The sequence below is a fragment of the Mustela putorius genome, unplaced genomic scaffold (assembly GCF_011764305.1).
Source record: "Mustela putorius furo isolate JIRA1106 unplaced genomic scaffold, ASM1176430v1.1 tig00000174_pilon_pilon_pilon, whole genome shotgun sequence".
In the NCBI taxonomy this organism is placed as follows: Eukaryota; Metazoa; Chordata; class Mammalia; order Carnivora; family Mustelidae; genus Mustela; species Mustela putorius.
Genome location: NW_025421304.1, coordinates 288158 through 402686, shown reverse-complemented (window position 1 = coordinate 402686; position 114529 = coordinate 288158). Strand labels below are relative to the sequence as shown.

The following is a 114529-nucleotide window of genomic DNA, read 5'->3' as shown; positions in this document are numbered from 1 at the left end:
AGGTGAGGCAATTTAGGAACATTGGTTAATTTAGGAATATTTTTATCACCCCAAAAAGAAACCCTATACCTACCAACAATCACTCCCAATTTGTCCTAACCCTGACAACCCTAAGGAACTCTAATTTACCCTCTGTGTCTACAGATCTGCCTATTCTGAACATTTCTTATAAATACAGTGTGGTCTTCTGTGACTGGCTTCTTCTCTCAGAATAATGTTTTCAAGGACCATCTGTGTTGTGGCATGTATTTTTTATTAACAAATTCTGTTGTATGGGTATACCACATTTTCTTTGTCCATTAATCTATTTAGAGGCATTTGGATTATTTCTACTTTTGGCTATTGTGTATAATGCTGCAATGACCAATTGTGTACAAATTTTTACATGAATATACATTTCTAGTGTTCTTGGGTGTATGTATAAGAGTGGAATTACTGGGTCATACAGTAACTCTATGTTTAATATTGGCCTCAAAGAATGAGTTGGTAAGTGCTTAATGTAATAGCTTTTGAGGACTTATTTTGTGTAAGCTTTACATGTGTTTTCCTTGATCTTCCTGACATGGACGACCCTCCTATGGCACTCCTGAAAAAAATACTGTTATCAAGATTTTTGATGATGTAGAATATGTTGTGGATAGAGAACATGTCCTTAGTTCATGATCACAGATGGTGATTTTCAGGACTGGAATTTGAATCTTAGGCTTGTCATAATCTGAAGCATACAATCTTCATAACCAACCATTTTATTTCACATTTTACTCTCTTCCTCATAGTCCTTTTCTACTCTCATCTCTGTAATAGCTGCATCCATATTCTTCTTTCTTGTCCTAAATAATTCTCATGAAACTCTTCTTCCATCAAGTCCTATTTATTCTACTTTATTTCCGTCACCCTCTTCTACTCATACCAGGTTCAGCCAACACTTAAGTATCCTTTGGGGGTTTGATGGGTTGATGGAGGGAGGGGAGTACGGGATAGACCAGATGGGGGAAGGGTATTAAAGACAGCACTTGTGATGGGCACTGGGTGCTATAGGTAAGTGATGAATCATTGAATATTAATCCAGAAACCAATATTACACTGTATGTTAACTAGCAAAATATAAGTTTAAAAAATGTTTAGCTCTTGAAGTTAGCAGTTCGACCCATTTTGAGTTAATTTTTGTAAATGATGAGAGATAAGGGCCCAACTTCATTCTTTGCAGGTGGCTGTGCTGTTGTTGCAGCACTTTTATTTAAAAGCCTGCTCAGTATTTCTCAACTTAATCGTCAATATTGATTGATCTTATAGATGTATGGGTTTATTTCTGAATTCTTAATTATATTCCATTGATCTGCATCCCCATCCTTGTACCAATATCATAGTGTGTGATTGTCCTTATAGTAACTTTAAAATAGAGAAGTAGGAGTCCTCCTACTTTGTTTTCCTTTTTTCAAGATTGGTTTGGTTCTTCTAGGTTTCTTGCAATTGCATATGAATTTCAGAATCAGCTTGTCAGTTTTTACAAATAAGTCATGTGTGATTCTGATGGAATTGTTTTGAATCTATAGATCAAGTTGGGGAGTACTACCATCCTAACAATATTAAGTCTTCCTATCTGTAAACTCGAGATGTTTTTCCATTTGCTTAAGACTTTTAAAATTTGGGGTGCCTGGGTGGCACAGTAGGTTAAGCCTCTGCCTTCGGCTTGGGTCTTGATCTCAGGGTCCTGGGATCAGGCCCAGTGTTGGGCTCTCTGCTTGGTGGGGAGCCTGCTTCCCCCTCTCTCTCTGCCCGCCTCTCCACATACTTGTGATCTCTGTCTGTCAAATAAATAAAAATTTTTAAAAGACTTTTATAATTTATTTAACCAAATGATTTGTGGTTTTCTAAGTGTTACATTTTTGTTAAGTTTATTCCTAAGTATATTACTTTGATGCTACTGTTAATAAAATTGTGTTTTCATTTCATTTTCAGGTTGTACATTACAAATGTATATAAATACAACTGATTTTTTTCAACAACAGAACTCAATATTTGTATATATTGTAAAATAATCACAAGTCTCATTAGCATCTATCGCTACGCATAGTTACAAATTTTTTCTTGTGATAAGAACTTTTAAGATCTATCCTCTCAGCAACTTTCAAATACACAAAATATAATAGTTCTAACTATAGCTACCATATTGTATATCACATCTTTAGGACTTATTTATAACTGGACTTTTGACCACCTTTCTCCATTTTACCCATTCTACATCCGTCACCTCTGGCAACCACCAATTTGTTCTCTGTACCTATGAATTTGGGTTTTGTTTTGTTTTAGATTCTGTATATAAGTGAGATCAAACAGTATTTGTCTTTCTCTGCCTAATTTCACTTAGCATAGTGCCCTTAAGATCCAGCACTGCTGTCCCAAATGGCAAGATTTCCTTCTCTGTGGCTGAATAATATTCCACTTTCCAAATATACCACATTTTTTTTCCATTCATTCATTGATGAACACTTAGATTGCTTCCATGTCTTGGCTCTTGTAAATAGTGCAGCAATGAACATGGGGTTCATAAATCTTTTTGAGTTAGTGTTTTCATTTCCTCCAGATAAATACCCAGAGGTAGAATTGCATCTGGTAGTTCTACTTTTAATTGTTTAAGAAAACTCCATACTGTTTTCCATAGTGGTTAAACCAATTCACATTTCCCATCAATGGTGCATAAAATTTCCTTTTTTTTCCACTTCCTTGCCAATGCTTATTTCTTGTTTTTTTGATAATAGTCATTGTATCAGGTATGAGGGCATATCTCCTTATGGGTTTTTTTTTAAGATTTTTATTTATTTGACAGACAGATCACAAGTAGGCAGAGAGGCAGGCAGAGAGAGAGAGAGAGGAGGAGCAGGCTCCCTGCCGAGCAGAGAGCCCGATGTGAGGCTCGATCCCAGGACCCTGGGATCATGACCTGAGCTGAAGGCAGAGGCTTTAACCACTGAGCCACCCAGGCGCCCCCCCCTTTTTTTTTATGGTTTTTATTTAAATTTCCTTGATATGGTTGAGCATATTTTCATGTACTTATTGATCATATGTATGTCTTCATTGGGAAAATGTCTATTCTGTTCCTCTGCTCGTTTTTTAATTGAAATTTTTTTGTATTACTATTGAGTTACATGGCTTCTTTATATATTGGATATTAATCCCTTATCAGATGTGAAGTTTGTGAATATTTTCTTTCATTCAGTAGGTTGCCTTTTCATTTTGTTGATGGTTTCCTTTGCTGTATGGAAGCTTTTTCATTTGAGGTAGTCTATTTATTGTTTTTGCTTTCGGTGTCAAGTCCAAAAAATCATCACCAAGACCAATGTCAAGAGCTAACAGCTCTGTTTATTTCTAGGATTTTTATAGTTTCAGGTTTTATATTCAAGCCTTTAATCCATTTTGAGTTAATTTTTAGGTATGGTGTAAAAGAGTGGTCCAGTACTGAACTGTACACTTTACAGAAAGTTAGGATGGCAAATATTATGTATATTTCATAACACATTTAAAAACTCTGTGCATGAATAAAGCAGTTTTATTCATAATAACCAAAATTTGGAAATAATCCAGATATCTTCCAATGATAAATGGTTACAATGTGGTATAGCCATACCATGGAATACTACTCAGCAATAAAAAGAAATTATCTATTGATTCACACAACAGTCTGTATAAATATATAATTATGAGTGGGAAAAAAAGCATAAAAGATTACTGTGTGATTCCATTTTATATATAAAGATCTTCAAATGACAAAATGGAGAAATGGAGAAGAGCAGTGGGTATCAGGGATTAAAGAGGGGGTGAAGTTGGGAGGGGAAAAAGTCTGACTAGGAAAACATGAAGGATCCTTAGGGGAATGGGCATGTTTTGTATCTTGACTATATCAAGGTTGTTTTTTTACAAGAGAGAGCACAAGTTGGGAGGGGAGGGATGCCAATGGAGAAGAGACTCTCAAGCAGACTCTGCACTGAGCGCCAAACCCTAGGAGGGAATATAGTCTTAACTGGTCAGTCTGTGGAGTTTTCCCGTCAGCACCAATGAGGTAATCTGCCACATAAGCCAAAAGAAGATGAGGTAATCCTTTCTTTTTATCTTTCCCCCTTTCATCCTATAAATGTCTTCCATTTTGCCACAGTTCCTTTGAGTTCCCATTTACTTGTTGGGGGGGATGCTGCCCAATTCATGAATGGTTCTGTGAAAATTAGGATTGGGAAACCTAACTAAAATGTATTCAGGAGGTTTAGGCAGGGACACTGCTGCCCTAGCGTTAGTAGTCAGTTGCAGACCAAGGGTCAGAGACTGTCTTGACCTTGCACGTAGAAACAGCTATTCCAGCCAAGGAACAGACTTTCCTTATCCCCAGGGCAACAGCTCAGCCAATGAGAAGCCACCATACTTTTAATTCCCAGTTTCTCCAACGGACTTTTATAACAGCCTTCCCAACTCACTCTTTTCTCCTTAAAAAAAGCTCACCACCTCTCCTTTGTTCCTGGCCTTGCGTAACGGTTTCGCTTTGGTTTGTGATTGTCTTTCATTTCTAAATAAACTTATCTTTTGCTGATAAAATATTCAATAAAGCCAATCAAATCTTCAAATTGACTCAGTTGAATTTTGTGTTGCCATTTTTTTAAAAACAGGGTCTGAAATGCCAAGTGTTTATCACCCACCTGACTAACCACACATCTCAGCCACCATAAAAATGCCTACCCAGGAAATCAACCTCTGAGTACCTCTAGTAAGGCCAAGTCCCATCCCCACACTCGGTGGACTACAAAGTCCCTTTCACCAGATTCCTGGTGTTCTCATCTCCAGACCACAGTTTTCAGATAGCTCTGCAACTTCCCATATCAAGTTCTTTCAGGGACTTGGGAGTTCTTTCCTGCTTCTTGATGCAGAAGCTCGCATACTCAGGCGAGTGGGCCACGCCTGGGAGCCTCGCTCGGATTCTAGACCGAGATTCCTGAAGCGTGGGGACAGGAATTCAAATCCCTCCCAGGTGGCGCCATTTTTTCCGCGTACTTTGACTGCAGACTACATTTCCCAGAGGTTCTGCGGACCTACTCAACTTTCCGCGTCAGCTCTGAGTCTGTTCCCACGGGGGCGGGACCTTAACCTCCCTGTGGAGAGTCCTGGGAGACTGCAGTAAGCGTCGCTCAGCTGGGCTAGTTTGGAACTAACCCCGGGGTGGCTTGAGGTGAGGCAACTTGACCCCGCGTGGAAACAGAGCGGGTGCACAGCTTCAGGCCTCTAGCGGGCTGAGGGTTAGAGGTTGTGGATGTGGGTGGCTGGGTGTGACGGTGCGCGGCTCCTGTGACGTTGCATTTGACAATCACCATGTCCCCGTGGTGGGTGTATGATTGTGACGTTGTGCGACTGCGTGTATGTGTGTGTAGGTGCGGGGAGCCCATGACTCTGCTGGTATGACTGTGTGCATCCCCGGTATGGTTTATCTCCGAGAAACCGTGTCTGCGAGTGCGCGGTGCCTATGACGGTACAGGTATCGTGTGTGTATGCGAGGTGAGTGTGCGATTGTTACCGTGACCGTGGCATTGCGTGTATGGTTATGGAGTGCCTCCGACTGCCACTGTGACTCCAATACTCTGTCCCAAGAGATCCCTGTAACAGGACAGATTCTGGTCAGTTCTGATATCCCTCCTCTCGTGATGGGAGGAGTGGGACTGAGGCTTGGGCATGGTTTTTTGCAGGAAATTTTTATCAGGCATTCTTAGCGGCAGCCAGTTCTGGCTTGAGGTTGAGCAGCCTAGTCTGTGTTGTCTTGGGCCACATCTACTTGATTCTTGCTTTAGATGGGGGGGGGGGGGGAAGTGAACATATGCAGTAGGTGTTAGGGTCCCTGAGATCAAAGGAGCGAGACTGACACAAAGCGAAAATCAAACAAAGCTTTATTTCGGGCCAAGCATCAAAAATCAAACTGACTGGTAGGGGCCATCTCTTACGAAGAGACGATGACAAGGTCACTCCCAAGAAGGCCACTCCGGATGAGGCCGCTCTGGACGAGGCCACTCCCCGGTTGGAGCCGCTCCCAAGAAGAGGCCACTCTGGACAAGGCCGCTCCCAGGACGAGGCCGCTGCTGACGAGGTCGCTCCCCGGACAGGCCACTCCCCAGAATGATGCCGCTCCTGCAAGGCCGCTTGCAGCGGCGCCTCGGCCTGGGGTGGCAAGGCTGCTCTCGGCTGGGCTGGGGGAGGTGGGGACCCGCGAGGCCGCTCCTGGCCGGCAGGGGCTTGGTGGTGGCAAGGCTGCTCCTGTGGCGAGGCTGCTGGCGTAGAAGGCTGTTGGTGGCGAGACCATTCACCTGGTGCTGCAGCCTACCACTACGATGACGGGGAGGACCACGATCCTCTGACTCTCCCAAAGACTACCCTAACGGCTATTCCAACAGCTATTCTAACGGCTATCCTAACAGCTATTCTGACTCCTCCTACTACTCCCCGCACCCCCAGCCTTGCAGACTAACCTTTATAGAGGTGGTTGATCCCGGCCCACACACAGGTGGCCAATGGGATTTCAACTCACCTCAGTAAATATATGTCCGCCCCACTGATTGGATGTCTCCATCCGGCCTGGCCCGCCCCTATATCCGGGGTTTACAAGTAAGTTCCTCTGGGAAGGGCAGGCGCTTACAGTAGGTTGTGATGGTTCTTGCAAGTAAGATGTTGATCAGTGTATTCATGTGATTGAGAGAATTAATTATTAAACTTAGAGTAGTTTCCAGGGGATGAAAATCCCCTTCAAACTGTAAACTACAAATTTTTCAGCAACTTGATTTTATGCTTCACTATCCCACCCCAATACTTTCCTGAGAATCACAGAGTGGGGGTTGACCCTCATGCCAAAGTAATAAGAATAAAATCATTTTTTTAAAGTAAAAGACCAGGCCTAAAATCAAAGTCTTGGAACGACCTTTAAGATGATAATATCCAAAAAAAAAAAAAAACAACAGTGGGGATATGGTTAGATATGTAATAGAATTTTGTTTTACAACTAATACATATTGTTTTTAGTGTTTGTGTAATTTTTTTTAATGTTCTAAAACATGATGGTGGTGTTTGCTTCAGTCACACTTATTTTCTTAATGGCCCATATTCCTGTCACAGGCATGTGTTTACAGCCTAGTCATAATTTTCTTACCCTGTAGGGTGCTCTTATGCTATCTCTGGTTAAATTTTTTTTCACAAAATAAAAATGACTTTATAGTCTGTTTTTTTTAAAAGATTTTATTTATTTATTTGACAGATCACAAGCAGGCAGAGAGGCAAGCAGAGAGAGGGAGAAGCAGGCTCCCTGCTGAGCAGAGAGCCCGATGTGGGGCTCAATCCCAGGACCCTGAGATCATGACCTGAGCCAAAGGCAGAGGCTTAACCCACTGCCACCGAGGCGCCCCTATAGTCTGTTTTTCTGATGACAGTGTTACAAACTTAATGAAAAGCAATCAGAAACTTGAGATTATAAAGAATCAGATTCAAATTATCTATAATTTCATCATCCAGAATTACTCGTTATTTTCAAGAATGCATTTCCAAATTTTTACTTGCATGGTTCTATAGTATAAAAGGTGAGATTACTATATATACCTTCTGTTACTTGCCTGACCCTCTCAATAATGCAAAAAAAAAAAGACATTTTCCTCTTTGTGGATAAGCACTATCATAATTAATAATTGTGTTGAATTGTGATCTTAATGTATTCTATATATTTTGGATACTAAATTTAAAAAAAATTGTATTTATTTGATAGAGAGAGACACAGTGAGAGAGGGTAAACAAGCAGAGGGAGTGGGAGAGGCAGAAGAAGGCTCCCCTGGGCAGGGAGCCTGATGCAGGGCTCAATCCCAGGATCCTGGGATCATGACCTGAGTGGAAGGCAGACACTTAATGATTGATCCGCCCAGGCACCCCTGGATACTATGAGATATGTAATTTACAAAGATCTGCTCCTATTCCATAGGTTGCCTTTTAGTTTTGTTGATTGTTTCCTTCGCTCAGCTTAACCCACTCAGCCACCCAGGCACCCCTCTTTTCTTTCCTCTTTTTTTGTTTCTTTCTTTTTATTTTGATGTAGTCCCAATTGTTTATTTTTGCTTTTATTTCCCTTGCCTCAGGAGAGCTATCCGGAAAGATGCTGTTGCAGCTGGTGTCAGAGTAATCACTGCCTGTGGTCTCCCTGAGAATTTTTATGATTTTAGGTCTAATGTTTAGGTCTTTAATTCATTTTGAGTTTGTTTTGATGTAGTAAGAAAGTGGTCCGGTTTCATTCTTTTGCATGTCGTGTTGAGGTTTCCCAACACCATTTGTTGAAGAGAATGTCTTTTCTCCATTGTATATTCTTTCCTCTTTTGTCAAAGATTAATTGGCCACATAATTATGGGTTCCTTTTTGGGCTTTCTTTTCTGTTCCACTGATCTAGGTGTCTGTCTTTTTTTTTTTTTTGGCCAGGACCATATTGTTTTGATCACCATAGCTTCATAATTTAACTTGAAGCCTGAAATTGTGATACCTCCAGTTTTGTTATTTCCCAAGATTTCTTTGGCTATTCCAGTCTTTTATGGTTCCATACAAATTTTAGGAGTGTTTGTTCTAGTTCTGTGAAAAATACAGTTGGTATTTTGATAGGGATTGCATTAAGTCTATAGATTGCTTTGGGTAGTATAGACATTTTAACAATATTTGTTCTTCCAACCAATGATATACAGTTGTTCTTGAATGTCATAGACTTTGAGGTCTCCTCCCACGAAGGGGAAAAAATGAAACACATAGAGAGAGTAAAGGGATGCTGGTCTTTTAAATCTCTTGGAAGTCACTTGAGCTAGAGAGGGAGGGGCTTGCAACAAAGAAGGAATTGTAGCAACAATAACCTGCTTCTTTGTCTGCATCTCTCCAATCAGAAGCAACAATCAGCAATCAGAGGAAAGATCCCCAATATTTGGAGGACAGGGTCCTTTTCTCTCATCCTGGTTCCTGGAAGCTATGTGCAAGAAGCTCCAGGAACATATGCACAGGCGCCTGCCACTTGGCTGGGGATGGTCATTGGATATCTACTACTTTGCTAAGAGCTGAAATTGACCAAAAGTGACTAGAATTTATTATGCAACCCTTTCCCTGCAAGTCTTCAATAGAATCCAGAGTTCATTTTCTTTTCTTTCTTTTTTTTTTTTTAATTTATTTTATTTCTTTCCTTAACAGAGAGAGAGATCACAAGCACGCAGAGAGGCAGGCAGAGAGAGAAAAGGGAAGCAGGCTCTATGCTGAGCAGAGAGTCCGATGTGAGGCTCAGTCCCAGGACCCTAAGATCATGACCTGAGCTGAAGGCAGAGGCTTAACCCCCTGAGCCACCCAGGCGCCCCTCTTTTCTTTCCTCTTTCTTTCTTTCTTTCTTTCTTTCTTTCTTTCTTTCTTTCATGAGAGAGAAACAGTGCACACCCAATTTTGGGGGAGGGGAGGGATGCAAAGGGAGAAGAAGAGAATCTTATTAAGGTTCCACGCCCAGCGTGGAGACTGACATCAACAGGGTTCATGATTTTGGCTCAGATCATGACCCGAGCCAAAATCAGGAGTAGGATGTTTAATCTACTGAGCCTCCCAGGTGCTGCAGACTCCAGAGTTCTAAAAGTTGCATCAGATTCTCCCAACACAATTGTTGTCTAGATGGGGAGACCAATTGCTAGTCCTTCCTAATCTGCCATTTCCCAGAATCTGAGATCTTCTACATTTCTTCATATCAAGAGTATTCATCAGCAGAGTTATAAAAGCTTCTTTACAGTCACTGATAATTTCAACCATCTGTGTCATTTTGGCATTTGCATCTGTTGGTTGTCTTTGTCCTTATAAGTCGAAGTTTTTTTAGTTCTTTGTATGACGAATTTTTTTTTGCTATGTGTTTGGAAGGCCATCCATTCAAGAAGTATAACGCTGGTCCTTAGTGTAGGAGACAGCTATTATGTTCTACATTCCTTCATATGTCCCTTGTGTTTATGTGTGTTGAGTAGATGGCATGAGCAAGGAAAGTAGGAATAGGAAAGAGACTGAAAATGATATTCTTTTATTTTTTTTTAATTTTTGTTGCAAAATGTAAAGATGCAAAAAACTGTACAATATAAACATATAGCTAAATGAATTATTTTAAGTCAGATAGATGCTCTTGTAGTGATAGGAGTCATATCTAACCTGATGATCCAGAGAGCTCTTAGTAAGTCTTACTTCTCATTGCCTTTTCTTTTCCTTCCTTAGTTTCGTCTTCTCTGAACTCAGCCTGTCTCTAAGGGTCTAAGGGAAGAGGGAATAAAGCTGAAGAGAGAAGAAAGAAAAGAGTAGAACGGAACAGTGCGTGTAATCCTGAGTCATGACTGAGGTTACTGGTGTTTTCTTCTTCCCAGGATTACAGTAATTTCTTTCCAAGAGCCTGGTTCTAAGCTTCTCCATCCCAACAGTGGTGGGACTCACAGTCCAGAGCCTCACCCCAGACCGTTCTCTTCTTTTTAAGTCTTTATATACTCATTCAGTGAATTGATCAGCAAACCTTGTGCTTAGTCTTTTAATAGGAGCACTTCCCTCAAGGAACCAGGAAGTCATCCCTCATCAGATTTGGGGTTTAGTGAAGTAGAGATATATGATGAATTTCACAAGTAACACATAGCCTTGTTTTTTCAGCAAGCAGTGATGTTCAGGAATGTGGCTGTAGACTTCTCACAGAGGAGGGCAAATTTCTGGACTTGAAGCAGAGGAACTTGTACAGAGATGTGACGTTGGAGAACTACAGCCACTTTGTCTCATTGGCTAAGGAAGCTCTCCCCTGCACCAGTAATTGAGATTCCTCTTTATATATATAGACTTGTGTATAGACAACTTTTGTATATGCATATAGCATAGGTTTTTTGAATTTACCCAATAGTAAATAGTAGTTGGTACTAGGAAAAAAACCTACCTAAAATGCCTCCATCCTCTGATGTAAATTTTCTGGATGCCATTATGACTTTCTGCTTCTGAACCGAGCAATTTGAACTTTATAGAATTGAAATGGCAGCCTTTCATACTGTGGCTAAACTTCATCTTCCCCACCCTTTAGACAATCTTGACATATTTCTCTGAGTTTTTCCCTTCTTTACCAAGGAATTGGGTCTGAAGTTTGGATATGGTTGGTGTAACTAAGTCCTATTTCCTTTTTTGTTGTTGTCAATAGGACTCTCTCTTCCTAAACCAACTTTGGTTTCCTTTCTGGAACAAGATAATGAGCCTTGGTTTGTTGAGAAGGAGTCATCAAAAGACCTATACTCAGGTAGGTGAGGGAAATTTAGAGGGGGAAGCTGCTGCAGGAATGGACTACCTGCTCAGTGAGATGACAGTCCTTAGGCAAGACTGTCCAGAATGTTCTTCAAAGAGGGAGGGGTCCTCTTTTTTTCTCCAGTGACAAGTGTTCTGGCTATAATTAAGATCCAGTTATTTCCCTGTTCTCCTTCAGTCTTGTATAATTTCTCCATCTCCTGATGTATGTATTCTTTTCTTTAAATACTAGTCATATTATTTTAGCTACTTTCCAGTAATCTGCTCCCATTTCTTTACTAGTTTTCCTTTCTCTTTTTTAAAGACTTTATTTATTTGAGAGAGAGACGGAGAGAGCATGAGCAGGGAGAGGAACAGAGAGAGAGAGATGGAGAGGGATAAGCAGACTCCCTACTGAACCAGTAGCCCAATGTGTGGGGTTCAATCCCAGGATTGAGATCATGACCTGAGCTGAAGTCAGATGCTTAACCAACTAAGCTACCTAGGTGCCCCTACTAGTTTCTCTTTGATTCAATGTTTTATTTATTCATTTTTAATTTCTCAGATTATAGAATAAATTAATTTTTCTATTGTGGTAGAAAAAACAACATATATCACAATTTGCCATCTTAACCATTTTTAAGCATTCAGTATAGCACATACTTGGTAAAAAAGTGGAATTAGGTTGCTTCTACCTCTTGGCTGTTGTGAATAATGTTGCGTTTGAACATGGGTGTGCAAATATCTCTTCAAGATCCTGTTTTCAATTCTTTTCGATGTATACCCAGAAGTGGAATTGTTGGATCATATGGTAACTCTTTTTTAATATTTTGAGGAACCTCTATATTGTTTTCCGTAGTGGCTGTACCATTTAACATTCCTACCCACATTGCATAAGGGTTTCAATTTCTCCACATCCTTTCAACACTCATTATTTTCTGTTCTTTTTTTGATAGTGGCCATCCTAATGTGTATGAGGTAATATCTTGTTATGGTTTTGTTTTGCATTTCCCTGATGATTAGTGATACCTTTTCATGTGATTGTTAGCCATTTGTATTTCCTTTTTTGGAGAAATGTCTATTCAAGTCCTTTACCCACTTTTAAATCAGGTTTTTTTTTTTTTTTAACTGTTGTTGAGTTGTAGAGATTCTTTGTATATTCTGGATATTAACTCCTTGCCAGGTATATGGTTAGGAAATATTTTTCCCATTCTGTAGATTGTCTTTCACTCTCTGGACTGTTTCCTTTGTTGTGCAGATATTTTAAAGTTTGATGTAGTCCAGTTTTTGAGTTTTTGCTTTTGATGTCAAATCAGGAAATCACGACCAAATGCAGTGTCATGAAAGTTTCCCCCTGTGCTTTCTTCTAGGAGTTTTAAGTTTCAGGTTATATGTTTAGGACTTTAAGTCCATTCTTTTTTTTTTTCAAAGATTTTATTTATTTATTTGACAGAGATTACAAGTAGGCAGAGAGGCAGGCAGAGAGGAGGAAGCAGGCTCCCTCCTGAGCAGAGAGCCCAATGCAGATGCAGGGCTCGATCCCAGGACACTGGGATCATGACCTGAGCCGAAGGCAGAGGCTTTAACCCACTGAGCCACCCAGGCACCCCAGACTTTAGTCCATTCTTAGTTCATTTTTGTATATGGTATAGGGTAAGGATCCAACTTCATTCTTTTGCATATGGATATCCAGTTTTCCCAGCACTATTTAAATATTTGTTGAAGAGACTATCCTTTGCCTGTTGGGTAGCCTTGACATCCTTGTTCAAAATCATTTGATGATATATGTAACTCATTTATTTTTGCTAACCTACTTATTTTTTTTAAGTTTTTATTTAAATTCCAGTTAGTTGGAAGGGAGGCAAGATGGTGGTAGAATAGGGCCCCTTATTTCATCTGGTCCATTGAATTTAGCTAGATAACTATCAAAGCATTCTGAACACTCATGAATTCAGACTGAGATGGAAATTCCAGTTAGTTAACATCCAGTGTAGTATTAGTTTGAGGTATATAATTTAATGATTCAACACTTCCATACAATGCCCAGTGCTCACACAAGTGCACCCTTTAGTCCCCATCACCTGTTTAACCCACCCCCCTCCCTCCTCCCCTCTGGTAACCATCAGTTTGTTCTCTATAATTAGGAATCAGAATGGCTAAAATTAACAACACAAGAAACAAGAGGTATTGGTGAGTATGTGGAGAAAGGGGAACACTTTTGCACTGTTAATGGGAATGCAAACTTGTACAACCACTCTGGAAAACAGTATGAAAGTTCCTTAAAAATTTCAAAATAGGGGACGCCTGGGTGGCTCAGTGGGTTAAAGCCTCTGCCTTCCGAAGGGGGAGACAAGATGGCAGGGAAGTAGGAGGAGGCGCCCGTTCAAACTGCACCCTAAATTGAGCTGATTACCTTCCAAAGATCTCCAATCACCCACGAAATCAGCCTGAGATCAGAATTATACATGTCTGGATCTCTACTGGAGCAGAAGACGCCAGTGGGCAGGTAAAGCGGAGTGGGAAAGTCCGGACTGATATCGGAAGATAAACAAAAGGGGGAAGGAGCCACCAGAGGCGACCCGTTAGAAAGTAATATCCCAATACAAGAGTGCCCTGTGTCTGGGGACCAGCATTAACTGGGGAGTCTGGTAGAAAGCACTCAAAAAGAGCAAAGGATCACGGGGTGGGGGGTGGGGGGAATTGCGGGAATCAGAGCGTTAGGGTCGGGGCTTAAGTCCCCAGACCCAGGGCAGCCACCCCTGGCGCAGAGCCAGAGAGAGTGCGGCAGAGAAACCAGGTCTCAGTCCCTGAACCACCAGCGTGCCTGAGAGTGCGTGGTGCCTGGCTCACGTGAGGGGCTGGGAGCCTCGCCAGCCAACAGAAGCACAGCCTTTTTGCAGTCCCCACGCAAGTGCCCTGCTGTGCCATCAGAATCCGAGTCGTGCCCTGCACCCTCCCCTGAGAGAGATGCACAAAAATGCCAGCCCGGTGCTCTCAGACCAGAAAGACCAGGCACTCCCAGCCCGGGCCAGCGGGGAAAATCTCAGTGTGTGATCGCTGCTTGGAACTTCTCTGGAAGTCTGGAGCTGCCCAGACAGCTGCTGCTGCCATGGTTTTGGGTACAAGCAAAAAATCCTGAGTCCCCAGGGACCGTGACTAGGAACCTGCTCTGCCAGCGGCCAAGGGGGGATTTATATGGGCTCTGCAGCCAGACTGAGGCTTCTCTCTGAGAGGGAGGTCAGGTGCACTTTGCTTTCCTCTAAGCCTACAAAAACCATCAAAAGCGGTCAAGGCGAGAGAGAAAAACAAAAGTGAACAAAAGCCTGAAAAAAACAGTTTCCTCAGAGCCCAACCCCTTGAGGGGGGTGGGAGGACTTAGCTGAGAGAACTTCAGGGACTGAAAACCCACGTGGCAGGCCCCTCCCCCAGAAAACCAACTGGGAAAGGAAAAAAAAAAAGATGACAAGAGAACAACCACCACTATTTCATAGGACAATTTTTTTTTTTTTTTTTTTTTAGGTTTTAATTTTTTTATTTTTATAAACATATATTTTTATCCCCAGGGGTACAGGTCTGTGAATCACCAGGTTTACACACTTCACAGCACTCACCAAATCACATACCCTCCCCAATGTCATAGGACAATTTTTATTATTAATTCGATCCCACTATTCTGGCTCATTTTTTAAATATAGTTAATTTTTTATTATTATATAGATAATTTTTTAACCTATTTACCATCACAGTGAGATGTCCAGTACATCAAATTCCATAATAACCTTCTAACCCGAACTTTTTGATACATACACCAGTGTTTTCCTTTTGCATTTCTATTTTTTTAATTTCATTTTTTTTAAATTTTAGTTTAGTTTAGATTATTCCTTTTTTTAATTTTTATTTTCTAATATTCACATAGAGTTAAACTTCAAGGTAATCCCCTTTCCCCAATCAATGCCACCCCTATAGGTAAACCAATTCCTAATCCCCCCTTATCTTAGGAAAGTTGAGTCCTTTAACAAAGATATCAAGATACATCCAGGAAGAATCAAAACAACCTTCCTCACCCACACTGAGAATTTACAACCACTCTCCCATCTTTTTCTTCCACCAGTATTTCTGTGTTTTTGTGTTTGTCCTGATAGTATATAAATCTTACACTCAGGGTTCTTTTTGACGAGGTTCTTCCTTTATTTGCATATATGCAAATATGTATATATATATATTTTTCTCTTGTCTTGTCATATACTTTTATCAGTTTTTTTGTTTGTCTGTGTCTGTTTGTATACTTAATAAATCTTACCTTGGGGCCCATTTGGGCTAAACCTTCTCTTTTATCTCACCTTTCTTAACTGTCTCTCCCCCTCTCTCTTTTTTTCTTTTCCTTTTCTTTTTCTTCTCATTTGGGTGGGGAACCCTGATTGCTCAGAAGCATTCCAGGGTGCACCTTGACTGCACCACAGTCGAAACACCCAGCTACACATGTTCAGCCATCTCTCACCAAAATGACTAGGAGGAGGAATGCCCAACAGAAGAAAAATACAGAGGATGGACCTTATGCAACAGAGCTAATGGCTATCAACATAGACAATATGTCGGAAAGAGAATTCAGGCTAACAATTATCCAAGCAATAGCTAGGTTGGAGAAAGCCATGGTTGACCAAACAGAATTGATTAAGGCTGAACTGAAAACGACCAGAGATCATGTTTTCAATATTAGGGAAGAGCTGAAAGCTACCAGGGATGAGCTTCACAATGCTCTCAATGAGTTCCAATCTAATCTAAATTCTCTCAACGCTAGAGTAACTGAGACAGAAGATAGAATTAGTGATCTGGAGGACAAACAGATAGAGAGAAAGGGTCAGGAGGAAGCCTGGACCAAACAGCTTAGAAACCATGAAAATAGGATCAGGGAAATAAGTGATGCCATGAAACGTTCCAACGTCAGAATTATTGGAATCCCTGAAGGGGAATGAGAAAGAAAGAAGTCTAGAAGATATAGTGGAACAAGTTCTTCATGAAAATTTTTCCAAATCTCATGAATGGAACCAGCGTTCATGTACTAGAGGCCGAAAGTTTTCCCCCCAAGATTACAGATTCTCAAAAGTCCTTGAGATACCTAATAGTAAGAATGAAGAATTATAATTGTAGGCAGAACCTCTTGAAAGCAGCTAGGACAGAGAAGATCCTTACGTACAGAGGAAAGCCCATCAGAATAACGTCAGACCTGTCCACAGAGACCTGGCAAGCCAGAAAGGGCTGGCAAGATATATTCAGGGCACTGAATGAGAAGAACATGCAGCCAAGAATACTTTATCCAGCAAGACTGACATTCAAAATGGATGGAGAGATAAAGAGTTTCCAAGACCGGCAAGGCTTAAAAGACTATGCAACCGCCAAGCCAATACTGCAGGAAATATTAAGGGGGCTTCTTTAAAGGAGGAAAAAGCCCAAGAATATCATTGAACAGAAATATAGAGACAATCTACAGAAAGAAAGACTTCAAAGGTAACACGATGTCAATAAAAACGTATCTATCAATAATCACCCTCAACGTGAATGGCCTAAATGCGCCCCCAAAATGGCACAGGGTTGCAGACTGGATAAAACAACAGGACCCATCCATATGTTGTCTACAAGAGACCCATTTTGAACCTAAAGATACAGCCAGACTGAAAGTGAAGGGATGGATAAGCATCTTTTATGCCAATGGGCCTCAAAAAAATGCTGGGGTAGTGATTCTCATATCAGACAAATTAGATTTTAAATTAGATTTTAAACTAAAGACTGTGGTCAGAGATCCAGAAGGACACTACATCATTTTTTAAAATTTTTTATTTTTTATAAACATATTTTTATCCCCAGGGGTACAGGTCTGTGATCGCCAGGTTTACACACTTCACAGCACTCACCAAAGCACATACCCTCCCCAATGTCCATAACCCTACCCCCCTTCTCCCAACACCCCTTCCCCCAGCAACCCTCAGTTTGTTTTGTGAGATTAAGAGTCTCTTATGGTTTGTCTCCCTCCCAATCCCATCTTGTTTCATTGATTCTTCTCCTACCCACTTAAGCCCCCATGTTGCATCACCACTTCCTCATATCAGGGAGATCATATGATAGTTGTCTTTCTCCGCTTGACTTATTTCGCTAAGCATGATACGCTCTAGTTCCATCCATGTTGTCACAAATGGCAAGATTTCATTTCTTTTGATGGCTGCATAGTATTCCATTGTGTATATATACCACATCCTCTTTATCCATTCATCTGTCGATGGACATCTAGGTTCTTTCCATAGTTGGCTATTGTGGACATTGCTGCTATAAACATTCGGGTGCACGTGCCCTTTCAGATCACTAGGTTTGTATCTTTAGGGTAAATACCCAGTAGTGCAATTGCTGGGTCATAGGGCAGTTCTATTTTCAACATTTTGAGGAACCTCCATACTGTTTTCCAGAGTGGTTGCACCAGCTTGCATTCCCAAGGACACTACATCATTCTTAAAGGGACTATCCACCAAGATGATCTAACAATTGTAAATATCTATGCCCCAAATATGGGAGCAGCCAATTACATAAGAAAACTGTTAATCAAGATAAAGAATCATATTGATATGAAAACACTAATCGTTGGAGATCTTAACATGCCTCTCTCAGAAACAGATCATCGAAGCAGAAAATCAATAAAGAAACAAGAGCATTGAATGACACATTGGACCAGATGGACCTCATAGATATATACAGAACATTCCATCCTAAAACAACAGAATACTCATTCTTCTCAAGTGCACATGGAACTTTCTCCAGAACACATACAGGGTCACAAATCAGGACTCAATTGATACCAAAAGACTGAGATCATTCCCTGCATTTTCTCAGATCACAATGCTTTGAAACTGGAGCTCAATCACAAGGAAAAGTTCCAAAGGAACACAAACACCTGGAAGCTAAAGACCACCTTGCTTAAGAATGCTTGGATCAACCAGGAGATCAAGGAAGAACTGAAACAATTCATGGAAACCAATGAGAATGAAGACACTTCGATCCAAAACCTATGGGATACAGCAAAGGCAGTCCTAAGGGGGAAATACATAGCCATCCAAGCCTCTCTCAAAAAAATTGAAAAAACCAGGACACAGCAGTTGTCTCTACACCTTAAAGAACTGGAGAATCAGCAACAAATCAGACCAACTCCACACATAAGAAGGGAAATAATCAAGATTAGAGCTGAGATCGATGAGGTAGAAACAGAGATACAGTAGAACGTATCAATGAAACTAGAAGCTGGTTTTTTGAAAGAATCAATAAGATAGATAAACCATTGGTGACACTAATCCAAAAGAAAAGAGAGAAAGCTCAAATACATAAAATTATGAATGAAAAGGGAGAGATCACAATGAACACCAAGGAAGTAGAAACAATCATCAGAAGTTATTATCAACAGTTATATGCCAATAAGCTAAGCAACCTAGATGAAATGGATGCATTCCTGGAAAACTATAAACTCCCAAAATTGAATCAGGAAGAAATCGACAACCTAAATAGACCGATATCTAGTAATGAGATTGAAGCAGTGATCAAAAACCTCCCAAAAAACAAGAGTCCAGGACCTGATGGATTCCCCGGAGAATTCTACCAAACTTTCAAAGAAAAAATAACACCTATTTTCCTGAAGCTGTTTCAAAAAATTGAAGCAGAAGGAAAACTTCCTGAATCTATGAAGCCAGCATTACCCTCATCCCCGAACCAGGCAAAGACCCTACCAAAAAGGAGAATTTCAGACCAATATCACTGATGAATATGGATGCTAAGATTCTCAACAAGATTCTAGCAAACAGGATCCAACAGCACATTAAAAAGATTAACCACCATGACTAGGTGGGATTCATCCCTGGGCTACAAGGATGGTTCAACATTCGCAAATCAATCAATGTGATAGAACAAATTAATAAGAGAAGAGAAAAGAACCACGTGGTCCTCTCAATTGATGCAGAAAAAGCATTTGACAAAATCCAGCATCCGTTCCTGATTAAAACGCTTCAAAGTATAGGGATAGAGGGAACATTCCTGAACTTCATCAAATCTATCTATGAAAGACCCACAGCAAGTATCATCCTCAATGGGAAAAAGCTTGCGTCTTTCCTGTTGAGATCAGGAACACGACAAGGATGCCCACTCTCACCACTCTTGTTCAACATCGTATTAGAAGTCCTAACAACAGCAATCAGACAACAAAGGGAAATAAAAGGTATCCAAATTGGTAATGAAGAAGTCAAACTCTCTCTCTTTGCAGATGACATGATTCTTTATATGGAAAGCCCAAAAGACTCCACTCCCAAAGTACTAGAACTCATACAACAATTCAGCAATGTGGCAGGATACAAAGTCAATGTACAGAAATCAGTGGCTCTCTTATACACTAACAATGAAAATGCAGAAAGGGAAATTAGAGAATCTATTCCATTTACTATAGCACCAAGAACCATAAGATACCTGGGAATAAACCTAACCAAAGAGGTAAAGGATCTGTACTCGAGGAACTACAAAACACTCATGAAAGAAATTGAAGAAGACACAAAAAGATGGAAGACCATTCCATGCTCTTGGATCGGAAGAATAAACATTGTTAAAATGTCTATACTTCCTAGAACAATCTATACTTTTAATGCTATTCCAATCAAAATTCCACTGGTATTCTTCAAAGAGCTGGAGCAAATAATCCTAAAATTTGTATGGAATCAGAAGAGACCCCGAATCGCTAAGGAAATGTTGAAAAACAAAAATAAAACTGGGGGCATCACGTTACCCGATTTCAAGCTTTACTACAAAGCTGTGATCACCAAGACAGCATGGTACTGGCATAAAAACAGACACACATATGGAACAGAGTAGAGAGCCCAGATATGGACCCTCAACTCTATGGTCAAATAATCTTCGACAAAACAGGAAAAAATATACAGTGGAAAAAAGACAGTCTCTTCAATAAATGGTGCTGGGAAAACTGGGCAGCTATATGTAGAAGAATGAAACTCGACCATTCTCTTACGCCGTACACAAAATGGATAAAAGACCTCAATGTGAGACAGGAATCCATCAGAATCCTAGAGGAGAACATAGGCAGTAATCTCTTCAATATTAACCACAGCAACTTCTTTCAAGATATGCCTCCAAAGGCAAAGGAAACAAAAGCGAAGATGAACTTTTGGGACTTCATCAAAATCAAAAGCTTCTGCACAGCAAAGGAAACAGTCAAAAAAACAAAGAGGGAACCCACTGAATGGGAGAAGATATTTGCAAATGACAGTACAGACAAAAGGTTGATATCTAGGATCTATAATGAACTCCTCAAACTCAACACACACAAAACAGACAAACATATCAAAAAATGGGCAGAAGATATGGACAGACACTTCTCTAATAAAGACATACAAGTGGCTATCAGACACATGAAAAAATGTTCATCATCACTAGCCTTCAGTGAGATATCACTTTACACCAGTTAGAATGGCCATAATTAGCAAGACAGGAAACAACATGTGTTGGAGGGGATGTGGAGAAAGGGGAACCCTCTTACACTGTTGGTGGGAATGCAAGTTGGCCCAGCCTCTTTGGAGAACAGTGTGGAGATTCCTCAAGAAATTAAAAATAGAGCTTCCCTATTACCCTACAATTGCACTCCTGGGTATTTACCCCAAAGATACAGATGTAGTGAAAAGATGGGCCATCTGTACCCCAATGTTTATAGCAGCAATGGCCACGGTCGCCAAACTGTAAAAAGAACCAAGATGCCCTTCAACGGATGAATGGATAAGGAAGATGTGGTCCATATATACTATGGAGTATTATGCCTCCATCAGAAAGGACGAATACCCAACTTTTGTAGCAATATGGACGGGACTGGAAGAGATTATGCTGAGTGAAATAAGTCAAGCAGAGAGAGTCAATTATCATATGGTTTCACTTATTTGTGGAGCATAACAAAAAGCATGGAGGACATGGGGAGTTAGAGAGAAGGGGGTTGGGGTAAATTGGAAGGGGAGGTGAATCATGAGAGACTATGGACTCTGAAAAACAATCTGAGGGGTTTGAAGTGGCGGGGGGGGGGCTAGGAAGGTTGGGGTACCAGGTGGTGGTTATTATAGAGGGCACAGATTGCTTGGAGCACTGGGTGTGGTGAAAAAATAATGATACTGTTATGCTGAAAATAAATAACTGAAAAAAAATAAAATGGTAAAAAAAAAAAAAAAAAGCCTCTGCCTTCCACTCAGGTCACGATCCCAGAGTCCTGGCATCGAGCCCCGCATCAGGCTCTCTGCTCAGTGGAGAACCTGCTTCCCCCTCTCTCTCTGTCTGCCTCTCTGCCTACTTGTGATCTCTGTCTGCCAAATAAATAAATAAATCTTTAAAAAAAATTTTTTTTTTCAAAATAGAACTACCACATGATCCAGCAATTGCATTACTGGATATTTACAAAAATACTAATTCTGAGGAATACATGTACCTGATATTTATAGCAGCATGTTCCACAACAGCCAAATTATGGAAAGAGCCCAAATGTCCATTGACTGATGAATGGTTAAAGATGTGGTGTGTGTATATATATGTGCATATATACAGTGTAAAATCACTCAACTATAAAATAGGATGAAGGGGTGCCTGGGTGGCTCAGTGGGTTAAACCTCTGCCTTCGGCTCAGGTCATGATCTCAGGGTCCTGGGATTGAGCCCCGCATAGGGCTCTCTGCTCATCAGGGAGCCTGCTTCCCCCTCTCTCTCTGCCTGCCTCTCTGCCTACTTGTGGTCTCTCTCACTCTGTCAAATATATAATAAAAATCTTTTAAAAATAAAAATAAAATAGGATGAAATGTATCCTATTTTTTGAAGTTAAAGTTCCAAAAACTTGTCAAATGCAGAGAAAGCAATCCAAAGAATTAGATTAAGAAGTTGGAGGGTGTCTCTCTCATTTACGCCTTAAGCACATCCCCTGTCCATGCCTCCCCTTCGATAGTATTTGCTGGTTTGCTAATTTGTAAGTAATACTTTACTGGATGATATTTAAAAATTGCTAAGTAATTTACTGTATAATAGCGGAACCACAAATAACTTCCAAAATGTACAGACAGAAATCAAAAGAAAGTGAGGCTTAAAGATGGAGCCATGGGATTTATCAAAGTGGAGCCAGTAGGTGGCGTGTGGGAGTGAGGAGACCATCAGAGATAGCAAGTAATGCCTCAAGGTCTGTGCTGATGAAGGAGGTCAAGTATGACTTACATATGCAGGCTGAGGATTAGAAGAGTGCAGGGCCAGAAAACCAAGTCCTAATTATCAAAACGGTCAGCAGTAGCACATATCTATGAGAAACAGAAGGGGATAAAGAGCCACCAAAGACTGTGGCATTTGACATGTCATCTTCAAGGACCTTAAATGTTTATAGGTCTGAAGTGAAATTACAAAGCAAAGTCACCAAATAATTATTCTTCATTTGAAATGTGAGAGATGGAGAAGAAATTACTTTTCTCTATTAAAAAATACATTTCTGAGATCTTAAGGGCATGTTTCAAATATTTTAGTCATGAAGTTAAATAAGGCATATATTTGTTTAAATTTGAAATTGAAGGGCGCCTGGGTGGCTCAGTTGGTTAAGTGTCTACCTTCAGTTCAGGACATGATCCCAGGGTCCTGGGGTTGAGTCCCGCATTGGGCTCCCCGCTCAGCAGGGAATCTGCTTCTCCCTGCTTGTGATCTCTCTCTCTCAAATAAATAAATAAAACTTTTTTAAAAAGTGAAAAATATAGGGACTCCTGGGTGGCTCAGTTGGTTAATCATCTGCCTTTGGCTCAGGTCAGGATCCTGGTGTCCTGGGATCAAGTTCTGCATCGGGATCCTTGCTCAGCAGGGAATCTGCTTCTCCCTCTGTCTGCCACTTCTCCTACTTGATTCTCTCTCTGTCTCTCTTACTCCCTCCCCAGAAATAAATAAATAAAATCTTTTAAAAATAATAAAATAAAATAAAAATATTATATTGAGCAGCCATTTTATAACCTTTATGCATGTAGCAAAAGGGAATAGAAGTGACATTTTTCTTGCTTAAAGATAATTTGCAGTTTGGTAGAAATAAATCCTCATTGTTTTTGGAAATACTATATAGCATTATTCTTTCTTACTTTAAAAGTTTATAGATATCGAGTTCTCTGGGTGGCTCAGTCAGTTGAGCGTTGGACTCCTGATTTTGGTTCAGGTCATGATCTCAGGGTCATGGAATCAAGCCCCACACTGGGCTCTCCGCTTAGCACAGGGTCTGCTTGAGATTCTCTCTTTCCCTGCCCCCCAAAATAAATAAATAAATCTTTTTTAAAAAGTTACAAAACATAAGAAAATGCAAACTTGTAATTGTATCAACTAGAGAAAACCACAGGATGGTACTGTGCAAACTTCACTGTATCATGGATAACTTCCCTTATTTATTAACATGAGTCTGGATCACAATTTTTAGTTTTTTAGTGTTCTATCATATGGATTTTTTCATGTACTTAATCAAAATCCCAATGATATATATGGCAATTACCTAAGAGAATTTACTATTAAAAATACAACTTTACCACTCACAGCTACTAAGATGGCTATAATAAAAAAGATAATAGCAAGTTTTAGAAAGTATGTGGAGAAATGAGAAGCCTTATACACTGCTGGTAGGAATGTAAGGTGGGGCAGCTATTTTAGTAAACTGACAGTTAAAACGGATAAACTTAGAGTTACCATTTTACTCAGAAATTATATTCTACGCATTTACACAAGGAAATCAACTGTCCACAGAAAAACGTGTACATGATTGTTCATTTCAGCATTATTCACAACAGCCAAAAAACAGAAACAACTCAAATGTTCATTAGCTAATAAATAAAAAATATATAGCATATCCCTATTATTAAATATATGGATATTATTAATATCCATAATATTGTCACTAGGAAGGAGTATAGTACTAATATATACTACAATATGTATGACCCTTGAAAACATATGTTAAGTGAAAGAAGCTAGACACAAAAGACTATATATTGTATTATTCCATTTATTTAAAATGTCCATAACAGGCAAATCTTTAGAGAGAGAAAGAAGATTAGTTGTTGTTGGGGGAAACTGGGGACAATGGGAAGTTACTGCTGAAGGATACAGCTTTCTTTTGTAGATGATGAAATGTTCTAAACTTGACCATGGTGGTGGTTATACAACTGTGTAAATATGCTAAAAATCACTGAGTTATGTTCTCTATTTTTTTAATTTTATTTTTTTAGTGTTCCAAGATTCATTGTTTATGCACCATACCCAGTACTCCATGAAATATATGTCCTCCTTAATACCCACCACCAGGTTCACCCCTCCCCCTACTCCCCTCCCTTCCAAAACCCTCAGTTTGTTTCTGAGAGTCCATAGTCTCTCATGCTTCATCCCCCTTCCGATTTACCCCAATTCACTTTTCCTTTCCTTTCCTAATATCCTCCATGTTATTCCTTATGCTCCACAAGTAAATTAAACCATGTGATAATTGACTTTCTCTGCTTGACTTATTTCACTCAGCACAATCTCCTCAGTCCTGTCCATGTTGATACAAAAGTTGGGTATTCATCCTTTCTGAGGGAGGCATTATATGCCATTGTATATATGGACTTTATCTTCATTATCCATTCATCTGTTGAAGGGCATCTTGGCTCTTTCCACAGTTTGGAAATTGTGGTCATTGCTGCTATGAACACTGGGGTACATATGGCCCTTCTTTTCACTACATCTCTATTTTTGGGTTAAATACCAGTAGTGCAATTGCAGGATCATAGGGTAGCTCTATTTTTAATTTTTTAAAAGATTTTATTTATTTATTTGACAGCAGAGATCACAAGTAGGCAGAAAGGCAGACAGAGAGAGAGGAAGGGAAGCAGGTTCTCTGCTGAGCAGAGAGCCCGATGCGGGGCTCGATCCCAACACCCTGGGATCATGACCTCAGGCGAAGGCAGAGACTTTAACGCACTGAGCCACCCAGGCGCCCCTATTTTAAAGTTTTTGAGGAATCTCCACACTATTTTCTAAAGTGGCTGCATTAACTTGCATTCCCTCCAACAGTGTAAGAGGGTTCCCCTTTCTCCAGCACTTGTTGTTTACTGTCTTGTTAATTTTGGCCATTCTAACTGGTGTAAGGTGATATCTCAATGAGGTTTTGATTTGGATTTCCCTAATGGCTAATGATGATAAACATTTTTTCATGTGTCTGTTAGCCATTTGTATGTCTTCTTTGGAGAAGTGTATGTTCATGTCTTCTGCCCATTTTTTGTCGTGATTATCTGGTTTTGGGTTGTTGAGTTTAAGGAGTTCTTTATAGATCTTGGAAATCAACCCTTTGTTGTAGTGTCATCTGCGAATATCTTCTCCCATTCCGTGGGTTGCTTCTTTGTTTTGTTGACTGTTTCCTTTGCTGTGCGGAAGCTTTTGATCTTGAGGAAGTCCCAAAAGTTCATTTTTGCTTTTGTTTCCTTTGCCTTTGGAGACACGTCTTGAAAGAAGTTGCTGTGTCCACTGTCAAAGAGGTTACTGCCTATGTTCTCCTCTAGGATTTTGATGGATTCTTGCCTCACATTGATGTCTTTCATCCATTTCAAGTTTATCTTTGTGAACGATGTAAGAGAATGGTTGAGTTGAATTATGTTCTCTAAATGAGTGTATGGAGAGTGATTTGTATCTCAAAAAGCTGTTAGAAAAGAACATGATCTCCATTACTTTCTTCTTGGATAATTATTTCACCCTTCTCTGATTTTTTAAAAATTATTTTTAATTACAAAAGGAATATATACATATATTCCTCTTTGTAAAAAGAGACATTACATTGATTAATTGGCCATCTGTATATCTTCTTTGGAAAATGTCTATTTAGGTCCTCTGCCCAGTTTTTTTTTTTTTTTTTTTAAGATTTTTTTTTTTATTTATTTATTTGACAGAGAGAAATTACAAGTACACTGAGAGGCAGGCAGAGAGAGAGAGAGAGAGAAGGAAGCAGGCTCCCTGCTGAGCAGAGAGCCCGATGCGGGACTCGATCCCAGGACCCTGAGATCATGACCTGAGCCGAAGGCAGTGGCTTAACCCACTGAGCCACCCAGGCGCCCCCTCTGCCCAGTTTTTAATTGACTTGTTTGTGGGGTTTTTTTGTGTGTGTGTGTGTTGAATTGTATGTTCTTTAAAGTTTTTTTTTTTTAATTATTTGAGGGAGTGAGAGCAGAACGAGCAAGAGAGAATACAAGTTGGAGGGTGAAGGGTGGAGGGAGAAGGAGCAGCAGCCTTCCCGCTGAACAGGGAGCCTGATTCAGGACTCCATCCCTTGACCCTGGGATCATGACCTGAGCCAAACGTGGATGCTTAAGTGACTGAGCCACCCAGATGCCCCATCCACCAATCTACTTTCTATTCCTATGAGTTGAGCCTTTTAGATTTCACATATAAATGAGATCATTTTCTCTGTATGACTTATTTCACTATGCATAATGCCCTCAAGGTTCATCCATGTCATCACAAATGACAGGATTTCCTTTTTCTTTATGGTTGAATTACATCCCATTTATAAACACCATCTTTTCTTTTTTTAAAAATTTATTTAATTTTTTATTTTTTATAAACATATATTTTTATCCCCAGGGGTACAGGTCTGTGAATCGCCAGGTTTACACACTTCACAGCACTCACCATAGCACATACCCTCCCCAGTGTCCATAACCCCACCCCGCTTCTCCCAACCCCCCTCCCCCCAGCAACCCTCAGTTTGTTTTGTGAGATTAAGAGTCACTTATGGGTCCGGGAGTCAAGATGGTGGAGAAGTAGCAGGCTGAGACTACTTCAACTAGCAGGAGATCAGCTAGATAGCTTATCTAAAGATTGCAAAGACCTACAAATCCATTGGCAGATCAAAGAGAAGAAGAACAGCAATTCTAGAAACAGAAAAACCACTTTCTGAAATGTAGGACTGGTAGAGAAGTGAATCCAAAGCCATGGGAAGATAGACCCCGGGGGGGGGGGGGTGTGCGGCCGGCTCACAGCAAGCGGCGGAGCAACGGAGCACAAAATCAGACTTTTAAAAGTCTGTTACGCTGAGGGACATCGCTCCAGAGGCTAAAGCAGGGCGAAGCCCACGCGGGGGCAGCGTGGCCTCAGGTCCCACAGGGTCACAGAAGGATCGGGGGTGTCTGAGTGTCGCAGAGCTTGTGGGAATTAGAACGGGAAAGCCAGCTACAGAGACAGAGCCGACAGTAAGATCACAGCTGGGGGTTACCTTGAACCAGTCGCAGGCTCGGTGAGCTCGGAGCGCGGCCAGAGGTCAGGCAGACGGGAGTAACTGGGTGCTGTTCTCTGAGGGCGCACTGAGGAGTGGGGCCCCGGGCTCTGGGCTCCTCTGGGCCAGAGACCAGGAGGCTGCCATTTGTATTCCCGTCCTCCGGAACTCTACGGAAAGCGCTCAGGGAACAAAAGCTCCTGAAAGCAAACCCGAGCAGATTACTTAGCCTGGCCCCTGGTAAGGGCGGTGCAATTCCGCCTGGGGCAAAGACACTTGAGAATCACTACACCAGGCCCCTCCCCCAGAAGATCAACAAGAAATCCAGCCAAGACCAAGTTCACCTACCAAGGAGTGCAGTTTCAATACCAAGGAGAGCAGCAGAATTCCAGAGGAGGAGAAAGAAAAGCACGGAACTCATGGCTTTCTTCCTGTGATTTTTTAGTCTTGCAGTTAATTTAATTTTTTCTTTTTCATTTTTTTCTCTTCTGCTAAAATTTTTTTAACTTTTACTCTTTTCTTTTTTAAAACATTTTTTAACTAGTTTAATATATATATTTTTTCTTTTTTATACTTTTCTTTATTCGTTTTCTTTTTTAATTCTTTTTTATTTTTTTCTTCTTTCTTTCTTTTTGAACCTCTTTTTATCCCTTTCTCCACCCTCATGATTTGGGATCCTTCTGATTTGGTTAAAGCATATTTTCCTGGGGTTGTTACCACCTTTTAGTATTTTACTTGCTCCTTCATATACTCTTAGCTGGACAAAATGACAAGGCAGAAAAATTCACCACAAAAAAAAGAACAAGAGGCAGTACCAAAGGCTAGGGACCTAATCAATACAGACATTGGTAGTATGTCAGATCTAGAGTTCAGAATGACAATTCTCAAGGTTCTAGCCGGGCTCGAAAAAGGCATGGAAGATATTAGAGAAACCCTCTCGGGAGATATAAAAGCCCTTTCTGGAGAAATAAAAGAACTGAAATCTAACCAAGTTGAAATAAAAAAAGCTATTAATGAGGTGCAATAAAAAATGGAGGCTCTCACTGCTAGCATAAATGAGGCAGAAGAAAGAATTAGCGATATAGAAGACCAAATGACAGAGAATAAAGAAGCTGAGCAAAAGAGGGACAAACAGCTACTGGACCACGAGGGGAGAATTCGAGAGATAAGTGACACCATAAGACGAAACAACATTAGAATAATTGGGATTCCAGAAGAAGAAGAAAGAGAGAGGGGAGCAGAAGGTATACTGGAGAGAATTATTAGGGAGAATTTCCCCAATATGGCAAAGGGAACAAGCATCAAAATTCAGGAGGTTCAGAGAATGCCCCTCAAAATCAATAAGAATAGGCCCACACCCCGTCACCTAATAGTAAAATTTACAAGTCTTAGTGACAAAGAGAAAATCGTGAAAGCAGCCCAGGAAAAGAAGTCTGTAACATACAATGGTAAAAATATTAGATTGTCAGCTGACTTATCCACAGAAACCTGACAGGCCAGAAAGAGCTGGCATGATATTTTCAGAGCACTAAACGAGAAAAACATGCAGCCAAGAATACTATATCCAGCTAGGCTATCATTGAAAATAGAAGGAGAGATTATAAACTTCCAGGACAAACAAAAACTGAAAGAATTTGCAAACACCAAACCAGCTCTACAGGAAATATTGAAAGGGGTCCTCTAAGCAAAGAGAGAGCCTACAGGTAGGTGGTAGGTCAGAAAGGAACAGAGACCATATACAGTAACAGTCACCTTACAGGCAATACAATGGCCCTAAATTTATATCTCTCAATAGTTACCCTGAATGTTAATGGGCTAAATGCCCCAATCAAAAGACACAGGGTATCAGAATGGATAAAAAAAACAAAAACCCATCTATATGTTGCCTCCAAGAAACTCATTTTAAGCCCGAAGACACCTCCAGATTTAAAGTGGGGGTGGAAAAGAATTTACCATGCTAATGGACATCAGAAGAAAGCAGGAGTGGCAATCCTTATATCAGATCAATTATATTTTAAGCCAAAGACTATAATAAGAGATGAGGAAGGACACTATATCATACTCAAAGGGTCTGTCCACAGAAGATCTAACAATTTTAAATATCTATGCCCCCAACGTGGGAGCAGCCAACTATATAAACCAATTAATAACAAAATCAAAGAAACACATCAACAATAATACAATAATAGTAGGGGACTTTAACACTCCCCTTACAGAAATGGACAGATCATCCAAGCAAAAGATCAACAAGGAAATAAAGGCCTTAAACGACACACTGGACCAGATGGACATCACAGATATATTCAGAACAATTCATCCCAAAGCAACAGAATATACATTCTTCTCTAGTGCACGTGGAACATTCTCCAGAATAGATCACATCCTCTGTCCTAAATCAGGACTCAGCTGGTATCAAAAGATTGGGTTCATTCCCTGCATATTTTCAGACTACAATGCTCTGAAGCTAGAAATCAACCACAAGAGGAAGTTTGGAAAGAACCCAAATACATGGAGACTAAACAGCATCCTTCTAAAGAATGAATGGGTCAACCGGGAAATTAAAGAAGAATTGAAAAAAATCATGGAAACAAATGATAATGAAAATACAATGGTTCAAAATCTGTGGGACACAACAAAGGCAGTCCTGAGAGGAAAATATATAGCGGTACAAGCCTTTCTCAAGAAACAAGAAAGGTCTCAAATACACAACCTAACCCTACACCTAAAGGAGCTGGAGAAAGAACAAGAAAGAAACCCTAAGCCCAGCAGGAGAAGAGAAATCATAAAGATCAGAGCAGAAACTAGGAGCTGGTTCTTTGAAAGAATTAATAAAATTGATAAACCCCTGGCCAGCCTTATCAAAAAGAAAAGAGAAAGGACCCAAATAAATAAAATCATGAATGAAAGAGGAGAGATCACAACTAACACCAAAGAAATACAAACTATTATAAGAACATACTATGAGCAACTCTATGCCAACAAATTTGACAATCTGGAAGAAATGGATGCATTCCTAGAAACATATAAACTACCACAACTGAACCAGGAAGAAATAGAAAGCCTGAACAGACCCATAACCAGTAAGGAGATTGAAATAGTCATTAAAAATCTCCAAACAAAAGCCCAGGGCCAGACGGCTTCCCGGGGGAATTCTACCAAACATTTAAAGAAGAAGTAATTCCTATTCTCCTGAAACTGTTCCAAAAAATAGAAATGGAAGGGAAATTTCCAAACTAATTTTATGAGGCCAGCATCACCTTGATCCCAAAACCAGACAAGGATCCCATCAAAAAAGAGAGCTATAGACCAATATCCTTGATGAACACAGATGCGAAAATTCTCACCAAAATACCAGCCAATAGGATTCAACAGTACATTAAAAGGATTATTCACCACGACCAAGTGGGATTTATTCCAGGGCTGCAAGGTTGGTTCAACATCCGCAAATCAGTCAATGTGATACAACACATCAATAAAAGAAAGAACCAGAACCATATGATACTCTCAATAGATGCTGAAAAAGCATTTGACAAAGTACAGCATCCCTTCCTGATCAAAACTCTTCAAAGTGTAGGGATAGAGGGCACATACCTCAATATTATCAAAGCCATCTATGAAAACCCCACCGCAAAGATCATTCTCAATGGAGAAAAATTGAAAGCTTTTCCGCTAAGGTCAGGAACATGGCAGGGATGTCCATTATCACCACTGCTATTCAACATAGTACTAGAAGTCCTAGCCTCAGCAACCAGACAGCAAGAGGAAATTAAAGGCATCCAAATCGGCAAAGAAGAAGTCAAACTATCACTCTTCGCAGATAATATGATACTATATGTGGAAAACCCAAAAGACTCCACTCCCAAACTGCTAGAACTTGTACAGGAATTCAGTAAAGTGTCAGGATATAAAGTCAATGCACAGAAATCAGTTGCATTTCTCTACACCAACAATAAGACAGAAGAAAGAGAAATTAAGGAGTCAGTCCCATTTACAATTTATAAAGAAATATAAAAATTCTAATAAGAAAATCCTAATGCTGTATTAATTACTACCGTATAAGATAATTTACTCAAATTCTCTAAGACCTAACCTCTTTCACTTAATGATATATCCAGGGTCTGTATATCCTAAATTCAGGAAAACATAATAATTTTCAAAAGACATGATCTAGCCTCAACTTCTGGATTCATCTATTGTATACCTATATGGTCTAAAGAGTTGTAGTGTGTATGTTTATTTGTCCAACTAAATTCAATTGTTGAAGTATTACAGTAACTATAATATACAATATTTTAAAATCTGATAAGCCAAGTCCCCCACCACAATTTTTTTTCTTTTCTGCCTACTCTCTCACTCTTCTATTGCTTAGAATTATATCAACTTATTAATTGAATTTTTATTCTATTAAAAATTTATTTTAAGGAACATGGTCTTTGACACTGATTTTTCTTATTATATTCCCTTTAATAAAATTTTATAGTATTTCATATGAATCTCATTTCTTTCTTGTTCAGATTTTTTTTTAAGATTTTATTTTTAAGTAATCTCTACACCCAACATGGGGTTTGAACTCCCAACTCCAAGATCAAGAGTCACATGCTCTACTGACTGAGCTGGGCAGGTGCCCCTTGTTCAGATTTATTTATTCTTGTGTTTCATGACTTTGGTACTATATATATATATATTCATTTTTAACTGGTTATAGCTTGTATAGAAAATAGTATTAATTTTTATATGGGTCTTATATTTAGTCATCATACCAAATAATGTTTTCCTACGGTGTCTTTGTTTATCCAGATGTGTATATATAGGATTTAAATAGAAATAATTCTGACTCTTCCTTTTCCCGTGTTTACATCAATTATTTTCTGGCTCTATTGATTGGTTTACATTTCTAAAACCATGTTTAGTAACTGAAATGAGTATACATGTCCTCATCTCCTTCCAGATATAAATGGAAATGGCTTCAGTATTTCAATAAGTAGCATATTCCCCATGGGGTTTGGTAGACAGCTTTGGTAATAGTAAAGGCTGGCCTTTCTATCTTTATATTAATTTAATTAGAAATGACAACTAAGCTTTATCATACATCTTCTGGTGGTAATCATACAATTTTTATCCTTTAACTTACTGAGTAATAAAATATTTCCTGGTATTACAGTATGCTTTATTACAACATAAATTCTATTTTGCTATAATATGAAAGCAAAATATCCCATGTGTTAAGTTTTAAGACAAAGATTCTCATAGAGTTGGGGCGCCTGGGTGGCTCAGTGGGTTAAGCCGCTGCCTTCAGCTCAGGTCATGATCCCAGGGTCCTGGGATTGAGTCCCGCATCGGGCTCTCTGCTCAGCAGGGAGCCTGTTTCCCTTCCTCTCTCTCTGCCTGCCTCTCCGTTTACTTGTGATCTCTCTCTGTTAAGTAAATAAATAAAATCTTAAAAAAAAAAAAGATTCTCGGGACGCCTGGGTGGCTCAGTTGGTTAAGCAGCTGCCTTCGGCTCGGGTCATGATCCCAGTGTCCTGGGATCGAGTCCCACATCCGGCTCCTAGCTCAGCGGGGAGCCTGCTTCTCCCTCTGCCTCTGCCTGCCATTCTGTCTGCCTGTGCTCACTCTCTCCCCCTCTCTCTCTCTGATAAATAAATTAAAAAAATAAAAATAAATAAAATAAAGATTCTCGTAGAGTTAGTTACTTTTTAATATTTTGATTGAATGGCAAAGCTAAGGATATAATAAATCTGGAAACTTTCTAGGAAAATTCAATTATTTACAGCTTGGGTTATGGTCAGTTCCACTGCAGAAGACAGCCTTGGAGACTGTGATAATACAATATGTAATTAGAAAAGTACACCAGAAGTTTTGCAGAATACAATCACAAGTAGAATATAATAAATGGGGTTCTTTTTGTTGTTGTTCTTTGTTTTTTGTTATCTCTAATTTGACATTTTAATATTCTTAGGCTCCAGCCTTTGCAAAAAAATGTTTATGAATTGCTAAGCATCTCATTGCTGACAACATTAACTGTTACTTTAGAAGCTCACATTCTACAATTCCAGTTTCAGCCAAGACTGAAGCAAAAATAACATGTGTGTATAATAATATATAAACATATATAACACACATCTATATGATGTATACATATGTCTAGTAGAACAAAGAACTAAGAAAGGCCTAGAGTAATTAGAGTTCTATATTAAGAAAATGTGAAATTATAACTCTCTTCCTCTACATATATGAATATTTTAATAACCTATACATCATGTAATAACATTTAGAATTTTTGCATCTTTACATATAAGTGAAATTGCTGTATAAATGTGGATTTTCCCCCCTACTTTAAGACTTATTTTGGGGCTCCTGGATGGCTCAGTTGGCTGGGTGACTGCCTTCAGCTCAGGTCATGATCCCAGAGACCGAGGATCAAGTCCTACATCGGGCTCCCAGCTCCGTGGGAAGTCGGCTTCTCCATCTGACCGTCTCCCCTCTCATACTCTCTCACTTCCCCTTTAATAAATAAAATCCTTTTAAAGATTTATTTATTTTTAAGACTTTTTAAAAAGATTTTATTTATTTGTTTGACAGAGATCACAAATAGGCAGAGAGGCAGGCGGTGGGTGGGGTGGGAGTGAGTAGGCTCCCTGCTGAGCAGAAAGCCCAATGTAGGGCTCAATCCCAGGACCCTAAGATCATGACCTGAGCTGAAGGCAGAGGCTTAACCCACTGAGCCACCCAGGTGCCCCTTTAAGACTTATTTTTGTCATACTTATTTTATCATACTTTAGGACTAAGATTAAGTTATTTTCATAAAATGAACTGGAGTTCAAGTATTTTTCTAATCTGGAATAATTTGGTGGTCTTAAAGGCTAGCGTACTGTAGTACTTAACTAGAAACTCCAGTTGAATGTGGGCTGTTTTGGGAGCTGTCCTTGTCTTATCCAGACTTACTGTGAATACCTCTGGTGTATATAATACATTTTAGGTTTTTGTTAGCAATGCTTTAGCAGGTTAAAAATGTTCTCTTCTAGGGGCACCTGGGTGGCTCAGTGGGTTAAGCCGCTACCTTCGGCTCAGGTCATGATCTCAGCGTCCTGGGATCGAGTCCCGCATCGGGCTCTCTGCTCGGCGGGGAGCCTGCTTCCCTCTCTCTCTCTCTCTCTGCCTGCCTCTCAGTCTACTTGTGATTTCTCTCTGTCAAATAAATAAATAAAATTTTTTAAAAAATGTTCTCTTCTATATCAGAGTGACTAAATTTTTTCTTTTCTTTCTTTTTTTTTTTTTTTTTTAAGTAGGCTCCACACCTAGTGTGGAGCCCAATGTTGGGGGCGGGGGGGGGGGTGGGGGGCTAAACCCATGATCCTGAGACAAAGACCTGAGCTGAGATCAAGAGTCAGATGCTTAACTGACTGAGCCACCCAGGTACTCTATGACTGGCTAAATTTTTGTTTTGTTTTCAAATTAGGAAGTTATATTTAATATAATCAAATGGTTTTTTAAAAGTTTTTATTTAAATTTCAGTTAACTTATAGTGTAATATTCTTTCAAATGCTTATCCTATGTCTACTGATATGGCTTCTAGTGTTTCCTTATTAAGCAAGGTGTTTTTAATGGGTTTTATGAAGTAGCTTTTATGAAATTAAAAAGTTGTCCTCTATTCCTAGTTACCCAAAAGGGGCTTTCCCCACTTTAATCTTGATGTAATCTTGAATTTTATCAACCATTTTTTTCTCCCTTGGCTGAGTATATGATTTGTCTTCATTAATCTAATAGTACAGCTTATCAGCTGATATCTTTCCTGATATTAAATTTATCTTTACTGGGCCCCTGGGTGGCTCAGTGAATTAAAGCCTCTGCCTTCTGCTTGGGTTATGATCCCTGGGTCCTGGGATCAAACCCTGCATTGGGCTCTCTGCTCAGCAGGGAGACTGCTTCCTCCTCTCTCTCTCTGCCTGCCTTTCTGCCTCCTTGTGATCTCTGTCAAATAAATAAATAAAATCTTTTACAAAAGTAAATAAATAAATTTATCTTTGCATTTCTGGAATAAACACCACTTTGTCACAATATCCCTTCTTTTAACTCACAGCTATAATTTATTTCTTAGTATTTTATGTAGGATTTTTGTTTATATGATAATAAATGAGATCAGTGTATGATTTTTTTTGTTCCTTGGATTTTCTTTGTTTAAGCTGTTACAGTTATAGTAATCTCAAAGTACAATTAGTAGTCTTCTTTTTCTAGTCAGTGGAACAGTTTTAACAGTTTTTTTAAGACATAAATTATTTTTTTCCTTGAAGGTTAAAAACTTACTTATAATTGGGGTCCCTGACTGGCTTAGTCCATGGAGCATGCTACTCCTGTCTCTGGGTTGTGGGTTTGAGCCACAGGTTGGGTGCAGAGATTGCTTAAAAATAAAATCTTTTTAAAAAGCCCTTTTAATCATTTGTTCAAAGCGTCTTTTGGCTGGGAGTTCTTAGACTATTAATACATTTTTAAAAAGATTTTATTTATTTATCTGGGAGAGAGAGAATGAGAGAAGGAGCAGGGGAAAGGGTCAGAGGCACAGGGAGAAGCAGACTCCCTGCTGAGCAGGGAGCCCAACATGGGGATTGATCCCAGGACCTTGGGATCATGACCTGAGCTGTAGGCAGACACTTAACCACCTCAGCCACCAAGGCACACCATTATTACTTTTCTTAAATGGCTAATGGCCTATTGAAATTTCCTGTTTCTTTTCAAGAAAATTTTGTTAATTTGAAAAAGTTGATAATTTAATCTAAGTATTTACAATGCTAGCATTAAATGTATTTACTGATTTTTAATGACTAATGTATCTAAAGTTAAATCTCTGATAGTCCTAATTTTTATGCATTTCCTTTTTCTTGATGAATTATATTAAAGTTTTGTTCAGGGGCACCTGGGTTAACTGTTCAGCCTTTGGCTCAGGTTATGATCTCAGGGTCCTGGGATAGAGCCCTGCATCAGGCTTCCTGCTCAGTGGAGAATCTTCTCTCCCCCCCATGCCAGGCCCCTCACTTAAGCTCATTTTTTCTCTCTCTCTCATAAATAACAAAATCTTTTTTAAAAAGTTTTACTTTGTTTCTCCCCCAAACAAATTTTCACTGTTATAAATGTATCTTTGGTATTTTTGCTTGTTGCTTATCTCATTAGAGTCTGATGTTTATTTCATCTTTTTCTTTCTTTGAGTTTATTTTTTGAAACCACTTGAATAGAAAACTTTTGTATTTTCAATTTTTCTTGTAGTTAATGCATTTAAAGCTATTAATTTTAGATCCCCATTTTGATATAAAGTTCCATATTTTTTAGTTTTTACTGTTTCCTGATTTCTATTATAATTGCTTTTTGACTGATAAAAAATTTAAGATTGTTTTGGGTCTCCAAATATGCTTTTATTTCCTTCCTTCCTCCCTCCCACCCTCTCTCCCTTCCTTCCTTTATTGCTAGTAATTTAATTACCTTGTAGTCCAGCAGGTGGACTATAGGATATTCAGTCTTTGAAGCATGGGAAATATTCTGTTTGTGCTTGTAAAGAAGTATAAAAAATGGGGGCGCCTGGGCGGCTCAGTGGGTTAAGACTCTGCTTTCGGCTCAGGTCCTGATCTCAGGGTCCTGGGATCAAGCCCCGAATCAGGCTCACATCAGGCTTATCTGCTCAGCAGGGAGCCTACTTCCCTCTCTCTCTGCCTACCTGTGATCTCTGTCTCTGTGTCAAATAAATAAATAAAGTCTTTTTTTTTAAAAAAAGGTATTTTTGCAGAGAAGCTTTCACAATATACCTTGTAAATCAAGATAGTTGTGTTGTTAAATTTTAATATATTCTTACTGTTTGTAACTAATGAATCGATTTATGTACTATTATGGTAAAAAAAATCTACGATTGTAGATTTGTTAACTTCTCCTTATAATTCCTTCTCAAGTTGTAACTTACATATTTTGAGACTATATTACTAGAGCCATACAGGTTCTTCACTGTTAAATCTTCATGGCATGTTTTTTATTATTATTATTTAATATTCATTCTTCATTCCTATAAATGTGCTTGTTCAAATGTACTATTTGAGTGGTATTAACATTGCTGTATTTACTTTATTTTGCCAAGAGTTTGCATGAGACATTTTTTCCTTTATCTTCAGTCCTTTTTTTTTTTCAATACTTTCTTAAGGTTTATCTCTTATAAACACCATATACCTAGATTTTGTTTTGTCACCCATTCTATAATCTCTTGTCTTTTTTTTAAAGATTTTATTTCTTTATTTTACAGACAGAGATCACAAGCAGGCAGAGAGGCAGGCAGAGAGAGAGAGAGAGAGAGAGAGAGAGAGGAGGAAGCGGGCTCCCCGTGGATCAGAGAGCCCAATGTGGGGCTCAATCCCAGGACCCTGGGATCATAACCTGAGCCAAACGTAGACAGCTGACCGACTGGCCACTAGGCATGCCCATTTTTTTTAAAGATTTTATTTATTTGATAGCAAGAGAGAGGAAAAGAGGTGAGTGGGGGGAGGGTCAGGGGAAGAGAAAGAAGAAGACTCCATGGAGAGCATGGAGTAGGAGTGAGCCCCATTTCCAGCTCTGCACTCAGGGGAGAGCCTGCTTGAGTTTGTCTCCTTCTCCCGTTCCTCCTCACTTGCATGCTCTATCTCTAAAATCAATCAATCAATCAATCACCCCATAAATTTTCAAAACACCCCATAGGAAGTGGTATTGCCCCCACTGAATTTTAATGATTACTGTTATATTTCTGACCTGCAAAAATCAATCACGAAAATTTCTAACAACACTTAATAATATTCAATATCTTTATCCTCCTCCCAAATAAAGAAGTCAAGGGCTTGAGTATGCTTTAACTACCTTCTGAACACCCTCTCCAAACTGTCAGTGTCTAAACAGTGCCCCAGTGAAAATACAATGTGAGCCACAGGTGACTTCAAAAAAATTTTTTTTTGTGTGGAGATATTTAAAAAGTTAAAAAAAAAAACAGATGCAATAAGTTTTAATAATATATTTTAATGCAACATGTCCAAGATATTATCATTTCAACATGTAATTAATACAAAATTGTTAGGAAGATATTCTATTAAGTTCTATGCCTTTTGTACTAACAGGACATCGCAGTTTGGACTAGCCATGTCTAGGTGTGCAATTACAATAGCCACATATTGCTAGTGGCTACTATATTGGACAGCACAGATAAAGAATGTTAGTTCCACCTTTTAAAAAAGTCATGCATTAAACAGACATTATTTTTTAGTCTGCAGTTAAACTTAACAAAGTATCTTGTAAATTTCTATGCTTATTATTTCTTGCATGAGTTTTTCCTGGTTTCTCTTGTTTCTTATTTTTGCACTTGTGGTTTCTTGTTCCTTCACACTTGTTCTTTACCTAGTATATTCCTCACCCACAGTATCTTCATAACTTGGTTCTTCAAAGTCAGGATTTTGCTCTCACCTCCTCAAATGCCCTTTTCAAGGTGCCTGGGTGGCACAGTCAGTTAAGTGTCCAACTCTTGGTTTCAGCTCAGGTCATAATCTCGGGGTCACGAGATCGAGCCTTGCATGGGACTCCATGCTTGGTGTTGGGTCTGCTTGGGATTCTCTCTCCCTCTGGCCCTCCCACTTGTGTTCTTTCAAATAAAAAATACATAAATCTTAAAAAAAAATGAATGACTTTATCTTGGTCAGTCATCAATTAAGAATACTTCATCAAATCATCGTGCCTTTTCTTCTGTATGACCATGATGTCATCTGTGTCCCAGGCTCCACCATTCTGCTCTGCCATCCTTAGTGTGAAATTACTCTTATACCATGTCTCCAAATCCTCAGGCAGTAATTGTGTCTTTTTTATTTAACCCCCTCTTTTTTAGGCAACATCCCACCCTGTACTTCCACACAGTCTCCCTTTCATCTCCCACTGGGGCATGTCATGCCATGCAGAATTGATCCTTGTGAGACGGATGGAGAGGCTTTCAGCATTCAAGTGTGGCAGGTCTCTGTGGTACCAGCTTCACACTGTATACCAGCCCTGGGTTGAGCATCGATCTCTTGATCTCAGTTCAGGTCTTGATCTCAGGTTCATGAGTTCAAGCCCCACCATGGAGCCCACTTAAAGCTATTTTATATATATATTTTGCATCCTACTCTCAGTCATAGATTTGACCCATAGGGATCATTAGCACTGAACAGACCACTTAATCCAAATTGACCTGTAGAGCCATCAAAATCTAGATCCAGGGACGCCTGGGTGGCTCAGTGGGTTAAAGCCTCTGCCTTCAGCTCAGGTCATGATCCCAGGGTCCTGGGATTGAGCCCCAGGTTAGGCTCTCTGCCTGGCAGGGAACCTGCTTCCTCCCTTCTCTCTGCCTGCCTCTCTGCCTACTTGTGATCTCTGTCAAATAAATAAGTAAAATCTTAAAAAAAAAAAATCTAGATCTGGCGGTTAAGGCTTTTCCTAGTTTAAAGCGTGCCAATAACACCCAGAGAGTTGGAAATAAAAGTATTTTAGATGCATTTGTAAGTTAAATGCATGCAAAAGGGTAGGAAATAAAGCCCCCAATTACACGGGGACTTGTATTCATGGACTTTCCAGGATTCAGTGATCTGCGAGATGTCAGGGTATCTCTTCTCCAAAGTTGAAAGACAAGTTGCTGAACTTTACACATATATCAGTTAAGACAGAGGGGCAATATTTGTTCTCTTTGGATTCTGGAAACGAGCATGCATCATACTTTAGGTCTTGGTAGAAGGCTGTATAGTCTGAGTGAAGCCCTTTGACCATTTGATTCTTAACCAAGGATCCAACAGTACTGAGAGTGTCTGTGGCCAGTCAGAATGCTGTAAGGAGTTTGTGGAAAGCCTGGTAGGATAAACTATGGCAGAGGGCCCTAGGATTTTGGAGTAGATACACTCACTTTGATAAGAAATCATCATCCTTTTTATGAACTAGCTCTTCCCTTGCTACACAGCTGATTATGGTTACACAAACAACTACAACCTGGGTCCCCATTACAAGTAGAATGTCACCTGGTCTACCAGGTTATTAAGTCATGCAGGATCAACATTTCATCATCAAATGGAGGGCTATAGAAAGAAAGTCCTAGATATCTCATATCCCCAGTGTATATTACTCTCATTGGCACTTCTACGACCCTCAGAATTTCAGATTCATGGAGAGTTCGGTATGACCAGTTGCAAAAAAACAGTTGCCTGATTTCTAAATAGCTGCACAGAATGCTGGTGGCCACTGGAAATACACTGCTGGAGCTTTATGACCTCTCCCAGGGGGCTTTATGGACTGATCGGGGAGGAAAATTCACCCAGTGGCCAGAACTTTAAGATCTAAATCTCTTGCGTGCTCTATGTTAAGAAAGATAGCACAAGATATCTACATTGATTCTTATCCAGTGGTTAGCACTGAGGGACAATGATTTGAAAATGGTACACTTGGAGTATTGATAGCAAGTAGGCCTGGAAAGAGAAGGACCCCTTGAAATGTATCCAGAGAGTGAGAATATTTGTACCTATTCTCTTTGTCTTACCCCTCTAGAAGTTCTTTGAGATTAAGAGGTCAAGATGACAAGTTCTATGGATATTAGCTTCACCCAGCCACCCAATGCTTGTTCACTGGCTCATGAACCATGTAGTTATTCACAGTATTAACAATGTGGATCTACCCTCACTAGGGATTGCTTCACAATTGCTGGTACCCAAGCAGTTTACCACAGTATCCAACCAGAGCAACAGGAGTGTGCCATCACCAGGTTGACCAGTTAGCTAGATTTCTTCCATTATAAGAGAGGTAATACTTTTTTTTCTTTATTGGGATAGATACTCCATGGGGATTAAATTTACCTGACATGCTTATGGCAACAAGACCCGCTATGAATATTAGGGACTCCTTATTCATAATCACATTTCCTACATAACATTGCTCTGGACCAAAGGACTTCTTTTATAGTGAAAAAAGTAAAGCAATGGGTTGATGCTCTTGAGATTTGCTGGTTTTATTCTATACCTCATCACCCACAAAGTTCAGACATTTTAGAACTCTACAGTATTCTAAAACTTAAAAACTAAATAAGAGTGCCATCTACAAGACCATACTTTATAAAGTTTGCTATTGTCCTCACATCTAGTACATGGTCTCATCAGAACCAATATATGGTACCCAGAATGGAGACTGGGATAGCACATATTAGTATTACACCTAATGATCTCCTACCAAAATATTTGTTCCCTCTTATTTAAAAAATTACCATCTCTGGGCATTGCTGGTTTGGAGGTCTGTTGACGGAGAAACTATTCCATCAGATTCATTCCATTGAATTAGAAATTGCGAGTACCACATAGCCATTTTGGTATTCCTCAAATCACTGAATAATGTGATATAAAGAGGGTTTTTTATTTAATGATAAATTCTGATTTGAACAAGGAAATAAGGTTCCTGCTACTCACAAGGCAGGTAACAGATTTTCCAGGTGAAGTTTATTTTTATTTTTTAGAAGATTTCACTAATTTATTTGAGGGGGTGGGAAGAGGCAGAGGGAGAGGGAGAAAAAAATCTCAATTAGACTCTCAGCTGAATGAGGAGCCCAAGCTGAGGGCTCGATCCCAGGACCCTGAGAACACAACCTGAGCTGAAACCAAGAATCAGTTGCCCAACAGACTGAGTCACCCAGGTGCCCCGGGGGGTGGGTTAAAAGGCTGTTGGCTACCTATATTTTCTTTCTTACTTTGTCTTATTTATTCATAATCTATTAGAACATTTTTTCCCTGTCACCCATCCCTGTTATTTTCTAAGGGGCATACTGTTCATAGATATCTCTACCAATTATTCCACAAGATATGGGACATCAAGATGGGATTGTGACAGAACCAGAAAATGAATGAACATCACCTAGAAATTCTAAATGTGAAGTTAGATGCATTCACTAATGTTATCTTGGATTTACTCTTATGGAGACTGCATATTTTGACCTGTACAGGTTACAGTTGCATTATATGAGGAAGCATTTTTGTTTATTTGCTTGTTTGTTTTATGTTGGGAAGGAAGGAGAGTACATGCTGATGCTGGGCAACAAGAGATGGACTGTTGTGGGTATTTCCCATGCTTTCTGGCTTCCTGGTGTATTCCGCCCACCCTATATCCAGGGGTTTGCTATATGATGGAGCCCAAGGTTCCTAACTAGAAACTCCCCTCAAAGTAAGATACCCTTGACTCAGAGAAGAGTGATGTGGAGAATAAGACACACATGGAATTGATTCTTTTTTTTTTAAAGATTTTATTTATTTATTTGTCAGAAAGAGAGCGAGCGAGAGCGAGCACAGGCAGACAGAATGGAAGGCAGAGTTAGAGGGAGAAGCAGGCTCCCTGCAGAGCAAGGAGCCTGGTGTGGGACTCCATCCCAGGACGCTGGGATCATGACCTGAGCCGAAGGCCGCTGCTTAACCAACTGAGCCACCGAGGCGTCCCCATGGAATTGATTCTGATGAGTGTCAAAGAGATGCACTAGAGGCCATGGTCCTGATTGCTACGTACCATAACTCTGTTAGGAGTACAAGCTGTGGTACCTGTGCACAGTGGAGGTAGAGGCAGCTGTAGGCAAAGTGGGCTATTGCAGAATCTTCTCAAATGATCTTCTTGCTTTTTCCTTTGCCTTCCTCCCACCAGTTCTCAAAAAGCAGCAAAAGGGGTCCTGTTAAAAAATAAATCAGGTGATGTCACTCCTCTTCTCAAAACCCTTCCATGACTCTTACTCACGGTAAAAGCTGATGTCTTTAGAATGGTCTCCAAGGTCCGCAACCTGGCCCCCTGATCACCTCTTTGACCTCATCTCCTTATCACTTTTATCTTGGCTCACTCTACTCCCACTACGCTGGATTCTCTGGTATCCCTAGAAGTGTTTGCATCTACGGTTCCTTCTTTCTGGACCCTCTCTCCCTAAACATTCATGTTATTCATATAATATTCATATTTTTAAATATTCATGTTATTATCTCCATGAATTTCCTCTTCTATGAAATGCCTCTTTGTATCTCTTGTCATATATGTATTGGGTTTGTTATGCTTTACCTAATGATTTAGAGTTGTTCCTGCTACCAGTCTTCTGTAGGCTCATGTTTTATCTGTTCCAGTTTATAACTTATCTTTTCATTTTTTTTACTGTCATTTGATGAACAAAAGTGCTAATTTTAATACAGTCAAACTTATCACTCTTTTATATTTTTTTGTTCTGTTTAAGAAATCTTTTACCATGAAGTCTAAAGAATATTTGCTGATATATTTTTTACTAACAGTTTTATTTAAGTTATGTTTTGACATATGAATCATTCATCTTTCTAGGGTTGATTTTTGCATGTGGTGCTAATTCCATTTCCTTTGTGGTTTTGTCCTATCCAACTTTCCTTCGTGTGGCAATTTCTTCCTTTAAGTCTTCTTAGAAAGGCTTTCAAACACATTATTAATTTCATTAAGGCTTTCAAACACATTACTCAAAATAACCATAGAAATCTCTTGAGTTTCAAATTTCATTTTGTCCCATTTTCTTTCTAATGCTGTTTTTGTGTATCTTCCCTATTTTTTTTTTTTATCTTCTTAAAAAGTGGCTACACTTTTGGGGCACCTGGGTAGCTCAGTTGTTAAGTGTCTGCCTTCAGCTCAGGTCATAATCCCAGGGTCCTGCTTGGTGGGTAGCCTGCTTTTCCCTCTCTCACTCCCCCTGCTTATGTTCCCTCTCTCACTGTATCTCTCTCTGTCCCCTATTTGACAGAGAGAGATATAGTGAAAGAGGGAACACAAGCAGTGGGAAGAGGGAACACAAGCAGGGGGAGTGGGAGAAGGATTATTTACTTGACAGAGAGAGATACAGTGAGAGAGGGAACACAAGCAGGGAGAGTGGAAGAGGGAGAAGTAGGCCTCCTGCCAGGACCCTGAGTTCATGACCTGAGTCGAAGGCAGATGCTTAATGACTGAGCCACCCAGGCGCCCCAAAAATAAAGTCTTAAAAAAATGACTGCACTCTTTTACAGAGAAACAGCTCATAGATTTATTAATTATCTCTACTAGGATTTTGTTCCTACTTATTTTATTAACATTTGTTTATATCAATTCCTCTTTTCCAGTTTTATTGGGAGTATTTAATAGGACTTTGGTAGAATGTGATTAAATTAAAGCTTAATTAATTTGTTTTCACTCTTCCTACTATCCTAATTTTAGGTGAGATTTTCTTCTGGGTATCAAACTGTGGCCCACCTCTTGGAGTTTTCATATGAAAGTACTATCTATCATTTTACTCTGCATTTAAATAGTTTGCAATAGCCAGTGTTATGTTGTCTTTAACCCCAGGATTATTCAGATGTGTGTAGTTTATTTTTTATTTTCATTTAAAATTTTTTAAACATTTTATTCATTTATTCATTCATTTTACACAGAGAGAGAGATCACAAGTAGGCAGAGAGGCAGGTGGGTTGGGGGGGTGCAGGCTCCCCGCTGAGCAGAGAGCCTGATGTGGGGCTTGATCCCAGGACCCTGAGATCATGACTTGGGCTAAAGGCAGAGGCTTAACCCACTGAGCCACCCAGGCGCCACAGATGTGTGTATTTTAGTATACATGCATTTGGAACATTTTGTATATTTTATTGTCTGTTGTTGGTTCCTATTTTCATTTTTTTTTCTTTTTTAAGAATTTATTTATTTGACAGAGAGTGATAGAAGGAGAAAGAGAGCACAAGCAGGGGGAGCAGCATTTGGAGGGGGGAGGAGCAGAGGATGAGGGGGAAGCAGGCTCCCTGCTCAGCAGAGAGGACTCGATTCCAAGACCCTGAGATCATGACCTGAGCCAAAGGCAGAGGCTTAACCCAATGAGCCACCCAGGTGCCCCCCTATTTTCATTTTTATATAGTCTGAGAGTATGGCATATGTGATATCAGTTTGAGGGCTTTATAATGTCTTTTACGTCCTACTTTTTGGAGAATTTTTATGACTGTTCTATGTATATTTGAAAAAAAATGTTCTTTTTCTGGTTAAAAATAAAAGAAAATGTAGACATATATCAAGCAAATTACTTATGTTATTCCAATATATACTTATACCTATCTTTCTTCTATTTGACTGGTTTCTGAAAGATACATTAATTTATTACTATGATTGTTAGTTCCTCAAAATTTCCCTATTTTACCACTTTTTGCTTTATATATTTCAGAGCTATGGTTAGATAAATGTTACTAGTGTTGTGTGCTGTTGGTAATGCCATCTTATTAAAATATGGAACATGTCTTTTAATATTGTTTGCTTTGAAATCTGCAAAATCTAATACTATCAACACACCTGCTTTCTTCTTGATAATATCCCCTTGTAAATTATTTTTACATTCCTTTTATGTTAAATTTTTACTGTGAACTTTTCACACAAATACTGAAGAAAACATCATAATGAACATAATGTACCTATCACCTGCTTTCAACATTTACCAACGTTCTGTAATTTTTGTTTTATCCATCTACCCATCCTCAGTGATGTTAAGCTATCGTTTTGCTCGTTAGTATTTCTATATAAATCTCTAAAAGGTAATTCTTCTAACATAATCACATTACCAACAAAATTAACAGTAATTTTTAGACCTCTGGTAATAATATGTGTTCACTAATAGACTTCCACAGATTCTATTCCTTCAACCAGGCTTTGGGAGAAGAAGGAAAACCTGGTGTAAGCATAGTCCAACCCTCTAACTGGCCCTATTTTTAAGCTAAATCCCAGAGAGGGACATAACTGGCCTGAAGGTACCCAGCGGGCCCACACCAGGGCCTAGGTCTAGTTCCCTCAAAACACTTTCCCGACTTCTGGGATGACATAGACTTTCAGAAGGTCATAGAACCTCCTACCACTGTCAGGCAGAACTTTCTGGCAGAGGCAATATTTGGTGAGGTTTTGAAGAATGTTTAGGAGTTCATCAGATGAAAGGAATTGTGTCTTCACAGCGCAACCCCCTTTTCCCCCCCAGCACCCTGCCCCTTGGACTTTAGGCTTCATTTATATCCCAAGGACATTATTATTACCTAGATTTTAATTTACAAATTGAATTTGTAAATTAAAACAAAAATAGCATTTTTTCTTAGGTGCTTTTTGCCACACGTTGACCATATTAAAAACCATTATTATTTTTATAATTGTTGTCTACTAACGGAGATTGATGGGAATTCAAGGCTCCATTTCCCTCCACCAGCCCTTCAGAAAGTGCCTTCTTGCCCTGGTGGCATCCCTCAAGGGAAGTCTGGACCACTTCAACTTGTACCCTACTTAGCCAGGTGGTTCCTCCCATAAAGGCTAAACTACCCTTTCTGCAGCCCGCGGCCCATTCTGACATCTGTCTTGCCGGGTGGTTTCGTCCAGGGTGGGGCTCCCATTCTGACGTCTCCACATTCTCCCTGAGCGGTTTCTCCAAAGAGTAGACTGTACTGTCTTGACTTCTCCCCTCATCCGCCGATGACTCCTCCCAGGATTCAACAGTAACATATAAGACGTCCCCTTAGTGATTTTTCCTTCCTGGCTCCCCTCATCCCTGGTGGTTTATCCCAGTAGATAATGGCTCTCAGCAGAGCTCCATATCCTTAGAGGGAAATTAGCTTTTCTAAATATAACAGAGAGTACCAGACCCCATCGCCAATACCTTCCCCCTTCCAGAAGCCTACCTCGGCCAGGGCCTCCCCCTTGCATTCTCTGTGGCAATCCTAGCCTCGCTCTATGAAAACCGGCGGGAGGCCTATTCCTCCGCTGTACGGAATGGACACGCCTCAAAGATGGCGGCTCGCGCACAGAAGCACCATCGGGCGAGACCATGTTCTTGGTCCGACAGCGTCTCTTACGGGACCTGCGCCATGTTAACTGTTGGCATGTGAGGCTTCCAAGGTAACTCAGAGCATGAGCACTAGCAACAGTTCCTGAGAGAGGATGCTAAATGCTAGGCCGGAAGCGGAAGTGGTCCTCGAAAGCTTTTTTGGCCGCTGGTGTCAGGAGTTTCTCCGCATTTTAATTCCGAGAGGTCTCTGAGGTGATTTTCCTTGTCGTGATTAGGGATTTTGTGGGGTCGATGATGGGGGTGTCTGGGCTCAGTGGTGAAGAGTTTGTGGCGTCCGTTGCCGTTGAGAGCAGTGTTGGGAGTCTCTTGGGTCAGTGATGAGGGTTTTTGAGATGAATGTGGGATTCGTGGGCTCAGTGATGGGAGTCAGTGCTCAGTGAGCGGTGGAGTCAGTTATGGGGGTTGGTGGGGTCTATGATGAGCTTGCTTTCTAAACATTCGTTAAGTTACGATGTGTAGCATTTTATTGTTCAAATCTAAGTACTGGCTTTTAAAACTTTAGTTATTTGTTTTTCTTTCATCCATGAGTTATTTAGAAGTGCGTTGTCTATTTCAGATAATGCCTCTGCATAATGCTCGAGTTTAAAAATTGCTTTACCGTCTAGTTCTCTGTCGGTTTTCATAGTCACATCTATTACATCAAAACAATGTGTGTTCTCTATTGTATTGTTTCATATATATTCTGTTTATTTTGTCTGCTTAATTAGAGAGAAAGGTAACTCACTACAGTGGTGATTTGTCCACTTGTCCTTCCTTCTGTCAGTATCTGCTTTGTGTATTTGAAACTATTAGGAAGAGTTGCTTATTTTTGATAATAGATTAAGTAATTCAAAAGATACCATAACATTCAAGCTCCCACCAGTAATTTATAAAATGGGTAATTTCCCCAAATGCTTTCCAACATTAGATTTTTTAAAATAAGTTTTACTGGGCACGTTGGGTGCTCATTCAGTTGGTCGACAAACCCTTGATCTTGGCTCAGGTCTTGATCTTGGGGTGGTGAGCTGAAACCCCCCCACCCCTGTTGGGCTCGACGCTGGACGTGGAGCCTACTTAAAAAATAAAATAAAAAAGTTTTTACTATTCTTAGGAAAAATTAGTATCTAATTGCTCTAATGCACTTTCCTGTTATTAAAATTGGCATCTTTTTGGTTAATTACCATTTAAATTTAATTTCCTGTGAATTTTCATATCCTGTGTTCAGATTTTTTTTTTCTGGGATTTTTTTTCCCATATTGATTGCTAGATTTTTTTTAAATTTAGAAATAACTTATTGTTACATATTGAAATTTTGTGTATATATTTATTCATCTTTGCTTTTAAAGTGTATTCTAATATATAACCGAGAAATGTCATCTAACCAGGAATATCTATTTTTTTCTTTTATAACATCTGGGTTTTCTCATATATGTAATAAGGCTCTCTGCCACCCCACCACAATGTTCATACAAACAAATACTATTAAAATTTTTAAAGTATCTTTTCGGGTTTATAAAGTACATATACTTAAATGTTTAGTCCTGCTGGAATTCAACCTAATGTATAATGTATGATGGGGATATAGTTTGTTTTTTTCCAGGTGGATGGTCAGTTATGTCAGTGCTGCTTAACAATAAATGTCCTGTGCACATTCCTGTGCCATTTTTGTTACATATATAAATCAGTATTGTCTGAGCTGTTGTTTTCTCTGTTTGATTACATCGTTTTTATATTGTTTTAGTATCTAATAGAGAATGGTAATTGCTGAGATTTATCAGGTGCTGCTTGTGTGCCAGGGAGATGTGAAATAGGTACTTTAATCCTCATTTGTGAAACTAAAATGGAAGGAACTTCATATTCTCAGAGCTGAAAGATAGCTGAGCTACAGTTCAAATTTTAAGTATATTACTCCATTTCTCATGACTAATACACGCCACAGGTTTCATTCAACTTTATATTCCCACAGCACTGGTTCTCAAAGTGTGGTCCCTGGACCAGCACGTGGGTACTACTTAGAAATACAGGTTCTTGGGCCCTGCTATGGTCTGAATATTTGTGTTCTCCCAGAATTTTTAGGTTGAAATCCTAATCTCCAGAAATATTATATTAGTTGGTGAGGCCTTTGGGAACTGATTAGGTTATAGAGGTGGGCACTTATAAATGATTAGTGCTGTTATAAAACATCCCACGTAGCTCCTGAACCCCTTTTACCTTGTGAAGACACAGTGAGAAGGTATTGGCTATGAACCAGGAGGAGACCCCTGACTAAAATCGGAGACCATACCATCTCCTTGATCTTGAGCTTTCCAGCCTTCAGAACTGTGAGCAATAAATTTCTGTTGTTTATAAGCTACCCAGTCTGTGGTATTTTATTACAGCAGCCTGACTAGACTAAAACATTTGCTACCCTCGGCCTATTAAATCAGAAACTGAGAGTGAAGTTGAGGATTTTTAACTGTATTCTAAGAAGTCCTCCAAGTGTTTTGAAAGCACACTCAAGTTTAAGAGCCTCTGCTCTGTGTGTCTAGCTCAGGGAACTTCACCTGGTATTCACAGGAAAAGTTTGTGAGATGAATATCTAGTATCTGACCATGTGGACATTGTCGTTCTAGGTTTTTTTGGTGTCTCTAGGGAGCCCCTGGGTTAGATCTTTCTCCAGATTCCAGCCTGCCTCTCTCCAGCAGCTCTGCTTGAGTTTACAGATGTCTGCAAAGCTTTAGACTCCCGAGAGAATAAAGTTTGAGACCTACCATGACCATGTCAGCTAATCGGACCTCTCCCCAGAAATCACTGGTCCTGATTCCAGAGGAACGTGATAATTCATATGAGGTGAGAAGGAAGAATCCCAGGGGGTAGGGATTCAGAGATACCTCTGATATGTCACCAGAGCCTCTGGGCAGGGGCAGAGGGTCACAGGAAGCAACCAGACTCTTCCTTCCCTGAAGCAAATCGATCTTTCTGTCAAGAATGAGCAACACATGGTTGTCTCCACATCTAGAGGCCAACTGTATGACAGTGGAGAGGTGGAATGTCAAAAACTGCTTTTATTTTGTCCTTATGCTATGTTGATCTTTGGCTGAGGATGAGATTCCTGATTAGAAATCATTTTTGTGTACAATTCTGAAAGTATTTCTCTATTTCTTCTTAAACTGTTTCTCCTCACATAAATATTTCTCTGTTCTTTTTCAAAATTTGTTTTTTAGATGTTGGTTCTCCACTGATTTCTTTTATTAACTACCCCCCAAAACATTAATCCAAGCAGACTTTGCTATAATGTTGATTTTACTCTCTAACCAAGAGCATTAAATTAGAAATATGAAGTAAAAGACTTTTGCACAGCTTTGGGAAAAGATTTAATATCTGAACTATATATTTTAAAATGGTAAAATTTATGTGTACTTTACCACAACTTTTAAAAAAGTTTTAAAAAAGTAAAAGACTAACAAAAGAGAGCCTCATATCTGAAAACTTTGAATTTTTTTCTACATAAATATTCTTTAAAGGGAAAACCATAAAGGATCTTAGAAAATTCCTTGTGTTTAATTTCAGTTAAATAAAGAACATTTTACCCCGAAACAAATAATACATTATATGTTAATTTAAAAAATTTTTTTAAAAAGAACTAGTTTTTAAAGTTTGTGTGGCAAGGCTAAACTATAGATAGAGGGGAAAAAATAGAGATTTAAATACCTTTTTAAGGAATCCTGAAAGGTTTTTTGGGGGGTGGGGGGGTGGGGAGACCTAAGGAATGATTAACAGTTATAACTGAAGAAGTTAGAAAAAGAATTTAATGAATATAAAATAAAAATAAGGGCTAGAAAATAACAAAGAAATAAGATAAGGGAAGAAATTAGTCAAGTAGAGAACAAACATAATTGATGAACATATCTGACAGAAGCATAAGTGGCTTCTGAATGTGGTGATCAAGAACAGGGAGTAAAGATACACTGAAAGTATGTAACAAAACAGGAGAGATAGTTACTGCAATATCAAAGATTAAAACAATCTCAAATGAATATTACACAAAATCATTCAAAACTATGAAAACCTAAACAGAAGGGATACAGTTTTACAAAAAATAAATGTCAAAATTGATAAATACAGATGGTTCAGAAGCCCCTGAAGAAATTAAAATGTTTATCAGACGTTTCCTACACACTCAAAAATGGTGGAAAACATCATGTGGATTAATAGTTGATCTTTGTGCGAAAGTTTTGGGTAAAGATGATACCTAAAATTATTCCCAACCTTGGTTGTGGTGTTTGTTTTACTGTGTTTACTATGTTAATCTTGATGACCAAGCCAGTCAAGAACAGTAAAAGGACTGGAAATTATGAACATAGATTCAGTAGTCATAAATGTATTAACTAACTCAATTCAAGAGTACATGAAAACAGTAGTCCAGTAGGGTTTATCATAGGGACACATATGAAACAGACATTATTTTCTCACTTAGCAGTCCACTCCAAAGCTAAAATAATAAAATATCTCAAAAATATTAAAATGCTATATATCAAAAGATAAGATATATAGTAAAACAATGTTCAGAAATAATTTAGGGAAATAATTTCTCTTATGCAAATAAGTACAAAAATCTAGATGGAGTGGGTGAATTTCTAGAAACTTACTAAATTTCTCACCAAATTTTTAATTACTATTTAACTTTCTTTTTTTAAAAAATTTTTTAAAGATTTTATTTATTTATTTGACAGACAGAGACCACAGGTGGGCAGAGAGGCAGGCAGAGAGAGAGGAAGGGAAGTCGTCTCCCTGCTGAGCAGGGAACCAGGTGCAAGGCTTGACCCCAAGACCTTGGGATCATGACCTGAGCTGAAGGCAGAGGCCTTAACTACTTGAGCCACCCAGGCACCCCACTTTTTACATTTTCACTTTTAGGTATTAAGATTTTTATTTAAGCTCATTCTGCCTTTAATAAAATTAGGATTGCAGCTTTGGAGAGATTTATTTATGCTGATTTTATTCTACTTCTTGGAATGTTAAGTTTTGTGTAAAGTGTGTTTGCACGCAAATTTTATGTTTAATATTTCTGAATATTCTATAGGCACAAGAATATTTCAGGATATAGAATTTGCTGTCTTATCAGTAATCAATCTTATATAGTTATGAGGTTTTTACAGTGTGTTTGTTCTATTTTGTTTTTACTTTATCTTTTGGAGCTGAGAGATATTAAGTATCCCACCACAAATATATTTCTGTCTATATTTGTCTGTAGTTTCTGTTCATAAACTTCAATGCTATGAAGTTTGGTGTAGTGATAATAATGGCATCTGAAATTGATTTTGGATTGTGTCCTCATTATGTTTAATATTTTTTTCCCTAGAATTCAGCCCTATCTGATATTAAGATGAAGGTTCTTGTTTCTTTTCTGTTGACTTTTCCAGATATGTCTTTTGTTTATCATTTTACTGTTATCCTTTAGAGTCCTTGTGCACTTTTTCTGTATAGTAGTTTGGAAAGATGTTATTTTACATACATTTCTTTCTTTTTTTTTTTTTTAAGATTTTATTTGTTTATTTGACAGAGATCACAAGTAGGCAGAGGCAGGCAGAGAGAGAGAGAGGAGGAAGCAGGCTCCCCGCTGAGCGGAGAGCCCAATGCGGGTCTCGATCCCAGGACCCTGGGATCATGACTTGAGCTGAAGGCAGAGGCCCCAACCCACTGAGCCACCCAGGCCCCTTATTTTATGTACATTTCTGATAAAGATACTTCTTTTTTATATCTTTCACCTTAAACTCTGTATTCTTGCTTTGGTTCTCTGTCCATTCTGGTAATTTGGAAGGTTTGGATTCTTTTCTGTATAGTTGATTCTTTTAATTTGATCTTTTGTCACATTTTAACATCTTGAACCCAATCTTTTTTTTTTTTTTTTTCAAGTTTTTATTTAAATTCTAGTTAGTTAACATATAGTGTAATACTAGTTTCAGGAGCAGAATTTAGTGATCCATCACTTACATATAACACCCAATGCTCGTCACAAGTGCCTCCTTAATTCCCATCACCCATCTAGCCCATCCCCTGCCCACCTCCCCTCCAGCAACCCTCAGTTTGTTTTCTTCAGTTAAGAGTCTCTTATTTTGCCTCCCTCTTTTTTTTTTTTTTTGAACTGAATCTTTTAATCTCTTGTTTTAGACAATATCTATCAAATTTATGCTGTGACTAATGGTAAAAGTTCTATGCTTCCACTTCAAGGATTCTTTTGTTAGTTAGATGTTTTTTATTGAACTCTATTTTTTTTTCTGTTTTCCTTTAAAAGTTCTTATTTCCATTTCATGTTGTTCACTTTTCTTAATCTGCTCCTTGCTGCTTTTTGTGTTTTCACTTATTTACAGAGTTTTGCCAGTTTATTTATTTATTTTAAAATTATATTTGTTTTATTTGACAGATAGAGATCACAAGTAGGCAGAGAGAGAGAGAGGAGGAAGCAGGCTCCCTGCCGAGCAGAGAGCCTGATGCGAGACTTGATCCCAGAATCCTGGGATCATGACCTGAGCTGAAGGCAGAGGCTTTAACTCACTGAGCCACCAACGCGCCCCTCTGCCAGTTTATTTTTTAAAAATTTATATAACCATTTTCTTAAGCCTGTTTGTCCATTATTTCTTCCTTGGACTCTTAGATTCCTGTATATTTCAGGCAGTTAACTATTTTAGTGAATTCCTTGAAATCGTAGTGAATGTGTTTTCTTCTATATTGTGGCATTTTATTTCTAGCATTTTCCTTTTAATTTCTGCTTTTTTTTTTTTCCCTCATTCCTTTTGCTGTAGTATCTTTGTACATTAGGAGATATTTATTGTTATCTTTGAATGAGGAGATTTTTTCATGGACAAACTGTTTATAAGAAGCTCATTTGGTTAGGAATCAAAGCTAATATGACATCATCTTTATTCCCCATTAAATTCTGGTGACACTGGGTCTGGGGGCTGAGGTATCGGTGTATGTAGGGTATCAGTATGGAAATGTGTGAAAAAGAAAAACTGGAACACGTGTATTCTTTGCAAATATATAGGGAACATTTTTTTGAAAGATTTTATTTATTTGACAGAGAGAGATCACAAGTAGGCAGAGAGGCAAGCAGGGGGGTGGGGGAGCAAAGCAGGCTCCCTGCTAAGTAGAGAGCCCTATGTGAGGCTTGATCCGAGGACCCTGAGATCATGACCTGAGCCGAAGGCAGAGGCTCAACCCACTGAGCCATTCAGGCACCCCTATAGGGAACATTTTTAAAGAAATGACAATGTTTTAAGCCCCATAAATAGAATCAACACATCACAAAGAAGCAAACTATAGTCTCTGACCACAATTAAATGAAGAAATAAAAAAAAATCATAATTTAGACATTAAAAACCACAAATTTCTAAGATATATATTCCACAGATACAGATGAACTTTCTTCTGTCCTGTCCTTCCTCTATGCTCTTTCCCTCCCCTGAATTCAGTGGCATCCTCTGAATATACAACTCCTGAATCTTTATCTCCATTCTAGTTCTCTATTCAACTACTTAGCGTACATCCTTGTAAGTGTCTTATCACCTAAATTTCAATATGTGTAAGTCAGCAGTTGTACTGAAGGAATAACAGATAATTATTTGAGTCCCTTTTTCTTATCTTCACAACTGATATTGAGGAGACTCAATATCAATCCCTTCTGTAGCTTTACTACTCCAGCCTTAACTTTAGGTAAGTAAGAAATTCATATTGTTTTACATGAATTGTGCGGGGGTCTCAGGACTGATTTTCCAGTTTTGCCTATCCCAAAATGTTCTGTTTTGAGAATACACCTTCTTCAATGTATTTTTATTTATCTTGAAACAGTTCTAGATCCTCATAGGGCATTGCAAAATATAATACAGTGGTGGTTCACAACTCTTTTTGTTCACTACTGATTGTTAATGTTTTTTGAGGATGTCTGCACATAAGTTCATGAGATATATTGTCCTGTAGTATTTGTTTCATGCTGTCTTTGTCTAATTTGGTATCAGGATAATGCTGGCCTCACAAAAATCACTAACTCTTCTTTAAAGATTTTTATTAATTCATTTGACAGAGATCACAAGTAGGCAGAGAGGCAGGCAGAGAGAGAAGAGGGAGACTAACTCTTCTTTAAATATTTAGTAGTATTCTCTAGGAAAACTCTCTGGGACCGGAAATTTCTTTTTTCAGGAACTTTTAAATTAAGAATTTAATTTAATGGTTATAGGATCATCATCTATTCTATTCCATAGTAGTTGACTTTTGGGAGCTTGCAGTTTTGAAGAAGTGGTACATTTCTTCTAAGTTTTTGCATCTATTAGCATAGAGTTTTTATAGTCTCTTATTTTCCTTTAAATGGCTGCTGGATTTGTATTTTTTTTTTTTTAAGATTTTATTTATTTGAAAGAGAGAGCATGAGTTGGGAGAAGAGCAGAGAGGGAAAGAGGGACAAGGAGACTCACACAGGGCTCGATCCCAGGACCCTGAGATCATGATCATATATATATGACATAATAAGATCATATATATATGACATAATAAGAGTCAGATGCTTAACCGACTGAGCTACGCAGGCACCCCTGGATCTGTACTCATATTTCTTAGCTTTCATTATAGACATTGGTGATTTGTATCTTTTTATTTTTGCCAGTCTGTTGACTACTAGATCAGTCAACAAAGCTTATCAATTTTACTGAATTTTTTCAAATAACTGGATTGTGTTTTATTGATTTTTCTTGTTTGGCTTTTTTATTTGTTTTGTTTCAGATTTTATTTATTTGGCAGAGAGAGAAGAGAGGGAACAAGTAGGCAGAGTGGCAGGGAGAGGGAAAAGCAGACACCCTGCTGAGCAGGGAGCCTGACGCAGGGCTTGATCCCAGGACCCTGGGATCATGACTTGAGCCGAAGGCAGACGCTTTACTGACTGACCCAACCATGTACACTTTGTGTGTTTTTTAAAATTTTGTTTTCAATTTCAATGATACCTGTTCTTTATTATATTCTTTTTTCTGCTTGCTTTGAGTCTATTTTGCTCTTTTTCTAGTTTCTTGAGGTAGGAATTTAGATTAGTGATTTATCAATTTTCCGTTTCCTTTTTTTTTAATTTATGCTTGACATATAACATTGTATCAGTTTCAGGTATATATATATGACATAATATGTTATTATGTAAATATGATATTTGTATATGTTGTGAAATGACCACCACATTAAGTCTAATTTATATTCATCACCATATATAGTTGTAATTTTTTGTGTGATGAAAACTTTTTAAGATTTACTCTTGGCAGCTTTATACATTACGGTACTACTAACTAGAGTCACCATGCTGTAACATTATAGCCCCATGACATATTTATTTTTACAACTGCAAGTTTACCTTTTGACTGCCTTCACCCATTTTGCCAACTACCCATCCCCCACCTCTGTTCTCTGTGACTTTTGTTTATTTTCTTCTGTTTCATTTTGAGATTCATATATAAATGAGATCATATGGTAATTGTACTTCTCTGTCTGACTTACTTCTCTTAGCATAATATCATCAAGGTCCATCCATACTGTCACAAATGGCAAGAGTACTTTCCTTTTTATGGCTGAATAATACTCCCATTTGTGTGTGTGTGTGTGTGTGTATCACATTTTCTTTATCTGTTCTTCCATTGATGGACACAGATTGCTTTCATGTCTTCGCTACTATAAATAGTGCTGCAGTAAAAATGGGAGGTGCATATATCTTTTTTTTTAAAGATTTTTTAAATTTGAGGGATGCTTGGGTGGCTCGGTTAAGTGTCTGCCTTTGGCTCAGGTCATGATCCTAAAGTCTTGGGTTTGAGTCCCACAGACTCTCAGCAAGTCCTACTCCCTCAGCAAGGAAACTGCTGCTCCGTCTGCCTGCTGCTCCCCCTGCTTGTGTTCTTTCTCTGTCAAATAAATAAAATCTTAAAAAAAAAAAAAAGACTTATTTATTTGAGAGACTTGTGTGTGTGTGTGCCTGCATGAGTGGAGGGAGGGAGAGAAGGAGAGAGAGTATTCCAAGCAGATTCCATGCTGAGCGCAGAGCCTAATACAGGGCTTGATCTAATAACCCATGAGATCATGACCTGAGCCAAAACCAAGAGTCAGATGCTTAACTGACTGACTACCATCCAGGCATCCCTGCATGTATCTTTTTGAGTTTGTTTTCATTTCCTTTGGGTAAATACCCAGACATGGAATGGCTGGATCATTATGGTAGTTCTAGTTTTAGTTTTTTGAGAAGCCTCTATACAGTTTTCTATAGCTGTTGTACCAATTTACTTTTTTTTTTTTTTTTAAGTAGGCTCCACGCCTAGCATGGAGCCCAACATGGGGCTTGAACTCATGACCATGCAATGAAGACCTGAGCTGAGGTCTAGAGTTGGCTGTTTATCCAACCCAGTCACCCAGGCACCGCCCCCACCCCCACCATTTATGCTTTTACCTATAGTGCACAAGGCTTCCCTTTTATCTACATCTTCATCAGTAATTTTGTTTTGTTTTGTTTTGGTAATAGTCATTCTGGCAAGTGTAAGGTATCTCATTATGGTTTTGATATGCATTTCCCTAATGACTAGTGATATTGAGCACCTTTTCATGTACCTGTTGGTCTTCTGTATGTTTTTGGAAAAATGTCTGTTCAGATCTTCTGCCCATTTTTTAATTGGATTGTTTCCCCTTTTCTGATGTAAGCATTTAGTATTATAATTTCTTTTTCAGTATTGCTTTATCTGCATCCAACAGATTTTGACACATTGTATTTGCACTTTCTTCCAGTTCTGTGTATTTTTAAAATTTCTTTGAAAATTCCTCTTTGGCATACAGGTTATTTAGAAATGTGTTGTTTAATTTTTAAATAATTTGTGGCTTTCCAGATAGTTTTTGTTATTATTTTGTAATATAATTCCTTTGTACTTTTTTGTTGTCTTTGTTACTGATTTTTAGTTTGATTTCATTATGGTCAGAAATGCTATGTATTATTTCAGTTCTTTTCAATTTGTTGCAATTTGTTTCACAGCCTATATTATCATCTCTCTTAGTCATTGTTCTGTGGGTGCTTGAAAAGAATGTGTACTTCACATTTGTTAGTTGGAGTACTCTATAAATATCTAATAGATCCTATTGTTTGTTCTTCTAATTTCCTATCGTTTCTATAAATTGCTGAGTGTGGGTATTCAAGTCCCTATAATCCCCTTTTTTTAAAGATTTATTTATTTTAGAGCAAGAGACAGACTGTGGGTGAGTGGGGGGAGGTGCAGAGAGAGAGAGAGAACCCCCAAGCAGACTCCCCACTGAGCGTGGACCCAACATGGGGCTCCATCTCATGACCCATAAGATCATGATGTGAGCTGAAACCAAGAGTCTGACACTCAGCGCACCCAGGTGTCCCTCCTATAATCCTTTAAAAAAAAAGTTTATGCCAGGTACCCATTCCTTCAATTATGCATTTACAAATTAAAAAAATGTTTAGTAGGAGAATCAGGTTTTTAAAAAATATTTTATTAAAAAAATAGTAAATGTATTCAGAAGTAGAGAGAGTAGTTTAAGGAGCCCTTGTATCTGTTGTGCTTACCACCTAGCATTAGTAGTCGTTAATATTCTGGCATCCTAATTCCCATCTAAAACTACCCTGCTGTCCCCTTAGCTGCTGGATCATTATTTTTTTTTAAATAAATTAATTAATTTATTTTCAGAAAAACAGTATTCATTATTTTTTCACCACACCCAGTGTTCCATGCAATCCGTGCCCTCTATAATACCCACCACCTGGTACCCCAACCTCCCACCCCCCCGCCACTTTAACCCCTCAGATTGTTTTTCAGAGTCCATAGTCTCTCATGATTCACCTCCCCTTCCAATTTACCCCAACTCCCTTCTCCTCTCTAACACCCCTTGTCCTCCATGATATTTGTTATGCTCCACAAATAAGTGAAACCATATGATAATTGACTCTCTCTGCTTGACTTCACTCAGCATAATCTCTTCCAGTCCCATCCATGTTGCTACAAAAGTTGGGTATTCATCCTTTCTGATGGAGGCATAATACTCCATAGTGTATATGGACCACATCTTCCTTATCCATTCGTCCATTGAAGGGCATCTTGGTTCTTTCCATAGTTTGGCGACCATGGCCATTGCTGCTATAAACATTGGGGTACAGATGGCCCTTCTTTTCACGACATCTGTATCTTTGGGGCAAATACCCAGGAGTGCAATTGCAGGGTCATAGGGAAGCTCTATTTTTAATTTCTTGAGGAATCTCCACACTGTTCTTCAAAGAGGCTGCACCAACTTGCATTCCCACCAGCAGTGGAAGAGGGTTCCCCTTTCTCCACATCTTCTCCAACAGATGTTGTTTCCTGTTTTGTTAATTTTGGCATTCTAACTGGTGTAAGGTGATATCTCAATGTGGTTTTAATTTGAATCTCCCTGAGGGCTAGTGATGATGAACATTTTTTCATGTGTCTGATAGCCATTTGTGTGTCTTGATTGGAGAAGTGCCTGTTCATATCTTCTGCCCATTTTTTGATATGTTTGCCTGTTTCATGTGTGTTGAGTTTGAGGAGTTCATTATAGATCCTGGATATCAACCTTTGTCTGTACTGTCATTTGCAAATATCTTCTCCCATTCCATAGGTTGCCTCTTTGTTTTTTTTACTATTTCCTTTGCTGTGCAGAAGCTTTTGATTTTGATGAAGTCCCAAAAGTTTATTTTTGCTTTTGTTTCCTTTGCCTTTGGAGACATATCTTGAAGTTGCTGTGGCTGATATCAAAGAGATTACTGCCTATGTTCTCCTCTAGGATTCTGATGGATTCTTGTCTCACGTTGAGGTCTTTTATCCATTTTGACTTTATCTTTGTGTACGGAAGAATAGACATTGTTAAAATGTCTATATTGCCTAGAGCAATATATACTTTTAATGCCATTCCGATCAAAATTCCACCGGTATTCTTCAAAGAGCTTAAACACCCATTAATGATTACTGAATAAATTCATTATTTCACAGGAATTACGAAATTATGATATTCTAACTTCCTCATTTATTAGCTAGACTCATTCTATAAGAAACTTTTCCTCATATTTATTTGGTTATTCTGCAATAGGGATCTTATATGAAAAAAATTAATAAAAATCTAATTAATTACCTTTACTAAAAGTAAAAAATCTTACTTGTTTTCTCATCATACTCTGATCATACCCTAGTGCCTTCCTGACATAGCATGAAGACTTCTCTCCATTATATAGAGCTATTTAGTATTCCTCAAACTCATCATGTATTTTCCTATCTCCTCACCTTTACTGGCCTTCTCTGGGAAATGACCTTCCCTATCCTCCATTTTGTATTACACTTATCATCTTTCTTTTTTCTTTACTTTTTTTTTTTTTTTTTAAGATTTTATTTATTTATTTGACAGAGATCACAAGTAGACAGAGAGCCAGGTAGAGAGAGAGAGAGGGAAGCAGACTCCCTGCTGAGCAGAGAGCCCGATGCGGGCTTCGATCCCAGACCCTGAGATCATGACCTGAGCCGAAGGCAGCGGCTTAACCCACTGAGCCACCCAGGCGCCCTTTTCTTTACTTTTTAAAATCGATTTTATTTATTTATTTATTTGTTTATTTTTGCGAGAGAGTGAGAGAGTGCACACAAGTTGGGGGGTGGGGTGCAGAGGGAGAAGCAGACTCCCTGCTAAGCAGGGAGCACAGTATAGTACTTGCTTACAGGTCCCCAGGATCATGACCCAAACCAAAGCCAGACATTTAACCAACTGAGCCACCCAGGCCCCCATACTCATCTTTCAACTTAAATTTAACTAATAAAAACTTACTGTCCTCTGTCAAATATACCTTTAACTTTTTTGAGTCCTCAGTGTATTCTACCTAACAGATTTACTTTTTGACACTTTAGTGAACACATGTCTTCTTTTTTCCTTCTTTTAAATCTTTGATATTTTAAGTTGCTAAAAGATTAGAAACAAATAATTGGTTTCTTTGTTCCTAGGACTAGCATAATGTCTGGTCCTAAATTGCTCAGAAGCTGTATCCCAGGTCATTCATCTACTTGCTAAAAGACTAAAAGAGAGCCTATCTCATTCTTCAGCTTTGAAATATAATTAACTGACTGTAGTATAGAACAAATGGCAGAAATTCTTAATTGGATTTCTTTCTTCCACAAAATATTGTGAAAAACTAGATATTGAATAGGTACCCTATATGAAAAATCATTTTTTAAAGTTCCTGTGTTACACAGGTGTAATGTACACATTTATCAAAACTTCAGATGGACATCGTGAATTTGTACATTTCATTGTGAGTATATTTTACCTTAAGAAAGGTAGACAAATATTATACTCTGGTTGATGATTTGCATTTTCAAGTATTTAGCACAAAGTGTACTGGCATTTATAGTTAACTCTGAACTGCATAGAAGTAAGATGGATTGATGGCTGGATAAAAGGACGGATAGATGTGTGATAAAACAAAAAGACTAAAATGCTAATGATAGATCCCGAGTGGTTTTCACTGCGTAGATTCTTTTAAATTTTCTGTATGTTCAAAATTTTCCATAATAAAATGGAAAATAAAATTTTCCATAATAAAAGGGAAATGGGAGGTGAGTTTTTACAAAGAGGAACCTGCTTGGATGGTGCAGTCATTTGGGCATCTGATGCTTGGTGTTGGCTCAGGTCATGAATGAGGTGTTGAGATCGAGCCCCACGTTGGGCTCTGCACTCAGTGTGGAGTCTGCTTGAGATTCTCTCTCTCTTTCCCTTTGCCCCTCCCACTCTGGCTCTCTAAAATAAAATCTTTTAAAATTAGGGGGAAAAAAGGAGGAAGTAAATTAACAACCAAACCAACATTCCAGATTCCTAAATATAGTCTCTCCATCCCCCAAAGCTAACTATTCACATTGAACAGGAATGTGCCCTTACAGGGATCGGTGTCCTTCAGGGATGTGGCTGTAGATTTCAGCAGAGAGGAATGGCAGCATCTAGACCTTGCTCAGAGAAACCTATACCGGGATGTGATGCTGGAGACCTACAGTCACCTGCTTTCTGTGGGTAAGCATAGTCACTTCCACAGTGTTTCCATTCTCAGTTGCTGAATGCTGTGAGACATCTGAAGTGTGATGGTTCTGTCCTTGATTTATCCAGGATTCTTTATCCCTTTGGGCATTCTGAATATTACTCTGTTCCTAGAAATATATGGTTCCATTCCTGAAGAAAAAAACTTCATTGAACAAGACTTTATTAATTGTGCTTTGAAACATAATTAGCTGGATCCAGTCCTTTATCATTTCTTACGAACAGGATATGAAGTTCCCCAGCCAGAAGTTTTCATGTTGGAGCAAGGACAGGAGCCATGGGCATTGCAGTGTGATCCACATCAGAGCTGTCCAGGTGAGCGAGTGTGACCCAGACAGATGGGAGAAAGGGGAGCAAATCTCAGCTGTGTTGAGAAAGACTGGCATCTCTGAAATGCTATTAAGATGACTCTTTTGGGAGGCTTTAACTTTTTGTTGCCTTGCCTGAAGACCCTTGGCATTGGCCGCTCAGATGACTAAATGCCTTCATCATGTCTAATCATCATTTTCTTTGGCTATTTTGGAATCTGGATTACATGCCAATCTGCCTCATTCAGGGTTTTGTTTTCCTTGGCTATGCTCCTTTTCTCAAACATTCTTTTTCTTTCTGCCTTCCCCATTGTCCAAGATTCTTTATGCATTCAGGCATTCATGGATCTGCTTTCTTTCAAAGTAGATTACACACTTCCACTCCTGGTAGTCCTCTGTCATTTTTCTTTCCACTATTGGATGCTTCAGAACATTAACTCCAACCAGCCTTTTTTCTCCATAGGCACTGACATAAGATTTCTTATTTCCTCATTCCCCATGCCTTTCATCTAACTGATGACTTTGTCACTTAACCTTTAGGAGTACTTTTCTGTTATTTCCTTCCAGTGTTGGTTGACTTCACACTGACTAAAGTCTCTCTGGCTCATTGGCTGATTTTTGTAATTGTTTTATTTCTGTATTTTACAAGATTGAGTTTAATCATGGTCCTCATTCAGGGCACACTGTCATCATCAGTCTGGGTAAAGATTTTCTATTGTAGTAGTTGGCCCTTATCCACAATTTCACTTTGTGCAGTTTCAGTCACCCGTAGTCTAAAAATACTAAAGGGAAAACTCCAAAAATAAACAGTTCATAAGTTTTAAAGTGTGTGCCTTTCTGAGTAGCATGATGAAGTCTGTTGCTATCCCACTCCATCCAGGCTAGGAGTTGAATCATCCCTTTGTCCAGCATATCCATGCTATAAATGTTACCTGACCATTAGTCAGTTAGTAGCCATCTTGGTTATCAGATTGACTCTCATGATATTGTAGTGCTTCTGTTAAAGTAACCCTTATTTTACTTAACAGTGGCCCTAGAGCACAAGAGTAATGAAGGTGGCAATTCCAGTATTCCAAAGAGAAGCCATAAAGTGCTTCCTTTAAGTGAAAAGTTGAAAGTCCTTGACTGAATAAGGAAAAAAAAAAATCAGGTTCAGTACTGTCTGAGGATTCAGCAGGTATCCATGAGGGTCTTATAACATGTCCCCTTCAGATAAGAGAAGGAACTCTTGTATTTTGTTTTTTGATTTATTTCCATATCTTTTTCCCCACACCCATCTCACTTCTCACCATAGGCAGTTATTTTATGTGATAGAAACCTATTTTTTAATGCATGCCTATTTTAAAATTTAAAGTGACTTGGGGTGTTATTAATTTATGTAAATGCTGCTGTGCTATATATCTTGTTCTTTGCCTTACTTTTTCCACTTTTGTCCATGGTGGGTTATGTTCATAATGTTTATTTACTCTGACCAGTGAATTATATCCTAGAATATTTCCTTTCATCACTGTCACTAGCCTCTTCAACAAATGAGTCACCCTTTTCTCTGTGTTCAACATGGATGAGCCATTTGACCCTTCCCCTCTAGCCTCTGCTAACTGGTCTTTGAGCTAAAATATCATTTTCCTTTGAGAAGAGTTTAGGTTTCAAATGTTACAGCAGAGAATTTTTGAAAAAGCTGCTTTCTACATTGAGAAGGAAGGTGATGCTACAAGTGAAATTTTGTTATATTTCATTCTAGAAGAATTATGGCAGATTGGTGACCAGATAGAGAGCTATCAGCAAAGAGAAAACAAATCTTTAAGAGATGTTGCTTTCATCAAGAAAATTTTGACTACAAAGAAGGATTACATAGAAGAATATAAGGACATTAGAAAAATAATTCATGTGAGCCAAAACATTCTTTCACCAAAAAGACCCCACCAGTGTGACTCATTTGGAAATGCTTTGAAGTATAATTTAGATTTACACAGTCATTACAGAAACAGTGCATCAAAGAACATAAATAAGATTACTGAACATATTAAAATCTCTTCCTATACTCACCCTGAGTGTTCTCCAACAGGAGAGAAGTTATGGGACCATAATCAATGTGGGAAAATCCTCAGCTATAAACAAGCACCCTCTCAACATCAAAAAATTCATACTGGGGAAAAATCTTATGAATGTGCTGAATTTGGGAAGATCTTCACCCAGAAGTCACAGCTCAGGTTACATCTGAAAGTTCATACAGGAGAAAAACTCTATGTGTGCATTGACTGTGGCAAGGCTTTTGTAAAGAAGCCAGAATTCATTACACATCAGAGAACCCATACTAGAGAGAAGCCCTATAAGTGCAGTGAATGTGGAAAAGCTTTTTTCCAAGTATCTTCTCTCTTAAGGCACCAGAGAATTCACACTGGAGAAAAACTTTATGAATGCAGTGAGTGTGGAAAAGGGTTCTCTTATAACTCCGATCTCAGTATACATCAAAAAATTCATACTGGAGAGAGACACCACGAATGCACGGATTGTGGCAAAGCATTTACGCAAAAGTCCACGCTCAAGATGCATCAGAAGATTCATACAGGTGAGCGATCCTATATATGTATTGAATGTGGACAGGCCTTCATCCAGAAGACACACTTGATTGCACACCGAAGAATTCATACTGGAGAAAAACCATATGAATGTAGTAACTGTGGGAAGTCCTTCATTTCTAAGTCACAACTCCAGGTACATCAACGAATTCACACAAAAATGAAACCCTTTCTTTATACTGAATATGGAAAGATGTTCAATAATAGTTCCAATCTCGTCACACACAAGAAAGTTCAAATTAGAGAGAAGTCTTCCATATGTACTGATTGTGGTAAGGCCTTTACATACAGGTCAGAACTGATTATACACCAGAGAATTCACACTGGGGAAAAACCTTATGAATGCAGTGAATGTGGAAAAGCCTTTACTCAGAAGTCAGCACTTACGGTGCATCAGAGAATCCATACAGGAGAAAAATCTTATGTGTGCATGAAATGTGGACTAGCCTTCATCCAGAAGGCTCACTTGATTGCACATCAAATAATTCACACAGGAGAGAAACCTTATAAATGTGGCCACTGCGGGAAATCCTTTACTTCCAAGTCACAACTGCATGTACATAAACGAATTCACACAGGAGAGAAACCTTATACATGCACTAAATGTGGGAAGGCATTCACCAACAGGTCAAATCTTATTACACATCAGAAAACTCATACAGGAGAGAAATCCTATATATGTCCTAAATGTGGAAAGGCCTTCACACAAAGGTCAGACTTGATTACACATCAGAGAATTCATACTGGAGAGAAACCTTATGAATGTGGTACCTGTGGAAAAGCCTTTACTCAAAAGTCACACCTCAACATACACCAGAAAATTCATACTGGAGAAAGACAGTATGAATGCCATGAATGTGGGAAAGCCTTCAACCAGAAGTCAATACTCATTGTGCACCAGAAAATTCATACAGGAGAGAAACCTTATGTATGCAGTGAGTGTGGAAGAGCTTTCATCCGGAAATCAAACTTCATTACTCATCAGAGAATTCATACTGGAGAGAAACCTTATGAATGCAATGATTGTGGAAAATCCTTCACCTCCAAGTCTCAGCTCCTGGTGCATCAACCAATTCACACAGGAGAAAAACCATATGTGTGTGCTGTGTGTGGGAAAGCCTTTAGTGGCAGGTCAAATCTCAGTAAACACCAGAAAACTCATACTGGAGAAAAGCCCTACATCTGTTCTGAATGTGGGAAGACCTTTAGACAGAAGTCAGAATTGATTATACATCACAGAATTCACACTGGAGAGAAACCTTATGAATGCAATGACTGTGGCAAATCTTTCACTAAGAAATCACAACTCCAAGTGCATCAGCGAATTCACACAGGGGAAAAGCCTTATGTGTGTGCTGAGTGTGGAAAGGCTTTCACAGATAGGTCAAATTTGAATAAACACCAGACAACGCACACTGGAGACAAACCCTATAAGTGTGTAGTCTGTGGAAAAGGCTTCGTCCAGAAATCTGTGCTCAGTGTCCATCAGAGTATTCACACTTGAGAGGAACAGTATGAGAAAACCTCAGTGAGATCAGGTCTAATTGTACATCATTGAATTTTTTCAGAAAAATACACATATTATCATAAGTAGAAATACCCCATCAAAATGTCACACATTACTATATCAAAGAGGGCCCTGAATGAAGGGGGTCCTTCACACATTGTCACCATCTTCATTAAGCCTTGAGGCATTCATACAGGAAGAAAAGTAATTTTTGTCAATTTGGCAGATTAGAAGAAGGCTTCTCCTGAAAAATAGGATAGAACGGGGCACCTGGGTGGTTCAGTTGTTTGAGCATCGGGTTCTTGCTCTCAGCTCAGGTCTTGATCTCATGGTTGTGAGTTTGAGCCCTGCATTGGGCTCTGCACTGGGCATGGAGCCTACTTAAATATATATATATGATGGAACACTGTTACCAAATTCTGCAGAGGAAAGTTTATGTTATGTTGTCTTAATGATAACCCTGTTTACTGTGGAATAGGTAAAGTGCCAACAAGTTGAATGGTAGAACAACATAATATATACAATAGTGACAAACCCTAAGTTCTGTGAGATATTTGCTGCAGAACACACTGTCTAACAGTTTCAGGTGTGTTTTCATTCTTCTGTTGAATCTAACATGGTTGTGTGTATCCAACCCCCATTGAGTATTTCCATCAAGAAAGAGATAACTCAGTAAAAAAAGTTCTTTATGTATAAGGACACAAACCTCAAGAGTATATGTTGACTCATTATCCTCTAGCATCATGACTTGTAACACCCTTTAGCATCTACCAGTGATGTGTCTTTGACCCTTATGAATCCTTAGCACATCATCTTCTGACACCCATAAGTGCATTAGACACTCTGTCTGCTGACTGCCATGATCTCATTTAGCTCCCAGCATAGTGTTTTGTGAACTTCCACTACCCTCAGAAAGCTTCTGAGGTAGAATTTTTGGGTCATTTTGGTCAACTTTTCATCCAGTCTTCCTCATAGTTCCTCATAGTTCTTCCAGCTAATTTGCCTTCCTTAGAGCTGACATTTATAATAACAAGTCAGTAACTCATATTTTAAAAACCTCAACATTTGTTCATGTCTTCTCTGTGTCCATCTTCATGCCATGGGCTCCACAAGCACCTTCTCCCCATGTGCCTCAAACACATCAGTTCGGGTCCTGCCTCAGGGCCTTTGCACTCTGAAGAACAAGGTTCATTATATCCATTTGGTTAGCTCCTTCATACCTTCCAGTGGTACCTTTTCACAGAGGCTGACTGGTTTAAAATTTGGGTCCCTTCCCCTCTATCCTCCTTCCTTCTCCATAGCACTTATTGTCATGATACCCTGTATATTTTACTTGTCTGTGATTCCCAAACTAGAAAGTTTTTCCCTGTTTGTTCTCCACCATGAGCCTTGACCTGTGCCTGATGACAACAAGCATTACATAAATAAATGCACATTGTGGAGTTACAACCCTATTCATCATAGCTTCCCTTTGATCTTTTCTATATTGTGGTGTAGGATACTCCACTGGGGAGAACCAACTTGTCTAAAATACCAGGCTTTTTCATCTCTAGCTTTTACCTGGGCTGTGCCTCCTTCCTGGCCCTAAAACTGAAACATCACCTTAAACCTTTTGGCCTGATGACAGCCACTTTAAAGAAGGGAAAACCTATACGGTGGAATTCCCACATAGATGCTTGGGTGTTCCGAGATTTCTTACCGTGTTTCAGAAAGCTCACAGTGAGCTCCAAAATCATTGCAGAAGAGCCTCACTTTGTCCTAGAATGCACAACCTTACCCCACCCCAGACCCTTACTGCATACCTACTCCTCGTGCTCTGACAGGCCCAAAGCTAATAGTATGAAGGGGCTGAAAGCCAAAGGGCAGACCATCCTTGGAAGTTAGGTGTCCAACCCAAGACTGGCAGCAGTGGCCTCTCAAATGCAGGCAGAGGGTCTGATTGAACACTTAGCTTCTGGGCAGCCAAACTGAACCAGCAGAATGGTTCCTCCAGGTCAGTGCACTGGTAACAACTGGGAGTGGGAAGTAGTGGGGTTGTGTAGAGATGCTCTTGCCTTTGTGAACAGCATAGTGACTGAGGATCGGGATAAAAACCTGGTCAAGGGGGAAAGCCCTTTAACCTCCTTACCTAGATTTCATAGTGCTTAGTGACACATCATGTTACTTCACCTTAGATCAGTGTCTGATTCATCTTTAGCTTCCCTTCACCTTACCCTTTCACAATATCTGATGATCTACGATATGCCTTTCTCTTTGAACAATGTATGGGGGACAACCCACTGTTAACTCACTTTAACTCATCCCGTACTGTTATCTGGGGCTTCTCTAAGTCTTGCAACCCACAGTTCTGCCTCAACGTAGGACAGTGTTTACTGAGCCCTCAAGATAGTATCTGGAGACCCTCTTATCCTACCCCAGCACAGCATCTGGACATCCATTATCCCTCTTTTCCTCCACTACTGTGTTTATCATCCCTCTTTAATTCCAGGAAATAGCGTCTGGAGATTTTCTTTTTACCTCCTCCAAAATTACCTCCAGCATAATGTCTGTTACTTCATATGTGACAAAGTCTAGTAACCTCTATACTCCCCATTTATTCCTACTTTCATGAAAGTGGTTACGGATGGCCACTTATTCTACAGGTCCTCAGAATAGGGACCTGTGATATACCACCCCGACCATCCAACTATTAACACTATCTTCTGATACTTTCTCTGTACTACTAGTAGGATGGTTTGTGATCTCCCTCCATTACTTGTCCATCACAACAAAGGTGACTATTTCCCTCTTCCCCACCTACCAGTGTCTGTAATGATTGCCACAAGTAAGGGCAGTGACTGATAAATCACCACAAACCACATTTTCATCTGCATTTTGGAGCCTCTGCTATCCCCTCTCTCTGTAGGACCTCCACTGAAAACCAGCAAAAAAATCTACTGATGTCCATTACCCAGAAACACAGTATCTATGACCCCTCCATTAAATCCTGGTAGTATTTGCTTTTCCCCTGTTGGTCCCCACTAACATAATGCTGATTCCCCATTGCTTCATGAGGGCCCTGAGTGGCTACTGCAAGTTCTCCAGCATTACTTCTCCATATCCCCACTGTTTGCATGGACAGGAAAAGGGTTGAGGATGAGATCCTAGCTTCATACATCCCTCTGGGGAATTAATGGCCCAGAGGGGGCTAGAGAGGATCTAAGGGTGTCAGGAGATCACAAGCTGATCTTCCCGTGATGCAACTAGAATAAACAGAGCTATGGATGTGGATCCAAATCCTGCTGCCAGCACTTACCCGCTGAGGGATTCTGGGCCAACCCAGCAAACTTCCCCCCTGGGCCTCAATCGCCTCACCTATAAAATAGAATTGTGGAGAATGAAGTAACTTAATGTAAGTCAGGGCTTATTAAAGGAGCAGGGCTAGTGGAGACCAATGAGGGTATCCTGTTATTTTTAATAACATTACTAGTTATATATTGACACAAGCATTGGATCAACATCTGCTTGGCTGTGCCCAAACCTCACAGAGGGAAATGTTATTTTATTGTAAGTTACTTTCAGTTATTTCTCTTTTATATGTATTATGATACTGTAGTACTGAGGTATTTTTAAAGTCAAATTTACTGAGGTATTTATATAAGATAATATTCACCCTTTTTAGTGTACAATTCTTAATTTTGATAAATGCATGTATTTATGTAATCATCATAATCAAGATAGAGAACATTTCCTTCACTCCCCCAAATTCCTTCCTATCCCTTTTTGGGCAGTTTCTCTCCTATTTCCAGCCTCTTGCAGTCACTAATTTGATCTGTTTCTTGTCTCTATAGTTTTTCTTTTTTCTACCATGGTATAAAAATATATGTGTATCCATATATAGATAAATACATACGTTTGTATCTCCTTTTGAGTCTGACATCTCATTTTATGAATATTTGAGATTCATCCTCATGGTTGTATGAGATACAGATGGAAAATAAGGTATGAGAAGATGCTCAACATCATTAGGAAGATGCAAATTAAGACCATGATGAGATACCACGACACACTAGAATGGCTTGAAAAAAATTTTTAAATAGTACCAAAAGTCGTCAAGGATGCAAAGCAATAGAAACTTTCATGCATTGCTGCTGGAAAGGGAAAGTAGTTTATCTACTCTGAACCAAAATTTGGTAAGTTCTTATAAAATTAACCATATATTAACCTTATGACCCAGAAAACTCACTCCTCAGTACTTAACATATAGAAGTAAAAAATTACATGTGGACTGAAATGTTCACAGAGACTATATTCAGGGGCGCCTGGGTGGCTCAGTTAAGCAGCTGCCTTAAGTCATGATTCCAGGGGCGCCTGGGTGGCTCAGTGGGTTAAGCCACTGCCTTCGGCTCAGGTCATGATCTCAGGGTCCTGGGATCGAGTCCCGCATCGGGCTCTCTGCTCAGCGGGGAGTCTGCTTCCTCCTCTCTCTCTCTGCCTGCCTCTCTGCCTACTTGTGTTCTCTCTGTGTAAAATAAATAAATAAAATCTTAAAAAAAAAAAAAAAGTCATGATTCCAGGGTCCTGGGATCGAGCCCCATATTGGGCTCCCTGCTCAGTGGAGAGCCTGCTTCTCCTCCCTCTGCCTGCCGCTCTGCCTACTTGTGCTCTATCTCTGTCAAGTAAATAAAATTAAAAAAAAAAAAAAACCCAACTGTATTCAATTGCCAAAAGATTGGGAACAACCCAAATATCATCAGTGGGTGAATAATTCAACAAATTGTAGGACATCTATACAGTGGGATACTACTTACCCATAAAAGGGAATGATTTATTGACACAAGCTATAATGTGGATGAATCTCAAAAGTATTATGTTTCACCATGTGATAATTTAAATTATATTTGATAAAAGATTATTAGATATTAGATTATAAATATAAATAGGTTTGTATAATTTTTATGTGCATATCATTACATACTATAGTAATGTATATTTACGATATATAGCAATATTTATTGTATATTCCTTATAATAAAATTTATTTTATGATATATAATATGTATTGTATGATTATTGAATTATGTCATTTTTATAATCTACCAAACTTTCACATAATACTTAAGTTATTTGCATTTTTACATGTTTACATTTAATGTTTATAGCACAGAATTGTAACTATAATAAAAGGGAGCATATTATGGTCTTAAGAGCCTGCAGTTGTAGCTGGTCTGTATTTTTATTGTCAACAGCTCAGCACTGGCTTTTCTTAACATCAAGGAAGCTTGCTCCACTTTGCCCAGCTGTGTTCTCTGAGAGTACTCTGCTTCCCCAGTGAGAACCCCCTGACACCATCCCTCAACGATTTTATGTGAAGTAATACTTCTTGTGATCACTTTGTGTTTTGTACTATACTTGTGTTGCAAGTACCACCATCTGACCTGATACCAAATGGGTTTTTTGTTCACCCCTCCCCACTGGACTTTCAACCTCATGATGCCCAGACTTTGTCATATTCCTACTGTATCCAAGGCACCCAGTACAGCATTGGATGAAGTAGATACTCTGTATAAGGTTTTTTTAAAGATCTGTTCATTCATTTGAGAGGGAGAGAGCTTGCTTCAGTTGGGGGAGGAGCAAAGAGAAACTCTTCAAGCAGACTCCCTGCTGAGCATGGAACCTGAGGTGGGGCTCAATCCCATGATCCACCACATCATAAGATGAAACCAAGAGTCAGATGCTCAACCAACTGAGCCACCCAGGCATCCCTCTGTTTAAGTTTGCTAAATAGAAGAATGAATGATAGTATTAGCACCAAGGTTGACCAAGTGCCCTACACCAAATGAGCTAAAATCATGGCTATTGGGGGGGAGACAGTGAGGGAGGAAGGGTAGGTTGGTTACCTGTCCTCTAATTCAAGATTTAATGCACCTTCCCGCACCTTCCCACACCTCACCCTAAGCCCTAACCCTTCCTCACCCAACCTCAACTACCCCATTCTTACTCTTCCCAGTATATCTGACCTATATCCTTCCCCCAGCGTCCTCAAGGTCAAGGCTCAACTTCCTGGTGGCAATGGGCAAGCCATGTAGAATGGGGAAGGACAACAGCAGGGACCGACAGGCAGGGGCCATGCTGTCAGCATTCACGCCAGCATTTATGTATCCCATCATGCCATATGGTCTGCCCTGCCTCCACCAGAAGAACCACCAGCGGATATGAAACCCTGGGGACAAGAGGAAGGTGGCAGGGCTGAGGCTTCCCATCTCCAGGTACCTCGCTGGACAATAAATATAACACAATGTGGCAGCTGCTGACCCTATGGCAAAGTCCAGTTAAAACCGGATTGCCATGGGCACTTGCCCTAATAGCAGAATAGGCTAAGCCCTCCACCCTCAGCCATCAGTTGGGGTACTGGCGCTGGTGTGACTATTATCTATATTATACCCTACCACACCACATCCCACTTACCCATGCCATATATCATACCATACCATACACAATACCATACCAGTTATTAACCATTTTACTTAATTCCATAAATATACTGATTCTATTATTGAAGTATAATTAATTTATATTAAATGTCTATCATTTATATTTAAATATACATTTATATTATTACACTATGCCTAATTATTATATATATCATGAATTATATATAGTGAATAATACAAACTGATGCTTAAAAAGCCTATATCCCTTCTTTCAGACACCTTCAGGCCACTGATGTTTGTACTATATTAACACAATGATAGTGCCACCTCTAGAGGTGAAGATTTTCCCCCTTTGTGAAATGAGCTCAATTAGATTACTCCTATAGTGATGACTGTACTATTTTAATATTTATTATAATAGGCATTGCTATTAAAACAATAACTGGTGTTCTGCTTCCATCTGTGAAACAGGACAATGAAGGCAGTACTTTAATACAATCATTTGAATTATATTAAGGTTATGACTATGATCGGGGGGCCTGGCTGGCTCAGTTAGTAGAGCGTGCAACGCCTGATCTCAGGATCATGAGTTCCAGGTCCATGTTGGGAGGAGAATTACTTAAGAAGATATGACTATAATTAATACCAATTCTGAGAACCCATGCTATGTTCCATTACATCCTGGAAAATGGCATGTTTATAATGCATTGCTGACTGTTTATTTCTATGTAACAAGCTACCCAAAACATCATCTTAAAAAACAAACAAACAAACAACAACAACAACAACAACAAAAACAGGACAGTCAGCTTTAAATTAAAGCAGCTAGTTGAGGCCTGGGAAGCTTACCTCCAACAACAACAAAAACAGGACAGTCAGCTTTAAATTAGAGCAGCTAGTTGAGGCCTGGGAAGCTTACCTCCTCTTCCTGAAAGTCCACATGTCAGGCCTTCAACAGAATGACTACAATCCATAGTGACTGTCTCCTTCTAGCACTGCTGATTACCAACATCATCAGCTAATCTTAACCATCAAAGACTCCTCCTCTACCTGCCCTACACACAAACTAAGAGTCATTTTAACTTATTTTACCTCACGTAGATGGTTCTTGGATAATAAATTCTATTAGCACCTTTCTGTCACTGTAACAAATCAAAACATGTTCCCAACACTTCCAAATCCTCCCTAGAAGGGACATAATCTATGAGGAATCACTTAGTCAGTGATAAACTGGAGTTTATCTAATCAGAAGAATTTTTTATTGAGGTATAATTACCACACATTATATTGTAAGGGCTTGCCGCTCCCAGAGGAACTTGCTTGTGAACCCCGATGTAGGGGTGGGGCAGGCCAGGTGGAGATGTCCAATCGGTGCAGCATGTGTATATCCACTAGGGTGGATTGAGATCCGATTGGCCACCTGTATAGGGGTGGGACTCAACCAACCACATAAAGGTTGCTGCGAGGCTAGCAGGGGGAGAGAGAGCTGCGTGGGAGCAGGAGGAGAGCTGCGCTGGAGCAGAAGAGTCGACGGGAGCGAAGAATCGGTGGAGTGGAGGAGCTATAACAGCTCTTGTAAGAGCAATAACCGCTGCAAGCAGTCCCACCACTGGCGGTCCCTGCGCCTGCAGCCTCCATCCGCCTGCAGCTTCCAGCCACCTTTGGCCCCACCTCCAGCAGCCCAGAGCTGCCATCTACAGCCTCCAGCACCACCGGCGGTCCCTGCGCCTGCAGCTTCCAGCCGCCTGCGCCCCGCCTCCCGCGGTCCTGCCTCCGGGGCACCCAGCCGCTGCCTGCAGCTTCCAGCAGCCCCGAGCAGCCCAGACACCAGCGGTCCAGCTGTCAGTGGTCCCTCGATGCCTGCGGCCCTGAGACTCCAGTGGTCCAGCGGCCCAGCAGTCAGCGGTCCTGATGCCTGCAGCCCCTGGATGCCAGCGGTCCCGAGACGCCAGTGGCCCAGAGATGCCAACGGCCCCTAGCCACCAGCAGCCTTGCCGCAAAATGCCTTGCCACCCCGAGCCACGAGCGGCCTTGTCCGCAGCAGTGGCTTCCTCTGGGTGGCAACCTTGTCAGAGTAGCATCGTGGGGAGCAGAGTCTGTGTCATCCGGGTTGTCGTCCTTGTCATCGTCGCTGTCATCATTGCCTCTTTGTCGTCGGGAGCAGCCTCGTCCGGGAAGCGGTCTTGTCCAGAATGGCCTCTGGAAGCGGTCTTGTCCAGAATGGCCTCTTCTTGGGAGCGGCCTTGTCTGGGGAGCAACCTCATAGAGCAGCGGCTTCATCTTGGGAGTGAACTCTTCTTGGGAGTGGCTCCGATCATGGAGCGGCCTCATCTGCAGAGCAGCCTCATCTAGAGCAGCCTCATCTGGAGCGGCCTTCTTGGGAGTGACCTTGTCGGGATCATTGTCCTTGCCTTTTCGTAAGAGATAGCCCTGACCGGTCAGTTTGATTCTTGATGCTTGGCGTGAAATAAAGTTTTGTTTGACCTTCGCTTTGTATCAGTCTCGTTCCTTTGATCACGGACCCTAACAATATTAGTTTCAGGTATACAACATATTGATTCGACAATTCTACACATCACTCTGTGCTTACCACAAGTGCAGTCACCATCTGTCACCACACATTGTTACAATATTACTGACTATTCCCTAAGCTGCACTTCTTATCTGTGTGCCTTATTCATTTTACATTCTATTTCACCCCCCCCCAACCCCCCTTCTGGCAGCCACCAGTCTGTTCTCTGTGTTTAAAAATCTGGTTGGTTGGTTGGTTGTTTTTTTTTAGATTCTACATGTAAGTGAAATCACATGGAATCTGTCTTTCTCTGACTTATTTCCCTTAATATCATACCCTCTAGATCCATTCATGTTGCAAATGACAAGATCTTTTTCTTTTGTATGGCTGAGTAATATTCCATTGTACACATATCCATACCACCTCTTCTTCAGCCATTCATCCATCAGTGAATACTTGGGCTGCTTCTATATCTTGGCTACTGTAAAGCATGCTGCAATAAACATAGGGGTACATACATCTTTTTGAATTAGTGTTTTCATATTCTTTGCCTAAATACCCAGTAATGGAATTACTGGGTAACGTGGTATTGGTATTTTTAATTTTTTTAGGAAATTCTGTATTGTTTTCCACAGTGGTTGCACCAATTTACATTCCCACCAATAAGGGTTCCCTTTTCTTGACATCCTCCCCAACACTTGTTATTTCTTGTCTTCTTGATACAAACATTCTGACTAGTATGAGGTGACACCTCATTGTAGTTTTCAGTCACATTCCCCTGATGATTACTGCTGTTGAACATCTTTTCATGTGTCTATTAGCCATCTATTTGTCTTCTTTGGAAAAAAATGTCTATTCAGGTCCTCTGCCTATTTTTTAATCAGATTGGTTTTTGGTGAACTATATAACTTCATTATATATTCTAGATATTAACCCTTTATCAGATATATCACTTGCAAATATCTTCTCCCAATCACTGGGTTGCCTTTTTGTTTTGTTGATGGTTCTTTTGCTGTGCAAAGCTTTTTATTTTGGTGTAGTCTTAATAGTAGTTTATTTTGCTTTCATTTCCCTTGCCTGAGGACATATTCCTAAATATGTTGCTAACATTGATGTCTAAGAGATTACCACCTATGTTTTATTTAGGGAGTTTTATGGTTTCAGGTCTCAATCAGAAGAATTTCTAGAGATGTGCTGTTAGAGAAATATAGCAACTGGTCTCTCTGTGTAAGGTTATCTTCCGGCAAGTAATTTAGAATTTGCCCTCTGAAATCATTGCCTCCTTTCATATAGAGTTCTAGTTATTTAATTTCTACTCCTTGTTGATAGGGGAGCAGTTAGATTTTGTCTTCTCTGTCCTTCAAACCATCACATTGTTTGCCCTTCCAATCAGGGCTTCCCTGCTGAGGAACTGGACTGGACTTCTAGAATACCTATACCATATACTATTTTTTTTTTTTTTACTCATAAGCAGAGCTTTCTAAGTCAGACAATCTCTTCAGAGCTAAGGAATGAGCCATGAGAAACTATGAGGGACCGGGAGGAACAAAAGGATATCTCTCAGTGGATGAAATCACAATCACAGGAGTAAGAACTTAATACCCCAGTACATCAGTGAGGAGTCAACACCTTTCAAACATCTGAAATCCCCCCTCAAAGTCCTAAGGCCTATGCTGGAAAGATCTGAGTTATAGGGGAAAATGTGGTATCTTTTCAGGTTGGATCCTAACTTATAACCACCTACGCTTTGTGTGCTTTTCTTTGCTTATATTTTCTCACATTCGCAAAAAGGGGGAATACACTTTTCCCCCAATGATTACCCTTTCACCTGTATTTGTCCTTAGTTTTCAGTAGTTTGACTATGATAAACCTAGGCATTTTTTTTTCCACTTGGGTTTCTTGGGGATTCTTGAATCTATAAAATTTTTGTTCTCACCTCTTAATAATTTTAATACAGATCTCTAAAAATTCACCTATTATTACTTCAAAAATTTTTTTACATTATCCTACAGGTAACTGAGGAAGTATTCTCTTTTAAAAAATATCTTTTTTCTGGGGCGCCTGGGTGGCTCAGTGGGTTAAGCCGCTGCCTTCGGCTCAGGTCATGATCTCAGGGTCCTGGGATCGAGTCCCACATCTGGCTCTCTGCTCAGCAGGAAGCCTGCTTCCTCCTCTCTCTCTCTCTCTGCCTGACTCTCTGCCTACTTGTGATCTCTGTCTGTAGAATAAATAAATAAAAATCTTTAAAAAAAAAATATCTTTTTTCTCTGTTCTTCAGTTTAGACAATTTATATTGATCCATAAGTTCACTGACTTTCTTTTGTCTTTTCCTGGCAAAGCCTATCTGCTGGCAAGCCCATTCAATGATATATTTTCAAATATGCTATTTTTTGCTCTAGAGATTTATTAGGTTCTTTTTAATACATTCTCTTTCTACCATATCTGTTCATTCATTATAAGCATATTTTATATCCTTGAGCATAAATACAATGGGTGTTTTAAAAAGCCTTTAAACACTCTGTAATTTAGCATGAATCTGCTAATTCTACCAACTGGGCCTTTTGGGGTTGGTCTCCAACAATTTCCTTTTCCTTTAAGTATGGGCAACATCTTATTTTATGATGTTGTTCAGACTTAAATTTTATGTCACAATTTTGCATTATATCCTTGACATTGTAAATGACGTTTTAAAGACTCTGGATTTTGCTATAATCATCTGAAGGATGATTATATTTGCTTGTACAATTTTGTGGGACTTGAACTCAAACTCTCTCCTTAGCATAAGAATCTGAATTCTCTTTTAGTATTAGCTGAGCTATAAAAAGTCAGCCCCACACATACATAGTTTAGGAGTCATTCAGAGATTTGGACAGTTTCTACAAAGAATTTGGCCCTGCTCTTTCTCCTTTGAAGAGTTCTTTCCCTTCCCCCCCCCCCTATTTTCCTGCTATTGCAGTCCTGCTAAAGGACAGCCCGTAGTTCTTGAAACTGGTTATAACTCCTGATTTTTAGCTGACTTATATGGCACTGCCTAGGACCTGCCCTCAGGTGAAAAGTTGATTATTTAATTGTAGAAGGCTATCAGTCAGTCTTGTCTGATAATTATTATTTCATGCATTCCCAACAGTGTGACAATACTCCTAACGGGGCAAAAATTGGTTCTTGGAGGATTAGAAAAAAATCTTAAGATGGCTTCTCATTTGTGGCCCTTCAAAACAGCATAGTACATACAAAGATACGTATCTGTTATATTTCCTAGGGATAGGGCTAATGATCAGGGGCAAAATATCTTAAAAGGCTTCTGGGGGAAATAATGAAAAAAGATGGAGGAAAAAAGAATTGATAAGTTATATATTCTTTAGGATTTTCTATGAACACAATCGTATCTGTAAATAATGACACTTCTTTCAAATCACTGCACCTTTTTTTCTTGCCCTACTGAATTAGTAAGAATCTCAATTAAAATAACAAATTTTGATAACAAGTATCTTTGTCTCGGACTCCTGGGTGGCTCAATGGGTTAAAGCCTCTGCCTTCAGCTCAGGTCATGATCTCAGGGTCCTGGGATGGAGGCCCCACATCAGGCTCTCTGCTCATCGGGTAGCCTGCTTCCCCCTCCTCTCTCTCTGCCTGCTTCTCTGCCTACTTGTGACCTCTGTGTGTCAAATTTTTTTTTTAAAAGATTCTATTAAGAAAAATATCTTTGTCTCATTCTTAGATACCAACGGAAAGGTTTCACCATTAAGAAGGCTGTTTTCTCTAGGAACTTTATACATACCTTTATGTGACTGAGGGAAGTTCCCATTTTGTCTTTGCTGAAAGATAAATTCTACGAAATGTCTTTTCTTCATCTATTCATGTGAGAATATATGATGATTCTACTTCATTATAGTAATGTAAATTACACTGATTTTCAAATGTTAAACCTACTTGCATTCTGACAATATTTCAAATTAAGTCATATTTTCCTTTTCATATACTGCAAGATTTAATTTATTATTATATTGTTTTGTATATTTGTTCTCATCAGAGAGAGACCTATAAATTTCCTTTCTCCTGCATGTCCTTATAAAGTTTCAGTATCCATATTTGCTTCACTTCATAAAATAAATTGGAGTGTGTTCCAACATTTATCAATTCTCTTGAGACTGTATGAGTGGGGTTTTCTCCTTAAATCATTGGTAGAATGAAGTCACATGAGATTGAACTATCGTAAAGGCTTATAGTAATGGATTCAATTTCATTACTAGGTGTATGACGCTTCACATTGCCTGTTCTCCCCCAGCAAAGCTGATTTACTGTGTATTACTAGGAATTTGTCTGTTTCATATAAGTTTTCAAATGTATTGGTATAAACTCTGTATGAAATCCTTTCATTATCTTTTTAATGTCTTCAGGATTCAGAGCGACCCAATTTTCATTCCTAACTTGTGTTCTCTCTCACTCTCTCTCTGTTCATCTGACGGAAATGCAAAAGTAAGTGTGGCATATTTATACAAGGAAAAATAAATGTAGCATTTTCACACAAAAATGAGTAATAAATGACGTGGGAAGCAAAGGCAAAAGAAAAAGTTAAATTTCTTACTGCCTACAGTCCATTGACAAGACCTTGAAACAGGTTGAGTGATCTTCCTCTAAGAGCTCAGCTGCCTCGATGTTGACACTTTGCTAAGGGCAAAAGGCAATCTTAGTCCAACGCCCCAGAATCCTGTAAGTCTTATTTAACATATAAAAATTCCCTTGGTAACTTCTTTTACCTCTTACCCTCCCCCCAAGATATATGCTGGAAATCATCATCATAGCATATGGCCCACTGATATACATCTTAAGAGTCTTATGACTAAGATTTTATTAGTTAATAATAAATGACTTTTTCCTAACAATAGCCAGCCTCCTCAAGATTCTGGAAACCTTGGGGCACCTGGGTGGCTCAGTGGGTTAAGCCTCTGCCTTCGGCTCAGGTCATGATCTCAGGGTCCTGGGATCAAGCCCTACATCGGGCTCTCTGCTTCCCTCTCTCTCTGTCTGCCTCTCTGCCTAGTTGTGATCTGTGTGTCATATAAATAAATAAAATCTTCAAAAAAAATTCTGGAAACCTTGCTTCCAAAATTCCTTAGAGACTTATGCTATCCCTAACTCCCTCCCAACTTAAAGCATATAATCATTCACTCCTCATAAACCCAGTGCAGCTTTTTCTGCCCATGGGTCCCCATGCTTTAATAAAACCATCTTTTTACACCGAAGATATCTCAAGAATTCTTTCTTGGCCATCAGCTCCAAACTCCAACATTTCCTACATCAATAAATAACCCAGAACTACATAAAACAACATGCATTCAGTGAATCACACAAACAATGTTGGTCAAGAGAATTCAGACGCAAGAGAATATACTGTGTAATTCCACTGATATAAAATTTAAACATTGCCAAACCAATCTTTGTTGTTAAGAGATATGGGCAGTGATCATTCTTGGTGAATGAGAAAGAAAACAGAAGAGAACATGAAGACATACTTTGAGATGCTGGTAATGTCCTGCTCCTTGACTTGGAGAGCAGTTAAATAAATGGATGTGTTCAGTTTCTGAAAATCCATCCAGCAGTACTTAGGCTATATGTGCTTTTAGGTATGTATGTTATATATCAAAGAAGTTACTATTAAAAAATCAGGAGGCCTTGTGCTTTTTTGCTCCAAAATGGAAAGAGCTTGCAAGTGATCACTACTGTCCTCACAGCAAGGAAAAGGGTAAGCTAACTGAAAATAATTCTTATTTCCCCCAGAGAATTGAGGTCACAGGGTAAACAAATGGTCTGAGAATGGAGAGATAGGCAAAGAAAATCACAGAGAACCTGAAGGAAAAGTTACTATAGTCAGGGACTGGTAGGAACTGATGAACTGCTAGAAACTGAGTGCGGACCAGCTTGACAGTTAAAAACTCCTATATGGCCCCACTTTCTTGAGTTTGACCTCTAAGGTCAAACTTTCTCAGAATGAAGATCAGAAGAAATTCCCCTCAAGCTTTTAGGGGATTTTATTTATTTATGTGACACAGAGGGAAAATAACCGTTCTGAAATATTTTAGTCTGTTATCCACCTGTCCTCAAGGGAAACTAATTTACCAGAGACTAACCAATGTTGAGGAAGGGAAATTCCCATCCCCCTCCAGCCCTCCTGTGTCACCTAACTAGGGTGGTGAGGGAGGGAAGGACCTGAGAAGAACTTGTGCAGGTCACAGCTCAGGGTCGAAGGCAAACAGAGACTAAGACCTAAAATTCTTCACCACTCCTACATCTCTTCTACATCAACAGGATTCTTGTATAAAAACAGGGTTAGAGCTGAAAAAAAGAAAAAAATCCACAATCTTAATAGATCAGAAAATTATGTAGCAAAATTCAAAACCCTTTCATCATAAAAATAGTAAACAAAATCCTTGTTAGTTATTTTGTGGATATCGACAGACTGATACTAAAGCCTGTATGGGGAGGCAAAAGACGAGAATACCTAACACTACTGAACTACTAAGTCGGGGGTCTGACAATCATCCATGCAAATCTTTATAACACTTCCCTCTTTGGTTATGCTTGCGAACGCTATTCCTAAACCATTATTACGAAACCTATACAGTATTATCACCAGATCACTTTCACATTTAATTATTCAGTCAACGTCGAATATATCCTAGTGTAAAGTATTAAGTTAATCTTACTTCACTCCCACTTACCATTACTAAATGTAGCTAACACAGTGTATTGAGAAAACCAGCCCATTCCCGGCAGTACCAAAAGTTACTCTCCCGTATGTTATCACCAGGCTGCAGCTAGCTACCTTAGGAAACACAGCACCAGAACCTTCGCCATGGCCCTGGGGCCGCACCAGTGACCCTACCTTGCGTCTGGCACCCACAGGCCTGAGGCTTTGGACAGCCGCCAGTTCGGGACGGCCCTTCCCTGCCTTCTAGCCTGATCCGGACCACCAGGACGCGCGCACCGCGCCCTCTTCTGTTTCCCCTCCACCGTTACCACCCCTCGCGTGGCGGACTCCTCAGAGCGACAACTCTCGGGTGTCCGCGGAAGGATGTCGGCCAACTAGCGCTCTAGAAAGGCTTCTGGGATTCGGGCTACTTTTCCCACAAGCCACCGCGGCCACGGACCTTCAAGCTCGAACTACATTTCCCAGAGAGCAGCGGTCACGGCGGATCTTTGGCTTACCTTCCATTTTCGCGCTGTTCTCGCGCTGCGCACGGTGAGTTGAATTCATCTCAGGATGCAAGCCAAGTTGATCGGGGGTGGGGGAAGAAGCGTTCAAAGCGTGGAAGCCGGTAGTAGGGGCGACCAGTTGTTACCGCGATCTCGGTCCTGTGGTTCCAGCACCACAGAGGAGGGTGTTGGGTGTCTGTAGAGACTGATGGGGAGGGGGCGAGAAGCGCGCGCGCGCGCGCGCGAGATGTGCCTCCGTTACAGTTGGGTGTGGTGCGACTGTGAAATGAGGGTGAGACATGTGCCCATGTAATATGCATTTGGTTGCATGTCTTTTACCTGTGCGGCGATTGCTGTGGCTCTGTTGTGTCATTGTCCCTGGCTCTGGATTCCCTGCTGCGTCCTTCGTCTTCTCTCCTTTCAGCTACTTGTGGCTGCCACAGAGGAACGGCTTTTAAAAACGAAGTTGGAGGTTGGGAACGCCTTGGAAATTCCTTACTTGGGAGCTCTGAGGAGCAGCCACGTTTCTCAGAACCACGGCGTTCCCAGAGATCTGACCGCAGGAACTTGCTGTAAACCTTACACAGATTACACGCTGCCCTACTTCCATCTATCTGTGTGACCAGGGCGGGCGTGGACCTAGAGAATGTTGTACAACGAAGTCATTCTGTGCTCCAAGAAAAACCCGGCGTCCTATAACTCCCTACCTGGTCCTGCCATTCCCCGAAAGAAGGAACCTGATAAGGGAAATTGTTACATCCCCCCCAAATCAGTGTTTGGGCTAGTTTTTCTTTCATAAAATTATTGGTTTTAGGGTATGCTTTCCTTTGAAATGTCGTAATCCCGATCTGCTTTCTTCCCAGTGGATGTTGGGTACTATTACTGTAAACCTCGTTAACATTCTCGTGTTCATTGGGTTGCCATTCACATCCTCCTGTGTATTCTTTTTTTTTTTTTTTAAGATTTTATTTATTTATTTGACAGAGATCACAAGTAGGCAGAGAGAAAGAGAGAGAGAGGGAGAAGCAGGCTCCCTGCCGAGCAGAGAGCCCGATGCTGGGCTCGATCCCAGTACCCTGGGATCATGACCTGAGCCGAAGGCAGAAGCTTAACCCACTGAGCCACCCAGGCGCCCCCTTTTGTGTATTCTGTTAGAACCCAAAAAGATTCAGATTTTGGGGGTCTAGAATCAAGGACATTTTCCTGTTTTTGATGATGTGAAAAATTAATGTTCAGTGTTATGGAAATGTTTAACGATTAACCCATATGGTTGAATATTATGCAGCTGATAAGATAATGTTTATACAGGGGCACCTGGGTGGCTCCTTTGGTTAAGTGTCCCAACTCTTGGTTTTGGCTCAGGTCATGATCTGGGAATGCTAAAGTGGAGCCCCTAGTACAGCTCCCCACTCAGCAGGGAATCTGCTTGGGATTCTCTTCCTTTCCCTCTGTCTCTCCCCCATCATGTGCATGCTCTCTCTCTAAAATAAATCTTTAAAAAAAAAAAAAGTATTATGTTTATACAGAGTTAGACTTCAGGAAAATGTACACTCTATAATGTTAAGTAATACTCATATCTATCAACAGTAATGCCCTGGAAAAAGTTTAATTATATACAGATCTCACTTAAGAAGGTATTACTATGAGAAGTTTTTCAATTATTCAGTTTTCAATTTAACTGTTTATTGAGGAAGAGTAGTGGTGTAGCTACATTTATCAAGCATCTGTTGTGTACCAAATGCTCTTGTACCTTTATTACATTCTGTGATGCAATCTGCAAGTACCACTTACTTGAATTGTGTTCATTTTCAGTAGGATCTTGGTAATGAAAGTGTTGGGTAGCTATAACCAAAGGATATCCAAAGATTGTAGGTGTAATTTGTTTCCCTTTAATACTTTCTCACATCATGCATAGAGTTCAGGTTTCATAAATACAAGAATGAACAACCTGTTCTTTATTTTTTCTTTATGCTTTTTTTTTTAAGGGTTTATTTATTTATTGAGAGAATGAGAGAGAGAATCTCAAGCAGATTCCACATTGATGGCAGTGCCCTACCCAAGCGTTGATCTTACGACTTGGGATCAGGACCAGAGCTGAAATCAAGAGTCAGTTGCTCAACTGACTGAGCCAGGCTCTATTTTAACATTTGTCATATGTTGAAATGTCTTTGAAATATTTTGAAATACCTTATATTGTGGTGATGGCATTAATGAAGGTGTGTTGTAAAACGTGCAGTACCCTAAGGAACTTCTGATAAATATAAAATACTCTTATTCCTACCACCCAGAGATAAGCTATTAATATTTTTTCCCTTTAGCATATGTGTATTGTTTTGAAGAGTATGATCGTATTAATTAAGTCTAAGAGTCAAACCATAAAGAAATAAGAATCTGAGTTTGAAAAAAGAGTCCATGAGTTTTATTATATGTGCATGTGAGTGGAAGAGAGAAGTGACAATTTCTGGTTTGAAAAACTTTTCAGATATTTACATCTTTTAAATAATAGAAGTAACCATTAAATTAATTACCAGGGCAGCAAGTATCAAATAGACAGTCTTTCAGAGTTAGATTTTTCTTAAAAAAAAAAAAAAATATATATATATATATATATATTTTAACTTTTAAAAAATCTCTACACCCAATATAGGGCTCCAACTAAACCCTGAGATCAAGAGTCTCATACTTGGGGTACCTGGGTGGCTCAGTTAAGCATCAGACTATTGATTTCAGCTCAGGTCACGATCTCAGGGTTGTGGAATCTAGCCCTCGAATCTGCTTGGGGTTCTCTCCCTCCGCCCCTACCCCATTTTCTGCTCTCTTTTCTCTCTCCTCTCTCTCTTTCTCTTAAAAAAAAAGTAAAAAAGAGTAAAAAAGTCCTGTGCTCTACCAACTGAGCCAGCCAGGCACCCCCAGAGTTAGAGTTTTAAAAAGAGATTTAAGATTGGTTTTACAAAACTTTCCAATAACAACTGATTTTTTTTAGGTCTTTTCTAAATAACATTTCCAAGTATGGTCTGTAATAAGAGAAAAGAACTAATAATTTTACTTTTTCTTTCGTGGATTAAAAGTATTGAACCTCTCATTAATGTTCTCACTTTATGAGATACCTGATCAGATTAGATTCTTTGAAAAAATGTCTCTTTTTTTTGCTGCTGCAGTTGGGAGAAAGGTAAATTTCCTCTTCTTTTTTCCTACTCTTAGTATTTTATTATTAAGAAATATAGTCTTGAGGGGCGCCTGGGTGGCTCAGTGGGTTAAAGCCTCTGCCTTCGGCTGAGGTCATGATCCCAGGGTCCTGGGATCGAGCCCCGCATCGGGCTCTCTGTTCAGCAGGGAGCCTGCTTCCTCCTCTCTCTCTGCCTGCCTGTCTGCCTACTTGTGATCTCTCTGTCAAATAAATAAATAAATTCTTTAAAAAATAAAATAAAATAAAATACATCTTTTTAAAGTATATAATTTAGTAGCTTTTAATGTAGTCACAGGGTTATATAACCAGCACCCCTATCAAATTATATGTAAGTACTTCATTTGTTTTTTTATGTGGTAAAGTATGCATAACAAAATTTGGCATTTTAACCCTTTTTTTTTAGAGGGGGGAGGAGGGAGAGAGTATCTTAAGCAGGTTCCTCGCTCACCACGGAGCCTGCTGTGGGGCTTCATCTCACAACCCTGAAATCATGATTTGAGCTGAAATCAACAATCAGAAGCTTAGCCAACTGAGGTACCCAGGTGCCCCAACATTTTAACCAAATTTAAGGGCATAGTTAAGTAGCATTAAGTATATTCACATTGTTCTGCCACCGTCACCACCATTCATCTTCAGAACTTCATCATCTCCAACTGAAACTATACACATTAAACACTTCCCATTCCCCTCCTCCTCCCTCCCCATCCCTGGCACCCACTTTCTGTCTCTCTGAGTTTGATTATTCTAAGAGTCTCAGATAAGAGGAATCATACACTATTTGTCCTTTTGTGACTAGCTGATTTCCCTTAGCATAATGTCTTCAAGATTCATCCACGTTATAACTTGAATCAAAATAACCCTCATTTTTATGGCTGCATAATATTCCCTTGCATGCATATACCACATTTTCATTTATCTGTTTATGGACATTGGGGTTTCTTCCACTCTGGGGCTGTTGTAATACAAACATTTGCATACACGTTGTTTTGGGGTTTTTTTTGGGGGGGGTGAATGTGTATTTTCTCTCCTGAAATACATACGTAAGGGTAGAATTACTGGATCACATGGTAACTCCTACATTACCGGTTTTATTCTTATGATGTTGATGTAAGCGAAACTAATAGACTAATTCAGCAGCTTCCTGGAGGATGTGACTATCAGGGTGGGAAATAGCTCTTTGAAGAAAACTTGCAAAAGGATATAGCAGTGAAATCAGCATGAATATTGTAAGACTATTCTCAGAGAGTTTACCCATCTTTTTAGGCAGTAATCCAGTAATGAGCGTACATAAAAATCAGAGAATGTTGTATTACTGGTAGCTGAAGAAAATAAGAAACGTTTAGCAGAACAATTCAAATTTAATGTACTTCTCCAAGGCCAAGTAAATACTGTTTAAAAGAATGAACTGGGGGCACCTGGGTGGCTCCAGAGGGTTAAGCCTTTGCCTTTGGCTCAGGTCATGATCTCAGAGTCCTGGGATTGAGCCCCACATCAGGCTCTCTGCTCAGCACCGAGCCTGCTTCCCCCCTCTCTCTCTGCCTGCCTCTCTGCCTACTTGTGTTCTCTTCCTCTGTGTCAAATAAATAAAATCTTAAAAAAAAATAGTAAAAGAATGAACTGTGCACATTTTGGAAAACAGTTTCCACTCAGAACATAACAAATGTTCATAAGCATATACATTTTAATTTACAACATGGTCATTGAATCAATAACTTCATATGCTTAAATTCTTATCAAGATCAAAAGAAAAATATGTGATATATACACAGGGAAATATTCAGCCATTCAAAAGAAGATTTTGCTATTTGCAACAGCATGAGTGTATGTTACCCTAAATGATGTAAGTTAGAGAAAGGCAAGTAGCAATTTATATGCAGAATTTAATCCTCCAACCCCTCAAGGAAAAAAAAAAAAAAGCTGGAGCACCTGGGTGGCTCAGTTGGTTAAGTGGCTGCCTTTGGCTCACTCAGGTCATGATCTCAGGGTCCTAGGATCGAGCCCCCTATCAAGATCACTGCTCAGCAGGGAGTTTGCTTCTCCCTCTCCCTCTGTGCTCATGCTCTCTCTCTCTCTCTCTCTGTCACTCTCATTGTCTCTCAAATAAATAAATTTTTTTAAAAAGCCGAACTCAGATACAGAGAAAAGATTGGTAGTTGCCAGAGGTGGTTGGGGTAGGGGACGGGAGAAATGCATTTAGATGGGCAAAAAGTACAAACTTTGAGTTATAAATGAGTCATGGGTATGTAATGTCCAGCATAGTGCTATTATTAGTAATACTGTATCGTATATTTGAAAGTTGCTAAGAAAGTAGATCTTCAAAGTTTTCATCACAAAAAAAAAATGTAACTATATATGATGATGGATATTAACTAGACTTAACTGTGGTGATCATCTTGCAATATATACAAATACGGAATCATGCTATATAACTGAAACTAATGTTATATGTCAATTATATCTCAAAGAAAGATGTAAGTTTTAGGTCCAAGTCTAATACAACAGTATATTATCTCTAAAAACTGGTTATTGAGGCATGACCTTCTTGAGGTTGCTTTAGGTATTTTCTGTCAGCTTTTAAATATCTAATTACTTGATCCCTGGTGAGATTTTGAGATTTTATAACTTAGATTGCATAACAGTATTCTGGGACACACACACACACACACACTTTGGCTAAGATTAACCATGTGAGTTTCACCTTTCTTTTTTATTCATCAATACTATGAAATGCCTATGTCAAAGGATATCTTTTCTTCAATGTCTAGGTCATTGAAACAGCAAAGAAACCTGTCTCTTGTATGTAGGCAATTATTATTACTTTCCAAGAAAAAAAAATCAAGAGAAAAAGACAGGTACTGTTGATGTATGAGTGTATAGCTTTCTGGACTTCTTCTATCCACTGGAGCCTAATGATCTGTCAGCCTTTCAATATTGAAATAGGCATGTATCTTAAAAGTAGTATAGTGTAAAAGTGGTTTCATAATCTGATTTTTCTGACAGTATTTCTGGAATATTTTCCATGTCTTCATTACATTCCCTTCACATTTTGTATGTAATGTATTTCATAATGTATTTCAGCAGTCAGTTTTTCTGGAATCAGAATGTTGAACCCTGCCTGACCAATTCTATGGATTTTCTAATTTGTATACCCTTTCTTTTCTTTTACTTAATTTTTTAAAAGATTTGTAGCAACATGGATGGGACTGGAAGAGATTATGCTGAGTGAAATAAGTCAAGCAGAGAGAGTCAATTATCATATGGTTTCACTTATTTATGGAGCATAACAAATAGCATGGAGGACAAGGGGATTTAGAGAGGAGAAGGGAGTTGGGGGAAATTGGAAGGGGAGGTGAACCATGAGAAACTATGGACTCTGAAAAACAATCTGAGGGGTTTGAAGCGGCAAGGGGTGGGAGGTTGGGGGAAACAGGTGGTGGGTATTAGGACACGGATTGCATGGAGCACTGGGTGTGGTGCAAAAACAATGAATACTGTTATGCTGAAAATAAATAAATAAATAAATAAATTTTTTAAAAAGATTTGTCTATTTGAGAGAGAGAGAAAGAGTACGGGGAGGGGCAAAGGGAGAGGGAGACAAGCAGACCAGTCTGAGCAGGGACCTGGACACGGCTCGATCCCCGGACCCCAGAATCATGACCTGAGCTGAAATAAAGACCCGGACACCCACTGACTGAGCCATGCAGGTGCCCCTAATCTGTATGCCCTTTCTAACCTATTCATCCTCACTGACCCCAAAGTCAGGAAGTAAGGTGTGTTTGGATGGTGTAGGTCCTTTCCAATCCTGAAAGCTGTGGATGAAGGGAGGAGGAACAGCCCAGTCTCCGGTGCAAGCAGCTTCCCCAAAAGGAAGGACTGGCCAGAAAATTGTCTGTTGAAGTATCTGCATTTCCTGGGGATTAGGGGAAGAGTTTCAATTTATCTAAAATCCTTCTAATCTTTTGCAATTAGGTGCGTTTGTATGGTCGGAGTTATAAAGTAAAATGGAATGTAGAAGCAAAACATTTAATTTCCTTTGTAGTAATACTAAAGCATGCTTGCTCTCATGGGTCTCTTTTTCTTTCCCAGTTTTGGATACTCTATTTTTCTCCAGTAGAGAAACCCCAAGGAGGACTTTTTTCATCAGTTTTTTCATCAGTTCTTGCAGCTGTCAAACTGTGACATAATGTAAGATGGTGTTCCCTTCTTATTGAAATAAATGTTTTCATTACATTTCATTTCATTCCTGTAATATAAATGTTTTCATTAATTATCTGGAAACTTCCTACCAGAAAACATCCCAATCAATTATTGGTTCTCTATACCAGTGAACAATTGTTGCAGATGACCTCGTGTTCTCCTTCTGTGACCAATCTTTTCCAACCTTTATTTGATTTATGTATATACTGGCTAGAATATTCATTATCTCTTATGAGCCCAACATATTTTAAAAGCAGGGATGGAAGAATGAAAAAAATAAAGTCCTGTAAAGAAGTGATTTGAGGGGCGCCTGGGTGGCTCAGTGGGTTAAGCCTCTGCCTTGGGCTCAGGTCATGATCCTGGGATCTAGCCCCGCATCCGGCTCTCTGCTCAGCAGGGAGCCTGCTTCCTCCTCTCTCTCTCTCTCTGCCTGCCTCTCTGCCTACTTGTGATCTCTGTCTGTCAAATAAATTTTTAAAAAATTAAATAAAAATTTCAAAAATTTTTTTTAAAATCTTAAAAAAAAAAAAAAGAAATGATTTGAGCTTCCCTTGTCAGGATTGTAGCTGTTGAATTAGAGATGAGGATCCCATTTGGCCAAACGTGGAAAGATTCTGACATTTGCATAGGAGGGAGTTTTCTAGGTACAGGTGATAAAACCTGGTAATAAATGGTCTCTTTCTTAGTGTAGGTTGAGATTAATGCTTTGTGAGGCCTTTAAAATTGAATAGACATGTGATTTAGAACTTGCAAATATATGAGATCATGACCTGAGTGGAAATCAAGAATCTGCTTTTTAACAGACTAAACCACCCAGGTACCCCCAACATAATTTTTTTTTTTAACATGTTGACTACTGTTACAATTTTTTCAGTTTTTTGTTATAAAAAATTCTCTGAAAAACATTCTTCTGCATATAACTTGGGTACCTCTATTTTTATTTCCTTAGGGTAAATTTTTAATAGTGGGCTTTCATATAAGAAATCACACATTTTTTTTTTTAAGATTTTATTTATTTATTTGACAGAGAGAAATCACAAGTAGATGGAGAAGCAGGCAGAGAGAGAGAGAGAGGGAAGCAGGCTCCCTGCTGAGCAGAAAGCCCGATGCGGGACTCGATCCCAGGACCCTGAGATCATGACCTGAGCCGAAGGCAGCGGCTTAACCCACTGAGCCACCCAGGCGCCCAGAAATCACACATTTTAAGGACATGCAATATTGTCTTCTGACCCTGTGATATTAGAATTTGGGTTGATTAAATAATCAAATGTATTTATCCCTTCTTTTTCTTTTTTTTTTTTTTAAAGATTTTATTTATTTATTTGACAGAGAGACAGAGAACACAAGTAGGCAGAGCGGCAGGCAGAGAGGGCAGAGAGAGAGGAGGAAGCAGGCTCCCTGCTGAGTAAAGAGCCCGATACGGGGCTCGATCCCAGGACCCTGGGATCACGACCCGAGCCGAAGGCAACTGCTTAACTGACTGAGCCACCCAGGTGCTCCCCTCCTCTTTTTTTTTTTTTTTTTAAAGAGAGTGAATGTACTGAGTGGGGGCGAGAGTGGGGGGACACATAGAAAGAGAGAGAATCTTAAGCAGGCTTCACACTCAGCACAGAGCCTGTGACAGACAGAGTTCAATCTCCTGACCTGGAGATCATGACCTGACCTGAAATTTAGAGTCAGACACTTAATCTACTAAGCCACCTGGGTGCCCCTTTAGCTGTTACTTTTAAATGCCAATAATCCAGCAGGATATAAACTATGAATAGAAGTTAAGTATAAATCAGTGTATAGTGAAGACCACTAAAGAGAGTCAGGTGACCTACTTTGGGAATTCATAGGAAAGTGGCATTGGTTGGATTCTGGCCATTACTATAGAGTTTGAACAAGTTATACTGAGCCCATGGAATCTCTCTGGAGATAAGTGGGATTTATTGTGTAAGCTTTTGCCTTCTGATTCTTTTTTCTCAACTGATGTTTGGATGCAAAGTGAGACTATATAGTGAGTTGATTGGGCAGTTGTCTGGAAGACATTGTGGCTAAATGTCAAGGAAAAAAACCTCCCTGGGGTCAAGAAGATTTTAGAGTACTCAGAGCTTTTCTCCAAGCTTAAGAAGAGAGTGTTTTAAAATTAAATGAAGTTTTGAGGCACCTGGGTGGCTCAGTTGGTTAAGCATCTGCGTTTGGCTCAGGTTATGATCCCAGGGTCCTGGGATTAAGTTCTATATTGGGCTCTCTGCTCAGCGGAGAGCCTGCTTGTCCCTCTCCCTCTGTCTACCACTCTACTTGTGCTCTCTCTCTCTCTGTCTAATAAATAAATAAAATCTTTTTAAAAAATTAGGGGCACCTGGGTGGCTCAGTGGGTTAAGCCTCTGCCTTCGGCTCAGGTCATGATCTCAGGGTCCTGGGATCGAGCCCCGCATCAGGCTCTCTGCTCAGCAGGGAGCCTGCTTCCTCCCTCTCTCTCTGCCTGCCTCTCTGCCTACTTGTGATCTCTGTCTGTCAAATAAATAAATAAAATCTTTAAAAAAATTAAATTAAGTGAAGTCTCTACTTCTTGGATAATAGCTTCTAACACATACATAAGTATATGTATAGCTTTTTAAGTTAATGTATGGCCACTGTTAAAATAATTATGAAGTATATTTAAAACAAAAAGAAAACCAAGATTACACCTATTAAACAAAGTGATAGTAACATAGGCTGAATAATGTAATAAAATGGATAAATTACCAACCCTTTCAATGGAAATCCTATTCCCTGTCCCTTAATATGCTCCCCTCCTCTTTTAATGATCTAATCATGTTGTACTCCTGTTTTTTTATCTTATTTTTCTGTCAATAGTGTATCTGTAATATTTTCCTTGTCCTTAAATATGTTTTCCTATTTAGCATTTAATGGCTGTTTTGTATTCTATTGCCTGAATATTTAGTATTTATGTAGTCAGCTTGGCTGGACTCAAAACAGAGAATGTAGGCCTAGACAGTTCCTTCTTTGTGTTCATTTCCCATATATTGACCAACTTCAGTGGACCCTGAGGCCCTAAAAAGCACCTCTGGTTTGGATGATGAGGCCTCTATCAGCCTTGGAAGGTGGCAGTGAAGGCAGGTGAATCCACCCATGGAAAGACTGAGCAGCTCAACCTCAGGACTAAATAAGCTTTCCCAACATGGGATCTTGTCCAGTCGGTCTCCTGCTCCTGTATTTGGGTCTGGCTTCAATGCCAGAAATGACTTTACAACCACCTTTGTGTAGTCTGGGACTTTGTGTAGTCTGGTGACCTGGGACTTGGGAGAGACCTTAGATCATCTTCTATTTTTCCCTAAATTGTGTGTACAGTAGTGGGGGCTAATTTTAGAAGAATGGGGGAACAAAAACATTTTATTGAATTAAGTCATATCGGGAACACTAAAACTTTTTTTCTTCTCTCAGCTCTGGATTTTCTGGAATTTGAATATTTTTCAATGGAGGAACACCAAGGAGCACTGATCAGGTCTGACATTTCTAAAACCATGACCTGTGTAAGTTGGTTATTTCTGTCTTCTTGCAATATTATGATTTTAGTCTGTGTGGGTTTTTGATTAGTTAAGCCAAAGCTTCCTACTTAAAAGGGTCTCATTCACTTATCTGCTCTACAGTTTGTCCTAAAATTAAAAAAAAAAAAGATAGCAAATAGCTCAATTTCCTCCCAATGAATGTTTGTTGTCCAGTTTTTGTATTTATTATCCAATTTACTCAGTCCACTTCTATGCTTATTCTTCAATCAAAGGCTATGATGGACCAGTAAAGGAGTGAAATCCCATGAAGGAAATATTTGAATTTCCTTTATAGGTCTCTGGTTTGATGAATTAGAGGTGTTGATCCCATTTAATTACCACAGGTAGACTTTCAAATTCTCCACAGACCTGAATTTCCTAGGCAGATGAGATATGGATATTGGTATCAGTTGGTCTCAGTTTTGGTATGTGATGGTATCTCATGTTCTTGAGCATTGTAAAATGATTGGAAACATTTGTGTCATGCATCTTGCTAAGGAATTATTGAGAGACAAATATATCTATTTTGTGGTTGAATGTGATCTGTTGAATTTGGGTGACATCTCTTTGATTACGGCTCATCTTCATCAGTATACAGTTAGAAAAATGTTGAGTAACTGATGAAAGATGATTATGAATGAGAATATTATCCAAAGGAGTGCAAATGTGTTGATTTCCAGAATAGATGAAAACCTTTGAAATTTTGTTTAACCGAAGTATATCCATGTCAGGAATGTATTAAGTCTGAGATTTCTATAATAAAATGGATTGTGACACAGCCAAAATTTATCTGTCAAAAACAAAGAAAAATGCTTATGATAAGTCCTGGCAAAGGATGAACTCAGTGCTTATAGAACTGTCAGACTTTTTTCAAAAGCTTTTACTTAATACAGAACTTTTTATATTTAATATGGGAGGGAAATCCCATCTTTGTTTAACTCTGAAGGGGAAATAATTTAGAACCTCACAGTTTTTGAAAATCCATACATCATGCAACTGGCTGATTATATGATTGTGCATTATACTTTATTGAATGGGGGAAAAAAATCTTTAATTTCATCCATTCCCCAGTAGGTCTGAGTTTTTGTGATAGCCCACAACCTATAAAGATTTGTCTGTAGTAATAGGATTCTTCAGGAATATGTGGACAATGGGCTTTGATTTTCTAGCCCACTTGTACTATATCACTCCCTTTCTTTAATTCACTCCTATAATCTCCTGTCTTTACCATCTCAAAAGTGTGTTTTCAATTTCATACTACATGGGTTTGCAGTTTCAGGAATTAGTGACATTCAGGGATGTGGCCATAGACTTCTCTCGGCAAGAGTGGGAGTACCTGGACCCTATTCAGAGGGACTTGTACAGGGATGTGATGTTGGAGAACTATAGAAACTTGGTCTCATTGGGTAAGTTTGTTTGACACGAGAAATTTAGAATGTGCTCTGTGTTATGTTGACTTTCAACACAGGGAATTTCAAAGCTGTCTTTCAAGATGTAAGCTGAATTTCTTTTTCTTGTTCCCAGAGGAAGGTTTGAGGTCTGTCTGTTTGTCAGGGCCTCTGCCACCAACCATGGTCATTTCCTCTTTTAGTGATACTTACATCTCCCTCTGGCCCTTCCTTTCTTCCTATGGGGCTGGACAAGAATTCCTTATATTTATTCCATATATAGCTTTTGTCCAGGAAGCCTGGCTTACCATTGTGTTCAGGCTGATTTGCTGTGTCATCCTCTGATCCACTTACAGGGCAATAATTAGGCGTAGACTTGCGATTGACTATAGCTATGAGAAGAGCTCTGTAGCTTCTGTAGTGGTGGACTGGATAAACAGTATTCATTTAAAACTGAAGAGTACACATTTCATTTCCTACAACCAATTTTGTATGATTTACGGCTGAAAGTTACAATTCATGGCATACATCTGTAATTGAATGAATATTTTATAAGTGAATTTTTCTTAAGGAAATAATATTATTATAATTGGCATTATTTCCCAATTATGACACTCATACTGGAGGGGGAATATGTATACATGCAGACAAATTTAATCATCAAACAACCATGCAATAATAGTAGTATCACACCCATTTTACTTGCCAACACTGGGGAAGAGTGTGTTGAAATGAGTTCCTCAAAGTCACAAGGTTGGTAGATATTAGAGGAGAAAGAATTGGTGCATAGGCCCTTAGCTCCAATGAGTATCCTCAAACATTGTTAACCTTTTCAATCACTTTGTTCAATTTTCTCTTAAGAAGAATCTATATGAGTTTAAATTAAAATAAGATTTTATCATACCAACGTTGTTTCTTTAATCATCTCATCCTTCTATTATCTGAAGTCTGTAGCAGTAACAACCTTGATTTCATTATAAATTTAAGTAAAGCTAAAGATTTTGTGAGTTCTGCTTTCATTTCTGTACCATGTGGCTTTTTTTTTTTTTTTTCTTGTAAGCAGGACATTCTGTTTCTAAGCCTGATGTGGTTGACTTATTGGAGCAAGGAAAAGAGCCCTGTATGATTTTGAGGGAAGAAACACAAAGACAGTACACAGGTAAGGAGGGGAAGAAAGGCGAAGGAAAACCATCAGGGCTGGTAGCAGCCTGTGTGGTTAAGAGGGAGGATTACATCCCTGTGGTATTTCAAGTCACAGAAAGACTGTAATAATAGTACAAAAGTTTCTTTTATACCTTTCAGCAAGTCTTTCCAAATGAGGAAAGCTTTTCTAGTCCACATTGAAGCCCTTCACCTGTCCACATCCAGTCACAATCTTCTCTCCCTGCTAAGTGTAACTTACTCTTCTGATTTTAATGGCGATCAGTTCCTTCCCTCTTTTCTCCCTCCAATTTCTCTATGTGCTTTTAAAATCTTTAATCTCTAAGTTTCTTCTCCATATCTTTTGTCCCTAACCATTTACTTGCTGAAGGAACATCTTCCATTTTGTTTTGCTGATGCCATTTTGAAATTTACTTAAACATGTTCTCTGACCTCTCTGTATCCTCTAAATAAGTAGTGGGATCAAGAAGCATAATGAGAGGGGCGCCTGGGTGGCTCAGTCATAAGCGTTTACCTTTGGCTGAGGTCATGATCCCAGGGTCCTGGGATGGAGCCTGACATCAAGCCCCGCATCCAGACCTGCATCAGGCTCCCTATTCAGCGGGAAACCTGCTTCTCCATCTCCTGCTCCCGCTGTTTGTGTTCCCACTCTTGCTATGTCTCTATCAAATAAACAAATAAAATCTTAAACAAACAAACAAAATCTTAAAAAAAAAAAGTAATGAGATTTAGATTGTCTATATATAATTATATATATTATAAAATATTTAAATATATATAAGGGGTGCCTGGGTGACTCCGTGGGTTAAAGCCTCTGCCTTCAGCTCAGGTCATGATCCCAGGTTCCTGGGATGAGCCCCACGTCTGGCTCTCTGCTCAGCAGGGAGCCTGCTTCCCCCCTCTCTCTGCCTGCCTCTTTGCCTACTCGTGATCTCCATCTGTCAAATAAATAAATAAAATCTTTTTAAAAAAAGAAAGAGAGAAAGTATTATTTAAAAATATATATATATATATTTAAATATATAGAATTTAAATATATGAGATATATTTAAAATATGTATTTTGGCAAGACAACTTCTTCAACAGTCTTCTATACATAATGTGTTGGCAGTATTGATTGCTGGCTTTCAACATAAAAACAGAACCAAGCTTATTGCTTACTGTGGTAAAGGACAACACTGCCTCTAAATAGCTTCGGTAGAGGGGCACCTGGGTGGTTCAGTGGGTTAAGCCTCTACCTTTGGCTCAGGTCATGATCTCAGGGTCCTGGAATTGAGCGCCATGTCCGGCGCACTGCTCAGCGGGCAGCCTGCTTCCCCCTCTGTCTCTTTGCCTGCCTATCTGCCTACTTGTGATCTCTCTGTCAAATAAATAAATAAAATCTTTTTAAAAAAATAAATAAGAGTGCCTGGGTGGCTCAGTGGTTAAAGCCTCTGTCTTCAGCTCAGATCATGGTCTCGGGTCCTGGGATCGAGCCCTGCATTGGGTTCTCTGCTTGGCGGGGAGCCTGTCTCTCTGCCTACTTGTGATCTCTGTCAAGTAAGTAAATAAAATCTTTAAAATAAATAAATAAATAGATAAATAAATAGCTAGCTAGTTAGCTTTGGTAGTGTCTCAAAGGGAGAAATGCCAGGATTGATGTTATTGACAATTGAAAGTTTGGTTTAAGGCCTGTCTTTCAATGTGATTAGGATTGGGTGAAGAGCAGGATACAACAGGGGAAAATTCATGGAAATTAGGTAAGAATTTTGAGGCTTGGGGGACACCTGGGCGGCTCAGTTTGTTAAGCATCTGTCTTTGGTTCAGGGTCCTGGGATCAAGCCCTGTGTCAGGCTCCCTGCTCTCCCTTTCCCTTTGCCACTCCCCCCTGCTTGTGGTTTCAATCTCTCTCTCTCTGTCAAATAAATAAATAAAATCTTTAAAAATAGGGACACCGGGGTGGCTGAGTCAGTTAAGCCTCTGTCTTCAGCTCAGGTCATGATCCCAGTGTCCTGTAGTTGAGTCCACATTAGACTCCTTGCTCAGCGGGGAGTCAGCTTCCCTCTCCCTCTGCTGTACGCTCTCTCTCTTTCTGTCAAATAAATAAATAAAATATTTAAAAAAAATAAATACTCTTCAATAAAAACTCAACAACTAAATGTATTATTATACTTGTAATTTTTTACAAATCTAATAGGTGAGAAGTGGTATCCCGTTTCAATTTGCATTTTCTTTATGAGTGAGTGAAAAATTTTTTCATATGTTTAACAGCCATTCCTTTCTATTTCATGAGTTTTGGGGGTTGTATCTCTCCCCCATTTTTCTATTTGGCTTTTTATCATTTGTCCTTCAATTTTTAAGGGTATTTTTTACATATTAGGAGTACTAGCCATTTGTCTGAAGTGTATGTTGCAAATATTTTCTCCCAGTTTCTCAATTGTTCTTTTTTGTTGTTGTTACTTTGATTATGGCAGTTTATTTATTTTTTAATATAATCAAATTCATCACTCTTATTATCTCTGAATTTTGTGTCTTGGTTAGAAGCTATCACAAGGTTAAAGATAAATATACATCTTTTCTTCCATCACGTGAAAGATTTTATTTTTTACATTTAAATCCCTAATCCATTTGGAGTTTGTTCTTGTATATAAAGGTATGGATCTAATGAAATCTTCTCCCACATGGCTATCCCAGTTGTCCCAACACCATTAATTTAAACATCCATCTTTCCTCCCTTCATTTGAAATGCTATCTTCATCATATAATAAATTTCCGTATATTCTTGGTTCTATTTCTGGGCTTTCTGTACTGTTCTACTGTTTTATTTCTATATCCATCCATAAACTAACACATTGCTTTTATTATGGTTACATTGTAGCACATTTTCAATGTATGTTATGGCTAGTCCTGTCCCCCCTTTTAGATTTTCAGTATTTTTCTTTTCTAATTTTTCAATGTTTGTTTTTCCATGTGAACTTGATTATTGATTATTAATTTTTCTAACTCCATGGAATGCTTATTGGTATCTTATTTGAATGGCATTACATTTACAAATTAATTTAAGAAGAACTCTTAAGTTCTTAATTTATAGCTGTTAAGTCTCTTAATTTATAACGTTAAGTCTTCCTATCCAAGAAGAGGGGTTGTTTCTCCATGTGTTGGAGGCTACTTGTGTGTCTTTTAGGAGTGTTTAAAATTTTTCTGAAATGGGTTTTACATATTTCTTAATTTTTTTTTCCTAAATATTTAATCTTGGGGCGCCTGGGTGGCTCAGTGGGTTAAGCTTCTACCTTCAGCTCAGGTCATGATCTCACGGTCCTGGGATCAAGCCCCACATCGTGCTCTCTGCTCATCAAGGAGCCTGCTTCCTCCTCTCTCTCTTCCTGCCTCTCTGTCTACTTGTGATCTCTCTGTGTCAAATAAATAAATAAAATCTTTAAAAAAAAATTTAATCTTGTTCTTACTGTCATAAATCACATTTTATCTACTGTTTTGTCCTTTACCTAGTTATGGTCTTACAATAAGAAGACTCTTAATTTTTTCAACAGGTTTATTGGTATATAACTTATATAACATAAAATCATTTTTTAAAATTGAACAAGTCCGGGGCACCTGGGTGGCTTAGTCGGTTGAGCATCTGTCCAACTCTTGATACTGGCTCAAGTTATGATCTCAGCATAATGAAATTGAGCCCTGCATGGGGCTCCACACAGTAGGGAGTCTGCTTGAGATTCTTTCCCTCTGCCCTTCCCCCTGCTCATGGGCACTCTCTCTTTCTTTTTCTCTCCTTCTCATATAAATAAATACATACATACATACATACATACATACATACATAAATCTTTAAAAAAATAAAGTGAACAAGTCAGGGTTTTAATATAATCACAATTTTGTGCAGCCATCACCAGTATGTAATTCCATCACCCCAAAAAGAAATCTGATACCCATTAGTAGTCACTCTGTACACCCTACTCTCATAGTCTACCCTAGTCTCATAGTCTGCTTTCTGTCTGTAGATTTGACTATCAGGAGTATTTTATATACATGGAATCATACACATGAAGACTTGTGTGAATGGTTTCTTATGCTTTTGAGATTCATCAATGTAATATCAACTTCATTCTTTTATTGTGGCTGAGTAACATTCTATTCCATTATTATTTTTGCTTTGATTTTGGTATCAAACTTAGGAAATCATTGTATAATCCAAGGTCTCAAAAAGTTACCACTATGTATTTTTCTAAGAAGTTCCCAGTTTTAGCTCTGAAATTTAGGCCTTTGATCCATTTTGAGTTAATTTTCATATGTGCTGTAGGGTGCCAAGTTCCAACTTCATTCTTTTGTACATGAATATCCACTTATTCCTTCATTGTTGCTAAAAAGACTTCACTGAATTTTGTTGGCTCCCTTTTCAGTAAGGAATTGATCATAAATGGAGATTTTATTATCTGAATTCTATTCCATTGATCTATATATCTGTCTTTATGCCAGCACTACACTGTCTTGATTTATTGTAGCATAGTAGTAAGTTTTGAAATCAGGAAGTGTGAGTACTGTTACTTTGTTCTTTTCTCTTTTTTTTTCAAGATCATTTTGGCCTTTTGGAGTCTCCTCTATTTCCATAATGATCAGCTTGTCATTTTCAGCAACAAAAGCAGTTGCCATTTTGATATGGATCGCATTGCATCTGTTGATCAGTCTGTGAAACATAATAATCTTAACAGCATTGCCTTTCATGAACCTGAGAGGTCTCGCCTGTTATTTAGGTATTTAATTTCTTTTCACAATATTTTGAAGTTGTCAGTGTATAGATCTCAGGCTTCTTTTGTTCAGTTTATTCCTACATATTTTATTCCTTTTAATACAATTGTAGATGGCATTTCTTTCTTAATTTTGGTTTTAGATTGGTACCCTTGATTTTAGTAAGTTGACTTTATATCCTGGTATACTACTATGTCATCTGTGATATAGTGATAATTTTATTTCCTTTTTTCGGGTAATTTTATTTCTTCTTTACCTCCTTCTTACCTTTGATTTATCTTGTCTAATTGAATGGCTGATATCTTTACTACAGTCTTGAATAGTTGCAGGGACAGTCAGGTTCCTTGATTTGTTCTTGATCTCGGCAGAAATGTCTGGAGTGTTTCCCCATGTAATAAACCAGCTTTAGAACTAAGGGTGTGTGTGTGTGTGTGTGTGTGTTTTGTGTTGTGGAAGTATCCCTGAGCTCCTGTTTGCTTGGATTCTTCTCTGCTAATATTTTATATGTTTTCTCTTGACATTTGTAAGTGATTTGGGCCCATATTTTCTTTAAATGTCTCATATCAGGTTTTATTTTAAAATTTTTTCATAAAAATTACAAGAGAATTAGAAAGTTTTCCTTCGTTTTCAATGACCTAGAACAGCTTTTGGAGCACTATTAGCTCTATGGGTAAAAGCAGTTATGACCTTCTGTGACTTGTCTCCCAATATTTCCTCCAAAAAGAACAAAGGAATGAAAATATAGTGAATCTAGGCAAAATCCACATCCTAGCATATCTTAAAGGCAAGATACCAAAAGTTCCTTATATCTATAAGAAAAAGACTAAAATTAAAAACCCCAGGACACTCGTCCAATAAAGGCAGTTGGTTCTTCTTGCTCTAAAATTAGGGTGTGCCTGGGTGGCCCAATGGGTTAAGCCTCTGCCTTCAGCTCAGGTCATGATCTCAGGGTCCTGGGATCGAGCCCCCGCATCGGGCTCTCTGCTCGGCAGGGCGCCTGCATCCCTTTCTCTCTCTGCCTGCATCTCTGTCTATTTGTGATCTCTCTCACTGTCAAATAAGTAAATTAAATCTTAAAAAAAAAAGTAAAATTAGGAGAACCTGGCTGTCTCTGTTGGTAGAGCACAAAACTCTTGATCTCAGGGTCATGAGTTCAAGCCCATGTTGGACATGGAGCCTACTTTAAAAAAAAAAAAAAAAAAAAAAAAATTCATTACTATTGAAAGAGCCTCACAATGAAAAGGATATTTATATAGATCACCAACTGATAAGATTTTGCCATATCTATTTTTATTTCTCTCTGTACTATGTTTATGGAGGTATTGGAATGCATGTTTTAGGTATCATGACTGTACCTGTGAATCATTGAGCATATGTCTCCTAAGAATAAGGATATCTCCACTCAAATAAGAGTATGTTTTTAAATTTTTTAAAAAGTTTATGTATGTAGTATGTATGTATGTATATAATCTCTACACCCAGTGTGGGGCTCAAACTCATGAACCAGAATTAAGAGTTGCATGATCTGGGGTGCCTGGGTGGCTCAGTGGGTTAAGCCTCTGCCTTCCGCTCAGGTCGTGGTCTCAGGATCCTGGGATCGAGCCCCACATCGGGCTCTCTGCTCAGCGGGGAGCCTGCTTCTCCCTCTCTCTCTGCCTGCTTCTCTGTCTACTTGTGATCCCTCTCTCTGTCAAATAAACAAATAAAATCTAAGAAAAAAAGAGTTGCATGATCTTTCAACTAACCAAGCCAGCCGTGTTCCCCAAGGGTGTGTTTTGGGGGCACCTGGGTGGTGCAGCCTGTTGAGTGTCAGACTCTGGATTTCAGCTCATGGTCTTGAGGTCCTGAGATCCAGCCCCCCGTCGGGCTCAGCACTCAGTGCAGAGTCTGCTGGTCCCTCTCCCTCCTCCTGCTTGCTCTTGCTGTCTCTCAAATAAATAAAATCTTTTTTTTTGAAGTGTGTTTTCTAAAGTCTATATAAATATTTTTCACAGAGAGGCAGTTCTATTTTACATAACTGCTAAAATTTTTCTCAGGAATTATTCTTTCTGCATTTATTGACATAATCATATGATTTTTTTTCTCCATTGTTCTGTTACTGGGTTGAATTCTGTTTGACTGACTGAATTCTGGAGTCTAGTTCCGGTTATGGTGTGTTGATACATTATCCCCTTTCAGTATTGTTAGGTTGGAATTTTTATATTTTACTTGGGTTTTGGAGTGCCTCAGCTGATTAAGTATCTGCCTTCGGCTCAGGTCAGCTCAGCCCAAGACTCTGGGATCGAACCCCATGTCCAGCTCCCTTCTCAGCGGGGAGTCTGCTTCTTCCTCTCCCTCTGCCTGCCATTGCCCCTGCTTGTGCTCTCTCTCACTGTCAAATAAGTAAATAAAATCTTTAAAAAAAATCTTTAAAACATTTTTTTCTTCAGGTTTCATGATGAAATTAGCCTGTAATCTTCGTTTTTTTATTATCCTTTTTAAGGTTGGATAGAACAATTACATTCACTTTATGAATGTGCTGAGGGGAATGTGTGCTTTCTACCCCCTTTTGGAATGTTTGAAGAAATATGCCAGAAAAACCATCTAGGCCTTCAGCTACCATTGTAGTTAGTGTTTGTTTGTTGTTTTTGTTTGTTTTTGACAGAGAAGGGTAGGGGCCCTATACAAAGCTCAGTCTCACAACCCTGAGATCATGACCTGAGCCGAAATCAAGAGTCACTTTTTTAAAAAAAGATTTTATTGATTTGAGAGAGAGAAAGCACAAGCAGGGGCAAGGGTAGAGGTACAAGCAGACTCCGCCTTGAGTGGGGAGCCCAATGTGGGGCTCATTCCCAGGACCCCAAGATCATGAGCTGAGCTGAAGTCAGACGTTTAACCGACTAAGCCACACAGGTGCCCCTGAAGATGATTTTTAAAATTTACTTGGATTGGGGTTCCTCGCTGGCTCAGTGAGTAGAGCATGTGACTCTTGATCTCAGGGTAATGGATTTGAGCCCCACATTGGGGGTAGAGATTACTTTAAAGACGAAGGTTTTTGTCAAAAAGTAAAACTTACTCAGATTATGTAATGCTAGAATTATTGAAGTTTTCTGTCTATTGATTTTGTGTTTCATCCAGGTTATTAACATAAAAAGGCTGTTTCATGATGTCATTTTACTGCATTTGTGAGATGTGGATGGCCCATAAGCGATGTCCCTGTTAGTTGGCATTCCTGCATTGGATATTGTTGCCATCTCCTTTTCCTTTATTAGTTTTGAGAGAATCACATTAGTAACATTGCTTTAAAATAAAATGTGGTATTATGGATCTTCCGTGTTATTTGTGGGCACTATTTTGTAAAAGTACTTTTATCTTTCTAATTTATTTTCATTTTGTTCTTTTTCTAACTTCTACAATAAATGTTTAGATCATCAATGTTCAGGTTTTCTTTCTCATATGTATTTAAATCTGTTATATAATTTTTTCTACTTTAACTACATTATATGTAAATGAATGCAGATGTTTTAATTTGGTTCAAAGTAATTTCTATATGAAAATTTAGAAAATACTACCTTAAACTATTTTTTCTCCCAACGTTTTGTTTTTAAAAATTATTAAGCCAAGTGCCAATATTAAAAATATATATGTAGCTAATTACACTTCTAGATTTAACTTTGGTTATTAACATTTTGCCTTTTTCTCTCTATATATGCACCTTTCTTCTTGGCTTATTTGGTGGTAAGTAGCAGTTAATCATTACATTTCACCTCTCAAACAGTTCTTTGTGCCTCTCCTAAGAATAAAGTCTTTCTTCTATATAGTCACACTGCGACTATCATTAGCAATTCAGCCTTGCCATCTAATATAGAGTCCATATTTAAATTTTTTAGCTTTTTTCCAAATATACCATTCATAAAATTTATTTCCATAATTCATTCCAGATTCATACACTATACTGCATTTGGGTGTTAGGCTTTTTATCTTACTGTTATTCTACCTTTTTTTTTTTTTTTCCACTTTAAGTTTGGTTACTTTGTAGTGTCCAGGTTAGTTTTCTTACGGAATGTCTGCGTTCTGGGTTTGAAGTTTTCCTCTTATCATTAGCATTAGATTAAGCATTTTGCCCAGAGGTGGTGTGTAATTTTTTTGGTAAACTTTATTTTAGGTTGATTCTAGATTTATGGAAAACTGCTAAGATAGTAGAGAGATTTCCTGTCTATACTTCTCCTGATTTCTGCCATTGTTAACGTCTTATATCATTAAGATGCATTCGTCAGAACTAAGAAAATGACATTGGTATTAACCAAACTCTAGGCTCCATTTGTATATCTCACCAGTTTTTCTGTTAATGTTGTTTTTCTGTTCCAGGATCCTTCCATTCAAGGTAGCACATTGTATTAATTTGTCACGTCTCCCGGTCTCTCCTGGTTTGTGACAGCTTTTCAAGTTTTCTTTGTCTTTCCAGAATTTGACTGTCTTAACAGACACTGTTAGGTATCTTTCAGAATACCCCCCAGTCTGGGTCTGTTGTTTTTCTCATGATTAGACTGGAGGTAGGGGTTTTTTAGAAAGACTGCAACAGAAGTAAAATGTCCTTTTCATCACATCATGAGGGATACGTGATATCCGTGTGCCGTCACTGGTTATCACCCTCGACCCGCAAGGACGACAAGAAGCCCCAGTTCAGATGTATCTTCTCTCTTTATTTCCACAAGTCTACACACTTATATACGTTTACATGACCAATCAGCGAGCAGGGTACAGGAGGGAGTGAATCAGGCTGTGCACCTAAACGAACAACTTCGCTAGCAACCAATGCTGTTTACTTCCTCTTTGGGCATTCCGCTTAGTCTCACTGAGGCAATCCTAACCTGGCAACTAGCCAGGCGCCATCTTTTAATGGCGGAAGCCGCCCTGGCCAGGGGCCTGCCTCCGACACCTCCCCCTTTTTTCTTTTATGGCAGGGATCGTGCCTGTCTTAGGTTGTCAGTGGCGGGGAATATCCTTACCTGTCATCAGACAGCAGATATCAATGATCTGCGTCCTGTCTTAGGTTGGTATATTTCCCCCACTAATCTTACCCGTCGTTGACTACCGATCCAGCATACTTAGCCACACTTGGGGGGATGTTCCAGCCTCGATGGCTAACAAGGCCTGCACCATGGCTTGCTGTTGCCTATGTTGCTGTCGCCTCCAAATTTGCAGTTTCCTTACTAGCAGAATCAAGCCCACTACGAGGATTATCATCAGACCAATTACGCTAGCCCATTGTTTCGTAAAGGTTAACACATCTTGCAATGTTTTGATTATCTCTGGGAGGGTTGCAAGCTCAACTCTGGTGTTATTTATCCTTGTTATGCCTAGTAGCAGGTGCTGAGTATAGTTTTGGAATTCTGCAGACTAATTCCCCCGCAAGTATTGGGAGAGCTGTCGGGAGAGATTCTGTAAGTCACTCATATTAGTATAGGCTATGGGAGTTACACAAATTGCCGGGAAGGATACTATACATCCCAGTCCCAATAGGGCCCCCCATATGTCCACTTGTTCTTGAACCAAATCCACTCTCTGGTTGACTATCAGGATTCCTGCTTGCAGATGTGTATTGATCTGAGTCTATGTTTGAAGGGCAGCCGCCGTTCCTTCTGCAAGGGTGTTCACAGCTTCCGCAGTGGGTATAGTTGCAGCAAGCGAGACTGCTGCTGCCGTGGCAGCTGCTGTAGATATAGCCAATGCTGTCACAATGGCAGCTGTGATACCAAAATCTCACTTCTTTCTGGATAGCACCACCGGTAACTTGTCCTCTGGAATGGAAACTGGGATAGGAACATGGGTAGAGATATGCATAATCACAGCCAGATTGAAGGCCGTGACATTCCAGCACTGGGAAAGATAGCAATTCTTAGTGCAATTCAACGTATCATTCAGCTCGCTAGCATTTGTTACGAGGAAAAGGAACGGTGGCCAGACACATATGGGAGTGGGCTGATAAGTAATATTATTGGGACAAGACACATTAACTGTTGTCTCAAAGGTACTAGAGTCATTTTGTTTATAAGAACAGTTGAGGAATTTGCCACTATTTAACATGGACACTGCTGAGATATCAGTACATGCTCCTAGCAAGTTACAGACCTGCCATGCATCAAAGGGAGAGGAGGGATTGCCTTGCTTAGAATTTTGAAAGGAATAATTGTACCCTGTAAAGATATTATTTTTATAAGTAGGAAAGCTTGGAGTGAATGTAAAGCTATGCATTTCATTGATGTAAACTGAGCGCAATGTACTCTGACATCCAGACCACTCCGGTGGCCATACCCTGTTATTGGTGCACCTGGGCAACTTAAAAGGTTGATATGGCCCCGAGGCATTAATAGGTTTCACAGGGGCCAAACCCTGGATCACAGGTGGTCCCATTGAGGTATGTTTAGCAAGCCTTCATCTAGGAACCATGGAGCCGCCTTTTCCACTGTATTCAGAAAGCCCCGAGCAGTTTTTGCTTTTAGTGGAGTTCCATTGGCTTTCAGCAGGTCTTTTAAAGACACTTCCAACCGCACTTTAGATACTTCAGATCCCATTATGAACACACAGACAACAGACATGGACGTTAAAGACACTAACTAGCACATTAACTTTTTACACGCATATACTTCAGTCGACCTTTGCTCCCCACTTTACCGCGGAATTCCCACTTTTGAACGTGGCTAATGTCCCCGCTTACCTGCGGACCTTTACTCCGCGCTTTTCTACGGATTACCTTGCAAGACTCCTTTATTTAGTTCCCGGGCGCTGGCGCCATTTATAGCCCTGGACCCGCAAGGACGACAAGAAGCCCCAGTTCAGATGTATCTTCTCTCTCTTTATTTCCACAAGTCTACACACTTATATACGCTTACATGACCAATCAGCGAGCAGGGTACAGGAGGGAGTGAATCAGGCTGTGCACCTAAACGAACAACTTCGCTAGCAACCAATGCTGTTTACTTCCTCTTTGGGCGTTCCGCTTAGTCTCACCAGTTTGATTCCTCCATTATCTATTTTCATTTACTTAATATGTTTAATCAACATAATCATTTTTTTTCTGCTTTTCTTTTCACAATGTTGGCCAAACACAGCTTCATACTTAGGAACACATTTTTTTTTAATGAAACCTTAAATCTTTTAAACTTTCCTTACATGTTTGGCCCAACATTTGTGAGAATTATCTTGTATCTTTCCCTGTTCCATTCTTGGAATTAAGCATTTCTTTAAGGATTCCCTGATTATAATAATAGATATTTAGAGATATTTAGAGAGTAAATGATCAGGGTACTTATTGCTGTTAGCCTTTTTGACAATTTTTTCTATTTCCTGAAAATTAACCTGTTTCAGACTTTTGTCCTTTATAGGATTGTTTTTGATCAATATTTTCCTATGTTTGTCTTTGACTTTTTTATAATACCTTAATTTTTTGTTTGTTCTCCCCTCTTATCTTTTTTTTTCCTCCCCTCTTTTCTTGATTAGTTTGGAAGTGTACCATCATACACTGATTTTTTTCCCCTCCGAGAGATACCTTTTTGTTTGTTTTGTTTTGGGTTTTTTTGTTTTGTTTTGTTTTCCTACAGAGTGGAGTTGGGGGGGGTGGGGGGGGACAGGGAGCAGGAGAGAGAATCAGGCTCCAAACTTGGCTCTGAGCCCCATGCAGGGCTTGAGCTTCAAGACTATGACCTGAGCCGAAATGAAGAGTCGGACACTAACCAACTGAGCCACCCAGGTGCCCCCAAGAGATACCTTTTTGAATTTATGTGTTGATTTTCTTTTTCTAAACTCATTACATTCTGGATTTTTTTTTTAAAGATTTTATTTATTTATTTAACAGAGAGAGATCACAAGCAGGCAGAGAGGCAGGCAGAGAGAGAGAGAGGAGGAAGCAGGCTCCCCGCTGAGCAGAGAGCCCGATGCGGGACTCGATCCCAGGACCCTGAGATCATGACTTGAGCCGGAGGCAGAGGCTTCAACCCACTGAGCCACCCAGGCGCCCCTACATTCTGGGTTTTTTATCTTTATATTTTCTGCTTTCCTTTGGTTTCCTTTGATGTTTTTTCTAAACATTTTCATATGTTGTTTATTTTATTTGTGTTGAGGTGACAACTTTTCTCTGGGCATTATGGTTGGATATTGTATCTTCTGAAATATACTAATTTCATTTTTTGTCTGGTTATATTTCTCTAGTTTCACTGTTTATTTCCTCAGTATAATAAAGATACTGATTCTGGTTTTGATTTTTTTTTATTTTTTATAAACATATATTTTTATCCCCAGGGGTACAGGTCTGTGAATCGCCAGGTTTACACACTTCACAGCACTCACCATAGCACATACCCTCCCCAATGTCCATAACCCCACTGGTTTTGATTTTTGACTGCTGGCAACTTTCAAGCCCCACCACTCTGCCCCACTTTGGGACGAGCAGATAAAAAGCCTGAGACCTCTCTGCTTTGGTGCCCGTGGAAAGTTCAAACCATGCATACTCCGTGCCCTGTATCCTATCACTTGTTACACACATCCCACAACTGAGTCACATACTCTGCCCTTGACTCATGCCCCCTCATTCTGCACTGATACTCCTGAGTCTTTTCCTGAATCTGGATTGCCATCTTCCAGCTTATATCTGATATTTCCTTTTAACAGTCCCAGGCACTCTGGTATCCCAGGATTTTCCTTCACATTTTAATTTCTTGATTCTCTCCAGCATCTCTTGATTCTCTCCAGCATCTCCAAATAAGGAACGTGTTACTTCATTCAAGTATGTATGTAAATTTTCTGAAAAGGCACCAAAATACTGGGAAGTACAAGGATGGCTGGCCTTGAAAATAAAAAGGAAGAGAGGATGTGAAAAGTTATAAAAACAACACAGATTTAACATATTTAGAATGGAGAAGGAATAATAAAACTCAACTGAAGATAAGTAAAAACAATTATTTAGCACCTGTGATATGTCAGAATCTTGTAATTCAGTGATGAAAGAAAGGAAGCATTGTGTCTGCTCTTGGGAAAATTTGGGGAAATGTAAATAGAATATCAGATAAGGAAACTAATGTTATCATATTGGAAATAAAGGGGTGGTGGAAGGAATGAAGTGCTAGAACATAAAAAGACAGACATGGATATCTTTAGGGTTAGCAGGTGCCCCCCTTCTAAGGGATGAGAAGGATCAGCTTATAAAGTGCCCAGGTCCAAGGAGTCTTGTCAGACAAAACAGTGTTTGGAAAGCATCAAGTGATAGAGGTTGTACCATATCCTAAGTGCTGGAAAGAGAGAATGTGAAAGGGACCACCTGGGTGGCTCAGATGGTTAAGCGTCTGTCTTCAGCTCAGGTCATGATCTCAGAGTCCTGGGATTTTGAATCCCATATCAGGCTTCCTGCTCAGCGGGGAGCCTTTTTCTCCCTCTCCCTCTCCCTCTGTTGTTCGCCCTGCTTGTGCTGCCGCTCTCTGTCAAATAAATAAATGAAGTCTTAAAAAGGAGAGAGAGAGAGAATGTGAAAGGAGATAGGGGCAAAGGAGTCAGTGTTTGGACATTCCAAGAGTAAAGAGAAACACTAGAGAAACTGAGGATAAATTCTTAACCTTTGATCTGCATTTCAATCAGTGGTAGAAATATTTAAAATAAAGATGCCAAGGTTTTTTTCCCTCTTAATTCTAACTTGGTCTGTGACAGAACCAGGATATCAGATTTATAACAAGCTTGCCAAAGATTCTGGCCCACACCTAAATTTCAGTAACTTCACTATCTCACATAACTTTACATACATCTCTGAACCCTTGGCCTTTCAAAATTTTCATAACTATATTTTACTATTCGGTAAGTCCTTATGAGTGTTGGTTCATATTTCTTTCATAGAAGTTCTATGTTCTCTAGTATAAGAAGTACAATTTTTTTTGTTTTCTTCTTTTGTTTCAGATTTGGATTTACACTGTGAGGTAATCAGCTATGTAGAAATGCCCACTTACGAAAAAGATATGTCTTCTACACAACATCAGAGCACATATAACAACAAGAAATTCTACAAATGTAAGAAATGTCAGAAGAAATTTAGTAGTGGCTCTCAATTTATTCTACATCACAGGTTTCATATTGGCAGAAGACCCTATGAATGCAAGGACTGTGGGCGGAACTTTCGTAGTGGCTATCAACTTACCCTACATCAGAGATTTCATACTGGCAAGAAGCCTTATGAATGTACAAAATGCAGGAAGAACTTTAAAAGTGGTTATCAACTTACTGTACATCAGAGATTTCATACTGGCGAGGAAACCTATGAATGTAAGGACTGTGGGAAGGCCTTTATTTATGCCTCACACATTGTTCAGCATGAGAGAATCCACACTGGAGGGAGGCCTTATGAATGTCAGGAATGTGGGAAGGCCTTTAGTCAAGGTGGATACCTTAGAATTCATCAAAGAATTCATACTGGTGAGAAACCCTATAAATGTCAAGAATGTGGGAAGGCTTTTAGTAGGCGCTCAAACCTCATTGAACATGGGCAGATCCATACTGATGGGAAACTTTACGTATGTGAGAAATGTGGGAAGGCCTTTAAAAGAGGTCATCAACTTACCATACATCAGAGTGTTCATACTGGTAAAAAACCATATGATTGTAAAGAATGTGGAAAGGGCTATACCACTGCCTCATACCTTATTCTACATCAGAGAATTCATAAAGTTGGGAAACCATATGAATGTAAGGAATGTAAGAAAACCTTTACCTTGTATGGAAATCTTACCCGACATCAGCATATTCACACTGGTGAGAAACTTTTTGAATGTAAGCAGTGTGGGAAGGCCTATACTACTGGCTCAAAGCTTTTTCAACATCAGAAAACTCACACTGGTGAGAAGCGCTTTGAATGTAAGGAATGTGGAAAGGCCTTTAGCTTATATGGATACCTTCATCAACATCAGAAGATTCATACTGGTATGAAACATTTTGAATGTAAGCAGTGTAAAAAAACCTTTACTTTATATAGAAATCTTATTCGACATCAGAGTATTCATAATGGTAAGAAGCTTTTTGAATGTAAGGAATGTGGGAAGGCCTATACTACTGCCTCAAACCTTGTGCAACATCAGAAAACTCATACTGGTGAGAAACCCTATGAATGCAAAGAGTGTGGGAAGACCTTTAGCTTGCATGGATATCTTAATCAACATCAGAAAATCCATACTGGTGTGAAACCCTATGAGTGTATGATATGTAGGAAAACCTTTACTTTCTATAGAAACCTTACCCTACACCAGAGTATTCATACTGACAAGAAACCTTTTAAATGTAAGGAATGTGGGAAGACCTTTAGACGTAGTTCGCACCTTACCGCACATCAGAGTGTTCACGCTGATAAGAAACCCTTTGAATGTAAGAAATGTGGGAAGTCCTTTAAAACATATGGATACCTTACACAACATCAGAAAATTCATACTGGTGGGAAACCCCACAGCTGTAAGGAATGTGGGAAGGCCTTTAGTCGCGCTTCAAACCTTGTTCAACATGAGAGAATTCATACTGGTGAAAAGCCCTACGTGTGTAAGAAGTGTGGGAAAGCCTTCAGGTATGGTTCAGCCCTTAAAGCACATCAGGGAATACATACAGATCTGAAGCTCTAAGAACATAAGGAATGTGATAATGCTATTAGGCATGGCCCAGACCTTTTAAACAGGCAGTTCACACTGATGAGGAATTACTGAATGTTAGTCTTTATAGTTATGTCTTCACCAGATGAGAGAATCCATTATGTAGTTCTTATCACTTTTTAAAGATTACAGTGTCACTCCCATTTTAATGGAATGTTTGACTGAACAATAGCAAATTAAACCCTGAATAGCCAAACAATCTTGAAAAAGAAGATGAAAACTGGAAGTATCATGATCCCAGATTTCAAGATCTACTACAAAGCTGTAGTAATTAAAACAGTGTTGTACTGGTGTAAAAATAGGCACAAGGATCAGTGGAACAGAATAGAGAGCCCAGAAATACATCCACAACTAGATGGTTAATTAATCTTCAACAGAGGAGGCAAAAATATACAGCGGGGAAAAGTCTCTTCAACAAATGATGTTGGGAAAACGGGACCACTCTCTTACACCATACACTAAAAATAAACTCAAAATGGATTAAAGACCTAGATGTGAGACCCAAAGCCATAAAAATCCTAGAAGAGAATGTAGGCAGTAATTTCTCTGATATCAGCTATAGCAACATTTTTCTAGATAGGTCTAGAGGGAAGGGAAACAAAAGCAAAAGTAAAATACTGGGACAACATAAAAAAAAAAAGTTTCTGCATAATGAAGGAAACAATTAGCAAAACTAAAATGCAATCTACAGAATTAGAGAATATATTTGCAAACGACAAATCCAATAAAGGGTTAGTGTCCAAAAATATAAAAAGCTTACACAACTCAACACAAAAAAACAATCCAGTATTAAATTGAGCAGAAGATATGAACAAATATTCTCCAAAGAAGACATAAGATGGCCAACAGACACATAAAAAGTTGCTTAACATCACTCATCATGGGGGAAATGTAAATCAAAACCACAATGGGGTATCACCTCACACCTGTCAGAATGGCTAAAATCAATAATAATGTTGGCAAGGATATGGAGATAAAGGAACCCTCTTCCACTGTTGATGTGAATGCAAACTAGTGCACCGACTGAAGAAAACAGTATGGAGATTCCTAAAAAATTTAAAAATAGAATTATCACAGGACCCAGTAATTCCATTACTGGATATTTACCCAAAGAATATAAAAACTAATTTGAAAACATGTGTGCACCCCTATATTTATTGGAGCATTATTTACAATGGCCAAGTTATGGAAACAGCCAAAATGTCCATCAACAAATGAATGGATGAGGCGCCTGGGTGGCTGAGTGGGTTAAAACCTCTGCCTTCAGCTCAGGTCATGATCCCAGGGTCCTGGGATCGAGCCCTGCATCGGGCTCTCAGCTCAGCGGGGAACCTGCATCCCCCCGCCCACCTGCCTCTCTGCTCACTTGTGATCTCTGTCAAATAAATAAACAAAATCTTTAAAAAAAATAGATGAATGGATAAAGAAGAATGAAATCTTGCCATTTGCAAAAACAGAACTAGAGGGTATAATGCTAAGTGAAAAAAGTCAGAGAAAGACAAATACCATATGATTTCACTCATGTAGAATTTAAGAAACAAAACAAATGAACAAAGGAAAAAATAGACAAACCAAAACACCACCAACAACAACAACAAACAGACCCTTAACTATAGAGAACAAACTGATGGTTACCCTTCTGAG

The 114529-nt window shown here is 39.2% G+C and overlaps 2 protein-coding genes across 9 annotated transcripts; both read left to right on the top strand.

Moving 5' to 3' along the window:
- The first annotated feature begins 47532 nt into the window (after positions 1-47532).
- Positions 47533-71292, top strand: LOC123386895 (zinc finger protein 585A). Of its 4 annotated transcripts, none has more exons than XM_013047686.2 (5): positions 47534-47647; positions 50047-50263; positions 62368-62494; positions 62744-62833; positions 64892-71292. In XM_013047686.2, the coding sequence occupies exons 2-5, from the start codon at positions 50186-50188 to the stop codon at positions 66907-66909; spliced, it is 2313 nt and encodes a 770-aa protein (XP_012903140.2). In that variant the 5' UTR covers positions 47534-47647; positions 50047-50185; the 3' UTR covers positions 66910-71292. The 4 variants fall into 4 exon arrangements, with proteins under 4 accessions (XP_012903138.2, XP_012903140.2, XP_044931835.1 ...); XM_045075900.1 differs by having other exon boundaries at positions 64568-71292; XM_013047682.2 differs by having other exon boundaries at positions 47538-47638; positions 64568-71292.
- An 11223-nt stretch (positions 71293-82515) lies between these two features.
- Positions 82516-113316, top strand: ZNF573 (zinc finger protein 573). 5 transcript variants are annotated; one of them, XM_013047687.2, is made up of 6 exons: positions 82516-83077; positions 90305-90403; positions 93845-93933; positions 95222-95354; positions 96397-96495; positions 111156-113316. In XM_013047687.2, the coding sequence occupies exons 3-6, from the start codon at positions 93877-93879 to the stop codon at positions 112856-112858; spliced, it is 1992 nt and encodes a 663-aa protein (XP_012903141.2). In that variant the 5' UTR covers positions 82516-83077; positions 90305-90403; positions 93845-93876; the 3' UTR covers positions 112859-113316. The 5 variants fall into 5 exon arrangements, with proteins under 5 accessions (XP_012903141.2, XP_012903142.2, XP_044931834.1 ...); XM_013047689.2 differs by having other exon boundaries at positions 82517-83077; positions 96400-96495; XM_013047688.2 differs by lacking the exon at positions 90305-90403.
- The last annotated feature ends 1213 nt before the right edge of the window (positions 113317-114529 follow it).

What these genes read in the sequence shown, in the direction of transcription:
- LOC123386895 (XM_045075900.1), top strand. Translation starts at nt 50,186, where the DNA reads ATGACCATGTCAGCTAATCGGACCTCTCCCCAGAAATCACTGGTCCTG. An exon ending in AACGTGATAATTCATATGAG is followed by an intron (nt 50,264 to 62,367) that starts GTGAGAAGGAAG and finishes GTGCCCTTACAG; the next exon opens with GGATCGGTGTCCTTCAGGGA. An exon ending in CAGTCACCTGCTTTCTGTGG is followed by an intron (nt 62,495 to 62,743) that starts GTAAGCATAGTC and finishes TCTTACGAACAG; the next exon opens with GATATGAAGTTCCCCAGCCA.
- ZNF573 (XM_013047688.2), top strand. Translation starts at nt 93,877, where the DNA reads ATGGAGGAACACCAAGGAGCACTGATCAGGTCTGACATTTCTAAAACC. An exon ending in TTTCTAAAACCATGACCTGT is followed by an intron (nt 93,934 to 95,221) that starts GTAAGTTGGTTA and finishes ATGGGTTTGCAG; the next exon opens with TTTCAGGAATTAGTGACATT. An exon ending in AACACAAAGACAGTACACAG is followed by an intron (nt 96,496 to 111,155) that starts GTAAGGAGGGGA and finishes CTTTTGTTTCAG; the next exon opens with ATTTGGATTTACACTGTGAG.